The 144,179-nt window shown below is 31.4% G+C and overlaps 3 protein-coding genes across 6 annotated transcripts; 1 reads left to right on the top strand and 2 right to left on the bottom strand.

Moving 5' to 3' along the window:
• Window positions 1-26,414: 26,414 nt before the first annotated feature.
• Window positions 26,415-35,813, bottom strand: LOC143042315 (uncharacterized). Its single transcript, XM_076214584.1, has 3 exons — window positions 35,655-35,813; window positions 27,977-28,160; window positions 26,415-27,225 (listed from the first exon to the last, which is right to left on the bottom strand). The coding sequence occupies exons 1-3, from the start codon at window positions 35,664-35,666 to the stop codon at window positions 27,083-27,085; spliced, it is 339 nt and encodes a 112-aa protein (XP_076070699.1). The 5' UTR covers window positions 35,667-35,813; the 3' UTR covers window positions 26,415-27,082.
• Window positions 35,814-54,940: 19,127 nt separating this feature from the next.
• LOC143042319 (uncharacterized) lies at window positions 54,941-126,964 on the bottom strand. 3 transcript variants are annotated; one of them, XM_076214587.1, is made up of 9 exons: window positions 126,878-126,964; window positions 121,854-121,912; window positions 96,545-96,708; window positions 82,233-82,323; window positions 75,770-75,902; window positions 73,991-74,394; window positions 71,492-71,727; window positions 70,888-71,006; window positions 54,941-62,057 (listed from the first exon to the last, which is right to left on the bottom strand). In XM_076214587.1, exons 4-9 carry the CDS (start codon window positions 82,242-82,244, stop codon window positions 61,378-61,380), a joined length of 1,584 nt encoding a protein of 527 aa, XP_076070702.1. In that variant the 5' UTR covers window positions 82,245-82,323; window positions 96,545-96,708; window positions 121,854-121,912; window positions 126,878-126,964; the 3' UTR covers window positions 54,941-61,377. The 3 variants fall into 3 exon arrangements, with proteins under 3 accessions (XP_076070702.1, XP_076070704.1, XP_076070705.1); XM_076214589.1 differs by having other exon boundaries at window positions 126,902-126,930; XM_076214590.1 differs by lacking the exons at window positions 96,545-96,708; window positions 121,854-121,912; window positions 126,878-126,964 and adding an exon at window positions 90,822-90,840.
• A 5,392-nt stretch (window positions 126,965-132,356) lies between these two features.
• Window positions 132,357-139,722, top strand: LOC143042314 (transcription factor AP-4-like). Of its 2 annotated transcripts, none has more exons than XM_076214582.1 (5): window positions 132,357-132,562; window positions 134,424-134,577; window positions 136,980-137,127; window positions 138,329-138,525; window positions 139,180-139,722. In XM_076214582.1, exons 1-5 carry the CDS (start codon window positions 132,474-132,476, stop codon window positions 139,570-139,572), a joined length of 981 nt encoding a protein of 326 aa, XP_076070697.1. In that variant the 5' UTR covers window positions 132,357-132,473; the 3' UTR covers window positions 139,573-139,722. The 2 variants fall into 2 exon arrangements, with proteins under 2 accessions (XP_076070697.1, XP_076070698.1); XM_076214583.1 differs by lacking the exon at window positions 132,357-132,562 and adding an exon at window positions 132,970-133,016.
• The last annotated feature ends 4,457 nt before the right edge of the window (window positions 139,723-144,179 follow it).

The raw sequence follows: 144,179 nt of genomic DNA, 5'->3' as shown, positions 1-144,179 counted from the left end.
GTTTATTCTCACAATACAGGAAATTCAAGATAGCCCCTAGCATCAATTTGATATGTTAATTGTGATTCATCAATGCCTTAAATTACTGAGCAGAGTGGTAGACCCAACAAATTATAATTCACTCCTTGCCATGAATTATAACAAGTACTTCTACAAATAATCTCACAATATCACTGTAAAATACAGAAACAACTATCCATAAGAGATTTCTTGCCATTTCGTCAAATCATGATTAATTATGGGAAATGAGAAAATTAAATGAGACAGATAGCGGTAACATTGAATAACAATTAGAATAACGGAATATATAAACAATTAGTCTATAATCAATTAAGTTTTTATTACCACAAAACGCAGATCAAGTTTGAATTTTCGGGACGTCAAATTGTTGTTAAGAGTTATCCCTTTCCCAAGTGAAAATTGCTAAATTTCTCCATTCTCTAACTTATTCCCCCTAACTGAATGTTATAAAACTTGTACACGTAGCTTATTACCACAAATTCATCAATTACGAAATTAGATAGCATTACTTTTACTGTCCCTTTAAAAGATTTTATGCAAGCGCGGACATCATCTGTGTCCCATGGACACATTCTTCATCTATTTTCATATGCTTATTCAAAGCTGGTTTATGGATAACCCAAATATGTAAGGATGTTCATAATGCGTTATTAAGGAGGCATAGTCCTTTTCCATCCACCATTTCTACATAAGAAAATGCCTGTACCTAGTCAGAAATATGACAGTTGTCCATACGTTTGAAGTGTTTTTGCTTTTAATTTTGCCATTGGTATGTATAGGGACTTTCCGTTTTGAATTTCCTCGGAGTTCAGTATTTTTGTGATTTTACTTCTTAATAGACATCTGACATTTGAGACTAACGCAGACAGCGGTGTTAAATAATTCATCTAACCCACCAAACTAGAGATAAAGGATACAACAGATACAGTTAAGTCAACCTCATATCTTGACTTACATCTAGAAATTGACAATGAGGGTCGGCTGAAAACAACACTTTACGATAAAAGAGATGATTTTAGCTTTCCAATTGTGGACTTTTTAATTCTAATTAGCAACATTCCACCGAACTAGAGATAAAGGGTACAACAGATACGGTTAAGTCGGCCTCATATCTTGACTAACATCTAGAAATTGACAATGAGGGTCGGCTGAAAACAACACTTTACGATAAAAGAGATGTTTTTAGCTTTCCAATTGTGGTCTTTTTTAGTTCTAAGTAGCAACATTCCAGCAGCACCTGTATACGGGGTATATATCTCCCAATTGATACGATATTCCCGTGCTTGCATTTTCTATCATGATTTTCTTGATAGAGGGTTGCTGCTCACAAGGAACTATAAAACCAAGAGTTAAAATGGTGACGTTGAAATCACCCCTTCGTAAATTTTACGGACGCCATCACGAGTTGGTTGAACGTTATGGAATAACCGTTTCACAAATGATATCGGATATGTTCCTTACGTGTTAACTACAATCCCTGTCCCGTTTATGAATGTGAACTACCGAATAAGACTATTTACCGGATTTGTTATTACATGAGCAACACATGTGGTGCGGGATCTGACTTCCCTTCCGGAGCACACGAAATCACCCCAAGTTGTCTCTCTGTTTGTCCTTTTCATTATTGGCCATGGCGTTGTTAGTTTATTTTCGATTTATAAGTTTGACTGTCCCTCTGGTATCTTTCGTCCCTCTTAACTATACCTTGGAGTTCTGTATTATTGTTGATAATTCTAACATGCCTGGAAAAGCGATGATTAAAAAAAATATAAGACATCTTCTAAAACAAAATTCTCAATCTAATATATGAGTTTTGATACGATCCATCAGATTGCCATTTTTTTCAATGCCACCAAGCATAACTTTAAGAATTTTATGTAGAGTTATGTTTCTTTCATTGCTGGACTACTTTGACGATTATACTTTGCAATAGTAGTCTCACCCTTCATTGTGATGAATCGAAGATATACCTAATGTGTTTCTATCTGTATCTCAAATCTTTAATAAAATTTAGTTTGAAATAAACACGCTTTAAATAAATAGTTTTATAAATTGTTCATTCGAAGTAGTTATATAGTTTTTGAAATAATGCTAACATTATGGTAGTATGTTACCTTTATTTGTAGGTTTGGTGTTTTGTGGAACACATATATATGGCTGAGTAGGTGACACATATACAGACACATTGATCATTGTGTTACATTTTACGAGAGTCCTCGTAATAACTGATTATCATTCAATATGTCACTTTGGAGAACACCCGTTCCTCCACTAAATGCACGGGTCCATGTGCACAATGTTTAAGTCGTCTGTGTTTTGCTATTTTAAAATACATTATAAGAGTGCCTTGTTCTGTGACTGAGGATATACATATATGTATAATATATATTTATATTGCAATCTGCATTCATCCTGTCAGTTTGTTTTTTCAGCAATTATTTTACTCACGCTGTTATCGTGAACTACCAAAAGAGTGACATCGCATTGTCCAAACTATATCCATTTTATTTAATCAATACTAAGAATGTATATCGAACCTATGTTAGATTTTGTCGCGGAAGCGAGACTTTGTTTATATAAATTGTGATGTCTGCATCGTCAACATTTTGATTTAGTCCGTTTTTATTTTTTTCAACATGAATACTTTGGCCAAAACTTCATATGATATTTCGAAACTTAATTATTTAATGTACTTAAACTTAAGGATTTAATGTACTTAAACTACTGTATAGCGGATTCTTTTCTTTTCGCTTATTTTTGCGGATAGAACAAAATCACCAAAATAAATTCCACCAATTTAAAAGTGCACATGCAAAAGTATTGACAAAAGTTTTGAATTCGCCAAATAATAATCTCTAAAATATTTCGTATACCTTATTCAACGAAAATCGCGACATTTTACACCCACGAAAATAACCCGCTATACAGTATCAGGTTGAATCTCCAACAGACAAAATCGACGTTTTGCTGCTCTGTTAAGACCCGTTTTGGTCCAAACATTTTTATATATTTTGGTGTTCTTACTTTTGGTATTGAGCATTTTGCCTGAAGATAATTTTAGAATTGCATATCATAGATTCCGATACAATAAACTTTTATAATTTGACAACATGTTCCTTAAAATGATCCGAATTGTTTTTCATAAAGAGCATTTTGAAAGCATGTCATTAGTAGATTGAAAAATAAAAATGCAAATATAGACATTAACAGTTCATGGAGGCAGATGGATGACGGTATCTGTTTTAAAAGTTTTTTCGTTAATGTGCAGCGGCACTTTGGAGAAGTGACGTTAATAAACTTCAATTGGGCCCTGTGAATTTGTTGGAATTAAGTTCATTACAGAATAACTACGTATTTTTTGGTTGTATTTTCAGACATCAGCTGTGAACATTTACAGACTCATAGCGGTCTATTTTATATAATAATGAAATAGTTATAAAATGTACCAGTTATCAAAAGTACCAGGATTATAATTTTATACGCCAGACGCGCGTTTCGTCTACATAAGACTCATCAGTGACGCTCAGATCAAAATAGTTAAAAAGCCAAACAAATACAAAGTTGAAGAGCATTGAGGACCCAAAATTCCAAAAAGTTGTGCCAAATACGGCTAAGGTAATCTAGGATTGACCCTTTTAAATTCCATATTTTCCAATCATCTTTATAATAACATTTTTTATATATCTAAAGAAAACAGCAAACCAAGTGTGACAAAACCAAAAACGACGTTTTCAACAAGTGCATTGATAAAATGTCATGTTCTAAAACCAGTTGTAAATCTTTCAAATAGAGGTTATTAAGATATGATATTGGTACTGATGCCCTTAATGTCAAAACAAATAGTATAACTAAATACATCGACAAACAAAAAATGTAAATCTATTAAATACAACGTTTTTGAAACAGTTTTGTTATGTTAGCTTTGTTTTCTTTTCTTGAATGACAAGATATAAATATTTCTCAATATAGTAAATCCAATAGGTAAGTCACCCTTAAATGTACAGTTACTGATAAACACAGATTTTACTTTAAATCACTTTAGTATGACCTTTCTCATTTTTTTCTATTTAAGAAGCTTCAGTCAATATTTATTATAGCATGTTAATCTATTGTAATAAAAATTCAGAATATCTAATATTATTTGTAGATTTAGCTAACAAAGTCGTTATATATGTATAAATTAACATTCGTTTATAGCGGATTTTTTTTAACGTTAAATAAGCTACAATTAAAAATTGCTTGCTAGTCCCTCTCTGTGATTAATATAAGATAACTCTGGTTAAATTCCCAATCAATCTATCATGAAGGGGAGATAAATAATTCGACTTTCATTTATAGTCTTTTTAAAAAATATGAACGGTTCTTTATATTGGTAAGTAATCATTCTAAACGTTTCAAATTTATGAAATTATATTCGTACAGTAATGTCTTTGATACACCAATAACAAAAACTGAAATATATTTAATTGATACATTTTGCAGTTATTCAAAATTAAATCAGAAAAATATACTTTTAAATTATAAGATAATGAACCTGTTAAAGGAAGAAAATACTCGCATAACTCTATTTCGAACGGCACATAATACAAAGGAATGTCACTCTTGCATACAAATGGCACATCAAGATAATTAATTAACTGTGCATTCATGCTCCACCTTCAATGAAGATTCTAAATTATAAATGTAACCAAAAGTTCTTAATCTATAGGATAGCGAAGACTAATGAAAGCTAACCCACTGTAAAAAAATATTTCTTTGAATTTATTTAAAACTTACTCAGAAAAATGCTCGAGTCACTTGACTTTCATAGCTCATAATTAACGTTTTTACACAATATTTTGATAAAGTAGTAAAAGATTGTTTGCTTCTCAAAGTGTAAAACGCAATACAAATCGTATGCTTGCATCATCTTACACAAATACAGATTTAATTAAGTCCTGAACATTTCGACATTTGTTTTTTCATTTTTATCAATACCGGTTTGAAAACAAATCACAAGTGCATGTTAAGATCGACTAAATACCTATATCCCGATATCGTCAGGTAAATATGCTGAATATTATCACCCTTTGCCGTCATTGATGACTTTGGACTTTTAAATGGATAAAGTGCACTTTTACATAAGACCAGGTTTAAAAGCAATTTAAATTGAAATTTATCACATGAAGATACACGTTTAGTCTAATATATGATACGATCCATCAGTTTGTCATTTTAATTTAAATGCCACCAAGCAAAACTTTAACAATTGTATGTAGAGTTATGTTTCCTTTATGTTGGACTACTTTCACGATTATATTTTGTAAAAGTAGTCTAACCCTTTATCGTGATGACTTGAAGATATTTTTAATGTGTTTCTCTATCTCTATCTCTATCTCTATCTAAAATCTTTAATGAAATTTAGTTTAAAATATTCATGCTTCAAATGAATAGTTTTTAAATTGTTCATTCGAAGTATTTAAATAGTTTTTTTTTTAATTTTGCTAACATAATGGTAGTATGTTACCGGTATTTGTAGCTTTTGAATTTTATTGAACACATATATATGGCTGACTCCGTGAGAAATGTACAGACACCTTGACCATTGTGTTCTTACTACAAGAGTCATTGTATCGTTCACTTTCTTTGTCATCGCGGAGAATACCTGTTCCTCCACTAAATGCACGGGTCCATGTGCACAATTGATTAGTCGTCTGTGTTTTGCCAATTTTGAATGTAAGATCTACCATGTTCTGTGAGTGGGTGATATATTGCATTCTGCATGCACCTTGTCACGAAATCCGTCCAAAGTATTTCCATCACACTTTGATAATGAACTACCGAACAGAGTGACATCACATTTTGGCCAGAGACATACCATCACGAATTGGTTAACCGTTAATCAGGTTATGGAATAACCGTTTCACAGATGATATCAGGTATGTTCCTCGTGTCGTAAATGCACTTAAGCAACTCGTAAACAATTTTATGTAGAGTTATATGTCTTTCACGTCGGACTTATTTCACGATTATTTTTAGTAATAGTAGTCTCACCCTTTATCGTGATGAAGTGAAAATATCCGTAATGTGTTTCTATCTCAAATCTTTAATGAAATTTAATTTGAAATAAATATACTTTAGATAATATTTTTTGAAAATTGTCTGTCGAAGTATATTAATAGTTTTTGAAATTTTGCTGAATTAATTGCAGTATGTTTCCTTTAAATGTAGATTTGGTGGTATTTTTCGAATCACATATTTTATTTTATTTTATTTTTATTTTATTTCATTTCACTTGACTCGGTGGGGTTTAAGAAGTTCGTTTATTTAAGACCAGTCCATCTATAGACAGGAGTTTCGGGATAAACTCATCAATGAAGTGTCCAGTAAATCGTCCCAAATCATATACTCAGTTCTTTTGGTTTGGTAGGTGATTAGAATTCAATAATAATTATATAGACAATCATCTTTATCACACATATCTTCAAATAGACTGTCCTTATGCAAATTTAAACCATAAGCTCCGCCCGATCAGTTGAAATTACATTGGTAATATATACAGCTGATTATGAGAGAACTGATCATTGTGTTACGGTACGACGTTACCGTCTTTGTATATAATCATAATCATTCATCTTGAACGCAAAAATAACTAGCTGATAACGGTAAATTGAGCGAACAATAATTATTGTTAAGTCGTCTGTGTTTTGCCTTTTTTTAAATGTATGTTTACCCTGTTCACAGAGAGATTGCCACATTGCATTCTGTATGTACCTTGTCAAGTTATCTGTCCAAAAGTATTTCCATCTCAATTTTATCATGAACTGCCAAACAGAGTGACATCACATTTTTATTCAGAGACTTACTTTCTGTTAACCGATTAAATGCAGTTTAATTCTTTAATTCTTAATTTCTGTATTGAGAAATGGGTCTACTTCAAAATGATTTTCAATCCTTTTAAAACCACGTTGACTAACAGTTCATCATCAACATCATCATTTACATGTGTACAATATTGTACCGATATTTTGAAATAAACACAAAAAGAGATTTGATTGAATTTTATTGTTTTTTTCTGAATTTAATTGTTTAACAATAAATATGATAGCATAGTTTTATATCTGTTCTTTAAAAACTTTTTTTTAGGATTCTGTAACATGGGCTTTCATATTTTATTGTTAATACTTTTATATGTGAATGGATACATGTTCTAAAGCACTTAGGGTAATTTTGATATTATATAATGAGCTGCGGTATAAAATAATAATAATAATAATAATAATAACAATAATAATAATAATAAAAATAATAATAATAATAATAATAATAATAATAATAATAATAATAATAATAATAATAATAATAATAATAATAATAATAATAATAATAATAATAAATCATCCAGGGAGAATGAAAGTTTTAAATTGATATAAACATATGATAATAACAACCAACTAATTACCTATGACAGATGGCTGGTTCAATGTTTTGTCGTAGAAGTATGGCAAGAAATTCATTAAAGTTTTAAATATAAGGCAGCAAATTCAAAATTCAAGAGGAACAATAATGTGATGTTAACATATCAAGAGGACGAAAGATACAACAGAAACATTCATACTCATAAGTCGAAAACAAGCTGACAACGCAATGGCTTAAAAAGAAAAAAAGACAATCAGACAAACAATAGTATACAAAAATATAGAACACTAAAGACTGAGCACACGCTTTATTAGATTAAAAAATTTATGTTCATTTCCAGTTCAAATTTCGTTTGGTTGTTCAAAATCAACATTGTTTTAATTGGTCGATTTCAGTAAATATTTATCAAAAGTACCAGGATTATAATTTAGTACGTCAGACGTCTACATAAGTCTCATCAGTGACGCTCATATCAAAATATTTATAAAGCCAAACAAGTACAAAGTTGAAGAGCATTGAGGACCCAAAATTCCAAAAAGTTGTGCCAAATACGGCTAAGGTAATCTATGCCTGGGGTAAGACAATTCTTAGTTTTTCGAAAAATTCAGTTTTGTTAACAGGAAATTTATAAAAATGACCACATTATTGATATTCATGATAACACCGGAGTGTTGACTACTAGGCTGGTGATACCCTCGGGGACGAAACGTCCACCAGTAGTGGCATCGACCCAGTGGTGTAAATAGTTATCAAAAATACCAGGATTATAATTAAGTACGCCAGACGCGCGTTTCGTCTTCATAGGACTCATCAGTGACGCTCATATCAAAATATTTATAAAGCCAAACAAGTACAAAGTTGAAGAGCATTGAGGTCCCAAAATTCTAAAAAGTGGTGCCAAATACGGTTAAAGTAAATATGCCTTGGATAAGACAATTCTTAGTTTTTCGAAAAATTTAAAGTTTTTGTTAACAGGAAATTTATAAAAATGACCACATTATTGATATTCATGTTAACACCGGAGTGTTGACTACTAGGCTGGTGATACCCTCGGGAACGAAACGTCCACCAGCAGTGGCATCGACCCAGTGGTGTAAATAGTTATCAAAAGTACCAGGATTATAATTTAGTAGCCAGACGCGCGTTTCGTCTACATAAGACTCATCAGTGACGCTCATATCAAAATATTTATAAAGCCAAACAAGTACAAAGTTGAAGAGCATTGAGGACCCAAAATTCCAAAAAGTGGTGCCAAATACGGCGAAGGTAATCTATTCCTGGGATAAGACAATTCTGAGTTTTTCGAAAAATTCAAAGTTTTGTTAACAGGAAATTTATAAAAATGACCACATTATTGATATTCATGACAACTATTCCTGGGATAGAAACAGTTATGAATAACTATCCATTTTCACATTAACAGTAGTTATTGGAGACAGACGATCATGGTATCTATCTTAAAAAACGTTATCCGTAAACAATTAGTAGCATCATTTGAATAAAAGGAATATCACAAATTCCAAACTCTAAGGAAAATTGAAAACAAAAATGTGACGTTAACGATTCCAAATTTGGAACTTTAGACATGTGCAGTAAGTATGTTGACTATGATGTTACTTTATACCAGTTTTTTTTTTAATTTTCAAACACCAGCTGAGTAATTTTACAGATCAACACCTGTAATCTTAAAATAACAAAAACTTCGTGATAGATACCAGGATTAAAATTGTTTACGCCAGAAGCGCAAGTCGTCTACAAAAACCTCATGAGTGACGCTCGAATACAACAAATGAAGAATGCATTAAAAAACCAAAATTCCGTAGGGTTTTGACAAATTCAGCATATATATCTATTCCGGGGGTAGACAATCCTTCATATTTGGAAAAAGTATTGTAAACAGTTTTATAATTATGTGCATATCGGTGACAATTCATGTCAACACAGAAATGGTCTTTTCTAATAAAACATTAGAAATGAATGTCTTTGAATATTAATAGACGGTATATGGGTAATCAATCCATGACACACAATTATTAAAGAAGAGGGACGAAAGATACCAAAGGGACAGTCAAACTCATAATCTAAAATAAACTGACAACGCCATGGCTAAAAATAAAAAAAGACAAACAGACAAACAATAGTACACATGACACAACATAGAAAACTAAAGAATAAACAACACGAACCCCACCAAAAACTAGGGGTGATCTCAGGTGCTCCGGAAGGGTAAGCAGATCCTGCTCCACATGTGGCACCAGTCGTGTTGATTATGTGATAACAAATCCGGTAAATAGTCTAATTCGCATTACATGTGCAGTAAATACAACAACATGCAAAGGAGCAGCGCTTTTCCCTGTTCTTGATTTTACAGTCATAATGAAAACGAAGCTTAAAAAAGCTCACTGTAAGTTTAAGACGAGACATGTTATTTGTTTGGATTATAGCTCTTTATCTTTTATATAAGCTTTGGATTTCAAATATTTTGGCCACGAGCATCACTGAAGAGACATGTATTGTCAACATGCGCATCTGGTGCAGGAAAATTGGTACCGTTAATGTTATTATAGATAATTTGTGAGGAAAAAAGCGAATGATGTTACCCATTTCCAAAATATTTGAAGAATGTGTTTCGTATCATTGAGGAAAATATGTGATTTATGTCAATAATCGGGACAACAACACAAATAAATAGCAATATATATCAACATGATTAAAAATATTAAACAATCAACTGCATAAACAATATGTCAATATTTAACATGCGCTAGTTGGTATGAATTCAAAATAGACTGTAAAAGTATGCAGCAAACAGTCAATAATATCAAATAAAAATACGTGGTATATTTGAAGACATCAACTACTGATAACTTTCTGTCGTTATTCGTGGATAAAGCTCAATCTAAACCCTCTTATAAGTTTGATACATGCATATTATTTAGTGATCTGTATACCAAACAGTATAAAATGTGACCTACATAATTAGACTATTTACCGGATTTGTAATACCATGAGCAACACGACGGGTGCCACATGTGAAGCATGATCTGCCTACCCTCTCAGAGCACCTGAGATCACTCCATGTTTTTGTTGGGGTTCATTTTGCTTAGGATTTTGTTTTCTATGTTGTGTTTTGTGTAACATTAATTGTGTTTGCCTTTTTCTTTTTAGCTGTTGCGTTGTTAATTTATTATCGATCTTTGAGTTTAAATGCCCCCTTTTATCGCCCTTCTTCTATAATGAACTCATAATACATTCCAGGATGTAAATTATGTGCGTCAGACGAACGTAACGTCTAAAAAGACTCATCAGTGACACTCGAAAAAAGAAAGGATAAAAAGGACAAATATAGTACGAAGTTGAAGAGTATTAACAAACCTTAATTCCGAAATGTTTGTCAAATACAACAAAGGTGATAATTCCTTGGGTAGAATAGTCTTCGTAAATCGAAAATTTCATGTTTTGTAAACAGTTTATTTACGATTATAACCATATCGATAATTTGTTTCATGTTTTGTAAACAGTTTATTTATGATTTATAATTATAGCCATATCAATGATAATTGAAGAGCTGACTACTGGGATGTTGATACCCTCGAAGAGAAAACTCTACCAGCAGTGGTATCGACCAAGTGATTGTAAATAAAATCGTCGGAGATACCGAGATTGAAATTATGTACCCATACGACCGTTTTGTCTACGACATGTACACAATACTTACCAGTGACGTTCAAATAAAAAATAAAGAAAAATGTAAATACAATTTAAAATTGAATAGTTTTCACTGATTCAGAATAGTTTCACGTTAAAAGATACATGTTAAACCTTCTGTGTGATATGATCAACAATTTTGCCATTTACTTTAAATGCAATCAAGCAAAACGTAACCAATTTTATGTGGTGTTATATTTCTTTTATGTAAGACTACTTTCACTCTCCTATTTTGTAATAGTAGTCGCACCCTTTATCGTGATGAATTGAAAATGTCGTTAATGTTTTCATATCTTTATCTTAAATCTTAGATCAAATGTAACTTGAAATAACATGATTTAAATAAATCGGTTTTGATTTTTTTCTCTCGAAGTTTTTATATACTTTTTGAAATTTTGCTGACTTAATGTCAGTATGTTACCTGTATTTGTAATTTGGGATTTTATGAAACACACATATAAGGCTGAGTATGTGATTAATTTACAGACACACCGATCATTGTGTATCGGTACTCAAGGTACCATATCATAAATCATCAATATCATTGATAACTTTGAGATACACGTTCCTCCACTAAGTACCTGTAACAGGTACCATGGGCACAGTATTTAAGTCGTCTGTGTTTTTAAAATACATTTATGAGAGTACCCTGTTCTGTGAGTGGGGATAAATTTCATTCTGCATTCATCCTGTCAGTTCGTCTGTTTATCAAATATTCTAATTACGCTTTTATCTTTAACTACCAATAAGAGTGACATTGCATTGTCCAAACTATATCCATTTTATTAAATTAATACAATTTATGTCGAGCCTAAGTAAGTAAGATTTTGTCGCGGAAGCGATACATTGCTATCCTAAATGCGACGTCAACATTTTGGTTCAGTCTGTTTTTATTTTTTTCAACATCAATACTTTGTTCAAAACTTCATCATGTTCATATGATATAACGAAACTTAATAATTCAATGTACTAAAACTATGAAGTTAAATCTTCCTCAAACAAACAAAAAAGAAAAGAAAAAAAGACCCTTTTTGGTTTAAACGTTTTTATTCTTTTGACTGTCCTAACTTTTGGTATTGAGCATTTCGCCTGAAGTTAATTTCAAAATCACATTATGTCATGAATTCCGATACAATAAACATTTATAATTTGAAAACCTGTCTTAAAATTATTCTGAATTTGTTTTCAAAAACAGCATTTTAAAAGCCTGTTATTACAGGATCCAAAATAAGAATTGCAAATGTAGACATTAACAGTTCATGGAGTCAGATGGATGACGATATCTGTTTAAAAAGGTTTTTCGCTAATATGCAGCGGCACTTTTGAAAAGTAACGTTAAGAAACTTAAATTGGGCCATGTGAATTTGTTCAAAGTAAGTTCATTACAGAATAACTACTTATTTGTTTGTTTTATTTGCAAACATCAGCTGTGAACATTTACAGACTCATAGTGGTCGATTTTATATAATAATGGAATAGGAGTGACCATTTTAATTTCTCTAATTTCCAATTATTTCTATAATATAATTTACTTATCTAAAGAAAACAGCAAACCAAGTGTGACAAAAACAAAAACAGCGTTTTCAACAAGTGCCTTTAATAAAATGTCATGTTCTAAAATGAACCAGTTTTATTTTTTTGTAAATAGAGGCTTTTAAGATATGATATTGGTACCGATGCCCTTAATGGCAAAACAAATTGTGTAACTAAAGACATCAACAAACAAAAAGTTGTAAATCTATTGAATACAACGTTTTGGAAACAGTTTTGTTATGTCAGCTTTGTTTTCTCTTCTTGAATGAAAATATATAAATATTTCTTAATATAGTAAATCCAATAGGTAAGTCACCCTTAAATGTACAGTTACTGATAAAGACAAATTTTACTTTAAATCACTTTAGTATGACCTTTCTCATTTTTTGCTATTCAAGAAGCTTCAGTCAATATTTATTATTCCTTTCTCATTTTTCTATAAAAAGCTTTAGTCAATATTCTCACCCCTCGATCATTGATGACTTTGGATTTTAAAATGGAAAACTTGCACTTTTACATAAGACATGGTTTAAAATTGATTAAAATTGAAATTTACCACATGAAGATACACGTTTAATATAATATATGATACGATCCATCAGCTTGCCATTTTAATTCAAATGCAAGCAAGAAAAACTTTACCATTTTATGTAGAGTTATGTTTCTTTTATGTTGGGCTACTTTCATGATTATATTTTGTAATAGTAGTCTTACCCTTTATCGTGATGAATTGAAAATATCGTTAATTTGTTTCTATCTGTATCTGAAATCTTTAATGAAATTAGGTTTAAAATAAACATGCTTTAAATAAATAGTTTTTAAATTGTTCATTCGAAATATTTAAATAGTTTTTGAAATTTTGCTAACATAATGGTTGTATGTTACCTGTATTTGTAATTTTCGAATTTTATTGAACATATTTATATGGCTGAGTCGGTGCAAAATGTACAGACACTTTGACAATTGTGTTCTTATAACAAGAGTCCTTGTATCGTTCACTTTCTTTGTCATCTTGGAGAATACATGTTCCTCCATTAATTGTACGGGTCCATGTGCACAATTGTTTAGTCGTCTCTGTTTTGCCAATTTTAAATGTAAGATCTACCATGTTCTGTGATTGGTAGTTATACTGCATTATGCATGCACTTTGTTCAGAAATCCGTCCAAAAGTATTTCCTTCACACTTTAATCATGAACTACAGAACAGAGTATATTTTAACCAGAGACATATCATCACGAATTGGTCGACTGTTATGGAATAACCGTTTCACAGATGATATCAGATATGTTTCTTATGTCGTCACTACTATACCCTTCCATTTGTACGAATGTGACCTACCGAATTAGACTATTTACCGGATTTGTAATAACATAAACAACACTACGGATGCCACATGTGGAGCAGAATCTGCTTACCCGTCAGGAGTACCTGAGATAACCCCCAGTTTTTTTAGGGGTTCGTGTTGCTTAGTCTTTAGTTTTCTATGTTGTGTCTTCTGTACTATTATTTGTCTAATTGTCTTTTTATTTGTAGCCATGGCGTTGTCAGTTTATTTTCAATCTATCAGTTTGACTGTCCCTCTGGTATCTTTCGTCCCTCTTCTGTTAACCAATCAAATGCAGATTAACTCGAGCTCTGTCGCTCTGTATTGGGAAATGGGTCTACTTCAGATTGAGTTTCATTCAGTACCTACTCAACAGCTACTGGACAGAAACTGCCCATGTGAACTAACAGTCCATCACTAACAGCCCAATATACCAAATTGCACTGATATTTTAATCTTAACACAAAAAGAGATTTGTTTGCTATAATCAACCAAATGTTCCCGGCTGTAGTATTTTTTATTTCATTCCGGGAGAAAGACAGTTTAAAATTGATATTGACAGATGATATAAACTCATCATAACTACCAACTAATTAAGTATGACAGCTAGCTGATTCAATGTTTTGTCGTAGAAGGATGACACGAAATTCATTAAAGTTTTAAATCTAAGGGAAAAATACAAAATGTAAGAGGACTGATAGTATGATGTTAACATATCAAGAGGACGATACAAAAGGGATATTCAAACTCACAAGTTGAAAATAAACTGACAACACCATGGCTTAAAAAGAAAAATGACAAACAAACAAACAATAGTACACAAAAATCTCTAACATTAAAGACTGAACAACACGAACACCACCGACATCATCATTAAAACTCCTCAAATATACACAAGCTTGCTATGAAGTAGTTTCAGAGGAGAAACAAACATTCAACTAATTCAATGAAATTGATTTGCACGCTTTTAAACTTTTGCAGAGGTCGCAGGTTCATTCTTCATAACTTCTCTTATGTGTGCTACTTCCTTTTTCTCGATTGACACCTTTGTGTTTATTGGAACTTGTATAAGGTCTATCACAATAGTATTAGCATACAGTGAAACCTTTAGTAATCTAAAAAATAAACTCATCAAATAAATAAGCCTAATAACTTCGTACACGATAAGCGCGTTCGTCTACAAAAGAGTAATCATTAACACCGAATTCGTACAAAATTCACCAAATTTTGTTTGGTAACTAACCATAATGAGATTTAAGTATTTGGTGTGTAAATTTCAATTCCTATTTAAATTTTTAATTAGCATTAATTAAATTTGCCGAATTCAGTTAAAACAAATATAAAGAAATATCTATTTCCTCATTAATAGTAGTTTTCGGAGCCTGGTGGTCATGGTTTCTGTTACAAAGTTTTCCTTAAACAATTAGTAGCATTTTTTGAGAAAAAAAAGTTTACCTCAAAAATACCGAACTTTGAGGAAAGTTGAAAACAGAAATGTGACGTTAAAGATACCAAAATGGGGAACTGTGGACATGCGTATGAGGTATGTCTATTAGGATGTACTTTGTATACCAGTTTTCTTATTTGTAGACACTAGCTGTGTATTTTTACCCATCAATACCTGTCATCTTAAAATAACAAATAAATTCGTGATAGATACCAGATTAATTTTTCCTTACGTCAGATGCCCATTTCGTCTACAAAAAAACTCACAAGTGACGCTCGAATAAAACAAATGAAGAAAGCATTAAAAACCTAAATTCCGAAAGGTTTGACAAATTTAGCAAACTAATCTATTCCGTGGATAAACAATCCTTTGTATTTGGAAACAGTTTTGTGAACAGTTATTTTATTATAATGGTTATGTCGGTTATACTGATAATACATGTCAACACAAAAATGGTATTTTCTAATAAAACATTAGAAATAATTTCTTTGAATAATAAAGGACGGGATATTGGTAAACCATCCATGACACACAATTATTACATGAGCAGCAAATACAACAACATGCAGAGGAGAAGCACTTTTCCATGTTCTTGATTTAATTAACAGTGTTAATGAAAACCTGAATTCGAAGCAGATAACTTGTGAGGAAAAAAGCGAACGATGTTACCCTTTTCCAAAATATTCCAAGAATGTGTTTTGTATCATTGATGGAAATATGAGATTTATGTCAATAATCGGGACAACAACACTAACAAATAGCAATATATATCAAGAGTATTAAACAATTTTAAAACTGCATAAACAATATGTCAATATTTATGATGCGCTAGTTGGTATAAATTCAAAATAGACTGTCAAAGTATGCAACAAACATCCAATAGCATGTAAGAAAAATACGTAGTATATTTGAAGACATCAACTACTGATAACTTTCTGTCGTTATTCGTGTTCAAAGCTCATTCTTAAGTCGCTTATAAGTTTGATAAATGTATATTATTTAGTGATCTGTATAACTAACAGTATAATATGTGACCTACCGAACTAGACTATTTACAGGATTTGTAATACCATGAGCAACACGACGGGTGCAACATGTGAAGCAGGATCTGCTTACCCTCTCGGAGCACTTGAGATCACTCCATGTTTTTGGTGGGGTTCATGTTGCTTAGGATTTTGTTTTCTATGTTGTGTTTTTTGTACCATTAATTGTGTTTGTCTTTTTTATTTCAACCGTGGCGTTGCCAGTTTATTTTCGATCTATGAGTTTGAATGTCCCCCTGTTATCTGTCGCCCTTCTTCTTTAATAAACCCATAATACATTCTAGAATGTAAATTCTGTGCGCCAAACGAATGTAACGTCTAAATAGACTCATCAGTGACACTCGTATAAAAAAACAAGATGAAAAGGACAAATATAGTACGAAGTTGAAGAGAATTGAGGAACCTTCATTCCAAAATGTTTGTCAAATACGGTGATAATTCCTTGGGTAGAATATTCTTTGTTAATCGAAAATTTCATGTTTTGTAAACAGTTTATTTATGATTATAACAATATCGATAATTTGTTTTATGTTTTGTAAACAGTTTATTTTTATATTTATAATAATAGCCATATCACTGATCATTGACGAGCTGACTTCTGGGCTGGTGATACCCTCGAAGAGAAAACTCCAACAGCAGTGGTATCGACCAAGTGATTGTAAATAAACTCGTCGGAGATACCATGAATGAAATTTTGTACCCATACGACCTTTTCGTCTACGACATGTACAAAATACTCACCAGTGACGTTCAAATAAAAAATAAAGAAAAATGTAAATACAATTTAAAATTGAATAGTTTTTAGTGATTTTGTATAGAAATTTCACGTAAAAAAGTACATGTTAAACCTTCTGTGTGATATGATCAATCAGATTGCCCTTTACTTTAAATACAATCAAGCAAAACGTAAAAAAAAATATGTTGAGTTATATTTCTTTTACGTCGGACTTCTTTCATAATTATAATTATAATTTGTAATAGTAGTCTCCCCCTTTATCGAGACAAAGTGGAAATATCCTTAATATGTGTCTATCTATATCTCAAATCATTAATGAAATTCCATATGTATTTTAATATTTTTTTTAAATTTTGCTGACTTAATGTCAGTATTTTACCTTATATTGTAAATTTGGGATTTTATGAATCACATATATAAGGCTGAGAATGCGAATAATGTACAGACATATTGACCATTGTGTTCCGGTACTACCGGTACCGTCTTGTAAATAAACATTATCATTATCATGCATCTTGGAGAATACCCGTTCCTCCACTAAGTACCTAAACAACGGTTCATGTACACAATGTTTAAGTCGTCTGTATTTTACTCTTTTGAAAATTTAGAGTACATTGTTCTTTGAGGGGGCTATATTGCATTCTGCATTCATCCTTGATCATAAATAAAGGCAACAGTAGTATACCGATGTTCAAAACTCATAGATCGATAGAAAAAAAACAAACCCGGGTCACAAACTAAAACCGAGGGAAACGCATTAAATCATAAGCTTGCTAATGATGATAAAATAGTAAAGTAAATTTTGTAAAATAAAAAAAAAAATCTGTGTATTAGTATTGTTTATAAATGGACTTAGTTTTTGTGCCATTTTCATAACATTCACTCTGGGGTTAAAGTTTAAAAAAAATATAACCTTCTTGAACTATCTTGGATTTGTACCATTATTGGACAGTAGTTTGTTTACGACCAAAAGCTAGTATCTATAGGAAAAGTATGAAAAATTGTATTTTCTGTTGTTTTTTTTTCTTTCGTATGTTACTTATGAATGGAGTTTTCTTCTAGGTACATTACATAAAGCGTGCAGTCAAAGTTTTCTTTAAAAGGTTCTTTTTAGACTAGATTGTTTGTAAACCCTTAACATTTAAAGTACCGCCGTAGAAATAGAAAACTGGTATCAACTGGAAAATTATAAATGTTGCAGTCTTCGCACTATAACTTAGATTAATCAGTTTCAAATTTTATGAAACTTATACCCAATGCTAAGAACAACAGTTTAGGTTTGGGCTATGGTATTTATCGAACAAAAGTTAAAACCCTTTAATACTCAGACAATTGCAAAGCTTGAACTAGGTCATTCGTGTTCCTAGACACATTTTCTTCAATTTTTTAACGTTTGGCTGTCACACTATTGGTTTTGATTATTTTTGCTGGAGGTTATTCCTATGTCTTCTACGAAGACATACTGTACATTTTAAATTATTTGTACCTCAGTTTCTTAACATTTATTTTCATGAACAACGCTATAAAAGTATCTTATTATTAGATTAAAGAAATACGGATTAAGACGTCATTTACAGTTCAAAAAGTTCAAAAGCAGATGAATCATGCACCGTATTTGTTCAAAATGTATTTCTTAAATATTAAGTGGCTATTTGAAAAGTGACGTTTTGAATTCCAAATTGGGACCTGTGAAATTGGTCTAAGTATGTTCGTTAGTACGTACTTGTCCTATTTACAGACACCAACTGTGAATATTGACAGAGTCATGTCAGTCGATTTTATGTAAGAATGGAATAGGTGGCAACCATTTAAGTTTTCCTGTTTTCTATTTTTTATATAATTATTTTGTTTTTTCCAAGGAAACAGCAACCAAGTGTGACAAAAACATTAACAGCATTTTCAAAAAATGCCTAAATAAAGTGTCATGTTCTAAAATGAACAAATTGTGAATAATTTAAACAGAGGCTATCAATATAAGATATTGGTACAAATGCCCTTAATGTCAAAACCATTGCATGACTAAAGCCATCGACTAACGAAAAATAAATTTTCATATCTATTGAACAGAACTGTTCTGAACCAGACTTTTTTATTTTAAGTGTTGTTTCATTATAATGTTAGCTTTATTATATTACATACCCATATTAAGATTTACTATTTTCTCTCTCCTTGAACGAAACACAATCCCTTAATGTTATATTATATATCAAAAACATCTTGCTTTTACATTTGATTAAAGGAAGTGAAATGTTGTCTCTGTTTTGGAGAAAATAGGGCTATAGAGATATCGCGGCATTCCACTTCCTTAAACTGAACAAATTTTTCCTTACTATACGTAACCAAATGTGCATGACGATGGCACTAGTATGGTAGTGTCTCATTCCAGGAGGAAATAAACAGCTGCGCCATGAGCGCATGATACGCCCGACGTCTTGTGTGGAAGTTTTATGCAATAATCATAAATAGTTTCTGAGAAAGTTTTAAGCAATAACCATATATTGTTTTTTTTAGACACGGCGGGACATGTGAAATCCCAACCCTGTTTTTTTTTTTTTTTTTATAAAAAACTAAATATCACTAAAATAAAATTTTGAAACAAAACCAAAAAGTATACAGATCTTTAGATAAATATAACAAAGAAGTGTGTAAAGTTTTAAGCAAAAATCATAAATTATTTTTGAGATACAGCGTGACATGTAAAAAAAAACTGCCCTGTTTAAAAAAATACTCAATAACTCAAAAATAAAATTTTTGAATCATCACCAAAAAGTATACAGATCTTTAGATTAATATAACAAAGAAGTGTGTAAAGTTTTAAGCAATAATCATAAATTGTTTTTGAGAAACGGCACAACATGTAAAAAAAAACCTCCCCCTTTTTTACAAAATACTCAATAACTCAAAAATGAAATTTTGAATCATCACCAAAAAGTATACAGATATTAAGATTAATATAACTAAGAAGTCTTTAAAATTTTAAGCCATAATCAAGAATCGTTTCTGAGATACGGTGCGACATGTGAAAAAAACACACCCCTGTTTTAGTTACAAAGTGCCGTAACTCAAAAAGTTTAAATCTTATTTTCACCAAAAAGTATACAGATCATTTGACCATCATAAGAAACAACTATATTAAGTTTCATGAAATTTGGATAAGTCGTTCTCAAGTTACGGTGCGACATGTTTACGCCGGACAGACAGACGCACAGACGGACAGACAGACGGACGGACACCGGACATTTGTATACCATAATACGTCCCATCAAAATTTTGACGGGCGTATAAAAACATTGACAAAATCAAGATTGAAGGATGATATAATCATATCCTAGAAGTAAGACGCGACAATTAACCATTAATTTTCATATTTAAGACATAAACAGACAAACTTAAGGAGGCACAATAATATTTTAACACATCTTTATAGCATAACAAATATTCCGTTAAATACATATTAAGCTATTATTCAAATGGTTTATGAGGAGAAACGAACATTCAGATAAATAAAAATAAAATTTATATATAAGCTCTCATATTTTTACAAATTGTCGCAAGTTTCTTCTTGATAGAATTTCTCTATGTTTTCTATTCCATTTTCTCGCTTTAAGTGTGTGTTTTATGAAATGACTATACAGCCTTATAATATTACAAATCATAAAGTAGCTAGCGCTTTGGTACATGCATGACTATATTGAAATATTAAGGTTTTTAAATTGCCAGCTCAATTTATTTGAGTTTTTTGTGAAAAAATAAATAATGAAGAAATATCAATTGATACATCAAAAGAGGACAGATATATATGGCTTTTTTTTTGGTGTGAACAATTAGATGCACCTTTTGAAGATTCTAAATGGGGAACAGTGACAATTTGCAATGAGGTATGTTTATTACCAGTATGTAAAATCACAAAAATACTGAAATTTATGGAAAATTCTAAAACATGTAAAAGGAAAGTTCCTAATCAAATGGCAAAATGCAAAAAACTCAAACACATCACAAAAAAGGATAACAACTCTCATATTCCTGTTGTTGTACAGGCATTTTCTTATGTAGAAAATGGTGGACTAAACTGCAATTTATCTGGTTATATCTTGAAACGAAGCTATTTAGGTTTATTGATTATATTGTTGCTTGTATTGGTTGTTTTAACTTTCAAACATCAGTTGTTCTAACTCTCAAAAATCAGTTGTTCTAACTTTCAAACAGCAGTTGTTCTATCTTTCATTCATCCATTGTTCTAACTTTCAAACATCCATTGTTCTAACTTTCAAACATCAGTTGTTCTAACTTTCAAACATCAGTTGTTCTAACTTTCAAACATCAGTTGTTCTAACTTTCATACATCAGTTGTTCTAACTTTCAAACATCAGTTGTTCTAACTTTCATACATCAGTTGTTCTAACTTTCAAACATCAGTTGTTCTATCTTTCAAACATAAGTTGTTCTAACTTTCAAACATCAGTTCTAACTTTCAAAGATCAGTTGTTCTAACTTTCAAACATCAGTTGTTCTAACTTTCAAACATCAGTTGTTCTATCCTTCAAACATCAGTTGTTCTATTTTTCAAACATCAGTTGCTCTAACTTTCATACATCAGTTGTTCTAACTTTCAAACATCAGTTGTTCTATCCTTCAAACATCAGTTGTTCTATTTTTCAAACATCAGTTGCTCTAACTTTCATACATCAGTTGTTCTAACTTTCAAACATCAGTTGTTCTAACTTTCAAACATCAGTTGTTCTAACTTTCAAACATCAGTTGTTCTAACTTTCAACATCAGATGTTTTAACTTTCAAACATCAGTTGTTTACTTTCACTAATCGAGTCCAGTCGTCATTAAATAACACTGGAGCAGGTGTCCACAGTTTTAGATTTGATGTTCCTGTATTTCCCAAAAGTCGAAGTATTTTTTTTCATTATTAAAATATATGTTTGGTTTGCGACAATGATAGAAACCCCAATCTACACAGTTAAAAAAAAGTCAAAAACAAAGAAATTAGACTATGCGGTATGGGCTTTGTTAAAAAAGTTGTTAATGTCTGTGTCATTTTGGTCTTTTGTGGATATTTGTCTCATTGGCAATCATACCACATCTTCTTTTTTATAAATTAGAAACTTAGGTCTAAATGTAGAGTTATTTTAATATTGACACCGTAAACTTATGTAGAGATCAAATATTCCATAGTTGGTAAAAATAGAAAAAAGAAACTTTCCAAAAGAAATGTAAAGGACCAACAAATAAGCAACTTTACACAACACACAACATAGAAAGACTGGGCAACAAGAACCCACCATAAATAAAGGCAACAGTAGTATACCGCTGTTCAAAACTCATAAACTGAGACTGTTTGCAACAATCATCAAATAACATGAAAGACTAAACTAAAACGTATTTTATTTAAAGACAGCTACTGCTGAATACTACTTGTCATACTCTTTGACACTTCTGCCTTTGAATCCCCTTTGATATTTGATATATTGTTTGTTAATATGTATGATACAGTATAATAGACTCATCATAGACACCATGCTAACAATTTTGAAGTTATGTCTACGAAAGACTCATTAGTGGCACTCGAATAAAACAAATATAAAAAGGACAAATAAAGCACTGAGTTTGATATTTGCCAAATGCAGCTTTGGTATTTTGTTCTATGCATAGAAAATCTTTAGTAATTTCAAAATATTCAAGTGTTGTGAACAGTTAATTTATAATTCAAAACGTACCAATGATAATTGCCTTTTCAGAATCTAGAGGACTATGGATAATCTCATTGTTCGTACACCAAAATGAAAATAACGTCACGTCATGTGTTGAATTTCTATTGTTTATCACGTTTTAAACCAATCACAACGTTTTAAACTGTTGTACACTTTTGGTAATATTACCATGAATGCATTAGATTCTGAAACGGCGAATTGAAGTGACAACTACACGGCTGGCGATACTCTCAGAGAAAAAATTCACCTGCAGTGGCATCGCCAAAATATTTGTAAATAAACTCATCGGAGATACCAGGATAGAAATTATGTACCACAAAAGACTCACTAGTGACGTTTAAATTTAAAAAAAAAGTTGTATATTGAATTAGCACGAGGAGGAACTGGATTTTAAGCTAGCATATTTTACGAACTTTTTGTCAAGAAGTATAACAATGTAATCATATCTTTAGTTCTACAACTTATTTCTTAGTTGTGGAATCATATAAAGGCAACATTAGTGTACCGATGTTACAAAGACATAAATCGATTGAGAGAGAGAAAAAAAGGGTTACAAACTAAAACCGAGGGAAACAAATCAACTATTTAAAGAATATCAATTACGACAAAATATTTTTCATGTTATACATTTTGACATATCTCCTACGAATCGTCTTTTTTATTTTATTGTGTTGTTCGCTTTAGTTTTGTAATTGTTCATCGTAATATTATCTAAAATATGAACCAATAAAATAGAGTAAATCAGCTGTTCTTTTAAATATAGTCATTGTAAGCTAAGGGGAGGTATAACGTCTAACATTTTATTATGTTTTGTATATGTTACATATTTGTATTGTTTGTTATTTATCTGTGTTTGTATGTAGTAAAAATCCGATTGTTTAGATTTTATACTAATAAACTATCTTATTCTTATATTATCATTTGTTCTTTTTTAACTTGTTTTCCAATAAAAGAAACGTCATAATTTATTCTTTGGCTGGGCATTAATAGTTGAGTATACGATAATCATTTTGATCTTATTCTATTTTAAAAACAATTAGAATATAATGACTTTAATTTGAAAAAAAAACCATTTAGTCTGCTTCTATCTTGAGTTCATTCCATTAGTGTTCTTTTTGTTCAGCAGGAAGCGCTTAGGCACTGTCTCATTCAAAATTGGTATACTTTGTTTGTGAATCTCAAGATTTAAATGTTCTAAAACAAAAGTTGCCCTCTCCCCCAAAGCATTAACTGGCCAAAATCATTTCAGAACCATATGTTGTGTGCATTGATATATTATACATCTTACAATTTGTAGACGGGTTTCCTAGAATTCTTGGACACTGTTCATGTGTACCCGCTTGTTTATTTAATTTGTTGTTTGGGGATAATTTTTATAATGAAACACGTCATAACTAAAGCCGACCATGGCAAATAGAACTCATTGTCGACTTCTTGGACACAGTTCATGTGAACCCGCTTGTTTATTTAATTTGTTGTTTGGTGATAATTTTTATTATAATGAAACACATTATAACTAAAAGCGACTAACGAGAACTCATTGTCCCACCTTCTTGGACACAGTTCATCTGAAGCATCTTGTACATTTAATATGTTGTTTGGTGATGATTTTTACTGATTGGATTTCAATTGTAGAGTACAACTTACAGATTGTAAAGGATAGAAAATACTCTTAGCTATACGACATATCTGTACTAAATCGCCATAATGTGAAAAAATTAATTAGAAACTATATTGATCTCTCACTAACACTAAAGTTCAATACATTTAGTGAAATCAACGACAACTCCTAAAAACTCCTTTTCATATTTCTTGACTGCATCTTCTGAAATAGCGTTTTATGTGATATATAGATATAGGAAGACGTGGTGTGAGTGCCAATAAGACAACTCTCCATCCAAATAACAATTTAAAAAAAAGTAAACCATTATAGGTCAATGTACGGCCTTCCACATGGTGCCTAGGCTCACACCGAACAACAAACTATAAAGGGCCCCAAAATTACTAGTTTAAAACCATGTTCGTTTAAGGGTATACGATACAGTTACAGGGGAAGTAATGACGTTGCTAACGTAAATTGTTATTTTCGCGACGTCAAACTATGACTTATCGGGAAAATATTCAGTTTTCGACTGATTTTTATCATTCAAACTTTTTTAATTTGAAAACGAGTTCATGGATCCCTCTTTTTTAAAATGCCGTTTGGTTTGATTACGCGAGAAGATTATAAGCGGCAATTTTCGTGAACACGTAAATAGTGCATTTTTTTAAAATTTGATAAATATACAACAAAAAATTATGTTTTTTTCTAAATTCATGAACATTTGATAAATATGAATTATTTCTGAATAAAAAATGTATAAATTTTTAGGATACTTATAAAATACAGAATTTACAAATTATTTAACAAAAAACAATTCGTGCTTATCTTTTAAAACCAAAAAATATATGTCTTTCTTTCAAAAAGTAAAATACGGCCACAAATCCGAAATATATAAATATACAAAATTTCGACCTCATTTTACCCTAAAAGTAGCACATGAAGGTGTATTTTTCATTATATATTTGATTTAATCAGGTAAAAAATGCTGCGAACAATAGGCTACTTAAAGATAGTAATCTTGTATGTGTTTTGTTTTAAAAGCCGTAAAATGTAGATTCTACGTTTTGTGAAATGGGTTTGCAGTTAGCTGACTTTCCTTCCATGAGGATAATATCTGCACAGTAGATGACTCTTTTGGACATGGATGATGAATTAGATATATTAAGATTTTTTAGATTTCTAGTTCATAGATGTTTTATTGTATTTATTTTAAGTTTGAAACTCCCAATGACGTATACTGTTAACCCTTTGCCTCTCTGTTCAGACCCAGTAGATTTTATTCCTTTAAAAGTTTTTATTTTATTTTTTAGGCTTTCCAAACTTTTGGTCTTGATCATTTCTGATTAAAAAGATTTCATAATTACGTGCCATGATCATGTGATATATTACTAGTGCATGTGTACCACTTCTTTTATGTAAGCTGTTTGCTCAAAATGATTCCGATTTTGGGTAAAACCGGTAATTTGAAAGCCTGATATTCGTACAAATTGATGACATATTCATATAGATATAGACAGTAACTGGAGGCAGATGGTGCATGAACTCCCTTTACAAATGAACAGTCAATAACACCTTTTCAAAATGACGTCAAAGATTCCAAATTCTAATTCAAAACCGTAACATACAATTCTTATGAGTTTTTTTCATTAGCACATATTAGTTATTTGTTGTTTTTATTTGCAGATTTACGCAACACCACAATCATCTGTGGTGATCGCAGGTGCTACTGAAGTGTAAGTATTCTATATTCTTTTTGAGATTTATAAATTTGGTTTTATTGAAAGAAAGATTGTCTCAGTACAAACGTTTGAGAAACCATAAATCGATATTTACGTTGGTGACTATTATTGTGCAGTATTTAAAACAAATGGTAAGCATATGCAGAAAACCAATTTAAGATTTATTCAATACAACAATATAGTACAAATACCTTATCAGTATTAAATAACAGCACGGAATATATCAGAATTTTGTAAACCAGACATCTGTTATGACGTTCATTCTAGGTATTCATTTCACTTATACTTCCAGCACCGATGTACACAAAGTGACTTAATGGATAAACTAATCTGCTAATGAAAGTTCGAATAACTTGTATCTTCCATAAAGACTTTTAACAGAAAGAAAAGCATTGGAGGAATACATGCAAATACATATTCTCGTCAAAAAGACACATTTTCCTTTCAATTACGAGATCAAACTTCAAAATAGAATTGTTCACTGGTAACAACAGATTACCCAAACATCGTCATTATTTTATGAGAGGAAACATAATACCGCTTACTTCAAAAAAATGGTTAAGAACATAATTAAAGAGACTAGGATGTAAAAGAAAATTCGACGCTTCCTTTATATTCCAATCTATCTCTATCTGTTCCGTACAAAAAAGTTTAAATACAGATATGAAATGAATATAAGGATATACGCGGCTCCATTTCCACCGGAAAATATTTGCTCGGCCCCATAAATCCGATGTGATGAAGTTTTCAATAGCACAAATATATGCATATGAAAATGAAAATAATAGCACTATGTATCTAGGCTGTGTTAGCTAGATGTTATTTCTCTATTCTTCCTTACAGGGGTCACAGTTGGAGTGAGGTATTGGTAAAAGTCTTTGTAGCCAACTTCATGTGGTCTATTTCTTCGTTCCTCATCAAAAGAAATATATTTCATTTCTCTCTCTATCACTGAAAAAGAAGAAGAAAAATGAACTGCAACGAATGGCGTGAATATCATGACTAAGTCTAGTGACCATTGAATTGACAACATTGAAAAGCAAACAAAATAAAATTGTATGTTATGTTTATTTGTCCATATTGCTATATTTGTTTGTGCATATAGTAAATAAATTGATGAAAAAAGTGATACGAGTCAGAAATATTCCCCATGTTCAATTTAATGTTTTGATGTAGATTTAGTTCCTCATAGCTGTTACAGTTATAAGAAACATATATTGTTCAAAGACGGTATGCTTGGCATTGATATGTGCTGAAAACCATTTGGTCTTTTTAAGGGAAAAAAGCATTTAACAAAATTAGATATACTGCATGTTTTTTTTTTGTTTTTTTGCAACTGTTTACTCAGGACTAGATCAAACTGATAGAGTTTATATTTAAATGAAAATGAATGACACGTTTACCTTTAATAAATCAAAATGATAGAGCTTATATTTGAATGAAAATGAATGACATGTTTACCTTTAATTTTTCCCCAGATGAGACCAGTTAGACTAGAAACTGAGACTTCCGTGAAGAGAGAAACGTAAATCAAAGGAATGGCAAACTTATAAGTCGTGGATAAATAGATAACGCCATGAAAAAATGACGAAATACAAAAACAGTCTACAAAATATGTCTCATCAAACTAGATTAAAGTTGAACAACCGAGGGATCTTAGATGCGCCGGAAGGGTAAGCAGATACTGCCAAACATTACTCACGTTCTGAAGATGGTAATGAGTTATGTATTTCTGTGGGAGCTTTTCTCAAGTTTCCATAGAGATTGAAAGTTTCCACTTGAGCCTGCACGGAGGGTTTCTTCTGAATTGACGTGCCACGGAGGCTGAAGAACAATTTCTCATCTATAGGTGGCTTTATCTTCTTTTTCTTCATATCAAATCGTGTCTGAAATAAGAAATAACCTCTAATACAAACAGAAATTGTAATAAGTAAAGGCAACAGTAGTATACCACTGTTCAAAATTCATTTATCGATTGAGAGAGAACAAATCCGAGTTACAAACTAAAACTGAGGGAAAAACTTCAACTATAAGAGAAAAACAACTGAACAATATAGTACAACAAAAAAAAAAACCAAACGACAATGAAACATACATAGAAACGAACTATTAGATAACAACTGTCATATTCCTGACTTGGTACAGGATGTTTTCAGAAAAAAGATGGGTAAAATCTGGTTTAATAGCTAGCTAAACAGTATGACAGTCGCATCAAATTCTAAAATAACATCGAAGGAAAATATTAAAAACTCTGGCTTCTGAAAAGTTAGACAAAATGTGCAGAGAGAGCAATCATTTATATTGTCCTATAACTGAATTGCTGTCAATTGTTTATCGCTGGCTTCAGAAATACAGAGATAATTGCTGATAAATTTCAATTTCACATTAGTTTATGATAATGCAATTATCTCTGTGAATGATTAAAATAAATCATCGCGTCTGTCCGTGTATATCTATAATAACACTGTTTAATAAATAGTTAATTTACAATGTACGATTGTTGTTTAGAAATAAATGTTGATCAGTATTGTGCCCGGCATTGGTTAATTATTGATTTTCATTAGAAGAGTGAATTGTTTATTGTTCTCGGTCATCAATTTAGCTAGCCATTGTAGTATTGCATTTATTTATAACCACTGTATTATTGCATTTATTTAAAACAATCATTCTAATTCAATATGAAATGTAACTTTGGATATGTTTATGTCTCCAGTAGTTCAGTAGAACACTGGCGAACCAATTACGAACGATCGAATCTCGTTTCGAAAATGGACAAAGTTCAATAGGTGATTTCAATGCATTCGACGGTGTATTTAAAAATCAGCGCAATCCGTAACCTCTAAATTTAAGTTTTGAAAGATGTCCTCAGCAAGAAATTTCCATCGTTGTTAGACTTGTCATTTTAACAGTAACCAAAAATAAAATATGTGCCTCATCAAGAATATAAGACTCCTTTAACGATTTTGAGAAGTGTTCAGGATTAGAAGTAAATTTTTCTAAAACCGAAGCAACATGGATTGGAAGAAATAAATTTTACAAAGAAGGTTCCCTTCCTATTAAATTGACAGATGGTTTTAAAACCTTAGGTTTAAGATTTCATGCTTTTGAAGAAATGGTTTGTTCTAATTTAGATACATGCATAGAAAAGATGGAATCAATAATTAAACTGTGGAGGATCAGAAACCTTTCCTTGATTTGTAAAATTATAATTTTTAACTCACTTGCAATATCGAAGCTTTTTTATGTTATTATATCTACACATGTACCAAAATCTTATGTAATTAAAATACAACGTGATATTAATAGTTTTTTACGGAATGGTAGTACTCTGAAAGTTAAATCAGAAGTTATTCAAAAGCCTCCTAGCGAGGGGGGAGGGACTAACCCCAAATTTTGAAGTACAGCTAGTATCCTTTCGTATTATGTGGGTAAACAGATTTCTGTCAGAACATGACTCCAAATGGAAACATGTTTCCAAAGCATTTTTACCCTTTTTGATTTAGAGGATTTATTTATGAGCAGATGTGAGTTTGAGTTTTTGAACTTAAAAGCACCTCTTTTTTTATATAGAAGTGCTATCTGCTTGGACACGTTTCAAGGGTATTTTCATCCCGTTAAATGCATTTCATGTTAGAAAAGAAATTATTGGGTTCAATCAGTTTATCAAAATTGGTCAAAAGAGTATTTTCTACAGATCTTGTACATGAAAGGCATAAGGTTCATCAATGATATTGTAGATGATAAAGGCGAATTTTTGTCTCATGACGCTGTTTACAAAAAAATATAAGCTGAATGTCACTTTTGTAGATATTCTATCTATTAAGCTAGCTATACCATGTGACTGGAAAGATTTGTTATAACAACAACACATGTCACCTTGCAGCAACTCATTTGGATTCGTTTTTGAGCATGAGAATAAAAAAATGCCTATCAGTAAATTATTTGCTTAAGATGTATATTCTCTTTTATCAATCGAGGAAGTGTTTCTCCTATTTCACAACAAAGATGGGAAGAAAGTTTTAATATAGAAATTAGTGACGAACAATAGTTTCAAATGTACTATAGAAAGCAAACTACACGCTTTCCAATATAAACATGATAAACTACTACACAGAATAGTCTCACATAATTATCTTTTTGAAACATATAAACTTTCCTTATCTTATGAATGTGCCAGATGTAAAGAAATAGAAACTATAGAGCATAAAGATTTTTAATGTACAGAAATAAAACAATTTTGGAGAGATTTTTCTAATTGGTGGTATTCAGTTTTTGGAGTAAAACTTTTTTTGAATAAAGACAGTGTCATTTTTTGGCGTATTGAATTCTGATAACTTAGTTTTAAATTATTGCATTATACAGGCAAAGTATTATATTAGTAATATAAAGAACACACAATTAGACAGACTGTTCATATCTGTGCAAGCTTTTCTTAAAGTTTTAAAAATACGTCTGGAGATATTAAAATATTTATATATTTCTAAAGTCATTTGTCAACAGATGGGGGAGATTTATGGAAGCTATTTGTTTTTTTATATGGTTATATTATAATGTATTCAAAAGTATTCTTAAGACGGATCATATACTGAGTATTCACACAATAGTTATCAAAAGAACCAGGATTATAATTTTATACGCCAGACGCGCGTTTCGTCTACATAAGACTCATCAGTGACGCTCAGACCAAAATAGTTAAAAAGCCAAATAAATACAAAGTTGAAGAGCATTGAGGATCAAAAATTCCTAAAAGTTGTGCCAAATATGGCTAAGGTAATCTACTCCTGGGGTAAGAAAATCCTTAGTTTTTCGAAAAATTCAAAGTTTTGTAAACAGAAAATTTATAAAAATGACCATATAATTGATATTCATGTCAACACCGAAGTGCTGACTACTGGGCTGGTGATACCCTCGGGGACGAAACGTCCACAACTAACCTGTAAATTTCTACCATGTCTTATTTGCATAATATCAATAGTATATTAATGCCATATATGTCATGTCATTCACTTATGTCTTGTAAAAATGTATGTATGCACTGTACTTTGAACACAAAAAAATCAATAAAATAATAAAAAAAGAATATGACAATTTTCATTCATTCGTTTGATGTGTTTGAGCTTTTGATTTTGTCATTTGATTAGGAACTTTCAGTTTTGGTTTTTCCTCGGAGTGCAGTATTTCTGTGATACAACTTATTTTCCGATATAAATTAAACATGTTATAATGAATTTATTCAGACATTCAATTTTAAAAAGCACTCTTAAAAATATAAACGCCATCCCATTTGATTCCCCACTGTGATATTCGTCAAAATAATCTTTAAACTTTATTTTTAATTTTTTTTTCTCACAAAAGTTCTTATCAAGTCCAGGACAAAATATATATTTCGAAACCAGGAACCAACTTGATCTTACCTCCTATATATGTAATTGGTTAAAGGCGTCCGCGTGAAGACCGTGTTTATTTGATATTAGTAAGTAGGGAGGCGGGGCTTATTTCATACACAGCTAGTAGTGGTGTTACGTCCCTTTATAAAAACAAAACGGAACTGAGAAAAATCTTAAAGGTTTCAAAAGACGAAGACATTGATGATTAAGATTGAAATAAACTCATTTAACACATTTAAACCTATTCTTGTAGGATCAATGGAAGTAGTTTCTTAATTCTAACAGTATTGAAGACTAGCTTGCTCATTTTGATAGATCACAAGTCTAGATTTTACACGTTAAGATATTCAGTAAGATAAATCCGTTACATAGTGTGCTAGTGACGTAATACGGTATATATGGGGTCACTAGCACACTATGTAACTAATAAGATGTAAGTGGGTGTTTAAACAAATGCCAAAGCTAAACATTTGCTATTGATTTGTTTCGGTCTAAACTTTTGTACGTCATTTGCTTCATTTTTGTACAGTGCTAACAAGATGTCTACGTGTTTTTATCTGGTTCTAATAGTTAGAATCCAACATTGATACTTTAACTGGAACAGGTGGTGATGCATTTTTTTTTTGCCAACGTGCTAGCTCGGTATATCATATGAGGTGTGAATGGATATTAAAAAATATTACAGTCATTTCTTATAATTTAATTCTAAATTCTAATTTAAACCGAAGAAAGGTCACATGTCTAAATTATGTCTATGGACTCATAACAAAATAACGTCAGACAATCAGAAGACGCGTTACATCCAAAATTAAATTATTGTACATATATCAATCAGTTTCTTTCATTTTTACATTTGTCATTTCGAGGTCTTTAACATCTTACTATGCGGCATGGATTTTTGAAGGCCGCACGGTGACATATAGTTCTTAACCTCTATCGAATATATATGTATACATGGCAATATTTAATAGTTGCCTCCGACTGAATCTGAACAATATCATAAGCATTTGTTAAAAAAAAGACGAATATCATCTGCGTATTCGGGTGTAATATCTTTCAAGTAATAAAATGTCTTTATTTTTTATGACAATTAAAAATCACTTCCACTCGATGAACATTGCAGGATACACTTCAGTTTTTTTTTAGATTATTGCACTGATAGTTTTTTTCTTCTCATGTCCATTACATTGTCTGGTTTACTTCAACACAATACTCCCCTAGGCATCATTTACCACCTTTTGCGTGAAGGTGACCAAGGATGTTTAATAGCAACTATAATTACTATGAAAGTCGTTCCTTTTACGAATCTTTGTATATACTGAAAATGAAGCCTAAACAGTCTTCGTAATGCTGTACTATTATGCATATTTTAGGGGCCAGCTGAAGGACACCTACGGGTGCGGGAATTCTCGCTACATTGAAGACCCATTGGTTGCCTTCGGCTGTTGTTTGCTCTATGGTCGGGTGGTTGTCGCTTTGACATATTCACCATTTCCTTTCTCAATTTTATTCGTAAAACGAAAAAAAAAATTTCAACTCGGCCGCTTAATCAGCTGGTAAGGAAGTGAATATGTTGGGATTCCTTCCGTCTTGAGTGAACCCGATACTTACGAAGAATAGAACCTCATACCAAATAATGTTTGGCAGTTATAAGATTAAGATTACATGTAAAAAGTAAAATAACAAATATATCGAAACCAGGGAATATTCAAATTGCAATGTACCGTATCAAAAAATGAAATCAGAAGCTCAAACATATCACCCAAATGAAAAATATCTGTCATATTTCTGATACATGTTTTGAAGTTCTTCCCGTATAAATTTTATGTCCCCTCCTCCTAAGATACTACAAAAAGTAATACATACGTTCAACAAATGCTATGATGAAAACTGTATATGCTTTTTTGTCATATGTGTGTGACTGCGAAATTGTTATTTTTAAAAATTCCAATTGAATAACGTGTTAATCTATTTGATACACAATCGATAGACTTTCACTTTAATTCGTTGAAGTATTATGTTTTATATTAAATATTTAAACATGTTTTATGACAACAAAAGGATTTATAATTGCTTGCAATTAAAGCTTTAAATGTTGCATTTTTAATGTTGAGCTCTGAATAAGATCCATGTGTCATTTTTAAAACCCATCCTTTGCACTAACAAAGTTATCGAATATCTAATTTCTTTTAGTTAATTTTGTTTGTTGTATAATGGCATCGATATCTTATTTAAACATTTAAAAAAATCAAATGAATGTGTGAAGAACAATACGTTTCGACCTCCTACAACGCCGGGTGGTTGTTGTCCCATCATATTGTCATGGCAGCAGCATTAATAGCGAAACAAAAACCAATGAGGTACCTGGTGCAGTATTGGGCGTGCCTTCAGGTGGCGAAGTCTACTTTAATATTGAAAATCATTGATTAAAACTCCTTTAACAGTTAATGCTTATATTTATGCTTCTATACTAAAATTTAGTTTTTGTTACTAGTACTATACAGAAATAGGAGGTCTGCTACCTAATACAGATTTATCAGTCAAGACAATGGTTAAGGACAATGTGTACAAATATAGCCCCTTTCCCTTCATAAACTCCCATTCAAATCAAGTCCAGGTCCTCTCCCAATGGAGTCATATCACATACCGTTACCACGTCCATAGATGTATTTCAGTTTGACGTTTTTATCGTAATGTCTTATACCGTCATAGCAGTACATATATCAATTCAGGTCATTTAATGTAATGTTCTTATAGACAAAACTTTACCATAGTACGAAGTCTTAATACCTATTGGTATCAAGTAAATAAAAAAAGTCGATATTGCATAACAAGTATTTTGATGAAGACTGAAACTCTAGCTCCGAAAGTAAATTCTATAGCGCTTGAGGTGTAAAGGTCTTGCGTTGTAGTGAAAAGTCTAGACAGTGTTTTAGAGGATAAACCCTACCTATTCTGTTGTAAAATCAGTGCCAGATGTATTTGTTCAACACAAGACTTTGATATATCGCACTAGAAGACTTTATATTTTTTACGTCAGTTCTTACACATAATCATTACAAAACTTTATGCAACGCAAGACTAAGTAATCAAAATCTGAGCGATATCGATAGGGTCGTCTTATTGTGTCCATACCTCTTCTAGTAGACTTTTATATCTCCAGGTTATCACCAACCCAGTAGATAATACTTCTAGATTGCCCTGAAAATACGGATATTGTGTTACAGGAATGTATCTACCTGACTCCTTGCCCAACCTTGGCTATACGTTTTGTATTTTTTGGTTTTATCAGCTCTTCAATTTTGAGATTATGGTTTTCAAATATTTTGTCCTCGGGCATCATTTAAGAGACATTAAACCAAAAAAAGCGCATCCGTTGCAGTAAAGTATTGGTGCCGTGAATGCACACACTTAGTGTCATTATAAAACCTGATCTTGATGTCGTTATCATGTAACCACATGCACTGTATGTCGTTATATAGCCATACATTTTAATGTTTTGATATAGCCATACTTTTTTTTTACATGTAAAGCCATATTTATTTTATGTCGTATAGCCCTATTTAATTTTAGTCGTTACTAACCCTATTTATTTTATGTCATTATAGCTGTATTTATTTTATGTCTTTATATCCATATTTATTTCATTATTTAACCATTTGTTTTTTAATTTATTAGTATGCATACTGTCATACGCACCATATAAGCCATTTTCATTCTATTTCATATTTCATATTTTATTTTGATCTAGTTTATCTCGGTCGACCAACTTAGCCAAACCTATGTTTTTGATGTATTGTTGATGTTTTTGTTTTCTCTTCTAGAGCATACATTAAATATTTACCACTGGACGTTCTACAAGCATTAAGCATTCAGGTAATTTACCCAATTTTGAAACCCGACTAACGAAACAAAATTAGTAATTTATCCTAGTGCATGGATGATAATGAGTGTTGCCTGACATATACTGAACAAAAAAATGTTTCCACAAACCTTAAACATCATTGAATGCAACAGACTCCAATATTTACAAAGCACACTGTTGTATTATCAAAACATTATACGCATATGCCCAAATGCAGAGCTGTCATATTCATTACAATAATAAATTGTCCTACTTAATCCCGGATTAAATGTATGAATTAACATATAATCCATCAAAATTTATCCGATTAGTTTATACGAAAACGAGACAAACAATACACATTTAATCTATCATCTTGATCCCTCTCTGTGCATTATGTATCATTATGTTTACAAATTTTGTTTCTCGAGTTTTTTCAACTCGGATATTAACATGTATATTGGTCAAGTATTCTGGCAATTTAAAATGTTTGGATAGATTTAAAAGTTTCAATTTAATTCTAATTTGCATTATACATATTAAAGTTTAAAGAAGTGCTCTCCATTAGCATTTAATAAATATTTGATATTTATTGAAATGAAATGTGACGTTTAATTAATGTACAATTGGTTCAAAGTGGATCAATAATCTGTAAATGTGTTTAGAGATTAGTACTAAGGAGGCAGGTTCATTCTGTAGGTTTATTTCACAATTGAGGAACTTAGTTTAAACCACGATGACGTCGGATAATGTTTTACTGAAGCTTAAGTAAGGTCGAAAAGTAGGGAGAAGACAAAAAAAAACGGAAATAAACGACGTTGTTTTTGTTTGGAATGGTAGGAATTACCAAAAACAAATCATATAAAATATTTTGACTTTATTTTCAATTTTATTTTTAAAATTAGGAAAAAAAAACAAAAAAAAAAAAACAACGTAGCACTGAAATTGAAACTGTTCTTCTTTGTGAATCTAGACACCGACATCGACTATTTGTGTGTTTTATCCGAGACACATTTTAAGATATAAAAACTGCAATTATTTTGTCTTGTTTGTATAACATCATAGAAGAAATAGTTTAAAAACTATTGCTTTAATTTTTTTAACTAATCTTCATAAAAAACAAATGCTTTCCATTTCCTCCTGAAAAACCCCCCAACTTATCACAGAAACTGAGTTTCAAACAATTAGAAAAGGAAAGCAATGAAAACTAAATTATTATAATGTAGAGCAAAATTATAATTACATTTTAAAATGAAATTTCCGAGATTTAAGACGACATCATTTTGAAAATAAAACAAAAATATCTCCAATTGGTTTGATATGAGAATATTCATTTTCATAAAGTGATATTTGATTAACAATGTTCACAAATTGGCAGTAAAGTATCATTTTTGACTCTTTCCAAGCTTTGATAAATTAATTTAAAAACAAAATCTCCTTCAACAAATTTGTTTAATATTTTACAAAGTTCCATAACGACTTCTTAGGTATAATCAAGGAACTTTTTTTTTATATTTTTCATAATATATTAACAAATATAAGTACAGAAATGTACACTACTCACCATCCGCGAAACTTTGCTGTGTCAAAAATGCACCATAACACAACGTGGTGTTATGTATATTAAAGTATATATTTAAATATATAGATTAACAAGATATAAAACGATAGAATGATTTTTTTCTCATATCAACACTATTGAAATATTACCGGAGACAAAGAACTTGTTGATTCTATCCACCGTCTGACGACTAATTTCGATCGAATTTCCGATATATATTCAAATATATATTGTTTGTTGGAAGTTTATTGGGTATTGTAAAGATAACATTTTAGAAATTTGTCAATATGTTTAATAACACAATTGCTAGTCAATAAAATGATATTTAGGGGTGATAACGTCAACACGACATCAAACTAACAATAAACATTATACAGAAAGGCATCGAGGGGACAATAATGGTGCTCAGCGATATATCATATCATATCATGTCATATCACAAAAATTGTGTACTCCGAGGAAAATTCAAATTGAAAAGTATCTAATCAAAATGCAAAATCTAAAGCTCAAACACATCCAACGAATGGATAACAATTGTCATATTCCTGACTTAGTACAGGTATTCTTTATGTAGAAAATGGTTGATTGAACCAGGTTTTATAGCTAGTTAAACCTCTCACTTGTATGACAGTCTCATCAAATTCCATTATATTGGAAATGATGCGTTAACAAAACAAACAGACATAATAGGTCAAAATGTCAAAAACAAGGATACAGCAGTCAACATTGTGTTATAATCTTGTATAAAAACAAACAAATACGTAACAATCACGTATATCAAATTTAACAAACTCATTCACTGAAGAGACATGTATTGTCGAAATGCGCATCTGGTGCAGGAAAATTAGTACCGTTAATGTCATTACTACCACTCGGTCGATGCCTCTGCTGGTGGACTGTTAGTCCCCGAGGGTATCACCAGCCCAGTAGCCAGTACTTCGGTACTGGCATATGAAAATACGGATTTTTTTGTGTTATTAAAATTTGCTGTTACAAAATGTTAGAAATTATTATAAATTAAGGAATGTATCTCCCTCATGCAAAGCTCTGATTCCTTTCACGGATTTGGCTATACTTTTTGGACCTTTTGGATTATAGCTCTTCATCTTTTATATAAGCTTTGGATTAAATATTTTGGCCACGAGCATCATTGAAGAGACATGTTTTGTCGAAATGCGCATCTGGTGCAGGAATTGGTACCGTTAATGTTATTATTATACGGTTTTTATTTATCTATGTTAAATCCACACGTTAAGGATTGAAATATTTTAAGAACTTGGACCGAATCCTTACCCTGACAGGTACATAGTTATGTTTACATTAGCTCTGACGTAGAATCGCGCGTTTGACGTATATCAGTTGATCATGTTTAGCATGTAAAAGTCACTCAGGTAGATATAAGATAATTTTGTTGTTCAAAGTATGAACATAATATAGCGTATAGTTCTTTTAGGCATATCCTATGCAGAATCTAAATTAGATGATTCCCTTGCTCTTCTTGCCGCTGAACATCGACAAGGGTTAAGACAAGTTCAGGTATACATTGGGTTTGTGGTGGGTTGGTACGCAATCTACATGTAACAATTTCGCCGAGTTGATCGCGGCGAAAAATCATTGATGTGTACTACGGGGGCGGCGGGTGGGGGTATTGTGTCGACCGAATCCGTACCTTAAGATGTGAATTTTCACCACTCAATACCTAATTTTAGAGGAAAACTAACAACTGCCTAGGTATTCACTTGAGTAGGCAGTTTTAAGTTATGATTGCAAATGCCATATATATTTATATTAAATATCTTTTTTATATCACTTGCAGACTCATTCTTTCCTTGCTAAGTATAATTAAAGCGGGACTGCTAGAACTAAATTGTAGTAATGTAGGGCATTCTTTAATAAATCTGAGCATTGAATGATATACACATGCATGTTACTGTGTGGTCATCTCAATGTCATGCTTGCAGTCGCATTGCTATCTATGCTGAGTATAAGCCTGTGGGTGTATAAGATATATGTTGTGATGTTGTGTTATTATCAATGAGACTGAATTGTTCTTGACATTAATATCACTTCACATTCAATCGCATTTGCTATCCATGCTAAGCAAAACTTTTGCAGGTTTACTAGAACTATACTGCAGTAATGTAGGGCATTCTTTAATAAAACTGAACTTTGAATTATGTTAACATGCATGTTACTGTGTTGTCATATTAAATACATCATTGCAAATATCATACATAGTTATATCGAATTTTGTTTTTCAATACCACGTCACATGCAATCGCATTTGCTATCCATGCTAAGCAAAACTTTTGCAGGTTTACTAGAACTATACTGCAGTAATGTAGGGCATTATTTAATAAAACTGAACTTTGAATAATATACATATGCATGTTACTGTGTTGTCATATCAAATACATCATTAAAAATACCATACATAGTCTGACGATTTTTTTTTTATTGAGTCACTACACTTGCAGTCTCATTGCTATCCATGCTGAGTACAAAGACGATAGGTCTACCGGAAATATGCTGTGAATATAAATAGAAGATGTGGTATGATTGCCAATAAAAAACCTCTTCACAAGAGATCAAAATGACACAGACATAAACAATTGAAGGTCACAGTACGGCCTTCAACAATGAACAAAGCATATACCACATAGCCAGTTATAAAAGGCCCAGTAAAAAATGACAATGTAAAACAATTCAAACAGGAAAACTAACGGCCTTATATATGTACAAAAAAGAACGAACAACAAATATGAAACACACAAAAAAAAACGACAACCACTTAATTACAGGCTCTGTGATGTTGAGATATTATCAATGAGACTTAACTTTACTTGACATTCATTTTTTTAATGCATGGTGCTGAATAGACATTTTAATTAAATAATTTTATTGTAATTTCCATATATAGTTGTATCATATACTCTTTTATATCATGATTTTTGCAGTCTCTGTTCTACCCATGCTGAACATATATATGCATTTGGGTCTACTACAACAATACTTAAGCCATGTAGGATATTCACGAATCATGTGTGAATAAGACAAAATTGTGTATGACATTTATATTCATGTTACTGTGTGGTTATGTTAATGTTTTGATGCAAAAACCATATATTTATATCGACTACATTTATTTAAATATCACGTCACTTGCTATTTCATTAGCTATCTAAGTTAAGCAAAGTTTATGTGGGTTACCAGACATTTACTGAAGTAATGTAGGGCATTCTTTGATAAAACTGAATTAACATGCATATTTTTACGTTGGCATCTTTAAAATGTCATGAATTGCAAAAAACATATATAGTTATATCAAATACTCAGGTCTACAAGAATTAAACTGAAGTAATGTAGGGTATTCCTTAATAAAACGGATTTTTGTATGACGTTCAAAAGAATGTTACTGTGATGCACATATCATATATAGTTAAACCGAGTAGTTTTTTTTAATACCACTTCACTTGCAATATCATTTGCTATCCATGCTAAGCAAAGGTTATACGGGCCTACTAGAACTATACTGAAGAAATGCAGGGTATACTTTGATAAAACGCATTTGTTATGACATTTTTATGGATGTTACTGTGTGGTCAGCTTAATGTTTTGAAGCAAATACCCTATTGAGTTATATCGAATACATTTTTTTTAATATCACGTCACTTGCAGTATTATTTGCTATCCATGCTAGCCAAAGGTTATTCGGATTTACTAGAGCTATACTGAAGTAATGTATGGTATTCTTTAATAAAACGGATTTTTTTATGACTTTTATATGGATGTTACTGTGTCGTCATCTTTTTGTTTTGATGCAAATACCCTAAATAGTTATATCGAATACTTAATATTACGTCACTTTGAATCTCATTTGCTATCTAGGCTAGGCAAAGGTCATGCGGGTCTACTTGAACTTTACTGAAGTAATGTAAGGCTTTCGTTGATGAAATTGAATTTTGTATGACATTAACATGCTCATTGCTACCAAAGATAGACGTAGGTTATGTGGGTCTACCAGAACTATCCTGAAGTAATGTAGGGTATTTTTTTATGAAACTGAATTAACATGCATATTTTTACGTTGGCATCTTAAAAATGTCATGATTGTCAAAAAACATATATACTTATATCGAATACTCAGGTCTTCTAGAACTAAACTGAAGAAATGTAGGGTATTCGTTAATAAAACGGATTTTTTATGACATTTATATGAATGTTACTGTGTGGTCATCATATTGTTTTGATGTACATATCATATATTATACAATTATTGACTTTTGATGAGGTTGATATAGTTATATAGAGTTCTTTTGTTTTTAATACCACGTCACTTGCTGTCTCATTTGCTATCCAAGTTAAGCAAAGGTTATGCGGGTCAACTAGAACTTTCTTGAAGTAATGTATGGTATTATTTAATAAAACAGAATTTTTTATGATTTTTATATGGATGTTATTGTGTAGTCATCTTATTGTTTTGATGCATATACCCCTAATAGTTATATCGAATACTTTTTTTTTTTAATATTACGTCACTTTGAATCTCATTCGCTATCCAGGCTAGGCAAATGTTATGTGGGTCAACCAGAACTTTACTGAAGTAATGTAGGATGGTCTTTGATGAAACAGAATTTTGTCTGACATCCGCATGCATATTTCTACGTTGGCGTCTTAAAAATGTCATGTTTGAAGATATCATATATAGATATATCGAACACTTTTTTAATAACACTACGCATGCAGTCTCATGCATTTGCTATCCAAGTGTATGTTATGCGGGTCTATCAAACCTATACTGAAGTAATGTAGGGTATGCATGTACTTAATGAAGCAATCTCAATATTCAGACAAAAAATGGAAAATGCACATGGTTAGCTATACCGAATGGGACATAACAACTACCTTGTATTTTTGTTATTTCAGCATTCGCTACACTAGTCAAATTCTCCGAACCTCGTTATACTTGACACAGAAACCATGTGCATTTACATTTTCAATCACAGACTTCGATCCGAACTCATGAAACAACTGTACTGCAAGATAAAGACTAAATGGAGAAGTTATGTTATTACAATTTGAAACCAGGCACTTTGCGAGAGCAGCAGATTTTCTTCGAATTTCATGCGAAATATCCATTAATACCGAAGAACATGTTTCAAAAGACTTTTTGTCAAGAAGCGAAGTAACAAAACTTATCAAACAGGGTGGCACCATTGCCTCTGATATTTCCAACGATACTTCGTCATTTGCAGGATAATAATAAGATACATAAACATTTTCCATTTTTTGTCTTAATATTGAGGCTGTTTCATAAAGTACATGCATATCGGTTAGTTCGTTGGTTTTGGTGGAGCTACATGTACTTAAGTAGGCTTTTATCTCAAGCATATTTTACTTACTTTATCAGGTAAAAAAGACTGGTACATTGTCAAAAGTGATGACAATACAAGATACTTTTTGTCACGCATAAGGTCTATGTCAATAATTTCAACTACTCTTTCAAATGCCAAGCCATATGCAGATTTATCAGTGGATTTTGGTCTATATGCCAAGTATGTGGTTAGACATGCTGCGTGATACACTGTATTATTGAGCAAATTATCTTGCTCTATTCGAATAATCATTTCAGCGTTGCATGCTCTAACAGCAGCATATTTAAGATTGACTAACCTTTCATCAGATGAAATTGTATGTAATGTTTTCACCCTTGTATGAGACTTTTTTGGCAAATAATACACTTTGATGTATTGTGATCATTATTTGCAGGCACCAAACATTTAGATAAATCGGAATTTATATCTGGTGTTTCATTTTCAGCTGAAGAACATGATACTGTTATGATATTGTAATTATTGTATTTATTTATGTTGGCCTAATTTGTGTTGTATGGCCTGATAGTTGTTTACAGAATAATCTTAGAACTGTGCAGTTTAGAAATCACTGGAACAATTACAGAATGATTGGAACTTTCCAGAATGATCCTAATAAAAGATGCGTTATATAAACTTCTACATTTTACTAGAAACTTCCATTGTAACTTTCTAGGATGTTCCAGTATAGATTGTTCTAGAATTTTCCTTGACAATTATATATATGCAGACACTAAAGTTAAACGCTCACTCTTGGACTTAGACTTAGACATCGATAGACATTAGTATTCACCGCATTTGGATTGACACTTTAATTCTACAAACAACATAATACTGGATTTTGACCTTAGTAGTGAACATAATAATTTCAGATTGGATTCCGAGAAGATTTCCGGATACAGATAAAGATAAAAGATTGGACTCATATTTTGACAGTTAAGTTAACAGTAATATTTGTGTAATACTTCTTGTAAACATTTGTATAATAAATCTTGTTAATTTTTATAATTGATTTGTGTCTTTTGTTGGCTACAATTTAAAGGCGATTTCTGGCCGTAACAGATACTGATTTTAAATTCTGCTTACTTGTGAAGCTTTAATAACATGACCTATAATACCTAAATACGGGTAATTCACTTGCTGTGTCATTGCAGAATTCATTCAAATAACTAAAAAATTCACCACGTCTCTTTGCTGTAGCATTTTGATTTATCAGACTTTCTCTTCCAGATTCTGTTGATGTTATTTAAATTTCTTCAACAGATAATACTTTTGTCAACACCAACATCTACTCTCCTTTTTTGGCATCTGGCGGGACCAGTTTTAACGAGTCTGTTAAATTGTCCATTTGATTGAATAAAAACAAATCAAACACACCTGAAAACCAAACAAACCCTACACTTTCCCAGTTAAATTAAAAAAAAAAACAAAAAACAAACAAACAGCAATACTAAACAACATAAATTAATCACAAGGTTTCGGAAATTATAAAATGAACAAGAAATATGCTTGAAAATGACTACAAATGACCTTCGCTATATCGCTGAATGTGGGAATATAAGTAGAAACCACAACTATGTCGGTAAATCTGTGACAAATATTCGGGCTTGAAAGTCAAATATCTATCTTATTAGGAATTAACTTCAAAAAGCAAATCGGGTCGATTGAAGTATTATATAGCGGCTTTACTGTTGTGCCTTTAAAACACACCTATACTGCACGTGCAAATAATGCTGGGTGAAAAACGATGATGTTTTAGTGTTATTTTCAACCATTTTCAGATGCATTGTGAAGGTAACGCAGCATCGCTATGACGAAATCTAAGCAAGACTGCATAAGAAATATTCAAACTCGCATGCAGCATCGACCTACCGAAAAATAGCAAGACCTGCATAATAACCAATGTTCAAGTCAGAACTTTGTATTACATTCATATGAATATTGTTGTCTGTACATGTTAAATTAAGTAATTCATATAGGTATACATCTATTGAATACAGATTAAATTATCATAGCACATGAAGTCTCATAATTACCAATGCAGAGCATGCATAAGTTATGCGGATCTACAAGCACTATCCTGAAGTGATCTAGAGTATTCTTTTATGAGACTGTAATTTGATCGACATTTGTATGCATGATTCTTGTTCTTGCTGATGCTAAGCAGACGTTGTGCAGGTCCATTAGAACTCTACTGAAGTAATGAGAATGTACTTTGCATGATATTTATATGCAAATTGCCCTGAAGTCATCTAAAGGTCATGTTCGCAAAAACTATATATAGTTATATAGATTTTTTTTTAATATGATGACTCTTGCAGTATCATTATTACCAATGCTAAGCATAGGTAATACAGGTCTACTTAAACTATACTGAAATATATAGGGTAATCGCTATTGAGACTTTACTTTGCGTGATAATCATATTGTTATGAAGCAATCTGAATGTCATGGTTGCAAATACATGTACCATATAAAGTTAAATCGAATTCTTTTTTTTTAAATCATCTTGGCAGATGAAATTGCGCTGCTGTTGAACATATATAGGGTGTGAGTATCTCATAGACATATACTAAAATTACATAGGGAACCCTAAAAAAAACTAACATTCATAATAGTATTGCTGTGTAGGAAGCATAATCGTGATCTCAGTTTTTCATTGGTCAAAATTCGAAAATGACGTCAAATTGTTTTACTCTTTCCTCTCAATTTCTTATTGTTACGTCATGAAAAAGGTGAACTATGGCTTAAGACGTCACATAGATAGAAAACATCTTGTTGCAAATCTTTCCAATAGAAAGATTAAGATTTACTAACATGACACGTGTCGTTTCATTCTTACTCATACTGAGCATTATTAAAATGTCAGACTTTATATATTTAATCTGTTTTTAGCTGATAATTTTCAGCCAACACTCCTGTAGTTCTTTGGTGGTTGGCAAGCTGTTTTTTGTTATTGATGTTTTGTTATTGAGACATGCACATTATCATGATTAAAGTCCCTTTGGAACTGTAAGAAAAATAGTACAGCTTTTGAAATATGAGGGAAGCACATAAGAAATATTAATTAAGTTTAAATCAAAATAGCCAAATAAAAATAATAGTTCATTAGACTTCATTAACTCACGATTATAACACAATGTTGACAGCTGTACCCTTATTTATGACATTTTTACCTATTTTGTCTGTTTGTTTTAGTCACACACAATTTTCAATAAACATTGTAATAAAATTTCTGCGACTGTCAAACAAGAGAGAGGTTTTTAGCTATGTAAATATCAGGTTTGTACACCATTTTCTACATTTACACTCAGTATGGGTGGCACGGTAGTATTTGCATTCCAGAATTTAGGTTGCCCTTTTGTGTACCCTACCTAAGTCAATGTATCTGAACAGTGTGATTGGACAAAAAATACGGTATCAACTGAACACACTTTCCCAAACTGAGGGATGAATCAGGTGTAGAAAAATATGAAATAATTTTACAAACAGATGAAAATGAATTTTTGAGAATTTTTTTGAATTGTGTATTCACTGCATGATAAAAGTACTAAAAACACTTGTGACCTTAGATTTTTAAAAATAGCAAAAAAAGTAAACGGTCATGATACACATTCATATTCATTTCTGATAGTAAAATGAAAGTACTACAAATGCTATCATTGTCCCTTATGGGCACGGAACTACTACCGTGCCACCTATAACAGTAATATTCCGGATGTTGAAAAAAGTAAAATCACAAAAATACTGAACTCAGAGGAAAATAAATTCGGAAAGTCCATAATCACATGGCAAAATCAAACAACAAAACGCATCAAAAACGAATGGACAAGAACTGTCATATTTTTTGAAAGGCAATTTATAATTATTTTGACAACAAACGATACGACATACGCATTATCCGATCGAAACCATAACAAAAACATTAAAAATAAATACATGAATGTCGGATGTACAAATACCGAGACACGTCGAACAGCAATGTTAAAGTTAAAGCATCCATTATAGACACATTTCAGCAGCCTTCAAAACAGTAATACACTTTTTACTAACATGTACATTTTCCTATCTTGAGTGATATTTCCTTAACGCAGCATCGCAATGACGAAATCTAAACAAGACTGCATAAGAAGTATTCAACCTCGCATGCAGCATCGCCCTACCGAAAAATAGCAAGACCTGCATAATTACCAATTTTCAATCTCCCTATGATTGAGTGACAACTTATCTCGAAATTACGCTGACTAGATCTTAGGTTATAAAGATTTAAAAAGATCAAAACTTCCAGGTTTTATAAGAAACGATATTACTATATTACGGGTCAATTGCATATACCAAATATATATATAATTAATATTGGTAATGATAACATGAAATATGGTATTTTATGATAAACAATTTCTTAACATTTAATTGTTACATTATATGAATTTGACATTTTAGAGGGATTTATTTCCATCTTACATCTGAAAAAAAATATGATTATATACTGAATGCAAAACTCTAGCACATCAGCTTTTAAACAAACTAGTAAAAATACTACTCTACTCGTAACTTACTCATTTCTGATACTGCGAATTAACCTTTGACTTTAAAATAAACCCAACAAGGACACGATATAGCGGATTCCAGTTGGACAGTGATTAACTTTGACTGACTTGAAAATGAGTACAATGAATGATTGGGCGTAGATTATATAGTACTATTTTATGTGGAGAAGGATATATCCTATCCACAGCAACCGAGATCATCATTGTTTTTTGGAGGAATCAGTGTTGTTCCGTCTTTAGTTTTCTATGTTGTATTTTGATGACTGTAGTTTGAAAGTTGGTCGTATTTTGTCTTTCGCCATAGCATTGTTATTTTATAGCAACTTAACATGTTTGATAATCCCTTTTGTACGTTCTGCCTCTCTTGTGTATAAATGTCTCTTTTGACACATGTTGTATTTTAAAAAAATCGCTATAGATACCAGGCTTAAAATTATTTACCCAAGACGCGTGTTTTGTTAAAAAAGTGAGAAAAAAGTCGAAATAGTACTGAGTTCAAGAAAATTGGAGAACCATAGTTTTGTAAGGTTTTGTTAAAAAAACAGCTAAGGTTGTCTTTTTTATTTTGGTAACAAAAACTCCTCAGTATTTCGAAAATTCAGAGTTTTTTTTAAACAACTTATTTGTGATTTTGATAAGGTCAACCAACTGACTGGTCTGCATGAATCTTAAGATCATTTAAATGTCAACTGCTAATACCATACATGTTTAAATAATGTTTCTTATAAAGGCATGACGCGTGAAAATTCACAAGCTGCCAACGCAAAGCCTTTTATTGTTAGACTGTGTTTAACACTATTTTCGTCTGAATTTACTTTTAACTTCCCTCCCAGTAGCTGTTAACATTTATTTTCTGTGGATTTGAAATTCTTGCATATGTGTTTATTTTTATTATATATTTATAATATAAAAACATAATCCAAATGACATTGATGAGTATACATTTTTTTCTAAATTCATTTTTGATACCTGTCCAGGGTGTATATTTAAAAAATAAAAATCACGCTTTATGTTGGTTCTTCGAAACATTTTTTCTTGAATTACGTTGATTATTAAATCACATGATTTGGTATTGAAAAAATTAAAATCACGCTTAATGTTGGTTCTTCGGAACAACTTTTCTGGAATTACGTTGATTATAAAATCACATGATTTGGTTTTAACCATTTAACTCGAAAAATATTACTTTATACCAAAAACCGAACTATACAAACTGTTAGACACGCTTTTACAAATACTCTAGCAAGATCATTTCGCCTAGTGCAACTAAATTATTGTCTATGCTGAAAAAAATAGGGACGATATACACTGTTACCCGATGTGTGTAGTTAATCACTTTAATTTGAATATTTTTTTCAAATGCTTCTGAAATAAAGGCAATAGTAGTATACCGCTGTTCAAAACTCATAAATCCATGGACAAAAAACAAAATCGGGGTAACAAACTAAAACCGAGGGAAACGCATTAAATATAAGAGGAGAACAACGACACAACACTAAAATATAACACACAGAGAAACGGACCAAGCATCAGACAAAATCCCACGAGAATAACAAATATAACATCAAAACCAAAGAGAGACAGAGAGTATCTGTTTTAAGTGATTGACTGCTGTCCATAATGTTTTGGAAACAGAACATGCAAAATGTATTTAGAATTGGTATTACATTTACATGATTGTATTGTGACCATATAAAAGTCAACTACAAAACACCTAATTATTTTTATTAAAATTACACGTGTGTGACTATGCAATCTTTATTTAGAGACTGTTTATGTATTATGTTATTTTCATCTCAATGTTTTTATTTTAACCTACCCCACATGAGCTGTTGACAGTTTACAATGTAATCCTATGGTTTTTGACATTCATTCCTCACACTTTCTTATTAATATCATAAAAGATTAACTAAATGTCAGTAATATTCATATTGATAATACTATTGCCAACTGCAAATTCATAAATGAACAACTTATATTTCTTATAATAACACGACACGTGTAGTTCCATAACTTACAAATGCGAAGCAGTTTTATGTATTATTCTGTTTTCATCTCGTTATTTTACTTTTAGCTCACCTACCTGCAACTACTTTTTTTACGTAAAAACATATACATACGTATATTCTATCGATAAGTGTCATGCCAAAAAATGACTTACATGTCCCCGTCTTTCAACCAACAATACGGTAAGGTCCACGTTTAATGGTCGCACATTTTCTTTAAATTTTGAAACTGATATAACTGAATTTTAATGTGCGTATTGTTATGCGTTTACTTTACTACATTGGTTAGAGGTATAGGGGGAGGGTTGAGATCTCACAAACATGTTTAACCCCGCCGCATTTTTGCGCCTGTCCCAAGTCAGGAGCCTCTGGCCTTTGTTAGTCTTGTATTATTTTAATTTTAGTTTCTTGTGTACAATTTGGAAATTAGTATGGCGTTCATTATCACTGGACTAGTATATATTTGTTTAGGGGCCAGCTGAAGGACGCCTCCGGGTGCGGGAATTTCTCGCTACATTGAAGACCTGTTGGTGACCCTCTGCTGTTGTTTTTTATTTGGGCGGGTTGTTGTCTCTTTGACACATTCCCCATTTCCATTCTCAATTTTATTTCATTCAAAAAAATTATATTATAAGAAAAAATATTATTAAAATGCAATAGGTGCATATATTTTTTTATATTTCCATGTGCCAATGCAAACAACTGGCCTCTAACTTCAAATATAATATATATTTTAAGATGAAAATAACAATGAATATAAATGTTTCCAAGCAGCTTTTCTGGATTTAAGTTGATAAGAAACTCTTGAAATTAAAACCAAAGAAGTGGCTGCAACCCTTTAACACGTTAAATCTGATATATGTATATATGCTGACCGGCAACACGAATCAAACTAACAGAAAAAAAAAGTATTAACTATACGAAATACTCCCACATAATCATTTCGTACAGCCAAACTCATGATGTGATTATATACTGACCTCTAAACCTAGCCACACGCAATTAATTGTAAATCCATTGTCTTTGCAGAAAAAAGGACAAGCTTCAGTGATTTTAAATTGTATATTTGTTTAATTTGACTGACTTTAAAATGAGTAAACAAAAAAGTTTTAACTGCTTCTAGATCACTGTAAGTCATGAAAATGTTGTTGTTTGCATTGAATTACATACATTGAGGCAGCTATCTGATAAGTTGATATACGGAAGGGCAGATATCTGTATGGTTGACACACGAAGAGCAGATTTCGGTATCTTTGACAAACGAAGAGCAGATTTCTGTATGGTTGACATACAAAGGGCAGATTTCTGTATCGTTGACATACGAAAGGAAGATTTCTGTATCGTTGACATTCGATGGGCAGATTTCTGTATGGTTCACATACGAAGGACAGATTTCGGTATCGTTGACATACGAAGAGCCGATTTCTGTATGGTTGACATACTAAGCGCAGATTTCTGTATCGTTGACTTACGAAGGTCAGATTTCTGTATCGTTGACAAACGAAGGTCAGATTTCTGTATCGTTGACATTCGAATGGCAGATTTCGTTATCGTTCACATACGAAGAGCAGTTTCCGGTATGGTTAATATAGAATGTGCAGATTTCTGCATTATTGATATTCGAAGGGCAGTTTTCTGTATGGTTGATATACAATTATCAGTTTTCTGTATCGTTGACATACGAAGGGCATCATGCTGAATACTGACATTTGTTATCGGAATCATTGCTACTCTAATTTTCTGATGTGGATTACAATATTGTCAGACCAATTAACCGAAGTTTGTATGAAATGTCTGAATTGCAAGCTGTGATGTTCTAAATGATATTTAAAAAACGATGTACTATAGTATAATGTTTTCTATGCTAAACTTGGCTATATAGTAATATGGACTTGGACTGTATTTACTCTTTTTTATTGCTGTATTGACACATTCAAACAACTGATGTATCACAATATTTAATTCAATTATGTTCTCTCTTTATAGTTTAGAGGTTGCAAAGATAAAAATACCGTAAACAAGGTATGCTGTCAAAGCGACAAAGAAAATCATTGGAAATACCGACGAAAGGACAGTTTTAAGAGAGAGAAGAGGAGAGACATAATAAGGCTTGACGAACGAAAGAAAGAAAGAGAGCGCGAATTGTGTGTGGTTTACTTCTGCCAAGTATTTTCTACAGACCAAACGTATTTAGAATTGGCATGACGTTTTCATATTCGATATTGTGATCATATTAAAGTCATATGCAAAAACCATAAAGGTATTACTTACATTTCTAATATAAACAGTGCGCTTCCAATTCTAAGGATTTGATTGTCAGATTTTATACATTTTTGTAATACATGTTAATTATTTCATACTTCAAATAAAAATGTTGAACTTGCTTTGACATGAGGTTTTTGTCTCATCATTTAAAAGAGGGACGAAAGATACCAAAGGGACAGTCAAACTCATAAATCTAAAACAAACTGACAACGCCATGACTAAAAATGAAAAAGACAAGCAAACAACAGCACACATGACACAACATAGAAAACTAAAGAATAAACAACACGAACCCCACCAAAAAACTAGGGGTGATCTCAGGTGCTCCGGAAATGTCAACTGCTAAAACCTTTAGGTATGACTAATATTTCTTATAGTCATGTGCCGTTTCATAACGTACCAATGCTAAGCATTTATTTTGACGGATTTTATTTAACTTTTATTTCATCTAATTAATTCACTTTTAGCTTACCTTCCTGTATCTACGTACATTTCTTTTCTGTGTTCATTTTTATTTATATCTAACACCTTCATATCTTTGTTTATACAATAAAAAAAAATTGTCTCGCCTACTTCATGAATTAAATACATGTTTTAAGAACTTTAACTTTAACTGCAGACTGTATGTGATGTTAACTGGAAGAAAAACTAGGTCCATATATAAGTAACATACGGAAAAACTGAAAATACATTTTTACTAAATTTCTTTCTAGAAACTAGCTTTTGATCATAAAAAAGCTTATGTCCAAGTTTGGTAGAAATCCAGGACAGTTTAAGAAAGTTATTAAAATTTTGAAAACTTTTACAACAGAGTGAATGTAATGCTTACTGGCAGAAAAACTGAGTCAATTCATAAGTAAAATACGAATAAAAAAAAATTAAAAACAAATATTTCTGGATGCTATATTATGATCGTAAACAAGCTTCTGACCAAGTTTGGTAGAACTCCAGAATAGTTTAAGAAAGTTATTAAAATTTCAAAAACTTCGACCACAGCGTGAATATTTGTGGAAGACGCCGTCGACAGAATGTAGAATCGCTATGTCTGGCTTTTTCGACAAAAATCGAAGGCTCGACAAAAAAAATATCCACATGTCAGAGATGCGTTCTTTATATGTAATACTTGGCTCCTAGTGCTGTTATTTTAAAAATGAAAATATTTGTATGATGTAGCAGGTACTTGCAATGCGCTTTTTTTGCATTAACGTTCGCAATGATATATAAATATAAGGTGCCTAAAATATTTGAAGTCCCATTCAATTTTATGCACTGATAACTTAGTAAAAAGTGAAATCTCAAAAATACCAAAAAACCGAGGAAAATTCAAAACGAAATGTCCCTAATCAAATGGTAAAATTAAAAACTCAAACACATCAAACAAATTGATAACATTGCAAATAATTTAAATCACCGAAAAATAAAATACCAAACGAATCATCTTTTGCATTGAATAAAAAATGCACACCCATCAAAATGAAAAATTCAAGATCAGTGAATATGTAAATATAAAAAAATGCTGAATTCCGATGAAAAGTCAAACGGAATGTCCCTAATCAAATGGCAAAACCAAAAGCTCAAACACATCAAAAACATGGATAACAACTGTTATATTCCTGACTTGTTACAGGGATTTTCTTATGTAGATTTATGTGGATTTAACCAGGTTTTAAAGTTAGCTTAACCTATCACTTGTTTGACAGTCGCATAAAATTCCATTATATTGACAATGATGTGTGAAAATTATAGGTTAAAAAGTCACAAATAGGGGTACAACAGTCAACATTGTGTTATAATCTTAATCATTATAAAAAAACAAATATGTAACAAAGAGCACACAAATATTATTGTTTCTAAAACGGGTAATAAAACGATACAGTGTTTCTTTTAGAAGTCACAAAATTGTCTACAGTAGTATACCGCTGTTCAGAAGTCATAAATCGGATGAGGGAAAACAAATCCGGTTTACAAACTAAAATCGAGGGAAACACATCAACTATGAGAGGAACACAACGAAACAGCAGAAACATTGAAGTGCAACAAAAAGAACCGAGACTGAAACATACAAAGAAACTAACTATAAGATAATAACTGCTTAACGTATAAAAATCATTACCTTATGAAACAAATAATGTTTTTTAATCTAAATTCAGTATTCTTGAAAATGATATTTTTAAATGTGTTGTACTGGTATGTTACACATGTTACAACTGTGTATCCATAAACATCGTCTCTTGGAGTCACCTTGAAATGCACAGCTATAAATGAGATAATCTTGATGCTTAAAATGGAACTTTGCTCAAGCTTCGGACACAAGATAACTAAAAAGTAGAGATGCTAATACACTGTCCCTATGTGTCTTTTTGTGTATGGTCATTAACTATTACTTTTATTAAAGAAAGTCGAACTATGCAAAAGGGATATAGAGGTGATCTGTAAAATTAATTATATCCTGCTCTTTATGTAAAATCGTAAATAAAGGCAACAGTAGTATAACGCTGTTCAAAAGTCATAAATCGATTGAGAGAAAACCTATCCAGGGATTCAAATTAAAAACATGGGAAACACATCAACTTTAAGAGACAACATAAAACAAATGAAAAACAGGATCACTGAAGTGCAACAAAAACAAACACCAACATACACAGACACGAATTATTTGCCCTATTCTGATGTTCCTGACTTTGTGGCTTTCATATATTCGGAAGATAAAATCCTGAAGAGCGCGCCAGACGCATAGAATTTATAAAATTATTTTTTTCTATTTATCATGATTTTTTTTGTGTTCCTATCTAAATGTCAACTGCAAAACCCCATCTAGGTATAACTTATATTTCTTATATTAACACGACACAAGTAGTTTCCTAACCTACCCATGCTGAACTTTTTTTAAACTTTGGAACAATATTTGTAATCTATTTTCATTTGATAATTTTACTTTAAACTTGCGCATAAACTATATCATACATCTTTTATATAACAATGGTTGGAAACATGCTTCTACTGTAAAGAAGTTTTAGATGAAAACGTAATCAATGTTTGCATGACGTTTTCTTGAATTGTCCAATTTTAAGTCTAGGTTTCTACGCCATCAGACAAGGACGACCATAGGCAAATTATGTGTATTTGGTTATTACCTTTAGGTTCTCTTTGGCGATATAGCTATTCATTCTCGTTTCGTGGACATCATTGGTTTCCAAATAATCATCTTTGATCATTCCGGATAAAAGTAAATCCAGAAAAGTTTTAGACATATCTAATTTTAAAAGTGTTATTTTCATTTAACAAACAAGAATGAGAAATATGTACATATTATGTATGTTTGTTTTGTTCACACATTGTTGTCAATATAATGGAATTGTATGTAACTCTCATAGAAGTGAGAGGTTTAACTAGCTATAAAACAGGTTTAATCCATCATTTTCTACATAAGAAAATTTATATACCAAGTCAAATTATGACAGTTATCAATTTGTTTGATGTGTATGAGTTTTTGATTTTGTCATTTGATAAGGAATTTTCCTTTTTGAATTTTTCTCTGAGTCTAGTATTTTTGTGATTGTGCTTTTCATTGATGTGGAAGGTGCAGACACAAGGTGTCCATGATTTTGTGTGGAGGTCAAAAGATATCTGTACGATCAAAACAAGTTATGTTTGACAAAATATACTATAAACTAACAGATATATGCTGAGCATTTTTATTAATAAATAAATCATACAAAAATATTACACAACCAATATGTAACAGATCTGAATAGAATTTTATGAAATTGAGCTCACAGTTATGAAAAATCTTTGATACTATATTCTGTACAATTATATATAATTTCAAATAGAGAGAATATTTGTTTTCAGATGATTGCAGTGATATTGAGCAAATAAAAAAAAATCAAGCATATGATAATTAAACCATTAATCTTCCGTTTAACTTGAAAATTCTTAAAATATGACAGGTTTAGACTTTTTTTTGGAAAGATTTCAAGTCTTAGTTATTTTGGACAGTCAGAAGTGGAACAACACTGTTTTGGAGATTTAGATTTAGAGGAAGGTGAGACGGTTTCATGAAAAATATGAAGACAGAAAGAATCTTACTGTTCCTTTTCTTGTAAAAATTAATAATTATCTTCAAAGATTTTCTTGCTCCCCAAAAGTGATATGCACAATCAATTCCTTTAAAAATATATATGTGAATGAACTTCTAATAAAAAGCACACTTCCCCTTATAAAATATTTCTGTTAGAATTAATACCTTTACTCAGATATTTCTAATTTTATGATATGTGACAAAGAAAACTTTAAATTTGTTACCAAACATGAGTTATAGAAACTTGCACAATAAAAACAATTTATGCAAATGCATTTCTTTTAATTAGACTGTACGTACCAATAACTTACTTTTCATTTATATAAAGGATATGAGAACAAGCACTTTGAACTTGATAATTGAATGATATATCACACATGATTGTGTTGAAGAGTTTATTGAAACAAATGAGTATCCAAATGGAGGTTTTGTTTCTCATCAGCAAATTTTCAAATTGTTAAGGGCTAGTCCATTAAAATGTATATTGGAGGACAAGATGGGACTTTCAAAATATCCCTAAAACCAAGAACCATTTTTTAAAAATAATTATGCATAACGGTAAAAGACACATACTGAAAAAAGATCCATGGCCAACATTCAGTAACTAAACTTCCTTTCTACCCTCTCACATACATTTTAATGGAATAGCCCTAAGGAAATGCAGTTAACATATTGTTAAAGATTAATTTTTGGGGGAAATTTGTTTTAAAATTGACTAGCAGAAATTTGTTTTTAAAATAGATGTTTTTGTCATCATATATTCTAACAAAATACAGTAACTTTTATAAAATTCTAACGATACTATAAAAAGCCTTAATCCAATTTGAACAGAACTTTGTTTTTAAGATCCATCTTATAACCAAAAGAGGATCAACTCACCACCATGAGCTGTAAAAATGAACAAAAGAAAGCGGTTTTATCTCCTATCATAAAACTAAATGAAAAGTGAAATAGGATAATCATTATCACAAGATCTATCTGCAGACCCAATAATATTTCTGTATGATGTGTCATGAAATGTACCAAATTTAAATACAAGAGGCACCAATAAATAAACATGTGAGCTTCAAATGCATTTCATAATGAGCACCATTTATAAATGTGATCTAGCACTACCTGACAGGGGAGACAACCCCTGGAGTTAAATAATTTGTTATGTCTACAATGAAAATATTATGAATAGAACAATTTATGCAAAATGACAAAAAAGATAGTGCCTTATCTGATTTATTGATATTTTTAAATCAAGTTTTGGTTTAAGAAAATAAATACCATAAAAAATATCTTAAGGTATCCATTTTTCATTTACTTTAAATGCAGAAATTCAGAAAAAATTTATTAAATAATAGTGATTGCAAACATTTTATGAAGATTATTCAGAACTGAAACCATAAATGTGAGTTTTTAATTTAGCAAACATGCTCCTCTCCTTTTTTTTTGCATTTAAGCAAATAATTTCAAAGGTTTCTGAATTTTCAGTTTTCTTTTACAGTGATACATTTGTATTCAAATATGGATACCATAATGTGGTCCCAAAACAATGACGATTAAAAGATAAGAATAATGAACTGTAGATTCAGTATTATTCATTTGATACCAATTTTCATTGATTTCACTGTTACAGTAGAATCACTAATTTAAATGTTTTTCTAATTTTTCTACAGAAATACATGTATGCAAACTTTGTTAAAACAAGACATGTATGCAAACTTTGTTAAAACAAGGCAATCAGATATCAACAAAAATAATAGTTTTCCTCAATCCACGAAAATTGGTACCCAAAAAAATAAATGAATCTACAGTAAAATCATGTTGTAATCATTAACAACAAAATGAAAATTATATTTTTTAAATTTATGACATTTTCCATACAAACAAAAAAGTCTCAATTGTACTTGAGCTCATAAACCAAATCTAAATTGTTTTAAAGTATCTTATTACATAAATCTTTTTACACTTGAAAAACTGATGTATATATTTCATATGTAATTATTCTTATAGAAAAATGTCGACTTCGCATAAAATTTTCTTTCAAAAACATCATCTACAAAAAATATGAATAAGACTTGAGAATTAAGTTTTGAAAATACTTTTTTATTGCCACTTTTATCTATACTGTGAATCATGTTCAATTGACATTATGCATAATTGCTTTTATTAATATTATAAGCTAATTGTCCCATTTCAATTTTTGCAAACAGGTTATCCATTTATAATGAGCATTGTAACATGGTTTCAAGTTCATAGTAAACTTTCTTATACTCAAACTTTATCTGACCAATGGACAGACAAATGACTGCAAAACAGTACGGCTCTCTTCTACAGAGAACAGTATATTACAGTGTAACCTGTGTTATCCGACACACTAGGGGATGAGGAAAAAATGTCAGATTAAGCAGGGTGTCCGAATACTCCATGTTATTCTACAAGGATAGCAGTGTTCTCCCCAGAAATTTTGGATAGCATCAGATTTGGCGTAAAAAAAATAAACCTTATATTTTTTAATGTCATTTGTCGTGTTGCCGTAATGCTCTATTTCTTTTATGTTAGATGTTTAATTGTTAAATTCATAACTGAGAATACATATGACTATACCCATGTTGTCATAGGTATATTTTGGAACTATGAAAATCAAGTTGGTTAATGCAGGATGTTGGAATACTCAGGTGTCGGATAAGACAGGTTACACTGTAATATGAAAAATCTTTCCATTATTCATAAAATCTTGAAAGCAATCAAATGTTTTTTTGGATGCATGAATATTACAACATGTAACTACATTTTTAACACAAAAAGAATCAAACAAAACAGCTATACCATAACTAACAATAACAAATATCACAGAGGTTTGTGTCAAGGCAGTAAAATCATCGAACGTAACATAAGCTCAATTGACAACTTTCGAGTACGGTGCATTTCCGTCGTATATTTTGGTTTAAGTGAACACCACTTGTGTGGTAAGAGGCTTTGTCACTTCCGTTCCCATTTTGAGCGAGTGGTTGGAAAACTATAATACTATATTGCATTAATTATTCTGAAAATTGAATTCTAATAATTGACAATCAGCACTTGTTTCATTAGGGAATTGTGATTTTGAATACATCCAGAACAAGTATTATTTCTAGTTTATCCTGAAAAATGACGATCACAAAGACAAGACACTTGATGAAGGTTAATAGTGCAGGGATACAGGTGATCCCCTCTATCTGGTAAATGACGCCTTAAAGGAGATGAAGGTTAATAGTGCAGGGATACAGGCGATCCCCTCTATCTGGTAAATGACGCCTTAAAGGAGAATGAGGCATATTTTTAGGTTATATCAGGATAAATTTCACAATGGATCTAAATACGTGTGAAATAATTCCTACTGAGTGTTAGCATTTTCCAAAATTTGATTGAATTTAAAGGTTTCATAAGTTAGAGTTTGACAATCATATAGTTGCATTTCAAAGACAAAATCAGTTTATACTATATTGTTTGAATATTTTTGTTTCTTTATGTATCAGTTAAGAATGCTCTGTCCTAACAATAACAATTAAAATACTGTAAGTTCAGAAATTATTGCGTGCATTTATTATTGCGATTTTGTCATTTTAGAGTAAAATGCTATTTTGATATTTGCATTATTGAAAATAATTTCAAATTTCAAGTTTAAATAATTGCAATTATAACCCACTTGCATTTTTAGCAATAATAAAAACATCGCAACAATTTCCGAATTTACAGCCGTCAATACCGAACTACAAACAACAAGAGGCTGTCACAACGACAGCAAACCGGATTTATTAACATTTATTTGTGTCCTGGCAATATCACAAGAAACATTATTGATGAATGGTGAAAGTGAAAATCGTCAATATCAAATTTGACCTCCATTTTGTCATCAGTATCAACATATTAAAATTTGAAAAGCTTAGATTGAATGGTTCATGAGTAAATGCAATAAAGTGAATGGAAACGCCATTTTACGATCTTTCAAGAACCATAACTCCTGAACGGTAAAAGTCAAAATCGTCATTATTGAACTTGACCTCTATTTTGTCATCAGTAACAACATATAAAAATTTCAAAAGCTTTGGTTGAATGGTTCATGAGAAAATGCACGGACACGACTGGAAACACCATTTTTCAATCTTTCAAGAACCATAACTCCTGAACGGTAAAAGTCAAAATCGTCATTATTGAACTTGACCTCCATTTTGTCATCAGTAACAACATATTTAAATTTGGGAAGCTTTGGTAGAACAGTTCATGTGTAAATACACTGACACGACTGGAAACTCCATTTTTCAATCTTTCAAGAACCATAACTCCTGAACGGTAAAAGTCAAAATCGTCATTATTGAACTTGACCTCCATTTTGTCATCAGTAACAACATATTAAAATTTGGGAAGCTTTGGTAGAACAGTTCATGCGTAAATGCACGGACACGACTGGAAAAACCATTTTTCAATCTTTCAAGAACCATAACTCCTGAACGGTAAAAGTCAAAATCGCCATTATTGAACTTGACCTTCATTTAGTTGTCAGTAACAACATATAAAAATTTTAAAAGCTTTGGTTGAACGGTTCATAAGTTAATCCACGGACAACATTTGATTGCCGCCCGCCCGCCCGACAGCCCGGCCGCCCGCCGTACATCCCCAAATCAATAACCGACATTTTTGTCACAAAAATCCGGTTAAAAATGTGAGGAGACAACATACAAATTATTCCCAATATGAGTATATAAATAAACCAATACCTCTAACATAGAAAGTTTTATAATTTTTATCCAAATGAACTTTCCCAGACAAAGCTTGAATTACTTTCTAACATATTATCGACTGAATAAATAACTTTCTCATGCTAAAATTTTACAGATTTATTTTCTATTGAGCAAAATAAAAAAAAAACATACTAGTTTACTTTAAATTTGAGTTAACTAAAATGTCTATAAAAAATTCAATGCAAGCATGAAAAGTTAGAAAGGGAAAAAGGAAACACTACTATTATGACTAATCTTTGTTGGCTTGGCAAAAACTGTAAAAGTGAAATTACATCACCTGACACATTGCCATTTATTCATAATCTTTTGTAGAACTCATCTGTTTCTCAATATTATGCCACAAAATCATTGGTACGTTTATGTCCACCTTTTTCAAATACATATTCTAAGATTCTATGTAACACAGATAACTTAAAATTCTGTTTCAGATAAATGCTTCAAAAACATAGATGAAACTGTCTATCATAAACACATAACTGATTTTAGAGAGTTAGCTCCCTTAACTCACATTTCCTTATTAATTATACAATGCATGATTTGTTTTTTAAATGATAGTACAATTCAAAGCACCTGATATATCATCATCAAGTTAATTGAGCTAAAAATCAAATGAACGCAGTTCTAAATACAAATCTTAAATTTATAACCTGAATGAAAATATGTGCAAACATGTATCGATTTTGTGATTAAAAATCTACCTTATAAGTAAAAAGTTTAAAAAAAAAAGACTGTTTCCTAAACAATTTTTAAGTCTGAATTGACTTCTATTCAAGTTCTTAACTTCGTTTAAACAATTGTGTACTTATCAAGATACAAAGACAAGAAATTTTAATTCAATGTATTCTCAAATATTGAGAATAACAAAATATAAATAAATGAATAGAATATCTATAGCACTTTCAATTCTCAAATTGAGAATTTTATCCTTTTAACTTTATGATTGAAACTTAAGGTGGTACCCAACACTTTAACTAAAATTAATTTGGCTCGTTTAATTTTCTTAAAATTTTGACAAAGTATTTACTTTGACCCCTTGACAAAAATATAAAAATTTCAAAAAATTTGAACCAACCGTTTAATCAGAAAAATTACACTGGTTATATAGCAGTTTGACAAACACTTATTTTGATCATTGAGAAGCTTAATATTCCCTCATGAACACAACGTCATTAAAACGTTCTGCTGATTTTACAGAGTTATCTCCCTGTAGTGTTAGGTACCACATTAAATTCAAATAAATCAATAACAAAACAATTTGAGTCTTCATGTTAGGAATTTATTAGCTCCCATTTCCCTGTCGAGAACGTTGAGCTTTCTCGATGACCAACTAAGATATCTGATTCTGCGGAAGGACTAGTAGACAGATCCAGAGGCCCATCTTGGATCTTATCATCTTCTTCATTTCCAAGTTTTTCACCACCAATGTCCATTTTGAGCGGTGAATTTGGTGACAGTGAAATAATTACCCCTTCTGTCTGAGTAGAAGTTGAATGCGTAGCAGACGACGGTGTCAGAATTGTTGACGATAACATGGGATTTGATGTAAAGTTCGACACATGTAAAATATTATGGAGAGGATGTATATGCGTTGGCATGCTGTGTGGCATCAGTTTGTTTGGGGACATGCTCATTAGAGGATTGACGGGTGAAGTAGGCGACTGAGTCACTGATGGGATCTGCAACTTCACTGATGGGAAAATCGGCTGCTGTTGTGGCATTGTACTGGAAACTTTAGACTTTTGTTTCCCGTTTTCTTCACGATAATAATGTCCATGTGTCCGTACATGCTTCCTCAGAGAACTAGGATCAGTATAACGTTTATTACATCCTGGCATTTTACAGATGTACGGCTTTTCTTCCTGATGTGTTCGCACATGTTTGAATCGGTCACTAGAATTAGAGTATGCCTTTTGACAGCCTTCCACAGGACAAATATAAGGCTTTTCACCTGGAAAAAATTATCACCATTATTATAATAATATTACATGTTATTCAATACTTACAAAACATTTTCACTTTTATTTATATGATATGTAAGGCATCGGTTTTTGACTAATTTACCCAAAACTATGAATAAAATGGCCTTTTAATGTAAAATGTGTCACTTTCAACATGTTTATGACTTCATCATGTTCATAGTGACATCACAACATATTTTTTCTATACCAAAGTGGATCAAAGTGTTCAGATCACACTATTCATTTCTATTTCTAGAAATAGCTTCATTTTAGTATTAGCATGTTATACCGTACAAAGCATTTTCAGATTTTTTAGTTCTTTAAATTCCTTTTCAATGAATAACTAAATATAATATTTTTACAAAAATTTACTTAGTATGTAATTTTTGTCATATTTTTTCCCAAAAACTAGAAATCAGAATTTCATGGAATTTGCTATCAAGCTTCATGAAAGCCTGCTTTACCAGGTTATATGTTTTCACTGCATCACAAAGAAGCAAAATACCAATTTTTAGACAAACATGAAACCTGAATACTGAGAGTGAAAAGAGGTTAAGGTCCTTTCCTGGCAATCAACTGTTTAGTGTGGCATTAGGTATTTTCTTTTTTTTTTAATTTCTTTTTTTTTTGGAAACGGCTGTTAATTGCATTAATTGTTGATAAATAGCTTTAATTCCAGATACACAAACATGTACTGTAATTTTAGAACAGAAATTATCGAGTGCATTTATTATTGCGATTTTGTCACTTTAGACTAAAATTGCGATTTTAATTTTTGCAACATTTAAAAAAACCCTGATTAATTCATATAAAAAAATTCAAAATTGCGAGTTTAAATTATTACAATTATAACCCTGTTGCCACATTATTTATGTATGTGCCTGTCCCACGTCAGGAGCCTGTAATTCAGTGGTTGTCGTTTGTTTATGTGTTACATATTTGTTTTTCGTTCATTTTTTTTACATTAATAAGGCCGTTAGTTTTCTCGTTTGAATTCGTTTTACATTGTCTTATCGGGGCCTATTATAGCTGACTATGCGGTATGGGCTTTGCTCATTGTTGAAGGCTGTATGGTGACCTATAGTTGTTAATGTCTGTGTCATTTTGGTCTTTTGTGGATAGTTGTCTCATTGGCAATCATACCACATCTTCTTTTTTTATATTATAGTATCTCATAACATGGTATCATCTTGAATATTCATAAAATAATTCCAGCTTAGTTTTAAACAGCTATCAATTAATAAATCAAATATAACCTTGTATGAAATCAAGGGGAGACAACCAACAAATTACTGGTTTTTAGGCTATTTTGAAGAACAAAAAAAAATAGAAAAGTCATTTCTCATAATATAATTCTAGAAATAAAATTGTCCTGAAATTTGGACACAAGCTTCATTTTAGTATTAGCATGTTATACCGTACACAGCATTTTCAGATTTTTTAGTTCTTTAAATTCCTTTTCAATGAATAACTAAATATAATATTTTTACAAAAATTTACTTAGTATGTAATTTTTGTCATATTTTTTCCCAAAAACTAGAAATCAGAATTTCATGGAATTTGCTATCAAGCTTCATGAAAGCCTGCTTTACCAGGTTATATGTTTTTACTGCATCACAAAGTAGCTAAATACCAATTTTTAGACAAACATGAAACCTGAATACTGGGAGTGAAAAGAGGTTAAGACCCTTTCCTGGCAATCAACTGTTTAATGTGGCATTAGGTATTTTCTTTTTTTTTAATTTCCTTTTTTTTGGAAACATCTGTTAATTGCATTAATTGTTGATAAATAGCTTTAATTCCAGATACACAAACATGTACTGTAATTTTAGAACAGAAATTATTGAGTGCATCTATTATTGCGATTTTAATTTTTGCAACATTGACAAAAATCCTGATTAATTCATATAAAAAACTAGAGGCTCTAAAGAGCCTGTGTCGCTCACCTTGGTCTATGTGAATCTTAAACAAAGGAAGCAGATGGACTCATGACAAAATTGTGTTTTGGTGATGGTGATGTGTTTGTACGTCTTACTTTACTGAACATTCTTGCTGCTTACAGTTATCTCTATCTATAATGAACTTGGCCCAGTAGTTTCAGTGGAAAATGTTAGTAAAAATTTACAAATATTATAAAAATTGTTAAAAATTGACTATAAAGGACAATAACTCCTTAGGGGGTCAATTGACCATGGCAGCCATCTTGGTTGGAGGGCCGAGTCACCGGACACATTTTTTGAACTAGATACCCCAAAGATGATTGTGGCCAAGTTTGGATTAATTTGGCCCAGTAGTTTCAGAGGAGAAGATTTTTGTAAAAGATTACTAAGATTTACGAACTAGAGGCTCTAAAGAGCCTGTGTCGCTCACCTTGGTCTATGTGAATATTAAAGGAAGCAGATGGATTCATGACAAAATTGCGTTTTGGTGATGGTGATGTGTTTGTACATCTTACTTTGCTGAACATTCTTGCTGCTTAAAATTATCTCTATCTATAATGAACTTGGCCCATTAGTTTCAGTGGAAAATGTTAGTAAAAATTTACAAATTTTATTAAAATTGTTAAAAATTGACTATAAAGAACAATAACTCCTAAGGGGGTCAATTGACCATTTCGGTCATGTTGACTTATTTGTAAATCTTACTTTGGTGAACATTATTGCTGTTTATAGTTTATCTCTATCTATAATAATATTCAAGATAATAACCAAAAACAGCAAAATTTCCTTAAAATTACTAATTCAGGGCCAGCAACCCTACAACGGGTTGTCCAATTCATCTGAAAATTTCAGGGCAGATAGATCTTGAACTGATAAACAATTTTACCCCATGTCAGATTTGCTCTAAATGCTTTGGGTTTTGAGTTATAAGCCAAAAACTGCATTTTACCCCATGTTCTATTTTTAGCCATGGCGGCCATCTTGGTTTGATGGCCGGGTCACCGGACACATTTTTCAAACTACTAACCCAAAAGATGATTGTGGCCAAGTTTGGATTAATTTGGCCCAGTAGTTTCAGAGGAGAAGATTTTTGTAAAATATTACTAAGATTTACGAAAAATGGTTAAAAATTGACTATAAAGGGCAATAACTCCTAAAGGGGTCAACTGACCATTTCAGTCATGTTGACTTATTTGTAAATCTTACTTTGCTGAACATTATTGCTGTTTACTGTTTATCTCTATCTATAATAATATTCAAGATAATAACCAAAAACAGCAAAATTTCCTTAAAATTACTAATTCAGGGGCAGCAACCCAACAACGGGTTATCCGATTCATCTGAAAATTTCAGGGCAGATAGATCTTCACCTGTTTAACAATTCTACCCCATGTCAGATTTGCTCTAAATGCTTTGGTTTTTGAGTTATAAGCCAAAAACTGCATTTTACCCCTATGTTCTATTTTTAGCCATGACGGCCATCTTGGATGGTTGGCCGGGTCACCGGACACATTTTTTAAACTAGATACCCCAATGATGATTGTGGCCAAGTTTGGTTTAATTTGGCCCAGTAGTTTCAGAGGAGAAGATTTTTGTAAAAGTTAACGACGACGACAGACGACGGACGACGACGGACGCCGGACGCCAAGTGATGAGAAAAGCTCACTTGGCCTTTTAGGCCAGGTGAGCTAAAAATGGTTAAAAATTGACTATAAAGGGCAACAACTCCTAAAGGGGTCAACTGACCATTTCGGTCATGTTGACTTATTTGTAAATCTAACTTTGCTGAACATTATTGCTGTTAACAGTTTATCTCTATCTATAATAATATTCAAGATAATAACCAAAACAAGAGGCTGTCACAACAACAGCAAACCGGATTTATTAATATTTATTTGTGTCCTGGCAATATCACAAGAACCATTACTGATGAATGGTGAAAGTGAAAATCATCAATATCAAATTTGACCTCCATTTTGTCATCAGTATCAACATCTTAAAATTTGAAAAGCTTATAATATTAGATTGAATGGTTCATGAGTAAATGCAACAACGTGATAAACGCCATTTCACAATCTTTCAAGAACCATAACTCCTGAACGGTAAAAGTCAAAATCGACATTATTGAACTTGACCTCTAATTTGCCATCAGTAACAACATATAAAAATTTCAAAAGCTTTGGTTGAATGGTTCATGAGAAAATGCAGGGACATGACTGGAAACACCATTTTCCAATCTTTCAAGAACCATAACTCCTGAACGGTAAAAGTCAGAATCGTCATTATTGAACTTGACCTCTATTTTGTCATCAGTAACAACATATTAAAATTTGGGAAGCTTTGGTAAAACAGTTCATGCGTAAATGCACGGACACGACTGGAAACACCATTTTTCAATCTTTCAAGAACCATAACTCCTGAACGGTAAAAGTCAAAATTGTCATTATTGAACTTGACCTCCATTTTGTCATCAGTAACAACATATTAAAATTTGGGAAGCTTAGGTAGAACAGTTCATGCGTAAATGCACGGACACGACTGGAAACTCCATTTTTCAATCTTTCAAGAACCATAACTCCTGAACGGTAAAAGTCAAAATCGCCATTATTGAACTTGACCTCCATTTTGTCATCAGTAACAACATATTAAAATTTGGGAAGCTTAGGTAGAACAGTTCATGCGTAAATGCACGGACACGACTGGAAACTCCATTTTTCAATCTTTCAAGAACCATAACTCCTGAACAGTAAAAGTCAAAATCGCCATTATTGAACTTGACCTTCATTTAGTTGTCAGTAACAACATATTAAAATTTTAAAAACTTTGGTTGAACGGTTCATGAGTTAATGCACGGACAACATTTGATTGCCGCCCGCCCGCCGTACATCCCCAAATCAATAACCGACATTTTTGTCACAAAAATCCGGTTAAAAACAGTAAAATTTCCTTAAAATTACCAATTTAGGGGCAGCAACCCAACAACCGATTGTCCGATTCATCTGAAAATTTCAGGGCAAATAAATCTTGACCTGATAAACAATTTTACCCCTGTCAGATTTGCTCTTAAGGCTTTGGTTTTTGAGTTATAAGCCAAAAACTGCATTTTCACTCCTATGTTCTATTTTTAGACATGGTGGCCATCTTGGTTGGATGGCCGGGTCACCGGACACATTTTTTGAACAAGATACCCCAAAGATGATTGTGGCCAAGTTTGGATTAATTTGGCCCAGTAGTTTCAGAGGAGAAGATTTTTGTAAAAGTTACTAAGATTTACGAAAAATGGTTAAAAATTGACTATAAAGGGCAATAACTCCTAAAGGGGTCAACTGACCATTTCGGTCATGTTGACTTATTTGTAAATCTAACTTTGCTGAACATTATTGCTGTTAACAGTTTATCTTTATGTATAATAATATTCAAGATAATAACCAAAAACAGTAAAATTTCCTTAAAATTACCAAATTTGGGGCAGCAACCCAACAACGGGTTGTCCGATTCATCTGAAAATTTCAGGGCAGATAGATCTTGACCTGATGAACAATTTTACCCCTGTCAGATTTGCTCTAAATGCTTTGGTTTTTGAGTTATAAGCCAAAAACTGCATTTTACCCCTATGTTCTATTTTTAGCCATGGCGGCCATCTTGGTTGGATGGCTGAGTCACCGGACACATTTTTTAAACTAGATACCCCAAAGATGATTGTAGCCAAGTTTGGATTAATTTGGCCCAGTAGTTTCAGAGGAGAAGATTTTTGTAAAAGATTACTAAGATTTACGAACTAGAGGCTCTAAAGAGCCTGTGTTGCTCACCTTGGTCTATGTGAATATTAAACAATGGACACAGATGGATTCATGACAAAATTGTGTTTTGGTGATGGTGATGTGTTTGTAGATCTTACTTTACTAAACATTCTTGCTGCTTACAATTATCTCTATCTATAACAGTACTTTCTGTGGAAAATGTTATTGAAAATCTTCAAATTTTAAGAAAATTGTTAAAAATTGACTATGAAGTGCAATAACTCCTTAGGGGGTCAATTGACTATTTTGGTCATACTGACTTATTTTTAGTTCTTACTTTGCTGTACATTATTGCTGTTTACAGTTTATCTCTATCTATAATAATATTCAAGATAATAACAAAAAAACAGCAAAATTTCCTCAAAATTACCAATTCAGGGGCAGCAACCTTACAACCGATTATCCGATTCATCTGAAAATTCCAGGGCAGATAGATCATGACCTGATCAACAATTTTACTTCCTGTCAGATTTGCTCTTAATGCTTTGGTTTTTGAGTTATAAGCCAAAAACTGCATTTTACCCCAATGTTCTATTTTTAGCCATGGCGGCCATCTCGGTTTGTGAGCCGAGTTACCGGACACATTTTTTTAACTAGATACCCCAATGATGATTATGGCTAAGTTTGGTTAAATTTGGCCAAGTAGTCAAGAGGAGAAGATTTTTCTAAAAGATTACTAAGATTTACGAAAAATGGTTAAAAATTGACTATAAAGGGCAATTACTCCTAAAGTAGTCAACTGACCATTTTGGTCATGTTGACTTATTTGTAGATCTTACTTTGCTGAACATTATTGCTGTTTACAGTTTATCTCTATCTATAATAATATTCAAGATAATAACCAACAAGAGGCTGTCACAACGACAGCAAACCGGATTTATTAACATTTATTTGTGTCCTGGCTATATCACAAGAACCATTACTGATGAATGGTGAAATTGAAAATCGTCAATATCAAATTTGACCTCCATTTTGTCATCAGTATCAACATATTAAAATTTGAAAAGCTTAGATTGAATGGTTCATGAGTAAATGCAACAACCTGAATGGAAACGCCATTTTACGATCTTTCAAGAACCATAACTCCTGAACGGTAAAAGTCAAAATCGTCATTATTGAACTTGACATCTATTTTGTCATCAGTAACAACATATTAAAATTTCAAAAGCTTTGGTTGAATGGTTCATGAGAAAATGCACGGACACGACGGGAAAAACCATTTTTCAATCTTTCAAGAACCATAACTCCTGAACGGTAAAAGTCAAAATCGTCATTATTAAACTTGACCTCCATTTTGTCATCAGTAACAGCATATTAAAATTTCGGAAGCTTTGGTAGAACAGTTCATGCATAAATGCATGGACACGACTGGAAACTCCATTTTTCAATCTTTCAAGAACCATAACTCCTGAACGGTAAAAGTCAAATTCGTCATTATTGAACTGACCTCCATTCTTTCATTAGTAACAACATATTAAAATTTGGGAAGCTTTGGTAGAACAGTTCATGCAAAAATGCATGGACACGACTGGAAACTCCATTTTTCAATCTTTCAAGAACCATAACTCCTGAACGGTAAAAGTCAAAATCGTCATTATTGAACTTGACCTCCATTTTGTCTACAGTAACAGCATATTAAAATTTCGGAAGCTTTGGTAGAACAGTTCATGCATAAATGCATGGACACGACTGGAAACTCCATTTTTCAATCTTTCAAGAACCATAACTCCTGAACAGTAAAAGTCAAAATCGCCATTATTGAACTTGACCTTCGTATAGTTGTCAGTAATAACATTTTAAAATTTTAAAAGCTTTGGTTGAACGGTTCATGAGTTAATGCACGGACAACATTTGATTGCCGGCCGGCCGCCCGCCCGACAGCCCGACCGCCCGCCTGCGCGCCCGCCGTACATCCCCAAATCAATAACCGACATTTTTGTCACAAAAATCCGGTTAAAAACAGCAAAATTTCCTTAAAATTACCATTTCAAGGGCAGCAACCCAACAACAAAATGTCCGATTCATCTGAAAATTTCAGGGCAGATAGATCTTGACCTAATGAACAATTTTACCCCTTTTCAGATTTTCCCTTAAATGCTTTGGTTTTTGAGTTATAAGCCAAAAACTGCATTTTACCCCTATGTTCTATTTTTAGCCATGGCGGCCATCTTGGTTGGTTGGCCGGGTCACCGGACATATTTTTTAAATTAGATACCCCAATGATGATTATGGCCAAGTTTGGTTAAATTTGGCCCAGTAGTTTCAGAGAAGATTTTTGTAAAAGATTACTAAGATTTACGAAAAATGGTTAAAAATTGACTATAAAGGGCAATAACTCCTAAAGTGGTCAACTGACCATTTTGGTCATGTTGACTTATTTGTAGATCTTACTTTGCTGAACATTATTGCTGTTTACAGTTTATCTATATCTATAATAATATTCAAGATAATAACCAAAAACAGCAAAATTTCCTTAAAATTACCAAATTTGGGGCAGCAACCCAACAACGGGTTGTCCGATTCATCTGAAAATTTCAGGGCAGATAGATCTTGACCTTATAAACAATTTTACCCATTGTCAGATTTGCTCTAAATGCTTTGGTTTTTGAGTTATAAGCCAAAAACTGCATTTTACCCCTATGTTCTATTTTTAGCCATGGCGGCCATCTTGGTTGGTTGGCCGGGTCACCGGACATATTTTTTAAAGTAGATACCCCCAAAGATGATTGTGGCCAAGTTTGGTTTAATTTGGCCCAGTAGTTTCAGAGGAGAAGACTTTTGTAAAAGTTAACAACGACGGACGACGACGGACGCAAAGTGATGGGAAAAGCTCACTTGGCCCTTTGGGCCAGGTGAGCTAAAAATCAAATTTTGAGTTTAAATTATTACAATTATAACCCTGTTGCAATATTCGCAATAATAAAAACATTGCAATAATTTCTGAATTTACAGTATGCTTTTTAAAGTTTTTTTCTTAGTTTTCCTGGTTGGAAAATCATATGTACTATGACTTTCCAGTAGGTTTTCTGTTGTGGATAAAATAAGTTCTGCATTCATGCCATACTTTTACAAATAAATACCTGTATGCGATCTGTAGTGGATTTTTAAGTTCTCCAGTCGGGAGAAACATTTACCACACAATTTACAACTGTGTGGCTTCTCATTTGTGTGGGTTCTGATATGGATCAGCATTTTATACCTGGAAGTATACAAAATATATTCTCAGTAACAAAAGAAAACTTACAAACTCTCTTTAATTCTTTACAGGAAAAAAATTTCAATTGCATTCAACTTTTTTAAAATTTATTGAAATGAGACACAATATTGCTTGAATCGTGCAGATCAAATTCTGTGAAAAAGACCATCTATTAAATTCTGACTTTTAACTTCTTAAGATGTATCTTAACATCTAACACATTAAAAATTCAACTGAATAATGCAAATTCAGAGTGGAAATAATGCTCTTATAGTATCTCATAACATGGTATCATCTTGAATATTCATAAAATAATTCCAGCTTAATTTTAAACAGCTATCAATTAATAAATCAAATATAACCTTGTATGAAATCAAGGGGAGACAACCAACAAATTACTGGTTTAGTGAAAAGCAATTATTATCTCCCTTTACATAACTAAGGGTAGATAACCAAGCAGAGATTCTGGTTAAAAAAAAAAGAATTACCTTGCATTAAACCCTTTGCCTTTTCGCGGACATCCATCCCATTTACACTGGTAGTCAACATCTGGTCGCTCAACCTTGACATGGTGGTCGTTGACATGGCTCACCAAGTCGTCCATATTAGAGAAGGTTTGATCACATTTGAGCCAGTGACAGTCAAACATTATCTGTGGAGACAACTGTTTAGGACTTGATAATGAGCCAGATTCTGAATTCTGACTTGGAGGGGACGGAGAACACTGAAATAATAAAAAAAAAAGTTACAAATCTATAAAATGGTATCATAGAACAATATCAGAAATTATAAATTTCCTGTTTCTAAATGTAATTGAACATTTATTTTCAGAAGGTAATTGTAAATTTACTGTTTCAGAATGTAATTGTAAATTTACTGTTTCAGAATGTAATTGTAAATTTACTATTTCAGAATATAACTGTAAATTTAATGTTTTAGAATGAAATCATAAATTTAGTTTCAGAATGTTATTCTAAATTTACTGTTTCATAATGTAATCACAAATTTAGTTACAGAATCTGAATGTAATTGTAAATTTGCTGCTTCAGAATATGATTGTAAATTTACTGTTTCAAAATGTAATTGTAAATTAACTGTTTCAGATTGTAATTGTAAATTTACTGTTTCAGAATGAAATTGTAAGTTCACTGGTTCAGAATGTACATGTAAATTTACTGTTTCCGAATATAAACAACTATGGGCAGGTTTCATTGTTTGAACTGCTGAACTTATTTCGTCAACATATGATTTTGTAGTATTGTGAAAGTCTGTATGCAAGCTAGCCTAAACAAAATTGTATTTAATTAAAATCATTTAAATTCATGGTTTATCATCTAAATTTTCAAATTCTACAAAAGTTGATGCCTAACAAATAATAATGAATCCAATAGTAGAAAGATCAAAGAAAATTGTAACAAAATGGGGATAAACAGTAAAATCACAAAAATACTGAACTCCCAAAAAAAATCAAAAAGGAAAGTCCCTAATCAAATGGCAAATTAAAAGGCTCAAACTCATCAAACAAATGGATAACAACTGTCATATTCCTGACTTTCCGAAACTAGAGGCTCTAAAGAGCCTGTGTCGCTCACCTTGGTCTATGTGAATATTAAACAAAGGAAGCAGATGGATTCATGACAAAATTGTGTTTTGGTGATGGTGATGTGTTTGTACGTCTTACTTTACTGAACATTCTTGCTGCTTACAGTTATCTCTATCTATAATGAACTTGGCCCAGTAGTTTCAGTGGAAAATGTTAGTAAAAATTTACAAATTTTATAAAAATTGTTAAAAATTGACTATAAAGGACAATAACTCCTTAGGGGGTCAATTGACCTTTTCAGTCATGTTGACTTATTTGTAAATCTTACTTTGCTGTACATTATTGCTGTTTAAAGTTTATCTCTATCTATAATAATATTCAAGATAATAACCCAAAACAGTAAAATTTCCTTAAAATTACCAATTTAGGGGCAGCAACCCAACAACGGGTTGTCCGATTCATCTGAAAATTTCAGGGCAGATAGATTTTGACCTGATAAACAATTTTAGATTTGCTCTAAATGCTTTGGTTTTTTGAGTTATAAGCCAAAAACTGCATTTTACCCCTATGTTCTATTTTTAGCCATGGTGGCCATCTTGGTTGAATGTCTTGGTCACCGGACACATTTTTTAAACTAGATACCCCAAAGATGATTGTGGCCAAGTTTGGATTAATTTGACCCAGTAGTTTCAGAGGAGAAATTTTTGTAAAAGATTACTTAGATTTACGAAAAATGGTTAAAAATTGACTATAAAGGGCAATAACTCCTAAAGGGGTCAACTGACCATTTCGGTCATGTTGACTTATTTGTAAATCTAACTTTGCTGAACATTATTGCTGTCAACAGTTTATCTCTATCTATAATAATATTCAAGATAATAACCAAAAACAGTAAAATTTCCTTAAAATTACCAATTTAGGGGCAGCAACCCAACAACGGGTTGTCCAATCCATCTGAAAATTTCAGGGCAGATAGATCTTGACCTTATAAACAATTTTACTCTGACAGATTTGCTCTAAATTCTTTGGTTTTTGAGTTATAAGCGAAAAACTGCATTTTACCCCTATGTTCTATTTTTAGCCATGGCGGCCATCTTGGTTGGATGTCCGGGTCACCGAACACATTTTTTAAACTAGATACCCAAAAGATGATTGTGGCCAAGTTTGGATTAATTTGGCCCAGTAGTTTCAGAGGAGAAGATTTTTGTAAAAGTTAACGACGCCGGACGACGGACGACGCCGGACGCCAGACGCCAAGTGATGAGAAAAGCTCACTTGGCCCTTCGGGCCAGGTGAGCTAAAAAAATCAAAAAGGAAAGTCCCTAATCAAATGGCAAAATTAAAAGCTGAAACTCATCAAACGAATGGATAACAACTGTCATATTCCTGACTTGCTTAAAAGTCATTATAAATCATTAAAAATATTTTCAACTGTAATTGTTACCTGCATATTATGCTCTTGTGTAATATCATTCATAACAGGAACTGAAACAGGGGAGATAATCTGAGAATCTATGCTGGAAGGTGTACACAAGTTAAGTCCTACACTACCCATATAACTTGTGCGTGGAAACATTTCTCCACATGTGCCATTCGGTAAAGGTGGAGAGTTTCCACATAGTCCAGGTCCACAAGTGATTACACTTTGAAATGATGGACGCATTTCTGTTAAGGAACCCTTCATAACTTCTAGTGACACGGGTTCAGCTTCTATCGGTACCATCTGAACACGATCTGGCGAGTGACTTGGACTACGACTGCTGGAGATCAAAGGTGATTTTTCCTCATTAGCTTCTTGGGAGAAATTTCTTTGATTATTATTATTATGTATTAATAGTGAAGAATTTCCTAAAAATATAAAGAAAATAAATCAGATTAGAATGACATTAAGCAATTTAAAAATAAGATGTGGTATGATTAATTGCCATTGAGAAAACTGTCCACCTGTGATAAAATGATATAGATGTTAAAAACTATAGATGACCATACAGCCTAAACCATAAACAAGTTCTATAGTGAAATGTAGGAAAATATTATTATGCCATGGGGGGAAAATGTTTGGGAAAAATGTGGCTTTAATACTGTATAAAAACTTTTGTTTTAAACAAATCATGCATTTTACCCACCGTTACAAAAAATGAGACAATCTTGTGTTCTTAAATTTTTGTCATGCTTGGGGTTTCTTTTAATATGTCTTTTTTGTTTTTTAGTTACAAAATAATAATTTTTATTACATAATAATAATATATAAATAATAATAAACAATATGGACAAGAATACCAAACAAAATGGCTGAACAAAACACAACAGTTGATAAAATGACCAAAACAAAGTCTAACAAATTCTCTCCAAGGAAGAAATTGTTAAAGGTTATTTAGGCGTGTGTCTTATCCTTGACATTATGTATTTTTTTTGTTTTCCTTGAATTGTAATCGGATGACAATTCCATTCTATTGTTTATCACTCTCTGATTATTGTCAACAGCTTGTTGAATGTTGTCTCCCTCAAAGGTCAAATCAATGCAAGGGGACATTTGACCTTTTTCACTTTGTTTTGAATTTGAGGATTTTTAAAAATTTTAATTTGTAAACAAAAACAAAAATTTGAAATTGAGGAAAGTTTTTGATTTTAATTTGTAAACAACAACAAAAAAAGTAATCAGAAAGACCAAAACAGTTATTCCTTTTCTTTACAAAAATTACCTTTATACCTTAATATTTTTAGAGGTGTTCCTGATCATAGAAAGTTTATACAAATCACAAGAGTGACACTGAATTGGGGACTGTCTATAAAGAAAATACACTTCGGCAAAGTTGCATAGAAAAAAAGTTACTATTTGATACATTTTTATATGCCTATGTCTTTAAATTTTTATTTGGATGTTTTAAATAAAATGAAAATTGCAACAAAACAGGCGTACTTACAAAATTTTGATTTGTAGGAAGCATTTCCATAATTTGGAACAGTTAAACTTGTGTTTTTATCAATTGAATTCTTATTGGGTGATTTTCACATTAAGAAAATCACCCAATAATTTTGTAAATTACAGAATCAGTGGAGGGTCCAGGGGGAGGGTTCCAGGGGTTGAAATCCCCCTTTTTTTTGGACGATCAATGTATTTGAATAGAAACATATAGTTAAAACCCCCCTTTCTCCTGAGTTAAAAAAAACTCCCTTTTAACAACGACTGGATCTACCCCTGAGATTACAGATTGATTCATACCTTGATGGGTAAGTTGTATATGATCAGGTGACCCAGAGTCAATCATCATTGATGATGTCACTTCCTGTTGAAACTGATTTGTAACATGATGTTTTACATACAACTTTTTCCTTGCTAAGGTACTCAATATGACCTGAAAAATCAACAAAGAATATGATTTTCATTGCTTAAATACATGAAAGCAGATAATTCTTGATTTAACACTAATTGATCTTTGTTAATAAACAGGTAAGTCAATTTCTTAATCACCTGCAGTCAAATAAAGGTGTAAATAAATATCTAAAGGTGGTGTTCCTCAGAAAGGAGGCCTATTATAATAGAGAATATTGTTCTGCCTCTGTCTGAGAAATCCTTCCTATTCTATTTTAGCACCTTTCTATTTTGTCAGAGCATTTCCTTCAATGTGAATAAAAGAAGAGACAATTGTGCACATAAATGAGGTCGGATCAGATTTGTAGTCTTGGTGGCCATTATAACCTCCTGGGTAAAAACAAATTTTGAAAACTTATAAAAAAATTGTGATAGTCTTGCAACCTTATCATCTACAAATTTTCCGGAAATTCTGTTGTGTGGTTTAAGAGGAGTTGCGATGACAAACTGTTGCAATAGTATATTCAAATGGGCATAACTCTTAGAAAAATATTAGAATCATAATTTCCTGTCGATATGCTCATTAACATAGTATGTCCTTATTATCCACAAAGTCTCAGGAAATTCTGTAGTGTGGTTTCAGAGGAGTTGCTTTGACAAAAACAGGACAGATGGACAGACTGACCGATGGACTGACTGACGGACAGGTAAAAAACATATCCATCAGAACAAACACAGCAAACTGTGACAAAAACAGAAAATTTATTCAAAACAAACTTTGAATTCACTGCTTAACATTGTTGACAGCAAGAAACAAACTGGTAAATTAAAATTAAATGCTTTGCATGAAGTCAATTAGCAAATAAGACAAATTACAAATAAATTTTACAAACAAGTTTTAGGACTTAAAACAAATAACTGAAGGAACAAGTGAAACTTTGAGCTTCTGCTCACTGATGATACCCCCGTCCAAATAAGTTCGGTAAACAGGAAGTTGTCAAGTGATGAATCTGAAAACGCATCACACTGTATAGCTGACTTATATCAAGTCTGAAACCAAATATCAGAAATCCTGGTAGTGCAGTTCCTGAGAAAAATGTGACGAAAAATTTTCAACTTGGCTATCAGGTGTAAAAATGATACAAGTGTTCGGTAAACAGGAAGTTGTCAAGTGATGAATCTGAAAACGCATCACACAGTATAGCTGACTTATATCAAGCCTGAAACCTAATTTCAGAAATCGTGGTAGTGTAGTTCCTGAGAGAAATGTGACGAAAAATATTCATGGGACGGACGGACTGACTGTTAGACTGACGGACTGATGGACTGACGGAAGGACAGACAGAGGTAAAACAGTATACCCCCTTTTTTTCAAACCGGGGGTATAATAATAAAATATTTACACCTGCAATGGAAAATAACTGTCAAATTAATTGTAATGAAAATGAAGTTATATTAAAACATTTGATTTTCAAGAAATTATGAGATTTCTTAGATATTTTTCATTAATTACTTTCAGTTCTATTTGCAGCTCAGTCAACCAATACAAGCAGTGATTTAATTATTTTTTAACTTATATAAAAATAAGATGTGGTATGGTTGCCAATGATACATCTGTCAATCAGAGACCACATGATGCAGATGTTAGCAACTTTTAAGATCCATAATTAAAAAAAATCATCAAATCCAAGACTAAAATATCAATCAGTTAACATCCATGTGGTTAATATTGCTATGGCATCAGTAAAGAAAAAACCCAGAATTTCAATAAACTTAATTACAAGTTTTATAAAATAAAAAAAGATAAAGTGGTATGATTGCCAATGAGACAACTCTCCACAAGAGACCAAAATGACACAGAAATTAACAACTATAGGTCACCGCACCGCCTTCAAAAATGAGCAAAGCCAATACCACATAGTCAGCTATAAAAGGCCCCGAAATGACAATGTAAAACAATTCAAACGAGAAAACTAGCGGCCTTATTTATGTACAAAAAATGAATGAAAAACAAATATGTAACACATAAACAAACGACAACCACTGAATTACAGGCTCCTGACTTGGGACAGGCACATACATAGGTACACAATGTGGTGGGGTTAAACATGTTAGCGAGATCCCAACCCTCCCCCTTACATGGGACAGTGGTATAACAGTACAACATAAGAACGAACTATAACAATCAGTTGAAAAAGGCTTAACTCATCAGATGAACAAAAATACAATAATACTTAGCTTATTAATAAAAACATTTTAAAATTATTTTGATTTCAAATATGTTATCATGTTATAATAATAATTTAATCCTAAATAATTTTCCAGAGGTATAACTGATTTTAGGATTTTCATTACCATACAATTTTTGTGAGTATACAAGTTTTTTTACAGCTTTATTTATAATCTATATTCGTTTAATTAATTTTCTTTTTATTTGCAACATTCAATCTCGCATAACAAACAATGTAGATAAGTTTAAAACATTTTTTTTTTAAGATAGCTTTGAAAATAACAGAAAATTTACATTAACTTGTCCATCGATCTGACATGTTTGATTCCCAAAAAGTTGAAAAACTATCAGACTTGGGGTAATTGTAATTGTAATCGTTAATCAGCTGTAATTGATTACAATTTTTCAAGTAATCAGTGTAATCATTAATCAGCCAAAAATATGATTACATGTAATTTAATTTAATCAATTACTTTTCAAAATGCCCTGTAATCCTGATTACATTTTGATTACATTCTGATTACAATGAAAAAAATCTTGAATTGTGTTTATGGTCAATAAATAAACCTTTTTGTTATTCTTATATAATAGATATTTAACAAGTTAAGATAGTTTAGTTTACTTTATCAAGCATGTTAATTGATTTGTATACTTCAGTAAAAAATAAACTGTTACAATATTAAAAAAGTCATCATTAGCCTAAGAAGGCCTTAGTAAAAGATATTGTACATATATTCACAATTAAAAGATGTGCATATATATATTTGATAAAAAAAACTGTTATATTTAAGCAACATTATATTTTTCTTTAACCCTGAATTATAATCTTTTGTTAATATTGTGATTATTGTAAACTTTGAATTGACAGGTAGGAAACTAATTAAGGTTTGTTTTTATTGCAATTTCCAATTGAGTCTAGCTGTAGGACAATATATATGATAAAAGATTAATCAGACATGTGAAAATTTATCTAATTAGCACAAACTAAATTAAAAGTTGGACAAATATCTTGTTTAATATATAAAGCAAATTTTTGTATGTACTTGGACTGGACATGTAAATTGCATTGACTTATAGTACTTGTAATTTGTTTACAATTTGTTTAAACAATTCTTTTAATTTTTTTCATAATTTTTATCTGTTAACTTTATTTCATCGATATTTTAACTTCCAAAAACTGCACCTTGAAATACATAAAAAAAAACGCCGCATTTTTGCGCCTGTCCCAAGTCAGGAGCCTCTGGCCTTTGTTAGTCTTGTAATATTTTAATTTTAGTTTCTTGTGTACAATTTGGAAATTAGTATGGCGTTCATTATCACTGAACTAGTATATATTTGTTTAGGGGCCAGTTGAAGGACGCCTCCGGGTGCGGGAATTTCTCGCTACATTGAAGACCTGTTGGTGACCTTCTGCTGTTGTTTTTTTCTATGGTCGGGTTGTTGTCTCTTTGGCACATTCCCCATTTCCATTCTCAATTTTATATAAACTCTGGAAGAGGTTAGAAGACAAACAGCAAACTCTTTATAAAGCCATATTCAATTGAAGTCAAAATGATTCAGAGATCAATGATGATAAAGTGTAATAGGTGACACAATGTTCATGTATGTCTGTAGTGAACTTTTGTGGTTTATTAAATAGATGAAGTTTGAAGGTATCATTTTAAAATATATAAAACAATTTTTTTTCTGAAAAGAACTAATGTTATATTAAACGTTAATTCATTCTCATCATTCAAAATGTTTGGTTTTTGCTTTAATTCATTGTAATCAGATGTAATCATGATTACTTTGCCAATGTAATCATTAATTTAATCAGACACTTTCAGAAATGAAGTAATCATTAATTTAATTTAATCGTACAAATAACAAAGTAATTGTAATTTAATCAATTACATTGAAAGTAATCGGACCCATCTCTGAAAACTATATGTGAATAGTAAAGCAGAATTCTAATTTGGGGTTTATATTTGTTCTTTTGTAGATATATAAATGTTATCCAAAAAAAAATTCAAGTATAATATTTCATTTCAACTTTTAAAGAAAATTTCTTGAAAACAAGAAAATAAATATGCAAAAAAATGAATTTTAGAGACATATCGATAATTTGAAAAAAAATTATGTAACACAGCCCTGAATTGTCACAAACAATTTTCATACAGGGCAAAACATGTGATTATATGCCAAACAACATATGATGCATGTGATTTTGAACAGATATATCATGTTAAGGAGGGGTATTTTTCGCAAATACCCCTCAATAACATGATATATCTGTTTAATTACACCGAATGTTAATGTACTAAAACGCATTGATGATCGTGACGTTACAAGCGTCCAGTCGGATAGAGTATTTTTTGGCAAATACCACGGCAGAGAGGGTAAAAAAGGCATATCCTTTTAGCAAATACCCCGGCGGCGTTAAAAATGAACGATATTCATTTGATAACAGTAAATTGGTGAAAAATACACTGGCTATTAACCAATCAAAACCCCGGATTCTTACATAAGGTGTAATTAATGATAAAATAATATGTTCTTTAAATTAGCGAAATATTTTCTGAAACCTGATAATGTTTTATAATGTCCCTATATTGATAACTTCATCAAATATTTACATTTAATTAAAACCTTTATTAAGAAGTTTACAAAATATTTTCAATTTTTAAATCTAATGCAATTTTTCAAAATTGCAATGTATTTACAGGTTTTTTTTATTTTTTATTTCAAGCCTATCATTATGTTTTTGTTGACTTAAATTTTTATGTAACTTTTTTTTTACAATAATTGTGCTCTTCCAGGAAGCAAAAAATAGTGTTTCCAGGTTTATATATTTATTTTTCTTTATCATATAGAGTTTTTAACTTTCTTAATTGAAAATAACATACTGGATTAGACATCCCCTTTGTTTAAAGACAGTGTGAATAATTGATACATGTTACATGCATAAGCAGTAAATGACTATGTTGGTTGGGGTGCTGTAACACTAAGGAAGAGAAATTAATACTGTAAATCAGAAATTATTGTGTGCATTTACTATTGTGATTTTGCTATAATAAGACTAAAATGTGGTTTTGATTTTTACAATATTCAGAAAAATCCTGTTTGATTCATATAAAAAATTTCAAAATGCAAGTTTTAATTTTAGGGATTATAAACCTGTTGCATTTTCCCCGATAATAAAAACATCCCAATAATTTCTGAATTTACAGTATTCAGTTTCTATACCCTTCGGGGGCATTTATTCAAAATCCATTTATTTTTATTTTTATACATAATGCACCAAAAATATGTATAAACAGTATTCATAAATCTGCTACATGTATTAGTGTGCATTGTAGAATACCAAATTTAGGAATTGTGTATGTGCATTTGATATTGTATTTGTATTAGAATAAACAAAAAAAATCAGAGATTAATGAATATATTAATTTCAGTAAATACTATATACAAATATAATGCTATCAAATTTTAATACCTATCTTAATTGCCACATTTTTTGCAATATTTTTTTTCTCTGAATTTAAAGTTCTTGCAACAATAAATGCATGCATGTGATTGTGAATTTGTTTGTTGTTTACTTTTAAACGTTATTATTTCCTAAATGAAATTATAATTGAGGACTTTCAGAGTAAAAGAGAAAAAAAATCTTTTCACAAAAAATCTTAAAGAGTTTTTATTTTTTACTTGTAATTTAAGCCTTTTCGGTGAAATTAATTGGGAATTTGAAATGAAAAATTATGCTTAAAGCTTTTCAATTAAAACAAAAGTTATTACCGTAAGTAACAAAATATATATATATATATAAACAATTTTTAAATTAATTTTGCAAAACCCCAAAAAATGTTTAAAAGTTTTGCAACTTGTTTTCATTTGATATATATATATATATATTTCAACAATAAAAACAAACCTTTTTTATTGTTACACTTTATTTAAAAAAAAAAACAACCAAAAACACAAAAAGAGAAAAAAATCACATCTGCAGAAAACAACTAATAAAGCATTAGTTTTCCCAAAATATCTGATAATAAATTACATACAAAAAATTGTAGAGGATAATTTTTACCAATACATGTACCTCCAACGATAATTATAAAAAAAAAAAATGGAGGGAAAAAATTCCCACAATTCTTACAACTTTACCTCTGATTTCATCTTCCCCAGCACACCTGCAAACGGACTATTGTTTCACAGTAAGCCATCTTTTATACTACACAGAAGGTGCTAATAAATCCTGGAACGAAAAATAAGTCACATGACATCAACAGTTTCCTCACTTTTTCCCAGCTTCTATTTTTCCATGATAAATAACATGTACACATATATCATATAAGAAAGTTCAATGCTCTTCCCTCTTCCTGGCATTTATTTTTGCATTAAAAATCACACGTTAACCGTTTAGCAGTATTTGTGGTAAGTATAAACATATCCCCTGTAGTTTGGCGAGGATATTGTTATGATGTTTCAACAAATCAGACCTTTATTAAAAAGATGTATTAACAATTAATTAAATTACTTCATTAAGTCAGAGGGCGCTTATTCAAGTGTGTTGTCATTTGACATAAAATCGTGCAAAATATTTGATATCGATTTATTAGATTCGTATATTTTATGATATTCGGATAGGTCATTTAATTGCAATCTTTTAATAGCTACAGACGAATGCACACTAAAAGCCGTGATAATTAGCAACTACAATTGAATGTATATATTAAAATTATAAATCACAGGGGGTAACAGCGTTATAATAATTTTACCCCCTACCGCTGTTGAAATTTGATTATTTTAAATTGCCAGCCTACATTTCATAATTATAGCGACATCCCCGAATGATTAAAGTTTATCCCTTTAACAATGTCCTTATTAAAATCCATGCTTTCATTGCGATACAAATGATTTAACTATTGTGTCTTCCTGTTAATGAAAGGCCTGTTTATTCAACAGAAATAAAATGCATTCACAATGAAAATTCATTTGTACATGAGGCTATTGACAAATTTTATTTATTTGAATTAATCTTTTAACAAATAACTGTCATTTGCTTAAAGTGGTAGTTGATAAATTAAGGAAATAAACGCAAGAAATTATTTCAAGATAAACTTTTAAAAATTTTAGTATTGGGAAGAAAGAAATAACACAAAAGCAAAGAACCAGCACTTTTTTGCTGTTCTTCATCTCGAAGTCACAGATTCCATACATCTCTCAGTACAATAATTTAAAAAGTATGATGCTGTTGTTTATATTCTATAAACTTATAATAGGATAGTTAATTTTAAATGAGTTTTTTTGAACTGAAAAAGTGACGTTACCGAAATTCAAACTTTATATGTATTTATAGTACTAATTAAAACCAATTTTAGGACAATCAGACAGACATACTTAAATACGTACGTTTAGACAGACAATGCTAAAACATGCCCCCTCTGCTACAGCAGGGGTATTAAAAGAAGATGTGGTATGATTGCCAATGAGACAACTTTCCAGAAGAGACCAAATGACACAGAAATTAACCACTATAGTTCAAGAGGCTAGTTAAAATACTGCTGCAACTGTTAATTTATCACTATTGTTGTGTGAATATCTGAAAAATTTACTCTCAGTTTAGACATAATCATCGTCATATATACTGATAAAGAAAGGTCCAAACTGACAGCACCTTTTCTAGATTTTCACACCACCATAGTGATAAATTTAGTTTCTTTGTCTCTGAAACATGTATTCAAACACCTATCATCAATTAATTTTTATAAATATCCCAAAACTGTTGAAAATATTATTGTTTGGTAATGAGGTTAAATTATTTAAACACCTTTAATTGTTTTTTAATAGGTTGTTATAAATACTTGGCCTACTTTACAATTATAAATAAGGTCATGTTTCTTGCGTCAGAATCTAGAAAACTTAGTCTAATGCTAGCTTGAGATGTCATCCTTCATTCATAGTTATATATACATACACAAATTAGGAGATATAATATGATTGCGTAGCTTTGAGTCAATTATCCAACAGAGACCAAATTAGGTGAATGTAAGAAACTAAAAGTCAGCCTGGGGTCTTCAAACCCTATTGTAAAGTCAGCTATAAAAGGCCCTCAGACGGAGAGATGATTTGTCTGAGGTTTCAATTAATACTATTATCGTTACCATTATTTATTAAAAAAATAAATAATGTGATTCGTTGAATTTTTTTTTGTTGTTTAAAAGAAAGTATCATTTTATTATCATGCACCAAAAATTAACGTTACTGTCATTTTGCAAGAATCTATACCATTATTCGTCATGAAGGTACGCTGGTAACCCCAATCATAAATAAGGCTCATGGTTTTATGTGCGTCAGAATCTAGCAAACTTGAAAAAAAAATTGTGAAAAAAAAATCATACAGGTCAAAACATCATGATTCATTCATAGAATATATGAAATAGGTGTGAAAACTTAATTGTGTAAAAATTATTATAAAGAATTAGGAGGTGTGGTATGAATGCGTAGCTATTAAACAACAATCCGTCAGAGACCAAATGTGATGCATGTAAGCTAATGTAGGTCACTGTGCACTTAGTTCTTGATCAACACTTGAATTTTCAATTTTGACGCTTTAAGCAAACATCCAACAATTGCGAAGGAAAGTTAAAATAAATTGGACACATATGATGCCCCCACTTGTAATTAAATGCTATAAAGAGACATAACTCAAGATCAGTAAAAGTGACACTACCAAATTGTACTTGATCTACCGGTAATAAGCATTGTGTATTAGTTTCATAACATTTAGTATTGTAAACCTCAATTAGAGAACAGAAACGAAAAAGAAAGCAATTTTACTTTTGTCAAGGGACATAACTCTAGAACAGTAAAGATGACACCACCATAATTCAAACTTGATCTGTGTTTTGAGGTACAGTAATAATCATTGTGTATAAGGCCAATTAAAATTAATTGGTAGATTTTAATATCCGCCCGCCCCTCTGAAATCGTCCCGCCTCGATTTTTGTTAATTTTGAAAAATTTTCGATTTCTGGATTTGTTCATCTCCGTTTCCGGTAACCGTCAAAAATTGTGTTTCCTTCCAAACTTCCTGTTCCAAATTTGGAAATAAAAATTAAAAAATAAAATCCTCCCACCCGCCCCATTTTTTTCAAAAATTTGGATGAAAATCTACTAATTAATTTTAGTTGGCCTAAGTTGCATAACATATGGTGAAGACAAACTGAAGTTCAAAAACAGAAACCAATTTTGGGATATACGTACAGACGTATAAACAGATAAGGGGAAAACTTAATGTCCCCACCGCTAACCATTTTTGCAAGATATTTAACCTTACGATTCTATAGTTGGTAAAACAAATTTTTCATTTGCATAAAAGTCTGAGGGGTCATATGGAAGTTTGTAATGAATTGCTACAAAAGCTAAAGCCCCCCAAAACAATTTGGCTATAAGTTTCACAAAATTCTGGTATACGATTGTGTGCAATTCAAATTAAAGTATATATCGGTTACATGTGTACGTATCTCAAATTAGTTTAAAGAGGTCAAATTCAACTGAGTCATCTTTTAACTTATTATGATTTCTGCATTTAAAAAGTGTTAATTTTCTCTGCTGAATTTTTATAGATAAAAAAAAAAAAATATTAACACTTCATAAATTTTATTACTTCGAAAGTACTTAATGTCATAAAAGAGGGTTTGGATGGGGTTAAATTATTAAAGAATAATGCTCTTAAAAAATTATTGCGTGCATTTGATATTGCAATTTTGTCATTTAAGACTATAATGCGATTTAAATTTTTACGATATTGAATATAAAAATGATTTGATTTATATAAAAATTTCAAAATCAGAGTATAAATTATTGCGATTAAAACCATAGCTGTTGCATTTTTGGCAAATAAAAAAATCCTTGTAATTTCTTATTTTACAGGATTGAAACACATCAATATCATAATAAGGGTGGTACCCAACACCTTGACTAAAATTAATTTGGCTCATTAATTTTATTAAAATGTTGACAAAATATTTACTTGACCCTTCGAAAAAAATATAAAAATTTCAGAAAATTTGAACCAATCACTTTCTCAGAAAAAAATGGTTGGATAGATAGCAATTTGGCAAACACTAATTTTGATCATTGAGAAGCTTAATAGTTCCTTTACAATACAACATGATTAAAACGCTTAGTTGATTTTACAGAGTTATCTCCCTGTAGTGTTAGGCACCACCTTAAGACAAGTAATAAAATAATATCTTTTTCAACCTCCTCATATATTGAAACCAGTACTAGTCTGACTACTTGTATTATTGTGATTTTATCTGAAAATGTGAGATTTCTTATTGAGATTGCAGGAAAAGCTAGATAAATGTGTTATTTATATTTATAAATCAAAGTGCTTGTAAGCTCAGAAGGGTAAAGATTGTGTTAATATATCCGTGGAAAGTAAAATTAAATATTGCATTCTCAATTGAGCATTGGTTGTAGTTGAATTGTGGACAATGGGAGATAACTCCAATTTTTTAATCTCTAAAACAATAACATCATTTATATATTTAGAAATTAGCACAGATATTAGATTCCTGCACCTTGCAAAAGTTATGTTATTTTCTTGACAAGTGTATATAACATCGTATTGTCACTTATCTGAGCATATATTACATTGATAAATTTCTGCATTGAATACCCATTGGTGGCCTTCGGCTGTTATCTGCCCTTTGGTCAGGTTGTTGTCTCTTTGACACATTCCCCATTTCCATTCTCATTTTTTTTCATGGATAGGATGTATAGAATGTTATGATCAATGCACCACTTTTTGTGTATCAAAAAAAGGTAGTGATAAGCCTAAATTAAAATCTAAATTGGAAGCCTTGGAAGATTTAGATATCAAGTCAGTTACATAGGATTTTGATTGCATTTGATACAATCTTTACTCAAAAACCTTGCAATACTTGTTGAATTTACAGTTTTGAAATGTAACTAATGACATACAACTGACAAGGTTGCTAACTTAAAACAGGTCAAGCACAACTGAACAAATCGTTGAAATAAATTTTTAAAAGTTTTGTCTGACATATGTTGACAACAGATGGACAGACAACAGTATTAAAACATAATATGTCCTGAAAACGGGCGTATGCAAATTAGCATTTAATTTGAGGTGTTAATTTACTCAAATTTTGAACACATTTTTCGTTTAAATATAACAACTATAATAACATGCAATAAATTTCAAGTACATGAATTTAATGTTAATTAATATATTTGTAAAAAATAAAGTTTTTTTTTTTTGTAAAACCGTGAACTTTTATCTAATAAATTACAATATATTTCAAATGTATGAATTTAATGTTAAATATTATTTATTGTGTGTTCACTATGATATATTAAAAGGTATTTTCATTAATACATTCCATGCCTAATATGATAAGGTGATTTTGTGAAATTAATTTATCAAAATGAATCAGCATGTTTGAATACAGAGTAATAAACGCTAATATAATTCATCTAAATCTGTTCGTCAAAATTTATTAAATTGTCGCAAAAAGATATCGATTATTTCTGTATTCATTATTAAAATTGCAGAAAATTCTATCTATAATTGAATACTATTACATCGAAGCTCAGGGACAGTGCAAGTAAATACGAATGATATTAAAAATAATTGAAAATACTTTTGAATCCAAATGTTTAAATGTAGAAAATTAAACTTTAACTATATTCATATAGGTTATATTTTTCAACTCAAAATGTTTCCATTTAAACCGATTTAAAGTATCATTAATTTTTTTTTCTCTCATATGCATGAAATTAAAAATAGAATTAAAATACATTTGAAACAAATTGTTTAAATTTAGAAAATTCAATTTGGACGTGGTAATTATATCATATAAGTGGAAGTTTTGCAAAAGATTTCACTCCCCCCCCCCCCTTTTTCCACTAGCAACTTAGAGATCATGATTTTGTTAAGTGGTCAAAAACATTCCATTCCATTAGAAAATGAATTTATTTCAGCAATCTATTTATCATACGGAAACCAAAAGAGTGATGCACGAACAAACAGAAGGATGTACATGAGGATTCATAATGTACCCCGACTCTGTCAAGCAGTTAGCAGAGGTTTGAAATGTAAAGTTTTTCTCCACACAAGAGTGCACACGCTGAAATGTCTCGCCTTCTATACTAATCATTGATATTATGTTGATAGTCTTAAGTATAAAGCTAAGCTTTATTACAACTGTCACATAAACTTTACATTAACCAAGATAACTAAACAAAGACCAATGAACCTTGAAAAAGAGGTGCAGGTCAGATGAACCATGCCAGGCAGACAGGTACAGCTAACAATGCTTCTATACAACATATATAGTTGACACATTACTTACAGTTTAAGAAAAATAGACCAAAACACAAAAACTTAACACTGTGCAATGAACCGTGAAAATGAGGTCACGGTTAAATAAAACCTGTTCGACTGACATAAAGATCATAAAATATTTCCATACACCAAATATAGTTGACCTATGGCATATAACATTAGATAAAAAGACCAAAACTCAAAAACTTAACTTTGACCAATGAACCATGAAAATGAGGTCAAGGTCACATGACATCTGTCCGCTAGACATGTACACTTAACAATCATTCCATACAACAAATATAGTAGACCTTTTGCATATGGTATGAGAAAAACAGACCAAAACACAAAAATTTAACTATAACCACTGAACCATGAAAATGAGGTCAAGGTCAGATGACACCTGCCAGTTGGACATGTACACCTTACAGTCCTTCCATACACCGAATATACTAGCCCTATTGCTTATAGTATCTGAGATATGGACTTGACCACCAAAACTTAACCTTGTTCACTGATCCATGAAATGAGGTTGAGGTCAAGTGAAAACTGTCTGACGGGCATTAGGACCTTGCAAGGTACGCACACATCAAATATAGTTATCCTATTACTTATAATAAGAGAGAATTCAACATTACAAAAAATTTGAACTTTTTTTTCAAGTGGTCACTGAACCATGAAAATGAGGTCAAGGACATTGGACATGTGACTGACGGAAACTTCGTAACATGAAGCATCTATATACAAAGTATGAAGCATCCAGGTCTTCCACCTTCTAAAATATAAAGCTTTTAAGAAGTGAGCTAACGCCGCCGCCGTAGCCACCGCCGTTGCCGCCGCCGTAGCCGCAGGCTCGACAAAAATGACATTTTTAACTTATCAGTTAATAATGATTCCCATCATTTTGTATTTACTATATAAAACCTTAGTAGTAGTGTATATAAACATGAAAAGATTAACTTTGTAAATAGTAAATATGAATATAAGATGATTTAGTGTGAAATCAAATAAGTCGGGACATCTGAAAGTCAACAAAATGATTTTCAGTGATAAATAAACATTCAAATACTGTGTATTGAATTATTTTCATGGGGATCAATTTTTCATAGATTGATCTAAAATTGTATTTTCTAAGGTTATTGTTGTTATTGTAAAAAATCTCTTATTTGTAAGTCAAAATAAAGTTCATTTCATCTGATTTTTATTAACTATATATATATTGGAAAATTATCTGAGAATTTGACATACAATAGCATTATTTTCAAATGCAAGCTATTAAAAGGTCATTTTAAAAACTCATTAAAGATACATCATACAATTAGCCACAACTGAGGCACATTTTACCTACACATAAACATTGTATAACATTTGCCAGTGGTCCTAGTAGCATAAAAATAGCTGAAAGGTCAAATTAAATATGAAGTTAATGAGAACAAACCAAATATTCATAACAAATTGTGCCAAATCATGCATTCAAAACTTTACTGAAGGTGGTACCTAACACTACAGGGAGATAACTCTGTAAAGTCAGCTTAACGTTTTAATTACGTTGTGTTGTAAAGGGAATATTAAGCTTCTCAATGATCAAAATTGGTGTTTGTCAAACTGCTATATAACCAGTGTAATTTTTCTGACAAAACGGTTGGTTCAAAATTTTTGAAATTTTTATATTTTTGTTAAAGGGTCAAAGTAAATACTTTGACAAAATTTTAAGAAAATTAAACGAGCCAAATTAATTTTGGTGAAAGTGTTGGGTACCACCTTAAAATATGAAATAAGAATACTAAAAATCTCTCATTTGTATCTGTGTCTCATAGGGGTCTAAGCATGATGTGGGATTGTCCATTGTTTTTGTAAACATGAATAGGGCAAGTCAAATCATTGTGACAATAATGTGTGTGAAAACAGGAAACAAAGTCAGACTTAAGACAATTATAAACTGGATACAAGAATTTGACAAAACAATAAGCAGGATTTGGTATCAGACCCCTCCCTCCCCAATCAAATCATATTGTACGACCATGTTTTTTTCATCAAATTGTTAATAGCATATATATATATAATCATATTTTGATTTACATGCATGACATTTAAAAAAGATAATTTTTGTTTCTATATAAAAGTCAAGACTTATAAATAAGGTGATAAAAAAAGATCATAAAAGAAATCACGCTTTAATTTATAATAGTACACTCCGTTAAAATTTGGTCTGCAGTGCTCCTTAGTCTAAGCATCAAAATAGTCAAAAGGTTAAATTAAATATGAAGATGAAGAGAACTGAACACCAAATATTCAAAAGAAAGTAGTTAAAAAAATTAAAATAAAACTTTACCTTTAATATAAAATATAAAAGTTAAAATTTCAAATCTTATATTTATTAATAATTAACTTACTCATTTTCAGTTTTATAAGTAATAAATCCATTTTTTATGTGAAAATCTATTTTTTCCATTCACCATCGTTTAAATCATGTCATAAGCGTCAAACCATCAAGAATCTGCTCTATCAAATATTATATTTATTCTATTTGATCATCAATATTTAAATTCATGGATTAGCTCAGAAGTATGTTGATTCAAGGGGTAGTTCCGCGTACTAAGATATTATAAACAGTTTTGTACATACAATAAAATTGACAATTACGTAGTGAATTGTGGCATATTTTTTTAGTGTTAAATGGGAGATAGAACGATATAATACTATTAGAACAATATTATGTCAATTTAAATTTGCTTTCTCCAATATTCCGATGTGTTCATGTCAAATAAGGTAAAGGTTCAAGAGTACTACTACAAAGGCAACTCAATACCTGGGTTGTAATAAAAGTACATAAAGAAATCCAACTACATAAGCACTGGACTACGTAACGCGCCTTCTGATTGGCTGACGTTATTTTGTTATGAGCCCATAGACATAATTTAGTCATGTGACCGTGACGTCATCAACGTTTTTCCATGGTTTTCTACGGTTTAAAATGGAATTTAGAATTAAATTATAAGAAATGACTGTAATATTTTTTCTGTCTATTCGAAATAACATAAAAAATGTGGTGCACACTGTTAGTAACCCGCTACATGCGTTATTCAGTGTGCACCAATTTTTTTATGTTATTTCTTCATAGACAGAAAAAATATTACAGTTAGTCCTTAAATGGATGACCAACAAAAAATAACAAAATTTGCAACAACATTTGATACAAAAATTTAACAATACTTTTAGATATTTGCTCTCAATAATGACGACTTCAGTATGTATACTAAAGAAATTTATCCTGTTGAACTTACTATAAATAAAGCTAATACTAACAACGACCACTGCCCTTTCCTCGATCTTGATATCTATATCCTTAACAGGAAGCTTAATACAAAAATTTATGATAAAAGAGATGATTTTTCATTTCCTATCATTAATTATTCATTTTTAGATGGTGACTTTACCTTGTCACCATCTAATGGTGTTTACATATCTCAACTTGTATGGTTCGCTCGTGTATGTAACAACCTATTAGATTTTTGCGAGAGAAATTTATTTATTACTGAAAAATTATTTCGATATCACAAACTAGTCAAAACATTTACTACAATTTATCATCAGTATAAGGAAATAATTCGTAAATATAACTCAACATGCAGACATCTTATACATTCAGGTTTTTCACATCCAATCTTTTATGGTAATATTCTTTACAAAGCACAAAAATGTCAGTATTCACCTCAAAAGCTTAAAAAACCTTTAAGCAGACTTATTAAGAAGGGATATAGTTACGATACTGCTGTCAGGACATTAAAGATTGCATATTTTGGCTTTAATATTGATTCGCTTATAGGGTCTTTGCATCGGAACTAAACACATTTATTTAAAAAAAAACAGTTGTGGACATGACTCAGGTTATGTTCTTCTTATATATTTTATGATATTATGATACTAAACCCTTAAAGGGAGGGATTGTGCCTGATATTCATATGATGAAAACATAATCTTTCAATCAGTTTAATTGAGGTCTGGAGCTTGTATGTCAGTTTACTGCTAGTAGTCTGTTGTTATTTATGTATTATTGTCATTTTATTTATTTTCTTTTGTTACATCTTCTGATATCGGACTCTGACTTCTCTTGAACTGAATTTTAATGTGCGTATTGTAATGCTTAATTACTTTTATACATTGGTTAGAGGTATAGGGGGAGGTTTGAGATCTCATAAACATGTTAACCCCGCCGCAATTTTGCGCCTGTCCCAAGTCAGGAGCCTCTGGCCTTTGTTAGTCTTGTACGATTTTTAATTTTAATTTCTTGTGTATAATTCAGAGTTTAGTATGACGTCCATTATCACTGTACTAGTATACATATTTTTTAAGGGGCCAGCTGAAGGACACCTACTGGTGCTGGAGTTTCTCACTACATTGAAGACCCATTGGTGGCTTTCGGCTGTTGTCTGCTCGATGGTCGGGTTGTTGTCGCTTTGACACATTCCCCATTTCCTTTCTCAAATTTAAGATACGTTTTCTTCATATATTAAAATAAAGCTAAAATCATACTAAACAAAAGTTAAGAAAAGTAAAAGATCTGTTCATTCTTTAGTCTAGTCCTACTTTTTTGCTCAATGAAAAATTTACTCTTAAGGGGGTAAACCTTGGTTCAGGGAGATAACTCTTTAAATCCGTTAAGCGTTTATTAAAGTCAAGTTCATCAATGTATTTTAAGCATTTACCTGAAACAGATTGAAAATAATCTATGTAACCTAGAAGCTTAGAATATATTTTTGAAAATGGTTGCCACAAACGTACTGATGATTTTAATAGTTATTTCCCTTAACCTAGGTCTACCTCCTTAAATCTACAAAGTAATTCAAAATTGATCAATTTTTGGTATCTAATGCCACTGTCAGCATGCCAGTTTTTATTGAGTGAGGAAGCCTTTAACAATACCACAGTCCATCACCAGTTAATCTTAGTCAATTAAATTTTGATTGATTGATTGATTTAGAGTGTTTTGATGCCACTTTTAAGCCCGACTTTGGGGCTTTTTTTGTGGCAGCCAGTTTTTATTGGTGGAGGAAGCCTGAGTGCCCTAGAAACCACAAACTTCGATAAGAAAACTGACAATTCTAGTCAATTAAGATTGGAGATGAGTGCACCTGCATGAGCGGGGTTCCAACTCACAACCTTAGTGTTGACTGGCTAGTGATGACAGAAGTAGAACTGCTTAGACCATTTGGCCACTGAGGTCCCTATATTATTTTTTGAACTCATCTGCCACATGTGAATTACATGTGTGGTAGGAACTCATAACATCAGTGTTGATAAGATTAGTCATACTGTAGATGAACTTAAGATGTAGATTCAGGAATTAAAAAAAGGGGGACCCCCAAACTAACCATGATTAGGAATGGACCATGTAAAAGTTATATGCAATATCTATACATATAGCTCCTTAATTGGGAATAGAGGCTAGAGCCCCTACACCTCACCCAAATCTTCCTCTGAACTACCTTAAATAATAAGCTTGCAAGGCCCTTGTATTCAACCAGCCGGTAAACCAAAGACTTGAAAAATAGTACCTGAATTGCTTCTCCACTTAAGCTCCAAGCATTTGGAAGTACGAGCAAATACTGGTTGGCACTGAGTATAGGAATACTGTAAATTCAGCAATTATTGCATGAATTTATTATTGTAATTTTCTCATTTCAAACAAAAATGCAATTTAAATTTTTGCAATATTGAGAAAAATCAAGTTTTATTCATATAAAATTTCAAAATGCAAGTTAAAACTATTGTGTCCTGATGATTTCCTGTCACATATTTTTCGCAATAACAAAAACAATTTGCAATAAATTCAGAATTTATGCTTTTCTTTCAAATACAAAATTAGCAGAAAATGAATGTTTTTTTATTAACTATTTGCCTTTTCATACAAATTCTTTCTTAAGTTATGAAAATAGAATAGGATTCTTCAACAATTCTAAATACTGTAATTTCAGAAATTATTGCAATGTTCTTAAAATAGCGAAAAATGTGACAGGGTTATAATCGCAATAATTAAAATTGCATTTTTTATTTTTTTTTTAAATGAATCAAACATGATTTTTCTGAATATCGCAAAATATAAAATCACATTTGAGTCTAAAATGACAAAATCACAATTATTAAGGCAAACAATAATTTCTAAATTTGCAGTAAATACATGTGACATAATGTTTGTAATTTTACAATTAACAACTTTACAAGTACATTGGAATAAATAATTTAAATTGATAATGCATTTTTTTTACTTTAGATTATTATTTAATATTCTTTCATAAACTTCTATTTTTTTTGCATGTAAAATATTATCTCTCGATCAATTATGCCTATATATTACCCTGTTTTCAGTTTTAATTTAGTATTCAATAATTAATAATGCATACATACATTAAAGAGCAAGAAAAAATCTGTTTAAATTATGAATATCATTGTGAATACTTCCTCTATTTAGCTTTTAAATGTAAAATACATACAGATACCTTGTCCCGATATTTAGTTTGAATTTCTGGACCAAAACATCGTTCTTTTATTCCATGTACTTTAAGATCTTTACTATATCCTTTAGCTTTTAATAATAGGTTTTAAATATAACAATAAAATATTTAAATAAAAGTAAACTTATTCATAGCTAAAAGTGGGGAAAAGGTATGAAATCATTAAAAGGAAATGTACGACAAAAAATATATAAATAAATTTAGATTTCATGCATAAATCTATGACTGATTTGTAGAGTTGTTTAGTACTGTTTTACCCATAATAAAAGATATCCCAGGTTACGATGAAATCAAACTGGGATGAACTTAGAACTAGGGGGTCTATACACAATTTTCATACTTTAAATTTGTTGGTTGCTGTGCATTTTGTCAAACCGTCAATATTTTTCTCTTCAAGGTGACATGGCGAAATTTAATCAATTTTTAATTGAATATTACAAAGACAGAAACATTCTTCTTCTAAATATATAAATCTATGTGGGGTAGCATAAATATTGTTCTTCTTTCCCTCAAAAATGTATAAAATGCACTTTAAAGCAAAGATAACTAAACATATTAATTAATTATAGACTAAAACAAACCAATACATTTTAAAATAATAGAACAATTAGATTAGACCAATGGCAAGATTTCTAATTTCTGTGTACACTTAACATTGATTGATTGATCGTTGATGTTTAACAGCACTTTAATAATCTCTGGGCTTAGTTTATATAAGCCATCTTTTTTATTATCGATTGATCGATTGTTGGTGCTTTAACGCCACTTTGGGCCATTTTGATGGAAGTCAGTTTTTATGACTTTTATAGGTGGAGGATGCTGGAGTGCTCTGAAAAAAACGACAGACCTTCGATAGGAAATTCCCCAAAACTGACAATCTTATAAAAAAGAAGATGTGGTATGATTGCCAATCTTAGTCAAATAAGATTGGAGTAGAGTGCATTGTCATGAGCAAGGTTTCTAAATTCACAACCTCAGTATTGATTGGCTAATGGGTAGTAGAACTATTTAGACCACTTGGCCACTGAGGCCCCTTTATTATTGTTGAGGAAGCCAGGCTACGTGCAGAGAATCAACACCAGCAGGAAAACTATCAATCGTAGACAATCAAGATAAGAGTGGAATACACCTTACAAATTGAGTGGGGGTTCAAACTCAAAACATCAATTTAAATTTTTGACAAACCTATGCATGATCACTGTAGGTGAACTACTTAGACTCCCAGGACAAAAATAATCCCCCCCCCCCTCCCTCCTTTTTTTCACACATGTTTGGAATATTTTTCATCTTGTATACCCAAATCAGTGTGACCTCTCCTTTTCTGCACAACACTTTTTTTTAATATTTTTTTAATATTTTTCACTTTGTATGTCCAACACCCCCACCCCTCTTTATCACATCCCACATGTTTTTCAAATATTTTTCATCTTGTTTGCCCGACAACACAGCTCATACTTTTAGAACATTTTTTTTATCTTGTATTCATACAATATCATAACAACAAAAATTAAGAAGGTAAAACAAGGATAGCATTTTTTTTAAATCAAAAAGATCCGATTCTTTTTTATATAGATGTATTTTCTATTTATAATTACTTTCCATACCATTATTAAAGACTTTTAAAAAATATCAGATGTTGACTAATGTCAAACTGGTGTTGGTTAGGTTGATTTTGATTTTTTTTTCAATGGTCCTCTTCATGTAGTGTTTCTGTGATGGTGATCTTCACAATAAATTCTTTTCCTTCTGCTCTTTTACTAATATTTATCTGGAAAAAAAGTAAGAATAAAATAAATATGACACGAACCTACATCAGTATTGGCATGTTGCTACCTATCATAATGTATAATGCTTACTTTTCTTGCATTAATATACTGTGAATTCAGAAATTATTGAGATTTTTTTATTATTGCGAAAAATGCAAAGGGTAATATAATAGCAATAATCTAAAGTCGCATTTTGGAATTTTATATATTTAATTTAAACAAGATTTTTCTCAAAAATGCAAAGTTAAAATCGCATGAAAGTTTTAAATGACAAAATTGCAATATCAAATGACAAAATCGCAATATCAAATGCAATAATTTCTGCATTTACAGTATTGTTTTATTCTGTCTTACAATGGATTGAAAGAATGTTTGAAGTACTATGTACACGTAATCTTTATGAAATGCTCTGCAGGATACAGCTTGATACGACTGAAGAGGTCAAAACCTAAACCTGGCAAGTATGGATACAACATTCAAGCTTGCTACAGCTCTGAATTTGGATTGGAAGACAAACAACAGCATACAAAACATGTACGTACAACAATGAAAACCAAAAACTTGTTTTATTACAACTGGCCAATTTAGTTAACCTCATATGAGCATACACACTTGAGTTAGGCCACAATTAAAAATATTTTGGTTTGCCCAAACCCTACCCAAAAGGTTGAGACAGTGGGTAGGTAGGTAGGCATTTTCTTTTTTTTTTTTTCAAAAAAAGAAATTGAAGTATTGGATGTTTATTAGTCTTCATGCCTATCTGATTAAAAAAAACTTCTTTAAATCAGGACAATAAAAGAATTTGAGTAGGCAGCTTTTTTCTGGGTAGGTAGCGTTTGGGCAAACAATTAAACCTATTCTTTTTTTATGGCCTTGGCCTTTATTGTTGTACTCTAAAAGATTGCTGTTATGAAATGTCACACATAGCTTAACCATTTTAGTTCCCTTACATGGTAAATACTGGTCTGTTAATAAATATAAACATTGATCTATTTTCACCAACAAACAATAGTCGAGCACGCACTTCTGAAATAACTTACATGCATCAAGACACGTAGGCAAAGAAAATGTAAAAGATATTTCAGAAACTAGCAATAATAAAAGTGTGAATAAATACATCTGTTGATTTCAAAATCTGAAACAGAAATTTGTTGGCTTTATTTATGAAATTTGACATTTTCTGCCATTTCAATTCACTGTAATATTTTACACTTCACAAAAAACTTATAAAATTTTATTAGTTTGATGTTTTGCCTATATAAAACAATTGAAAATATGTGTCAATAAAGGGAATTGAATGGTAAATGTCCTATTAATGTGCATAAAACATCTTTTAACAGGGTAATGTGTAAAAAGTAAGATCACAAAAATACTGAACTTAAGAGGAAAATCAATTCGGAAAGTCCATAATCACATGGCAAAATCAAATAACAAAACGCATCAAAAACAAATGGACAAGAACTGTCATATTCCGGACATGATACAGGCATTTTCAAATGTAGAAAATGGTGGATTAAACCTGGTTTTATAGCACTAACCCTCTCACTTTGATGACAGTCTCGTCAAATTCCGTTATATTTGGTATATAAAATGGTATTTCAGATCATAACATGGTGGATTCATTATTATTCTTAAGATACCATTTCTCATCGGTTTTTCGAAGTAACAGGCAAGCCACTTATTCAAATGCATGAAATGTTCAGCGAATTACAATTTTTCATAGGCTTTGTATAATGCAAGAGATTGGCAAAATCGTGAAATCAAATATCCACGAAAAATTTAGAGCTGCCAACAGTTTTACATTACAGCTGGAGTCAGTTAAAAAAAAAAAAATACGACTAAGATTGGCAGGGGCGGATCCAGCCATTTTAAAAAGGGGGGGTTCCCAACCCAGAGTAAAGGGGGGGTTCCAGCTATATGCTCCCATTCAAATGCATTGATCGGCCAAAAAAAAGGGGGGGTCCAACCCCCGTAACCCCCCCTCTGGATCCGCACCTGATTGGTCATGAGTCATGAAAGTTCAGTAGCTATATATATACATGTATAAAGCAAATTTACAGATCTAACATTGTTGGGTTGATGTTTAGATGAGTTGTATATATATAAACATATACAACTCGTCTAAACATCAACCCAACAATGTTAGATCTGTAACTTTGTAAATCAGTCTGATATCGTGACACCAAATCCCTGCACTGCAGCCGTCCCGCTAGACACGACGGCTGCAGTGCAGGCGATTTGGTGTCACGATATCACAGTAGCATGGGTTCGAATCCTGGCGAGGGAAGAACCAAAAATTTGCGAAAGCAAATTTACAGATCTAACATTGTTGGGTTGATGTTTAGACAAGTTGTATATACATTATGTACACAGCCATGTATCACCATCATTGATGGCGATCCGATGGATACATCTGTTGTAGGGTTGTCACTGACTCAGACGTATATATATAAACATATATATATATAAAATATACAACTCGTCTCAACATCAACCCAAAAATGTTAAAGATCTGTTCTTCCCTCGCCAAGATTCGAACCCATGCTACTGCAGAGATATCGTGACACCTAATCGCCTGCATTACAGTCGTCCCACTAGACCACACGACCACCTGGGTGATCCTATGGATAAATCTGTTGTAGAGTTGTCACTGACTCAGACGTATATATATATAGTATGTTGAGATCAATCTTTGTTGTAAGTTTTTTTGTGAAACTGACTCCATGACATTAAGCATGCAACAACAATCAAACAATTTATCAGCACAAAGTGACACCACCCAAATTTCGTACTCGGTCTGTGGTACTTAAAAGCTTTGTGTTTAAGTTTCATTTGGTTAAGGCAAACTAAAATTAGAGAACGAAAACCAATTTTGGGACATACATGCAGACAAATTAGCAGACAAGGGTAACACTTAATGTTTCATTCACCAAGCAAGGGGGAGGGAAGGGGGATAAAATATTCTATACATGATCAACATGTATGTACAACCACTGATATTAGGTTTCTGACTGTAGTCCTGATCGACAGGCGGATGAATAATGTAGCATTGTTTGATTTTTCTTAGTTTAGTTCTTCAACAATCCTCACGTTGAGGAAAACCTTTTAAAATACATGTAACAGTTTGGTCATCTATAACATTTTTTTTTTTATTTCAACCCTCTTTCTTTTTAACAATTGAATAGTTTTTTTATTCTTATTCTGACACTAAGAGAAAAACCTCTTAATATTACAGTCTAATCTTCTAAAAAAATATTTTTTTATTTCAACCATCCTTCTTTTCATTGATAAATTCATAAAATAGTTTTTTTCATGTTGATTTTAACACTTACATAACAGTTTGGTCCTCCTTACAAACATTATTCTTATACGTACTTTAACCCTCCCCCTTTTTATTTTATTTCATTTATATTTTTATGATTGTTTCAACAGGGAGAAAAAAACCTTTCAAAATAACCACTTAAATCCTATTGACTCTATAAAACAGTTTGAGATGTTAGTAAGAGGAGATGTCACGGGCAAACGTCAACGAGACAGTAAAAGGGATAGGGTTAAAATTAAGCTACTATTAAGGCTCTTTGAAATTGTCAAAGCCACTCAACATTATAAGACTATCTTGTACCTGTTGATTTTTCCTATTAGCGACAGGTGAGGTGTTTAGTCATTTTATCAATTTAAACATTCAAATTTATTGAACGAATCGACTATATATAAAGCCCCTTTTAAGATTCTGCTTCATATATTTCCTATATATCAAATATTTTATTAATCCATGGCTAAACATAAATGATGGAGCTCTGAGGTTGACCTAACAATCTGATTTGCACAAATCCTTGAATTCAAGAATAGATTTGACCTGTAAAAGTTAAAATCTTTAATTTGCAGTTGATGCATATTTATTTTCTGTAAGAATTTCACACAAAACTCTAAATATAAATGAATATAGTTCTTAATGACCTAAATATCTGTGGTTTGATTGACACTTCTTCTTGCTAAATTATCACCTTAAAATATTATGAGAATATAATTATTAAGAAGACTTTTTTTTCTGACCTACTTTTCCCTTGGCAGTAGTGCAGGTGCAGATCCAGGATTTTGGAAAGGAGGAGGGCTAGCAAACCATCATTAGCAGTGATACTTTCAAAAATTCTAAGCATTTGTCATATACGAATATATGCCCCCCCCCCCCCCCCAAAAAAAATCTGCCTTTGTAGTGAGGTATTGTATAACAGAGACTCTTTAGTATTGTGCTCTAATGGGATACTATTTTAATTTCAAAGGAAATTGAACATGTTGAACATAAATAATTTGGAGTTGTTCAATTTTGTTTAATTACATTTCAATATTCTATAAACTTAGTTTGTACTCAGTGGACATATATGCAAGAGAGAAATGGTTTTCGAGATATAAGTCATTGAAAATTTGATGGGAAATAATTCTCTAGATAATTTATACATTACTATTGACACCTTAATTTTGTATCAAAAGATTTTACTATATTTTCAACAAGAGTGCACACACTGAAATGTCTCGCCTTCTTTACTAATCATTGATATTATGTTGATAGACCTAAATATAAAGCTTTATTACAACTGTCACATTAACTCAAGATTAACCAAGAAAACAAAACATTGATCAATGAACCATGAAAATGAGGTCAAGGTCAAATGAACCATGCCAGGCAGACATGTACAGCTAACAATTCTTCAATACAACAAATAAAGTTGACTTATTGCTTATAAATTAAGAAAAACAGACCAAAACACAAACACTTAACACTTAGCAATGGACCGTGAAAATGAGGTCAAGGTCAAATAAAACCTGCGTAACAGACATATAGATAATAAAATATTTCCATACACCAAATATAGTTGACCTAATGCATAAAGTATTAGAAAAATGGACCAAAACTCAAACTTAACTTTGACCACTGAACCATGAAAATGAGGTCAAGGTCAGATGACACCTGTCAGCTAGACATGTACACCTTACAATCATTCCATACACCAAATATACTAGACCTATTGTTTATAGTATCTGAGATATGGACTTGACCACCAAAACTTAACCTTGTTCACTGATCCATGAAATGAGGTCGAGGTCAAGTGTAAACTGTCTGACAGGCATGAGGACCTTGCAAGGTACGCACATACCAGATATAGTTATCCAATTACTAATAATAAGAGTGAATTTAACATTACAAAAATTCTTAACATTTTTTTCAAGTAGTCACTGAACCATGAAAATGAGGTCAAGGACATTGGACATGTGACTGACGGAAAGTTCGTAACATGAGGCATCTATATACAAAGTATGAAGCATCCAGGTCTTCTACATTCTAAAATATAAAGCTTTTAAGAAGTTAGCTAACGCCGCCGCCGCCGCCACTGCCGGATCACTATCCCTATGTCGAGCTTTTTGCAACAAAAGTTGCAGGCTCGACAAAAATAACATTAATAACTATATTTAATCATATAAAAGATAGAAAAAAGTAAAATCACAAAAATACTGAACTTAGAGGAAGATCAATTGGGAAAGTCCATAATCACATGGCAAAATCAAATAACAAAACGCATCAAAAACGAATGGACAAGAACTGTCATATTCCTGACTTGGTACAGGCATTTTCAATGTAGGTGTTAATTGGCAATTCTTTTTAATGGCACTACATGGATAAAACCAGAGAATTCAGAACATGACAAAAATTTAAAAAAAAAACCCCAGAGGAGCCATTATATCATTTAAAAGGTGGTACTTTTGTAAATAACAGTACAGGGGGTCTCATTAGGGGGTTCTGATCCCGGATCCCGCTTACTGTTTTGTCAGATTCACGTATCCCGCTTACACTATGTACGTAAGCAATTCTCTTTTTTTTGTCATTTCCCAGATCCCGCAAGACCTCATTTCCCGTTTTCACGACACAATAATTTGACTTTCACGTGTCACGCTTACAAAAAATCGGCAATCCCGCGTCATGCTTAGACCCCAATGAGACCCACAGTACAGGGGATAACTCTGTAAAAGTCAGCTGAATGTTTAATCATGTTCTTCTGTTAAGGAAATATTAAGCTTCTCAATGATAAAAAAAAAAAGTGTTTGTCAAACTGTTATTATTAATTCAATTAAATTTTTCAATAAAGGGTGTGGTTCAAGTGTTTTGAAATTTTTATATTTTTGTCAATACGAAAATATTTTGTCTAAATTTTATGAAAATTTAACAAACCTTATTTTTTGTTCCACCTTCAATAGAACTTGTAGTACAAATTAAACTGTTTGATAAAGAGATTCAATAAAAATTTGAGATAGCAGAAACAGCTAAAATGCAACATGAGGGAAATATTACCTTTTGACCCCCTCCCCCTTTTTTTCCTAACTGTTTCGCAAAACTGGCAAAGTCATGCACTGAATTTCTATAATATCTCTTGCTCTGCATTGAGGAGGGGATCATTGTATTCATATAAGTCAGGAATGTGCACAAGCTGACAGAACCTGGCCTACATGACCAGTAATTTTGATTCAAGCAAATAATGTTTACATTTAATAGTTAAAGATGTACATAAAGACTAACCTATCATCACATTCAAACTAGAGGCAAATTACAACTTATTTAATAATATTCAACTATCAGTCATTGTCAGTTATCGGGGGAAAAAAATGCAAAAAAAAAGCATAAGTGTTTACTGTTCAATTATTTCTTCAAGTAAATTAATACAGTAGCATTTATCACCGATTCTCCTGACACAAACATGTTTGCTTCATACAACAGAACTTGTGCTATTGGGTGGGACTCGACACTAACATTGGGTTAAAAATCAACAATTATTTACAAGTGTCATAACATTTCAAATTGTTTATTTATAACAATAAATTCATTATAAAACATATTATTACAGATATTATGTTACCCCCTAGACAAATTTTATTTCTAAGCACATCTCTCTTTAATGTCTCTCGTGTTACGTAATTCAAATATAAAAACCGAAATACGCAGAATCATGCTACGATCAAGGGGGTATCCCAATTGCTTCCATTACAATCCCATTATCTTTAATACAAATATCGCTTTGTCATGGCGTAAGACCTTAGAAGAGTATTATGCATTTATTGCAGTCATTCAACAACTTAAATGCATTTTAATATTTCAAATAAGGTGTGATAAATTATGCCAATAGACTGAACATGTGTTAAAGTATTAAGACAGATAGTTTTTGGCGATAGTTATCAAATACTTGCGGAGTGAATTATGGACATGATTGAATAATTCGAGTGTTGAACAAGCGCTACATTCTTAAAATTTGATTTATATAAGTGTTCCGAGGTTATGAAATACAAAGTAATATGTCGCGTTTCGGTTATAAATAATCAAATTCTAAAGTCTGAAAAGTTGAATTATTGAACACTTTTGAAAAGGTCCAGCCCTCATTTGTTGTTTTAATCTTCAGATTGGCATAAACACAATCTGTATCTATTATAAAACATAAAATCATTTTGTGTAAATATTGGAACATCCCATTATTTAGGTCAATAAAATTAAAGAATTGAGTGCAATTCATCTCTATTGCTATATGGAAGACATCTTTAAGCGCGTCTGGCGTACTAAATTATAATTGATCCTGGTACTTTTGAAAACTATTTAAGCTTATTAGGCTATATGTTTGTTATAACTGGACATCTGACAGACCTTATGGTACAATTTTGATGTCAACAGAGAGAGTCTACACACACAAAGCACAAGTAACAGGCTATTATTTGAACTTGGAATTATTTTTAATTATGGAATTTGCATAATTTCTTGTGCTTGAAATTTTTAATAAATTCCAATGTTTCTTTAAGAAATAATTCTTTCATGTGTTTACGAATATAATGCCTACCCATGTTAAAATGAGCATAGAGCATATATGACATGATAGAATTATTTTGATTCTATTAGGAATATTTTGAACTTTTGTACTTCGAAGATCTAATATATATAATACATGCTCAAAGTGTCGCCATTTTGATTTGTTGAACCAAAAACATTATAGAAATTCAACAGTTTAACAATAAAAAAAGAACCGAAACATTCAAACTTACTTTTAGAAATGTTTTTATTTAATTTCCTAGAGAGCAACACCAACAAAAGTGTCAAATTTGATCTCCGTTGATGTTTAAAATGCATCTGACATTGCAATTTCGATTGTGACGTCAATCACGTGCAGCCCATGTTTTATTGGAATTAGAACATGGCTTTGTATTCAAAGCTTAAGAAGAACGTCATATTAGAATTGGTATTATAATGATTTGAGCAGTTCTTAATGCTTTCAATACAATGCATTTTGTAAAGAAAGTGTTTTAAATGCAGCACATTACATTTAAGTACAGAATAAACATGGAATTTATTAAAAATTTCAAGCACAAGAAATTATGTAAATTCCATAATTAACATAATTCCAAGTTCAAATAATAGCCTATTATTTGCTGTACATCAATAGTTAGTGTTATGCAAAATCGTTTGTCATATTTTTGTCATAGATTCTAAAAATCCAGAATTTAAACCATAAAGTTTATTCAAATTAGTCTTGCTCTGTTGTTTTGTCATCTGGATAACGAATTTTTGTATCCATTATCATTATTATATTCATATCTGTATTTGACTGGTTACTTTTTCAAAGGGTGGTGATGTCTGATGACCAGGTAACAGCAGCTAACAGTCAATAAACTCATCATAGATACCAGGACTAAATTTAGTATATACGCCAGACACGCGTTTCGTCTACATTTAAGAAGTGACGCTCGAATCCAAAAAAGTTAAAAAGGACAAATAAAGTACGAAGTTGAAGAGCATTGAGAACCAAAATTCCTAAAAGTTTTTCCAAATACAGCTATAAGGTATTCTATGCCTGAGGTAGAAAAGCCTTAGTATTTCAAAAACAGGTGTTTCAAATTTTAAATTTTTGCAGAATATTGGCTCCATTCACATATTTACGTTGACTATTTTTTCTTTATAATTTCTCAATATACCAAATATACACTGTTTTCAGGTAACCTTTCTTGGAAATCCAGGTCCTGCAAGGCCTGCAAGCTCCAGAAAATCCCCCCCCCCCCCCACAAAATTGCAAAAATAAATGTGTGCAATCTATTATAGTTTACAGTATATATCTAAACTCATATCCTTATATATGTATGTCAATAAGTCAAATCAAATGTCATTTCTGGGGACACTCTAGCTGCACATTTTTATGCTAATTGTTTCCCAATCAAGAAAACCTTTTATAAAAATAAGCTTTAAAGACATTTATACAAGAAATATTAAAAGAACCTTAGTGAGCGGGCTCACATACCGCACATCCGCACATTGTCACTGGACAAATAAAATAACTCTAAGAAAAAAAAATTGAATCATATTTTCCACATAGTATGTCCTTATTATCTAAAAGGTTTCATTAAATTCTGTCGAGTGGTTTTCAGAGAGTTTTGATTACAAACTGTTGCTGTCAGTTAAAATATAGAGGCAAAGAAGTTAAAAGGGAAGTAACTCCTAGAAAACATATTGAATCATAATATCCTGTCGATTTACACATCTACATACCATGTCCTTATTATCTATAAAGTTTCATGAAATTCTGTTGTGTGGTTTCAGAGGAGTTGCAACGACAAACTGTTGCAGTAGTATATTGAAGTAAATAAGTTCAAAGGGGCGTAACTCCTAGAAAAAATATTGAATTATAATTTCCTGTAGATATGCACATCTGCATAGTATGTCCTTATTATCTACAAATCATACTATTTGATACAGCAAGATAAAAGAAACCCAGAGGATGACTTTTCACTATGTTAAGAATTTTCAGAATTTTTTTTTATTGTTGGTACAAGAGGGGGATGAGGGAACTGCAACGCCTCTCCTTTCCACATTCCCCCTCCCCCATTTTTGCAAATTTTGTTTATTTCAAAGACAAAACAAAAGGATACAACATTGAATAGCTACTAGACTATCAAATAATTCTATTTTTACTTGTCATGACTTTCAGATGTTACCCTACCCCCCTTCTGCTACCAACCTTTCTCAGCCTATTCCTTCTTATTAATTCCATAGCCTTTTAAAAATTTTACAATGGTTATCTGTTTTACAATTTGTTCAAGTGAAATTGATACATGTAAAGGTCGACATTTTGATAGATAAGAAATTCTATTCAATAGTATTGTATATGCAGAAAATAAAAAAACTGGAGATTTTAAATTAAATTTTGTAGACAAATGTTTATTTCATTTCTCACAATAGGATATTTGATTCACATGTACTGTTAAACTTAACTTTCAGCTTCATAACATGCAAAAATCTGTTTAAACGTGTAAAAACATCAATTTTAACAATAGGTTTACAAAGTGCATTTAAGCTAAAGTGAATTTTCCCAGCCCATAAAATATTTATGTGTTATCATTTACATACATGTATTAACTCAATTGTATTAAGTTTTCAAGTTTGCAGACATCAAAATTTCAGAGGAACATCTGTAAAATCAAATACTGTAAACCACCATTTTTCCCAAGCGATTCATGTTCACGACTTTCGACTTTCGTGATTAGAGAAATAACTTGAATTTAAAAATGTCCAGAATATTTTGTAAAACTTGGATCTTCCCTTATGTTAATGAGAAGATCATGAAAATAAATCCCCACAAAGTTTACTAGATAAGAAATATTCTGGGTATGCAAGAAAGATAATGTAGGACAGAAATTCACAAGACAAAAAGTCAAAGATAAAATATCACCGACAAATGACAATTAAGGATGTTCGCTACTCTGTTAAAAAATAACAAGCTTTTTAAAAGACTATAATGAATTGATAGTATATAAATAATGAAACTAAAAAAATAGAAAAAAATGGAGGGTCGGTGTGCTCATTTTAGAGATATAAGCCATTGAAAATTTGGCGGGAAATTATTCTCTCTAGATTTTTCATATATTTAACATTGGCACCTTGTTTGTTTCTAACACTATGAAAAAATATCAAGAATTTTATAAAATTCTGAAATATGGCTTTTTGAACCTTATATGATAAAATTATAAAAAGAAAAGTAGGGGTTAGTGGGCAAAATTTTTTAATGACAATACATGGATAAAACTAGAAGATTCCGAAAATCTGGCAAAAAGTTAAAAAAATGGAGGAGCAAACATCCTTAAGTTATTAAAATTTGTTCTAAAAATAATAAAAATTTAACTATTTTATATAAATCAACTTTGTGATTAAAATATTAAATAAATATCAATAATGATCAAATAATTGTTAGAAAATCAAAATGTCAAAGAGACTTGGTGACCTTACATAATTGTCTTCATAATTATATGCCAAAAAATATATCCTTTGCACTATTAAAATTTAATAATATGAACAATTTCCTAAACTTAAAAATGAATTTTTGAGAAAAAAAAAGAAAGTATTCAAGTTATTTTTACTTACAGTATTTAAACCATTGTCAACTAACTATTTGTGGATTTTTTTCCTATCAAATTCTTGAATTTATGTCTGTTGACGGCAAGAAAATATGTTGGTTTACAGTGATGGTACATTAATTTATCTGAGTCAGCAATCATTTTTTTTAACTGTTTTGGTTACAAAAATTTTTTGGCATGTGAAAATTCTTGCATTTTTTCCTATGTTTTATTTTTTGACATGCCATGAATTACATGTTGATTTGCAGCCAGGATCATCAAACACAATTTGTAAACTCTTAAGATAATTGTGGCCATATTTGATTCTGATTGGCCAAGTTAAGTTTCGGAGAATATTTTTTTTTTGCAAATCACTACATGACAACAAGTGATGAAGACAGACATTTATTGAAGTCAAAGTAAAATAACAACATAGTACATGGATGCCCCACCGACACTATCATTTTCTATGTCCAGTGGACCGTGAAAATGGGAGAAAACCTCTACTTTGGCTTTGAAATTGGAGAGATGATATCATATAGGGAACATCAATGTGTACTAAGTTTCAATGTTTGGACTTCAACTTCATCAAAAACTACCTAGACCAAAAACTTTAACCTGAAACAGGACAGATGAACAGACAAACAGACGAATGATGCACAGATGGAAAAACATAATGCCCCTTGGTAGTATTAAAAAGGACTTTTTCACCTAAAAAAAAGGCTAAATTCATGGTAACACCACACAAATCCAGTTCAACACTGACCACGCAAATCGATAACAACACACAAATCCAGTTCAAGACTGACCACGCAATTCAGTAACACCACATAAAATCCATTAAATTATCACCTACGTTAGTTATTTTTATACCACTCAAATTGCTCAGGCCTACATAAAAATGGTCACTAATGAAGATGCTAATCAAATATAAAATCCATTAAAATATCACCTACGTTAGTTATTTTTATACCACTCAAATTGCTCAGGCCTACATAAAAATGGTCACTAATGAAGATGCTAATCAAATATAAAATCCATTAAAATATCACCTACGTTAGTTATTTTTATACCACTCAAATTGCTCAGGCCTACATAAAAATGGTCACTAATGAAGATGCTAATCAAATATAAAATCCATTAAAATATCACCTACGTTAGTTATTTTTATACCACTCAAATTGCTCAGGCCTACATAAAAATGGTCACTAATGAAGATGCTAATCAAATATAAAATCCATTAAAATATCACCTACGTTAGTTATTTTTATACCACTCAAATTGCTCAGGCCTACATAAAAATGGTCACTAATGAAGATGCTAATCAAATATAAAATCCATTAAAATATCACCTACGTTAGTTATTTTTATACCACTCAAATTGCTCAGGCCTACATTAAAATAGTCACTAATGAAGATGCTGATCAAATACCAATGCACTATTTCAGGAAGAAACTGCTCAAGACTGATAATGAGGTAATGACCTCTTTCCAACTATCTTATGTGTATATTTATTTAACACTCTATTAAGTGTCAATTAAATTATACAACTGCTTGATTTAATGAGGACTATCTAATAGAAATTGTATAACATAATTTTTTGATTCTAAACAATTCATATAACTAGAAAACTTTTTAATATTCATAAATGGTCAAAAAAGAGGGACAATTTTTTAAAGTTAATTTTTTTGTCACAATCTTGATTTGAGACATTTTATCATAATTCAAATCGATAACACCACACAAATAAAATGCAAGTTCAAGACTGACCACGCAATTCATTAACACCACACAAAATCTATTGAACTATCCCCTACATTATACCACTCAAATGCTCAGCCTACATTAAAATGGTCACTAATGAAGATGCTGATCAAATACCAATGTACAGGAAGAAACTGCTCAAGACTGATAATGAGGTAATGACCTCTTTCCAACTATCTTATGTGTATATTTGTTTAACACTCTATTAAGTGTCAATTAAATTATACAACTTGATTTAATGAGGACTATCTAATAGAAATTGTATAACATAATTTTTTGATTCTGGACAATTCATAACAAACTAGAAAAGTTTTTAGTACTCATAAATGGTCAAAAAAGCAATAGACAATTTTTTAAAGTTCATTTTTTTGCCACAAATCTTGATTTGAGACATTTTATCATAATGGCTATCAAGGTAGTCACTATACTATAGTGTTGTTCTGTATTTCGAACCAGTGAAAAAAAAGAATTGCACTACAATTTAATTATGATCCTATCAGACAAGGACAATAACTCCATTATATTTCTAAGGGTTCTTTTTAAACTTTTTCATAAATATGCAACAATGTAAGAATGCAATAAATTACAATGCAATTTCTCATATATATATAAATGCACTGCGCATGCTTGCCAATAATCCTTTATCTATGGAGCACCGAATTGCCAAATTGCACGAGAGTACAAGGGGTATTAGGCTGTTGATTTTCTATAACCAACACAAGAGTACATAAACATTTAGATCTAGGGATAAATAAAAACGGTTGCCTGTTTCAATACCTTTTTGGTCAGTGGCTTTTATTAGATGCCAATAATTGAGGATTTTTTAAAAAATTTTAGTTAGATAATTTAAGGTGTTGTAAAGTAAATGTCAATGAAACAGCTATCCTAAACATACCAGTATGAATTTAAACCAAAACAAATATTAAAACATTTAAAGGGCACCTAAAGGGCAACATCAGGTCTTTTGAGAAAGGATATGTGCCTACACAAATGTTTTTTACCCTAAAAACCTTCAAAGTAATTCATTAACATGATTTACGCTTAAAAACAAATTATCGCCTTTTTAGATAGGCGAATACACCTACATTTGTATATAACCAAATATCATTAAACTAACCACTACCTGGTTATATATAAACAAACTGAATCAGAGCAATGTAGAATTTATTTTAATACTTATTCGGAAGCATGAAGTTGGCCTAGATATTTCAGTCTTATTAATAGCTACTGTAACTTTAACCATTGACCTTAAAAGTGAAAAATCTTTTCCATTCTAATCTAAGACACTTAATCCAGGGAAGATATGTAACTATCATTTTTTGAATAAACAGAGATTGAACTGAAAACAAAATTCAGTCTATATCTTAATCGCTTTTCTATGTGCTGTCTTTTGGACACTATGTTCTTTTTTTTTTCCAAATATGAAATGATAATGCCTATGATATTTATAACACTGCTTTTGATTTAGAGGTCAAAGGTCAAGCTAACAATAATTAACTCACTGAATTGGTTGCAAAAAATGGTTTATGGATCAATGTTATCTTTTTTTGAACCTCCATGTCTAACCTTCTACAAACTTAATACAGAATGCCAGGCTGCAGAAGAGAGAGATCATATTAATTTTTTAGCCAGCAAGTCAAAGGTCAAGGTCACAGATCTTGCTGCTCTGGTTTTAACCTTTCAAACAACAAGAGTGCACACACTGAAATGTCTCGCCTTCTTTATTAATCATTGATATTATGTTGATAGTCCTAAGTATAAAGCGTTATTACAACTGTCACATAAACTTAACATTAAACAAGATAGTTAAACAAAGACCAATGAACCATGAAAATGAGGTCAAGGTCAGATAAACCATGCCAGGCAGACATGTACAGCTAACAATGCTTCCATACAACAAATATAGTTGACCTATTACTTATAGTTTAAGAAAAATAGACCAAAACACAAAAACTTAACACTGTCCAATGAACCGTGCAATTGAGGTCATGGTCAAATAAAACCTGCGGGACTGACATATAGATCATAATATATTTCCATACACCAAATATAGTTGACCTTTGGAATATAATATTAGATAAAAAGATTAAAACTTAAAAACTTAACTTTGACCACTGAACCATGAAAATGAGGTCAAGGTCAGATGACATCTGCCCGCTAGACATGTACACCTTACAATCATTCCATACAACAAATATAGTAGACCTATTGCATAAAGTATGAGAAAAACAGACCAAAACACAAAAACTTAACTATAACCACTGAACCATGAAAATGAGGTCAAGGTCAGATGACACCTGCAAGTTGGACATGTACACCTTCCAGTCCTTCCATACACCAAATATACTAGTCCTATTGCTTATAGTATCTGAGATATGGACTTGACCACCAAAACTTAACCTTGTTCACTGATCCATGAAATGAGGTCGAGGTCAAGTGAAAACTGTCTGACGGGCATGAGGACATTGCAAGGTACGCACATACCAAATATAGTTATCCTATTACTTATAATAAGAGAAAATTCAACGTTACAAAAATTCTGAACTTTTTTTTCAAGTGGTCACTGAACCATGAAAATGAGGTCAAGGACATTGGACATGTGACTGACGGAAACTTCGTAACATGAGGCATCTATATATAAAATATGAAGCATCCAGGTCTTCCACCTTCTCAAATATATAGCTTTTAAGAAGTGAGCTAACACCGCCGCCACCGCCGCCGCCGCCGGATCACTATCCCTATGTCGAGCTTTCTGCAACCAAAGTTGCAGGCTCGACAAAAACCAATGGACATCTGACAGTCCATTGCATGATGTGTAAACAAAATGGAAAACTGTAAAATCTCACACCTCATAAATCAGGTTTATAAAGCTGACCACAAAACTCTGTAAAACTACATAAGTGTATTTATTATTATAATGGCAATGAAAGTCAACATCAAAATTTGAAGGAATATTATACAAAATTGAGGCTTTTATAGAGAGACAGTTACATGTAGTTTAAAATATCAAAATATTATTTTGACATTTGCTTGTGCCCAGTAGTCTGTTGAGCTTCAACTGCTAATTAATTTTTCAACACATTTTTGCTTGATCATAATGCATATAAAGCTGGGCCCTTAAACCCATTTGCTGGGAAACCCCTCGAAAATTTGAATTTCTATCTCTGCGAAAGGATGGAGATCTTAATTTAAAATTCAAGCTTTGGGGCCTAAAATCACATATACCCTTTAATGAAAAAATAATCTTCACAATCTGAAAGTTTATTACTGTAAATTAGATATTATTGTGATGTTTTATTATTGCACAGATGAGACAGGGCAATAACTGCAGGAATTAAAACTCGCATTTTGAAATTTTTTTATGAATTAAAAGGCCTAGCTAGCATTGTTCTCAATATCGCAAAATTTATAATCGCATTTTAGTCTAAAATGACAAAATTGCAATAATAAATGCAAGCATTAATTTCTGATTTTACAACTATATAAAAAATATCAAGACTAACAAATTTTGTGCTAAAACTTAACTAGGCTTGCAATTCGTCTCATTGTGTTTTTCTAACAATGTTTAATGTGTTTAATTGTTAATTAAGTGTTAAAGAAATAATTCATAATAGGACAATTAGCCTGCTCAGCGATTTCATTGTTTAAATTTTGACAAATTAGATGTTTAAAGATAAAACATTTAACCTAAGATTGAATGATTAAACAACTAAACTACAATTATTAACACTTTGGCAATTTGTTAATAACATTATCAAACTGTAAAATAATAGATTAAAATAAATTAAAAATTAATATTTATTTCCAATTATTCTACTGAAGTTCAGTAACTGTTGATATTTAAGCATAGGCAAGCATTTGGCATGTGTTAATTTTCAGATCTACTTTTAATTTTTGTTAGAGGTTATAAAATGTCTTTTTGTTAGAGGTTATCAAATGCCAAGTCAGGCAGGTGCTTTCTTGTTATGAAATTTACACTTCTTTGTTTTGCTCAACTCCTACTTCATTTCAAAAGTGTAAAAAAAAATTAACACACGATAAATCAATGTCTCTTCTTCATTTGATAAAATATGAAAACAACACTTTATTCAGAGAAATTTACAAAGCTGGAAAAGAATTTTCATAGCACTCTGAGAAAAATGTTTACAGATAAATGGACTTAGTTTTATGAATATATTGTTACACATTTTTTTGTAACACAAATTTTTACAAATTCTAACCTAATAAAAATGAGTTAACCTACTTTCAAAAGATCCTCTATGGACAGTATTCTTTAAAAAATGGGACGTTTTCAACAGACATTTCACTCCCCTACCATTTCAGTCTGCAAATTTAAGATTGACAAAAATTTCTTAATTTTGTTGATCAAAAAGTTTTATTCCAAAAATAAAACAAGGCGAAAAAAATGTTTGTCTTTAAAAACATTTTCTGAAGTAAACACACCAAAATATGTGTTTGTACTTTATGAAAAATAACCAAATGTTCTGCAGTGCACAGCTTTATACAACTGCAGAAGTTGAACCCTGAACAGATGAGGCAAGTATGGACACAACATTCAATCTGAATTGTGATTAAATAGTTGACACACCTTAGGTTTCTGACACAAAATGAATGTGGTCTAATATGAACATAATTTTTTTTTTTACCTATCATGGTCCAATATCCAAAATCTAATTACATGGCCATGGATTGAACAAAGTTTAATTTTGGACCCTTTTGATCTCCATGTGGACCAATTTGATAAAAGGGCCCAAAAAACAAAAATTTAAATACATGGTTAGATTTAGCATACCAAAGAACCCCATACTTTCAATTTTTGTTGAAATCATACAAAGTTAAATTTTGGACCCCAATTTGGACCAATTTGAAAACTGGGCCTATAATCAAAAATATAATTACATGTTTAGATTCAGCATATCAATGAACCCCAAGAATTCAATTTTTGTTAAAATCAAACGAAGTTTTATTTTGGACCCTTTGGACCATAATGTAGTCCAATTTGAAAACAAGACCCAAAATTAAAAATCTTACTTCACAGTCAGATTCGGAATATCAAAGACCCTCAATAATTCATTTTTTGATGAAATCAAACAAAGTTTAATTTTTGACTGTTTGGACCTCTTCATGCTCTTGTTGAGCAATTTAAAAACGAGGATCAAATTCCAAAAACTTAATAACAGTTAGATTCAGTATACTTAAGAACCCAGTGATCGGAAGCGCATATTGACAATAAATGGCGCATACAGTGACAAATGTAAGCGCCCACGTGGCGCACAATATTTTTCACTTCGTTTCGAAATGTTTAGATATCGTCAAATGAATTTCCGATCGTGTTCCGTGCGCCATGTGTATGTACACAACTGTGTAATGTTCCTCCAATAATAGGAGCACCTATATATTTTTGGGACATCTCGGGTGTTTCCCTATGATAATAGAACCATGCGATGTAACTTCTCTGGTGTTTTTCTATTGTAATAATAGAACCATGCCGTCTAACTGATAGCCCGAAAAACGTAATTGAGCATCATTCATGATATATTTTTTTTGTAAACAACTTTACATTTGTGAAATTTGGCTAGTACAGACGAGATCTAACTCTAATAATAATCTCATATAGTTTAGCTTGTTATTATTTCGATTAAAGAACCCCAAAGACTTTAAAGCTTTTAGTTTTTGTCTCCATAAAAGACGCTTTATTGTCCTTGTCCTTGTCATTTTTTGGTCTTTGGCTCGTTTTGAGATTTTTTAAACATGACTTCAGCGATTTGTTGTTTTGTTCTATGAATTAATGGTACTCTATACTGTTATTCTTGTCACCGTAATGACGTTTTAATAATACAAGAAGTGCAGAGGAAATGCCTGAAATGTCCTCTGATACGGAAAGTCTGGAATTATAAGTATTGTATCGACGAAGACCCAAATTTAATGTACAAAAAAAAAACATGAACATGAACAAGGCAACAGTACCAGTTTAAACATTGTAAATAAAGGTTAACTTAATTATTGTTGGGGTTGGAAGAAGTTATTGTATATTCATTGAAATTGAAATTACAAAATCACAGGAACAATATCCATGATTTTATTTAAAATCATAAAGGTAAGTACCAATACCTCTTTGCCAAAATATACTGATACTTTTTTTTTTTTTTTACAGAAGTCAATTCCAAGGGCCCACTCATTTGACAACATAGCCCATTATTTTTTAAAATGGCCCATTGAATTCATTTTTGAGGGGCCCTGGGCCCATAGTAAAAAAAACCTTCCAGATCAATGAGAACCCCAAAAATTCAAGAATAAAACCCCATTGAAATTGGTCAAGAAATAAGCAATTTATACAAAGTATTAGAAAAGTATTGTTTTTGGCCCCTTATTCCTAAACAGTTTGGGCTATAACCCCCAAAATCAATCCCAACCCTTTCTTTATTGAAATGGAACCTTGTGGTACAATTTCAGAAAGATCCATACACTTACACACAAGTTATTGTCTCGAAACTAGAAAAATACTTATTTTGACCCCTTTTGGGCCCCTTGTTCCTAAACTATTGGGACCAAAATCCCCAAAATCAATCCCAACCTTTTTTTAGTGGTTATAAACCTTCTGTTGAAATTTTATTGATTTCTATTTACTAATACTTAAGTTATTATCCGGAAACCACCCATCTTCGGACGACGCTGACAACGACTTGTACCAATATACATGTACAATGTACGACCAATTTTTTTTAATTTTTGCAGTTGTATAAAAACAACTGAGGATAGAATTATCATTATGACCAAATATATAATTTGTTAACATCGTTTTAAAACAAAAACAACTAAATACAAAACTGTGACAAGTATATATGTTTGTTTACATCCTGAAAAAAACAAAAAGGAATGAATTCAAAACTGTGATCAAAATATGTGTGTTTACATCAGGATGAGAACAATAAAACAGCTGGGACAAAATCTCATGATAAGCCCTTAAAGTGCATATTGAAATTGTTGCAAGATTAAAATGGGATATATTTCAAAGTCCTTCAATTATATGCAAATAAAATCGATCTGTTTTAATATGCCTGAAAATACTTTTTTAAACTTGACCAGTTTGTTATGTTCACTCATAATTGCAGCAATTATGTAAATTTTTACTAAAATTAGAGTCTTGTAACTCTCGCATGACAAATCGGATAATAAAAAATAAAACATAAACTTATATTCAGCAATTATTACAATAATGCAAAGTTTAGGGGATATCAATAGAGGAAAACTGGAGTTAGTGTGCGATAATTGGTAAAAATCAGTGAATTAAGGAATACTAAAGATAGCCCACAATTTGTGAAAATTGTCTTTTATAAATCTAATTACAGTTTATAAATCTACATACCAAAAAACAAATATGAAGCTTAGAAATGGAAAAATATTAAATACTAAACTCGTTCAAAGGGTATCTACACGTCTCAATCTTCAGAATCGCTTATCTAAAAATACTACGATAGCTAACGTTTTTAACAATAAAAATCGTGGTTACCCTTCTATCGATAAGTGTCATGCCAAAAAATGACTTACGTGTCCCCGTCTTTCCACCAACAATACAGTAAGGTCCACATTTAATGGTCGCACATTTTCTCTAAATTTTGAAACTGATATTACTTGAAAAACAAACAGTATTATTTATTTACTCACATGAAACATACCGGGATGCGGTATTCAGTACGTAGGTGAAACTGGGCGATATTTATCTAAACGCACGCAAGAACACCTGTATCGTTTTAAAAGACCCAATAAATTCAAAAGTATCATTTATCAACATCTTAAGAAGCACAGTCATCCTATTAAATATTTAACAGTTCAACCTTTAGAAGTAGTAAATAAGCAGCCTGGTGAATCTCATTCCAAGTTTGTACGATCACGAAAAATAAATGAATTAAATTGGATTAAAAAATTACAGACAGTCTACCCTCTCGGTCTTAATGATAATATCATGGGAATTGGCAATATATCAAGAACCGATTCTGTTAACATTTTGGATATAGTTTCTAAAACTGTTCGTAAAAATCGTTCTCATGGACGCAGAAAAAATCGCAATCAAAGAAAATTTCGGACCAACCATACAAATATTTCGGACCTAATTTCCATTTCAAAAAACAACGGCAGACATTATCTGTTAACCAAGCTTTGTTCTTTACCTATAAATAAATTAAATAAAATTTTAGAGGATTGCAACACAATTTCATATTACAGTCCTAAGTATGAAATTGTCCAAATTATAATGGCATATTGTTATTCTAAACTGTTTCCAAAAATTGATCGACCTGAAGATCATAAAAAACATTTTATTAAAATAAAGTATGTCAATAAAGGTTTTGATTTTGTAAATATTGCCGGTATTTTTAACGACCATTCTGTTAAAGACCAAATTCCTGGATATTTTGATAATACTGAACTCCCTCTCATTTGTTATATTTACAAGAAATCTACCCGAAAATATGTGTTTAATTATAGCCAATTGTGTAAAGATGTAAATATCACTGAAAATACACCTATGTCGTGTAATTGCAGTAATTCAGAATACACCTATGGACCAATTTCCCATGTTATAACAGGAGACCTTAACATCGTTCGCGACCGAGAGTTAAAATCATTCCTCAGTAAAGGACCTAAATATCGTCCCCCGTCAACTATTAACTGGAATGAGTGTCGTAATATCATCAACGACTCACTCCGCGCCTACTGTTTGAAATGGGTAAAACGGGAAAAAGCTGACAAAAAATCTTTGGACTCTTTTATTAATTCAGTAATGAAGATAGTTGATATTCGAATACAACATTTTAAAGAACATTTTACCCTCAACAAAAACTATAAAAACCCTATTTCGCGTATCAAAAATAAACTAACAGAACTAGCCAAGGAATTTGTTTTTGTCCCGGCTGATAAAGCTGCTAATAATATCATTATTGTTTGACGTAAATTTTATATAGAGGTTCTGCAAAAGGAAATCACGAATTCACCAACATTCCAACTGACTTCATTTTCAGAAAACGACATCTGTAACAAACATAAACTTTTAGCTACTTCTTTACAAGCAGAACCAAACACAATGAAAGTCCCAACTATGTACTGGCTTCCGAAGCTGCACAAAAAACCTTACAAATATAGATTTATTTCATCTTCCAGCCATTGTTCAACTACTAAATTGTCTGTTTTACTTACTAGTACACTTGGTACAATAAAAAACCTGATAATAAATTGTTCAAATAAGGCCTTTGAAAATAGTGGAATTAATTACTTTTGGAGTGTCAAAAACTCGTTGGAAGTACTTGATAAATTGCATGCATATATTGGTGATTTTGAATCTGTTCAAAGTTTTGATTTTTCTACCCTATATACCACTTTGCCTCATATTCTTATTAAGAAAAAATTCACATCCCTAATTAACTGGGCATTTAAAAAGTCGGAATGCGAGTACATATGTTCAAACTCTTTTAGATCATTTTTTAGTAGCAATAAACAAAAGAACTATGTCAATTGGACATGCTTTGATACTATTTATGCACTTGAATTTTTACTTGATAACATTTTTGTTCGCTTTGGAGATTCCGTATATCGTCAAGTTATTGGAATTCCAATGGGGACTAACTGTGCACCACTTATTGCGGACCTGTTTTTGTATTGTTATGAGTTACAATTTATGACTAAAATTAGCAAAGACCCATCAAAACAACATTTGATACAAAAATTTAACAATACTTTTAGATATTTGGATGATATATTGGCTCTAAATAATGACGACTTCAGTATGTATACTAAAGAAATTTATCCTGTAGAACTTACTTTAAATAAAGCTAATGATAACAATGACCACTGCCCTTTCCTCGATCTTGATATCTATATCATAAACGGGAAGCTTAATACAAAAATTTATGATAAAAGAGATGATTTTTCATTTCCTATTGTTAATTATCCATTTTTAGATGGTGACGTTCCCTTGTCACCATCTTATGGTGTTTATATATCTCAACTTGTACGATTCGCTCGTGTATGTAACAATGTATTAGATTTTAGCGAGAGAAATTTATGTATTACTGAAAAATTATTACACCAGGGTTTTCGATATCACAAACTGGTCAAAACATTTACTAAATTTTATCACCGGTATAAGGAAATAATTCGTAAATATAACTCAACATGCAGACATCTTATACGTTCAGGTATTTCACATCCAAAATTTTATGGAAATATTCTTTATAAAGCACAAAAATGTCAGTATTCTCCTCAGAAACTAACAAAACCTTTAAATAGACTTATTAAAAGGGGATATAGTTACGATACTGTTGTCAGGTCATTAAAGATTGCATATTTTGGCTTTAACATTGATTCACTGATAGGGTCTTTGCATCGGAACTAAACACATTTACTTCTAAAAAAAACAGTTGTTGGCATGACACGGGTTATGTTCTTCTCATATATTTTATGATAGTATGATACTAAACCCCTAACGGGAGGGATTGTACCTGATATTCATATGATGAAGACATAATCTTTCAATCAGTTTAATTGAGGTCTGGAGCTGGCATGTCAGTTAACTGCTAGTAGTCTGTTGTTATTTATGTATTATTGTCATTTTATTTATTTTCTTTTGTTACATCTTTTGACATCAGACTCGGACTTCTTTTGAACTGAATTTTAATGTGCGTATTGTTATTCTTTTACTTTTCTACATTGGCTAGAGGTATAGGGGGAGGGTTGAGATCTCATAAACATGTTTAACCCCGCCGCAATTTTGCGCCTGTCCCAAGTCAGGAGCCTCTGGCCTTTGTTAGTCTTGTATGATTTTAAATTTTAGTTTCTTGTGTATAATTCGGAGTTTAGTATGACGTCCATTATCACTGTACTATTATGCATATTTTAGGGGCCAGCTGAAGGACACCTACGGGTGCGGGAATTCTCGCTACATTGAAGACCCATTGGTTGCCTTCGGCTGTTGTTTGCTCTATGGTCGGGTGGTTGTCGCTTTGACATATTCACCATTTCCTTTCTCAATTTTATTTTATAAGTTCTGAAACGCTGGAATGACAAAATTAAAATATCCGAAAATTGAAAAAAAAGAGCTTTCGACCGTTTTAACATTTTGTTAAAGATATACGAGAATTAGTGAAAGAGAATTTGAGTTATCTTAGGAAGTATCTATAGATGAACAGACAGACGTTGTTATACCATTATTTCGCCTGTCTTTGACTTGCTTATGAAAGTCAAAAGATAAAACTACATAACCAAATAAGTGTGTTTTCATTTGGAGAAATACTAATGCAAAACAACTGCAGGACGAAACTATAAACACACAGTATGTGATTTCCTCATCTTAAGACAAAACATTACAACCAAGTAGTTAACATGGTTAATTCTGCATTTTTTCGAAACCTAGTTTGTGAAAAATACATTTGTTTAGGCCTAAATTAATATATTGTTTGTTTCCCCAATCCCGACCCTACCAAGCCAGGTGTGGCTAGGTAGGTAGGGAAATGATTTTATTTTTCCAAAAAGCTTGAACATTATTGGAGAAGCCTGAAAATCCAAAATGAATTAAAATAACACTCGACTTGGTTTTGACAATAAAATTTTATGAGTAGCACCATTTTTGCGGGGTCGGTCGGGATTGGGGAAACAAACAATATTTTATTTTAGGCCTTAGAATTCAGGTTATTGTGCATATTGATACATTTAACATGTTAAAATGACAACTGTTCAACAAAATATGAAGGGTTTTGAACATGTTTGATACACGTCACTCCACAAAAAGCTTCATAGCATGATTTGCAACTTAAAAGTTACAGTATATATAGGCAAATAACTTGATAATTGGTACATCAACCAAATATTTAGATGTACTTTTTAACAGACCTAGGTACATCAACCATTACGTCTCTATGAAATTCATTTATAAACTTCTTTATTCAAAAATTAAATTAAATAAAATCAGACAGTCAGACCTTACCTGTTTCCAATCAAGAAATACTTTTCACACGTACATTTCAAACTTGTCAATCATATGTTCTGAAAAATATTTTAAATTTTGATAATTATTCCAAATTTTATTCTTTCTTCTGTCAATATTCAACAATAGCGGAATAATTAAAACCTTCTTTCAGCTGAAAATTACAGGTAAACAGACCCCCAACTGAGACATCCCCAACAGTGCAAAGGTAAATAAAAATAAAATATTTAAATCTAAGGATATCTTTCCGCCTTTATAATCAGATTGAGATAATTAAATCAACAATATTTTAATTCAATAGATTTAATGTCAACAAGTCGATAAATTAATAAACAAAACAAAAAAATCGGTCCCTGTGTTATTTGGTGTACGAATTACTGCTGAAACAAAAACAAAGACAAAGGGAGGCTACAAGTATCATTAATTTTCTTTTGGAAATATGATATACCATGTATACACATTATTTTGTATTTTCACTTCTTTCTAAGATTTTTAATATTTAAAATGTTTGAATGCTTTTCCCATAAGAAAAACACATTATTAGATATGTCAGGTGTAGTAGAAGCAATCATGAACTCACAATTTTTAATGTTTTTGTAAATATTGTAAATAAAAGCAAATAAAAAACTAGTAATGCTAGAAATGTTAACTTCTATTTTATATTGTCTTCAGTATAGTCATGATAGTTGTCTCATTGGCAATCATACCACATATTTTTACATTCATAATCTAGAAGCATTCATTAAGATCAGGGTTAAAACTTCCAATGATAAAGTATTTTTCTCACTCACTTACAACTTGTGCTATAAAACCAGGTTCAATCACCCATTTTCTACATTTGAAAATGCCTGTAACAAGTCAGGAATATGACAGTTGTTATCCATTCGTTTGATGTGTTTTGTCATTTGATTTTGCCATGTGATTAGGGAGTTTCCGATTGAATTTTCCTCGGAGTTCAGTATTTTTGTGATTTTACTTTTTACTGAAATTAATGTATATATATCAATTCTCTCAGAATTTGTCAAATGATCAGATATTTTTTTCACTTGGTGAATTAAAATTATAAAATTATAGAAAACGGTCAGAAATTTAGGAATCTTTGAGAGCAAGTTCACATGCCCCCTGCCCCCACATTGTCATTAGGCACACAAAATCTCAACAAGATTAAAGACTCATAACTCCTAAATAAATCAACTTCTTTTGGATATGCACATCTACATATTATGTCTTTATTAACTACAAAGTTTCATGAAATTCTGTCTGCCATGGTTTCAGAGGAGATCAGATGACAAACTGTTGCAGGAGTATAGTTTAGGCCAAAATTCTACATTCAAAAGGTACATGTACAGGGCTCACGCTACCAGGCGACTTGGGCGAAGAAGTCGCCTTCCCGACCGTCACTTCGCTTTCCCCGACCCCCAAAAGCGAAAACAAGTCGCCCTATCCATGACGATAGTCGCTTTCATTCGCTTCCGTCATCGGACATTTTCAATTTTTACCAAGTTGATGAAACATCAGTTTTTTATTGATAATTAAAGAAATTCAGACATAAACGATTCATTATCTTTAGAAAAGAGGTTGAAGCATTGTCTTCGCAGTGTGCAGCAGGTTATTTGATAAAAATACAACTTTTATCACTTCGTGCATTTCTGCAAGTTCCTGTGCTTGTTACTCGAAAACGTACATCAACCTAAATTTCGGCGGCAAAATAAGTTTATTACTTCATTTAAACGTGATAAAAGTTGCCTCCAGTAAATTTTAAATCCATTTATTGCATTAAAAACGTCATGTTCCTTTCCAAATAACTTGTCAAACATCGTTTATTTTTGTAAATTTTCTTGCATTCGTCCGCCATTGACGGATTTCTAAACTACGGACCTGAACCGGAGCAGATATGACCGAAATCCGTACTTTTACAATAATTACTACGGACGCACGAATGGAACAGCTAACAGAAGAATATTGATCCCAAAGGGAAAATTTACGCATTCCACACGCATAAAGAGACTTTTGGTTACATCTACATGATCTAATTGATTGGTGTATATAATTCCCTATATTTTTTATGGATTGTTTCAAACTATTGATTAAAGTTGCTTAACTCTGAGACTATCATACTAATATCAATATATTATGGCCCAGCTTAATAACTTTTATATTTTTTTATTAGAAACACTGAATTTCATACACAAGATAATTTTAAATTAAATTGTAATTGATATATAATAATTTCTTTACATTTTAAAATTATTTTTTTTTAAGTGCTAGATATTTAGTTGGTAGTTTTTCACAAGAACTTTAGTAAAACTTAAACAACTTTTAATTTCAAATGTAACTTTAATTGTAATTTTTTTACTTAGATATGAATTGAACAATATAAAAAGAACATTATTTACATATTGCCCTTTATACTATTGTAAAATCCAAACATTGCAGGCTTTTTGCAGCGCACCGCGCGAATGAGCACTTCTCTTTCAAATCTCACCACTTCTCCCTATCAGTTTCAAAAAGAGAAGTCACTTCTCCCTATAATTCTGAAGTAGTGTGAGCCCTGATGTACATGCTAGAAAAAAGTTGAATCATTATTTTTTCTATATGCACATCTACCTCATGTACATTATATAGTGTGTCCTTATTATCTATAGATTTCATAAATTCTGTTGTGTGGTATCAAAGGAGTTGCATTGGAAAACTGTAGCATATAAGCATTATAATTAAGGTCAGCAAATCTAAGTTTAAAGGGACAGCACTCCTATTTGAGCTCGCCTTAAATAACAAATAAGCACTATTCACTTAGGTTCTGTTTGATCTTTGACTATCAAAGATGAGATTTTGTTAGTCCCAATTCGATGTCTGATAATTCCATGATAACAAATGCACATCTTCAATATTTGAGATTTTTTTAAATTTTGGTTCAAACTGTAGGACTAATGATTATCAGAAAAATATTACACATCTATAATTGTATATTGTTGCGACCAGCTGTGTTACTGTACCCCACATTATCAGTAATACGGTTTGTTACTTACATTTTGTACCCCTAAGGATCCACATGAGGATAAAAAAAAAACCTTGGGATCCCGCTTACATGTTTAACCCCACCACATTCAGGGGTGTGGAACTATTTGTTGTGAGCACTTGTCCCTGGGCAAGTAAAACTGTAAATTTTATATATATAATTACTTGTCCTGAAAAAAAGTTACTTGCCCTGACGGTCCCAATAAATATTGTAGTATTTTATTGTTAGCTAATATATGATTTTTAGCAGTTTTGCATCCTAAACAAATCAGTGAAATCAATTGGTTTATATGTGTAAAAATTAAGGAATGTTGGAAATGGGTTTATAACATCAATGGGACAGAAACTCAAAAGCAAAGCAACTAAATAAAATGACATGTAAAGGACAAGTTTGCAGCATTGTTTTTAATAAAATTTGTAGCCAGTAGGTACACTACATCAGAGATATCTATGTCTCTGACTACATATACTAAATTTAGAGGACAGTGAGTAAAGAAATGGAAACTAACTAATTATTTATATCAACTGACACACTTGGTTTTTTCTTGGTAGTTGAACACTTCTATTTACCACTTAGACAACACATAAGGTTGCCGTTGATCTATAAATAAGACAAAAACAAAACTTATTATCTGAATTTCTTTCCAAGAGTTAATCTGATATTCACGATGTCTGATATTCTCGCTTCCGTCTTTTTTTAAAAAATACACTGTTTGCATTTCATGCTTTCGACTTGACTCGTCATTCTTTTTGTCTTGCTTGCCCGATGTTTTATTTTAAAAGTATTCATCAATTTGAATCTCGATTCAAAATCTTAAATAATGACACTTCCGGTGAAAAGTGGATAAAACATAATCGGCGATTCCGGGTCAATGGACAAAGCCAATGCAATATTACGCGACTCGGGTTGGCATACTTATTTTTACTCATTTTGGTAAGCGATCTTTTTCCGGAGTTGTGTAATATTTATCGTCATGAACATTGATGTTTATAAATACTTAAATATATGTTTTACTCGCTGATTATTGGTTTCTTTTACATAAATTAAACATCTTTATAAGTTTTGAAATTAATCCTGTATTTTTGCTGAATTTGAACTTGTATATTATTTTATTTGTCCACGGGCAACCAAGACAAAAATAATTACTTGTCCGGTTGTTAAAATGTATGAGTCGGGCTAGTCGGGCATAGCATTTCCACACCCCTGACATTATGAATGTATACATGTGCCTGTCCCAAGTCAGGAGCCTGTAATTCAGTGGTTGTCGTTTGTTTATGTGTTACATATTTGTTTTTCGTTCATATTTTTTATATAAATAAGGCCATTAGTTTTCTCTTTTGAATTGTTTTACATTGTCATTTCGGAGCCTTTTATAGCTGTGTCAATTTGGGTCTCTTGTGGAGAGTTGTCTCATTAGAAATCATACGACATCTTCTTTTTGATAATAAAGGGAGTCAATAGTTAACTGTATAACCAATTCATCACATAAGGACCTTTCACAAGGACCTTTCCTGCCAAGTTTTGTTTACAAATAAATATATCCAAAACAATAAATTGAATAATGAATGATGTCACCATCAGTAGTAGACTTGTCAGTGACTTCGTGGTACCCTATATAATAGAAAATATCTGACGCCACAATGGAAAAGTTCAAGCAGGACATATTTCCAAATAGCGCCTTTGCGGTAAGGTGTATGGAATCTACCGACCACCTACAGATCCATATGGGGATGATAGTGTAACTTTGCGTAACCCAATTAGGCCAAACAAAAATAGTATGTGCTGTTCCAGTTACTTGAATTTAGAGATTAAATCTGTTTGTAGAGGCCTCCAAATATTTCAAAAATTGGCAAAATAAAGAGAGACTTCTACACTTTTATCTTTATTCTGTTATTCTTTTCTTTTGAACATGTACAGTAGGATTTTTAAAGTTAGTCAATTAAGTTGTTGTCATTTTAGAGGTAAAACAAACTTTCAATTATTTGTCATGAAGTTTAAATCATACCTTTTAACTTAAATATGGACCTACATGCTTTTCTTTGCAAGTCAAAATAAAACTTCTTCTGGTTCTTCAAACAAATACGAAGTCGGAACCCAGTCGTCGTGACGTATAATTCGCAGGGGAAATAATCGATCTTCTTTCCAATAATATTTATTTTTCATAAGAGTTATCTTTCTTTCTACATAAAATAAAACAACAAAGGAAAATCACAAAAAAATGAACTTCGAGGAAAATTCAAAACGGAAAGTCCGTAATTATCAAACGAATGGATAACAACTGACATATTCCTGACTTTGTACAGACTTTTTATATGTAGAAAATGGTGGATTAAACCTGGTTTTAAAATCAGAATGTCCCTAATCAAATAGCAATATCTCAGTCAAACACATCAAACCTGATACATGTACTAATCTCAGATCAAACGAAGGAATACAAACTGTTACATTCCTGACTTGCTACAGGCATTTTTAAGTTAGCTAAACTTGTTCATTAAGTGTCCATATATATAGATATGAAACATATCGCTGCTGTTAATTTCAGTACATGTATATATAGATATGAAACATGTCGCTGCTGTGAATTTCAGTATTGAGACAATGACTTTTTAATATATTTGGATGTGAAAGATTCAAGGCTCAATGAATAAAGTTCAGAGTACTCTGATTTTGCCAGTTGACACATGTATCCCCAATGATTCGACATACATGCAAAGTTTCACCAATCTAAATTGTAGAATACTTAACTATACACCGAATGCAAAGCCCAGAGCTATGCCATGATGATTCAGCATAAGAAGAACTTAGGTCGACTTATGGTCTACGGTGCAAAATGTATGCCTATGACACACAATAGACACGGTTTTACTAGCATATTAGTCACAGTGAAGTGACTTTGGTATACGTATGACACAACCCCAGCCTATCATGGATACAACACCATACCAAGTTTTGAGTAAACTTGATTTTTGTAGGAAACAAATCATTTTGGCCATGAAGCCGGTTCGGTCATATTCGTTTCGGCCATGTGATAAAAGTCGTTTCAGTTGTGACTGTCTTGTTCTGAAATTAATAAATTAAATAACAAGTTGATTGGTTTGTTATGAAACCCACGCCTTTGTCAATCACTTTGACACTTATTTTATCCCTTAGCTAATCCAATTATCTAATTAAGTATACACAACGGTACCCGTATACCTATAGTAGAATCAGGTATTTGAAAAGACAATTATCATTCAATCCAGGACAATTATAAATCAAGCAAAAATGAAGCAAATAAATAGATTAATTTTCTTTTTTTACCGAGCGGCATTCGGCATAACAGATGTGGTGATATATATTTTGATATACTTTGGTCTACTTATATATGTTGTGTACAAGATCAATCTAATTAAAATATTGATCTCTGATTACGTTATCCTACATATATGCGGTATAACGTAATCAGAGATCAATATTTTAATTACATTGTGTATAAGATGTACAGGTATTTTGTACAAGTTACAAGTTTATTGACGCATACCTTCTTGTATCAGGTGATGCAGATTTATCTTCTTAAATGTACCAGTTTTATCTTTTAAATTCAAATTTATATATGCCAACATATCATTTTGTGCTATACTCCTTGTCCTCAAACTGGAAATAAATATATCTGCAATGGTTAAAATTCTAATCCTATTTTTCTCGATCCTTATGTACCATATTCATATTCATAAAAAGTCTTTTGTGGAATTATTTTTGGTATCAATGCTCAGTATTTTACTGTATCATGTAGTTTTAAAAATATGACAGAAATATGCGAAACAAAATACTGTATGCTTGTATCATCCATTTGTGTGAATCAGTTCATAAAACACTGATAACTTGTACAAATAATCTCTACATGCAAATTATAATTTGTACAACATTACAACTTGTTCACAACATATATACACTTACACATCTTCAAATCCAGCCTACTGATAAAAAATAAGAAAAACTTAAAATGTATACCTTGCTCAGTTCCGGGCACTGTGACAGTTTCTAAGTCTAGTCATATATAAAGAACTATTTAATTCATACCTCGGACTGTAGGACCAAAGCGACCACGGACGAAGCCTGATACAAATCAAACAATATTTTACTATCATAGGGATCAAAGGTTAAAGTCAAGGTCATCATCAGTGCACTGGGATGCTTCTGCACACTTTTTTTTTTTGAAATTATGTAAATGTTATTGTACAAAAACTGCATGTGCACGATACACAAATTAGACAATGTAAAAGGATCACTGTGGTCAAAGATTATAGTTTAGTTCAGGGTTACATGACATCACCATGACTCCGACCGCCTTGCCATGATGCATCCGCTCTTACCAAGTTGTGTTAACCCTAATTCTTCAGTTCAAACTTGAAGTTATGTGAAGGTTAAAGGGCATTCCATGCAACCGTGATAAACTTAAGTTCTAAGTCACGAAAGAAATAAACAGACACAAATCAGACAAGTTGATTTCTTGAATAATACAGATCAGAATTCTATTTAAAGACTCTATTAGATATATTGATTGATTGGTTTTATTATTATGCACTTTTTTTGTGGCGGTCATTTTTTACTGGTGGAGGAAGACGGCCGGAGTGCCAGCAGAGAACCAAGGACTTTCGGTATGAAAAGTCCTAGTCAATTCATATATGGAGTAGAGAGATATGCCAAGTGCAGATTTTGATCCAACTACCTCAGTGTTGACAGGCAATAGTGATAGAGTTATTCGACTTCGTAGACAACTCGGCCGCCGAGGCCCTTATAGATATATTGATGGATAGATGGATGGTTAAGAAGGGTGTCTGTATAATGTCGTTGAAAATTAAACTCAAATTAAAAGAGATAAAATAGGAAAGGGATAATGTGTCAAAGAGACAACAACCAAAGAGCAAAAAGCAGTCACATGCCACCAAACGGTCTTCAACACAGCGGAAAAAATCCCACACCCGGAGGCGAGATTCTAAAAACATATGTACTAGTTCAGTTTAAATAAGTTGTTAAGGTCTGTGTCATTTTGGTCTCTTGTAGACAGTTGCAGAGGCGGATTTAGAGGGACGAAATCATTTTGATAAGATGAATACACTCCAATTCTGCTAACTTCCGACTATTTCTTAATGTCGTGTGCTTAGCCGAAAAGCTGCCTGCAAATACCATTTTTATTTTGTTTAGCCCGGCACCCACCAGTGGCGGATCCAGAAATGTTCATAAGTGGGTGCCCACTGGCTGCCTAAGAGAGGACACGCTCCGGTCATGCTTCAGTGATTCCCTATAATCAACCAATTTTTTTACAGAAAAGGGGGGACCTGGGCCCCCTCCAAATCCGCCTTGGGGCAATCACTGTATCTATATAGACCGCCGATAGCAAATTCGAACACCGTTACTGGTTTAATGTGTAGATTTACAAATTGTGTATGGAACTAGTCAAACATTTATAAAAATGCAGTCTTTGTGAAATGGTCAGTGCATGTTTGCCGGCTCCTGTTCCTCCCCAAATTTGTTTCAACATATAACAGGTCCTCGAATTCCTTTTTATCTACATTTGTGTAGCTCCGTCCCAAAACCTTCGGACTCCGACCATGCTCCACGTCTGTTCGAAACGGAAACCGTAAAAAGTTAAAACAGTCGATATTTATTTATCCTATATCAGCTTCCCCGACAGCAAAATCATCGGTAGGTCACTTTGACACTTTGCATTAAGTCGGTGAATATATTCAAAATATCGAGCACAATTACTTTGAACAAATAATTATTAAAACTATCATTTAGGGGACGACCATTTGATATTCTGGGGGGCCAGGAGGATTTTGAAAATAAATAACCAGGTCTTGATTATCACAAAAATAAATAATTTGATCTTAGGTAGTTTGAAAATAAATTACCTGACTTGCAATGTATTGAAAATAAATAACTCAGCAGGTCTAATCGAAAGTATGAGATGGCTCAGATTCTTCATAAATTCATCTTTCCCCCCCCCCCCCCAAAAAAAAAATCGGGAAAATTTCCCAAATCTTTTAATAATAAATTAAAGTATAAATATTATTAAAATATACTTGAAATGTCTGAAAATTGGTTTCATTTAACTTGAGGTATATTTTCGCAGGAACACTTACACTGAATCTATCGTACATTTTGCTTTAGACCAAAATATTGTCAAAAAATTATTAAACAGAACTTGCATTTTTCAGATTAAGAAATGGTTTGGGGAACACCAAGAAAGCATGATTTTGAATCATTTGTTCTATAGCTTCTAAGTTCTTGGGCCTTCAGTGGCATCAAAACACTTCAAAAAAAAAAATTTGCCTCGCTCCGCTCGGCGGAATATGTTTACCAATACTTTAAAAAAAGGCTAGATACAACCAAACTTTAATACTGTGTATGTATGCAATACATGTATAGGCAAGTATTTGTATAGTACATACAAATCCTTGGTATAGGCAATCAGAATATAGAAGATTAATTTCTGCAGAAGATGAGGATTAATTCTGATTAAATGGTACATCATGACTTGACTATACATGTATGATTTGTAATAAACTAATAATTTTTAAAAAGTATGTCTTCGAAGATAGTTGTGAAAATAAATAATCAGTCCCTTGCTTTAATGAAAATGAAAAATCTTGCTTCTCTAGTGCAGAAAATTGATAATCTGTCCTCTTAGTTTACAAATATAAATAACAGATCCAAAACAAATTCTTCTGCCCCCCCCCCCCCCCCCCCCACCCCGAATATCATATGGTCGTCCCTAGCTTACGGTTCCCGGATATATATTTTTCATTTGACAAATTAATCCTCAGACCTGTGCACTCAGCATGTTTAACATGACGTGTAAAACAATTACACGTGCTTAACCTTTGAAATTGACAACATATGCAACGTTTCTGGTAAAGATCAGCAGATCTTGTAAAACTTTTACTCCCAGCTGATGACATTTAAATATAGTAACAACGAATAAGGTAATGTCATAGAGCTGTCTGCATTCCAGACATAATAGCCTCATAGCTGTCATGGCGGAAAATTTATTAGTTTTATAGAATAATAAGTGAGTTTTGACTTTTCAATGTGATATCATAGGATTCCTTGCAACAAAATCGATATATTTTGATAGTAACAATATGCTTTTAACAACAAGTTTTTGTGTGATATTGCAAAACATGTTTTAATATTTCTAATTCTCCCAACTGTCATATTGGAACACTGCCAAACAGCTGTTGATTTGTTTCGCGCGTCTTGCCAACCATACAGTGAATGGGCTTGGGAATTTTAGATTCTTCCGCGTCGTAAAATAATCCGCCATGTTTTATGAAATTTTATCAAAATGAAGGAATAACAAATGTGCGCCTTGTTCCCAAATGATTCAAAACTTGTAATCCAGTACGATCTTTATAAATTCTTGGTTGTAACATAACGAGTATTAAAATTGATGTCTGTCGCCTCGCACCTTGAATCGACCTACAGCTGTTTCCCGCCAATTATTACTCATTCTTCTTCAACGAAGGCGACCCGAGCGTGAACTGTCGGTGTACTATCACAAATAATTCAAGTTTAACCTATATTTACAATTGGATTTTTATAAAAAGTGGAATATTATGTCAGTTTATTCAAGGAATAGTGAAAGACGGAGAGTTTTACCGGAATATTGCAACGAAGACAAGGAATATTCCCAATGTTATGGAAGGTGAGTTGTACGCACGCTTGCTAAATATAAACATTGGCGTAGACGTGAGTAACCAGTGCTTGTTTTGTAAATTTCTCTTTTACTATTTAGACTTAGTATTTGAACATACTGCCATATGATGGCTAATATACTATAGTTTCAAAATGCATATTATGATTTTAATGTTTATTGTCCGTTTCATTGATTTTGATGAAAATACATCTTTGTCTATGACCGGCAGGTCACATGGCTTGTTTAGAAAACAAAGGGCACATAACTCGTGTTACTTAGCGTTACGTGTATTAATGTCAATTATAAAACTGCTTTAAGCAGTTGATAACATCTTTGTCGGAGTTATTTATGTAAATGACAATGATATTGTTTGACATGAATTAATTTTCCACTTTTGATATTTTAATTTTACGAGATATTTAGCTTTCCATATGGTGTCGGTTAGGTGTCTCATTCATGTCTGGTAATCAGCTGATTATTGAAACTTTGTAACTTGTGATAATCGTTAATGGGAATTTAATCACAGGACTAATGAGCATTATACTTGCATTTTGTAGGAATACATACATAAAAGATTACATATTCATAGAAATATCAAATATATTTTGATGTTATTATCTTTAAAATATTTGGGAGGTTTTATGGTGTTGTTTACAGCTGACAATGTTGCATTTTTAATGTTGTTTTTTTTTTTTAAAGTTTTAAAATGATACGAATATTATATTGTTAAAAACAAATTGGTGAAAGGTACATGCATATGCATTGTCCATGTTTCCTGTTATTGTTAATTATGTATATAAAAAAATAGAAAATAGAAACATACATGTACATGCATTTTATTTGCCTTAAGTTAGATAAGGAAACTAATATCTTTAACAATTGATGGAAGTGCTGCTGAAGTTGATTATTAAATGCTTGTTTAATTAATTGCTTTAATATATTTGGGGAGAACATGTGAATCATGTAAATGGATAATTAAAGTCATCACATGATCATGATCAACCAGTTTTGATTTCCCATATTTTACTGATAAGATTACATGTTGCTCCATATTTGGTCTACTTTAAAACACTTTCTTATCGCACAATAGCGTTAAACAACAGGAAGAAGATGTTATAAATGAAGGAAGTGGGAAGACCATTGTGACTTAACAATAACGTAAAACAATATGTTTTGTTTCAAATTATTTCAAGTACACAAATTACTATTTGGATGCTACAAGGCATCAGCGTTAAGTTTAGAAAATAAAATAGGTGAAAGTGAAGCATTTGTTTACTAATATCAATGCATACATTTCCTTCAATGTACCTAAAGGTACAACCATAGACTATATATAGATAGAACTAGATAACTATTGATTAATAATTCTGCATGTTAAATATAAAATCTTAATAATAGTAGATGCAAGTTGGAAAGTCGTGGACTTCTTCAAACTTGTGAATATTTTTCATTAATCATGTGCATATTGTTTGTTTCTCGAATAGCATTCAGCAGGATTGCTTGAGACCCAGTTAATAGATGTCTGTTTAAAAAATACAAGCAAAATGTTCACTAAGGTTGTACATTGTAAAAATGTAGCTCTATGTTAGATGTGATAGTGTAAAATGTACTTAAGTCTAGTCACTTATAAAGTTTGCCATTTGTAGGTCTGTTTCTATATTACTTTGTACATGTAAATGTATGTACAATATAATATTAGGTAAATGCGTGAATGAAAGAAATTATAAAAGTTTAAAATATCAAATGTTAGGATGATAAATTCACTGTCATTTACTAAGGGTCTTCACAAAATGACAGAAATCCATGCCATGTTCATAGCTTGTTCTTACATTTGTACATATATTTGAATTTTGTAAATATCATTTTACAGTCAGGAGGATGGCCATGGTCATTTAGAAAGTGAAAAGAAAGTACGTAGGGAAATTGCCAACAGCAATGAAAGGAGACGAATGCAAAGCATTAATGCTGGATTTCAGTCACTGAAAACACTCATACCACATAGTGATGGAGAAAAACTGAGCAAGGTAATGCATCTTGATATTTAATAGTAGAATTTGTTGATGAAAATTTGAAACTGAAGCTAAACTATTGTTTCCAAGGAACTGTATTAAATTTTAATTATTTATTTCTGTGGAGGAATGAAAAAGATTAATAAAATGATCATGAGGGGTTAATATATCCTCTCTTTTCTATTCCCACTGTAATTTGTAAATGAGGGCCATGGGAACTATTGAAGTGTCAGACGAAATCACAAATTAGGGTTTCTATTTTATTGTATCATTTATAAAAGAAAAACAAATATTTTATAAATAGAATACCGCTACACCAGATAAGACCTATCAAACTGTATGTACATGTACGTATACAATGTATATATACATGTATATACAGTATATCAATTTAAAAGGTCATATTTATTGACTAACAAAATGCAATTATCAATGGAAAATTTATAGAGTAAAAAAAGTTGGGCGTAAAAATTGGAGTCAATTATCAACATTTTATATAACAACCCTTGATCATTGACTTGGTCTAATGTTTAGATTTTGTTCAATATCAATATCAATCAGCTGATCATTTTTATAGTATGAGAAATGAATTTCTGTTGGCAACTCGCCAAAATTATGCATCTGTTGCCAGTGGTAAACCTTGATCGGTGCACAACAATCAGTCCTTCTGAAGATCAATTCGTCTGCTTAAGTTATTGGCTAGTCTACAGAATAAAACCAATTATTGATCCCTATAAATTTCTCTGCATTCGCTTTGCACAATTTGTAGTTGTATTGTAAGAGGGTTTAGTTGTTTGTGACCTGGAATTAAATCTCATTGATTAGATATTTTTAAGTGGGTCACAAGATCATGTGATGCTATGATTATTGACACTCCTTGAATTCCTAAGGTAAAAGGTACATAATATATATATATATACATAGGTAAATTTTATCTGTGGTCAGCAGATATATGGAGAAGTTTTTATTTACACTTTTCAAACAGTTCCTAAGTGCAAATCCAGGATGTTTATCAATATGCATTATAAATCTTATTTGAAAAGTGAATTGGTGTATGAAAATTTTAAAGAGTTTCTTTATTTTGGTTTTTAACTGTTATGAATTAACTGGGTAATCATATAAATATAAAACAGCTGTTTTTAAGAAAATTGAGGTCACATTCTTAAGGAGTGTTCAGGTAGCTCAACATAATTGACATTTTTGTGGTGTAATAACACACATAGAAACCACTCATGCATGTAGAAGAGGCAATACACATTAATCAGTGATCTCTGGCTGTTGTCATATGCAGGTACATTTTTGTACATCATTTGCATAATTTTCTTATACCTCCTACATAGTTATGTGTTTTGTGGTAATAATAAAAAGGAATTGAAAAGGCGGCTGAACTTTTTTATAAATAAAAATGGACATAAAAAACTGAATGAAATTAACAACTTTTGTATTTGCATAATTTTCTTTTGTCTGTTTCAAAGCTATGTTAAATGGAAACACACAATAAACAACTAAAACTGAAAGTGGCAGATTCTTTTTTATTTGCTGAAAATTGCTGCATCATGTTTACAATTGTGTTTTACTTGTTATAAAGTTATGCATAAATAAATGGCAATAGAAAGATAAGAATTGAAAACATTGGTAGATATTATATACTTGTATTTTATATGGATAAATAAAATTAAACTTGCGAAAAAAACAAAATTTAAAATTTCAAGGATGCTTGATTTTGTTGATGATACCGTAACATACATGTATGTAAACAAAGCAAAAGGGGTGTGGCATGTCTAAAAACAAAAAGTTAAACATGCAGAATAACATTGATTTGTGTACATTTATTTACATGCAAATGTACATGTAAACAAACATGACCTGAAGTGACCAGACATTTCACCTGACCCCTGACGGTTTATGATTATATCTTGTTTCAGGTGAAACAAAAATCGATCATGATTTAATCATCTGACAGCTGGTCTTACTCTGGAAATTATCTTGTTTAATTAACATGTCAGTTGCAATCAGGGTCAATCAAGAAAGCCAGAAATTGAAGTCTACATGCATGTAGATGTCAATTAATACATATCATGATCATTGAAGTTGTATATAAAATAAAATCTGAAATATATACATGTATATTTCAATTGTTTGACTATTTATCATCCATTCATGTGCAAATGTAGTCAAATAGAGAATCAAAAGAAAGTTATAATAACATTGTAACCACCCCTCAAATTAAAAAAAAACAAAACTGAAAAAAATTACATGTATGATATCGTAATTTTTTGCAAATATATGTTGATAACTCGGTAAAAATAATGATAATACATTCAAAAACTACATGTTATTAAAAATATTGCCTAAAAAGTATTTAATCATGTATCAAATTGACACATCACACATTCTTGTATTTCTGTTTCTTTTAGGCTGCTATTCTTCAGCATACTGCCGACTTCATCCAGAATCTGAAAAGAGAGAAGGATAGACTTGAATCTGAAAATTCTCAACTCCAGAAAATGTTGACTGGAAGTGCATATGGCTCTCCACCTCGGAAACGCTGGAAGAGGGATACAGGTAAGGAAATAAAAAGGGCTGCAGAATTTTCAAAATTTATATTAACTCTACAATAAAGAATTATTTATATTTCTGAAATTCCAAAATGACCAGTGAAAATTTACGAAGTAGTACATTATTACTACTGGACCCAACTGCCAATGCCAGTAAATCATCAAATATCTTTGAAAGCTGAGGGTCTAGGTGGCAGAGTGGTCCAAGTAGTTATTTGCTGTTCCACTAGTCTGTCATGTTTTAACACTGGTTGTGAGTTTAAATCCTGTAGGTGCATCTAAACTCCAATTATTATCAGTTAGATGTGCCTAAATTTCATGGTTTTCTCAGAAAACTATGGCTTCCTCCACCAATTAAAACCTAGATATCACCAATATAAAGCCAATTGTGTTGAAAGTGTTATTAACACCAATTTTCAATCAATCTTCAGTCTGCGCCAAAAACTTTTTCATCTACTAGTCCGGAAACTAAATATCAAAACTTGTCCCAATACGACTATATAAAATTTTGAAAATTTTGACTAGTCCGATTCAATATTTACTAGTCTGGGGCATAGGACTAGTGGCTAACCGTGCAGACTGAATCTTTCCAAGTTATGTTTACACAATATTGGTGCAAGGTTTACTGTTACACATACTGTACATGTTGGTATGACAAACTTCAACTCTAATGCAAAATGTAGCTATTAAAAAATGACTTGACACGCTATCTTACCTTCCTAGTGTACAATTATTTTATATTGTATAAAACTGCACACTTGACCGACAAGGAAATACATACATTGTATTAACAAGAGAGTGTGGGTGGAAAACATCTTTATTTAAACATTGATATAGAAAACACTTGTATTGTTAAAATGATAAGTTGATGATGTTTTTTTTAATAAACCGCAACTTCAGTGAAGTACAGTGAACATTTTACACTTACATGTAGCAAACAGGTTGTTTTCTTACACTGAATTGACAACACTGGTTTTAAGACTTGATGAAAATTAAATTTTGTGAGCCGATTATTGCAATGATTGATAATGAACAAATCTGCAAGATTAATGCACTTTCAGAAAAGGATACAAACAAATAATTTATTGTGAAATTTACAAAACAAATTTTTTGTACTTTGTAAAACTGATCAGTGCAATGATAGACAAAAAAAAATCATATTTTTATTTCAATTTTATCACAGATTTACATGAATATTTATTTTACAGAATCTTCAGATGAAGGCATCACAGCGGACTATGACGAGTTGTCCATTGATGATGTTCGACGAGAAATGGTAGCCATGAAGTGTCAGCTTGAAAGGGAAAGACGACTCCGTATAGAATTAGAGAAACATTCTTACCCAAGCAACATCAGAGAGCTTGCCAATCAAGTGCAGATAGTTCAAATGCAGACTGACAATGTGGTATGTATATATCACATCATCCTAGTTCTCCCCTAGAAGGATTTATGTATTGTTTGGGCTACCATCCTATGAAATTCAATTCTTTAATTCATCATTATTTTTTAACCCACCCACCCGTGAAAAAGACCTAGATAAAAATCGCTTGTTGGCAAATGTCCTGTGACCTCAACCTAGGGGTGAATTGTTTATTGACAGGCACAATAGATAATGACTATTGATAGGTAATGGTTATTAGAGTATTGTTATGGCTAGTTGTATGTTTATTTATCATAAACATTGTCAATTAGGCAGAAACATTAGCTTAATAAGAGTACCATAACCTTTCTGCACTTAAGATACAATGTACATGTATTGCTGTCTGATTGCGATATAATCTGTTGTTGGTGTATAATATCTGGAATATATATATAAATAAACAGTAGTGGGCGTATATATTATATTGTTAATAGGAAACATACTTGTATACTTGCAGCGGAAATCTTAAGTCATTTTACCATACTGACACTTTTGTTTCTGCACATGTTCATCTGTCAATAGTTGTATTGGATCTATTCAGGTGTACATATGTAGACTAGTGTCATATTTTTTTTCAAAGTCTGACATTTAGATTTGTTTGATACATTTTAATGCAGGTCATGTTTCCATTTTCCCCAGGTCTATGTTGACAGCACAGAAGATGTTAAAGAGGAAATAGAAATGAAAACAGACGAGGACAAACCAGTTCTAATAGGAAAAGACCATGATTCTCAGGAATCTGTGTCGAGTAGAAACATTGCTACGATTGTAGAAGCTATTCGTCATCTGGAAGGTGAGCGTCTAGGCTTTGAAGAACACCGGCATGAACATTCCATTCCCCATAGCGAAGAGGATGAGAAAGAGAGTAGTGTTACAAGTGACCAAGAAGACATGGTGAATTCAGACAGTGATTCGCCGATGTCATACCGACCCCAACAGCATATAGACATTAAATACCACACAGAAGTTTTACACTCGCCCCATTTAGAACATTATGTATATCGTCCCGGTGTTATAGTTCAGAAATCCTAGGATCACTTCATCCTTCTCATCGTTATCATTTGTAAATATTTCATTGCCAATTCATTTTCATTTCTGTTGCTAACTGCCATTTTTTGTACATTTTTGAATCATAAGAAAAAGGAAGTTTTGCTCAAATTACACTTTATGAACTTGATTCAACATATTTTCTCCTAGCATAACTCTGACAGCTGGATCATATGAATTACTAAACATAAACAGAGTGTTGGAAAATGCTGGTTTAATACCTGTCTGCTTGTAGAGTTCAAAGTTTCATGGAATTACTGTAAAATAAACATTTTTAATTTTAAAGATTTGATGTATAAGTTGAATATAAATACATAAATAAAAAGTTTTTTTTTTTTAAAGTTCAAAGGTCACAGTGCTACATGTAAAATAGACTGTGGATTACATTTGAAAAGTAGAAAATTTGATGGATCAAGTTTACATGTGTACATACATATATATGTCTTATGTTTTTTTTTCTTTTTTAAACGCTTGTGGTTTAGTACTATTTTCATTCATAGCTTTAACTATCATCATTGTGACATTTAATGACATTTCTTTCTTAAATTCTGTGCAACATTTGCTTTTGATGTGAATAATTACTCTGTACCATGTCAGATGGTCAACAAATTCCACAAATACAACTGTTTTAGAAATATTCATCATTTGAAATTGAAATTGTTATTAAAATTATTCAGTCAATTTAGAATTTGAAATAATATATAATTGATTTTCACAATGACAGGCGATGATATTCAATTAAGTTAACAAATTAAATTAATTAGAACAAGGTATGCACAGCACTGTTGTTTATTGCAGGCTTCTATAAGTTTCAGCAGTCGTGCAATAATACATGTACACGCTTCTTCAGCCATCTTCATCAAATTTAATACATTCCAATATCATTCTTTCATTGGTAAATATGCAAATGATAAGATTATAAGGGGTAAATATTTACAATGAATTTAATAGGCTACTCCAGAAAACTTGGGGTTTATATTAGGCCTTAAATCAGTTTTCTTAAGAGAATTGAATAAAAAAAAATTATCCTGTATTGCAATTAAATAGTTTCTAAAACTTATTTTGGCTCTTAGAGAACTGAAACTTTGAAAGTTTAAATTTTATATTGTTAAGATTTCAGTTGATCAGAAACAGAAACTTTTGCTTTCAAAAAACATAATCCATGAGTAATTCTCTTCTTCTTCCAGGAATAGCCTCAAATAAAAAGACTTACTTCCAAAAAACTATGTACATGTGAACTTAACTCGACTTGTTAGTGCAGTGTTTTAATGTTAAGGTGTGCTTCTTGTAAAGTTACGTAATTTGCATTGTTTTTGGAAATCCCCTTAATTTTGATTGTTACTATTTATAATTGTAAACAAAGTTTCACCTGTATGCACTTGCAAAATAGTGAAATTTTATGCGCTAAGATTTAAATTCCAACATGTAATTTTGTAAGTGGTAAAACGTAACATTTGGTGTCAAATATTCATTAATAAAACAGGTTTAAAGTAATATAAGTTAACTGCATAATCTTGTACTGTATCATTCGTAATATAAATGCACATTAGTTCCAAGGACAAACGTAAAATATATCTCCCTGGATGCTTTGATGGTAAACAGCCATTGATCATGTGAACATGCAATGAAATTGATCGAAAATATCAAACAAAACTAGTAAATGTCACAGGTGTTTTTTTTCCGTGAGAACAGCTGATCGGGAATGTTCTAATGTCAACACTGGGTTCAAATCCTGTCTTCATTTAAAATTCATTGATATTTTATCAGTGTTCAGCAAAGCATATAATTTAAGTGAGATGTTTCGTCCAGAAGTATTTTTTCAAGTTGAACCTGAAAATAATTGATCATTGAGTTTATAAATTTTTGCATGAATTCATATTTTTCTTTCCAGTTTATTTCTTCACAAAATCTTCAATAGTGAATATTGGAAAATTTTCCCAATGTTACTATTGGGAAAAATTCTGCAGGTCATAGCTCCCAAGTTTTTTAATGGGACCATTCTTTCCAAAAAAAATATAATTCTGACGAAAATCATCTCTTTCTTAACTCAACTAAATGTCAAACTTAAAGTTAGAAATATTTCTTAAATCGTTTCTTTTATACATGTTATAGAAGATGATATGTATTTTGTGTTCCTACATTTTATAAGTTTTTATTAGTGTTTGTGTGATAATTTTCTGTTTTGAATATATTAGAGAATTGTTAATTTCAGTTTGAAATGTACATTTGTTTGATTGTAATTGATTTCATTATATTATTTCATATTTCATTTTGTATATATATCTGTTTATTTATTAATTATTCATTTATCAGTTGTTATGGTTTTCTTTTTTTAGAAAATTACTTTGTTTATTTGTGTATAATTTTGTATAAATTGTAATTATAAACAAATGCATTACACCTTGAATATATGTCCATATTTTATTGTTTAACTGTTAATGGCTGTCAAGGTTTTTTTCAAAGTAAAAAAAGGGGGGGGGGGGAATTAAAGATAATGTGAACAAAAGAAAAAGTAGTGGTTTAATGAAATGAAAAAATAAATACCTTTTTCCTGGGAGGGATTATGATGAGAGAGTAGGAATTCTACTACCAGTTTTTCAGATATTGGCATATAAGAGTGGTTTGAATTCATATCTTAAAATATCTTTAAGTCAGGGCATAGGAGGAACACAATAAAATATGGACTTAATTCAAGGTTTTAAAATTGCTATTGGAGGCAGCAGAAACTACAGTGTGCTAGCATTACCTTTATTTGTACATGCTATAAATTTTGTATGCATTTCTTTTTTTTAAAAGTCTATAAGTATTATATATATATTATGATATATGTATATTTTTTCAAAAGATTTCATTTTGAATTTTCACACAAAGTCCCATTTCAACTGCGACATACTGACTTATTTCATTTTCAAATGGAACTTCTTTTCTTAAACCTTAATTAAATTCTAAATGTCTTTTTACAAAATTTTGCTATGACAAAAAATGTTTTTGAACTTCATATTGAATACAAAGAATTTGTAAAGTTTGAAAGGCATTCTATATAAATCTTAGGATTTCATATAATATAATAACTTAAAGTCTTTTATCTGTTCATGAACCTCTCTCCTTCATTTTGACCCAGAGAAATATTGTTTCAAGTCTTTCACCTTTCAAAATTTGTGTAGATTAAAATTCCATTCCATATATGTTAAAAAGATTTTTTAAGCTGAACCATGAACATCAGGGTAAATCCATTCTCTGTTATATAACTTCTTACAAAGGAAATATCCTTTTAGTAGATGGACTTTCAGGATTATGTAATCACACAAGTTTAAAAATCGAAATGAGATCATGGTAATTTCTAAATAATGTTCTTCCTTATTTGGCCATTTCCTTCAATACATCAAACGAAATATATTTTACAGTATAAAGTTTCTAAGGAAGCTCTAATGTAATTAAGTTGCAAAAGAAGTGGAGTGGATCTTCTGCACATCCTTTTTAAAGTCATTTATTAAGTACCGAAAGCTTTTGATTTAAATTTTCTGGTTAATTGAAATTAATTAGTTTTGTATTTCATAATATCAAATATCATGCATTTAAAAATCTGGAAGGCAGATAGCATAAAATGAATATACTTGTGGGTTTTTTTTAACATTTGGGATGAATTTAGAAAAGGTGGGAGGGGGCACTATGCTTCCAGAATATTTTAGAAACATAAAGAGATAAGATCAACATTTATATATCGATTGTGAAAAATAGTTGATGAACAGAAAATTTCTGAAGTACAATGGACATTGTATAAAAAATATTATTAATTTTTACTTTAAATTGTTATGCCAATGTGCACACATTTTGTTTGCCTGATTCTTACATAGTGTTATATTTCTGTTCCCCAAATTTCTATAAGGTTGACTAGTAACTGCATTTTGTCAAGTGTGTAATATTCTGCCATAATCCAAACATTTCCTTATCTTAACTTTCGCTTAAAGTGTTCCATGTTTTTACAACCAGACAATGTTATAAGGGGGATGCTAGGTTTAAAGTGGGGCATTAAATTTGGACTTTATTTCTTGTTCTGCAAAAAGTAGTTAATGTTGAGTTTAATTTGTACTGGGAAATCTGCATTTTTGCAAGGGTTTTGTTTTTAATTTTCTTTCACAAAATTAAGAGATGACCTAAGAAAATTTTAAAATGACTGACCGGTAATGGATTTTATTGTCTGGTTGTAAAAATTTGTAAAACAACTTGGTTAATGACTGTAGGCCACTGAAAACGTGTATCAAATAGTGCTAATTTGTTTAGTTTTTGGTGTTTGTTCAACATAGATTTGAATGAATACCACAAATGTTTTATTATATAATCTTCTGCGAGTAATCTTGCAGTGGATGAATAAAAAATGTGTTATGAGAATATTGTTTTTCTTCATTCTTCTTCAAATCCTGACAGAACAGTCCTGGCCTTGAAGGCATAAAACTTTGCTCAGTGCTCGGAGCACTAAAATCATGCTCGAAACATGAAATCCAGCAATTTGATTGGTTAATTTTGGAGTCTGAGTCCAATAATCATGCTCGAAAGTTTTATGAGCGTGAGGCCTGACTGACTAAATGCACTTT

The sequence above is a fragment of the Mytilus galloprovincialis genome, chromosome 8, assembly GCF_965363235.1.
Source record: "Mytilus galloprovincialis chromosome 8, xbMytGall1.hap1.1, whole genome shotgun sequence".
In the NCBI taxonomy this organism is placed as follows: Eukaryota; Metazoa; Mollusca; class Bivalvia; order Mytilida; family Mytilidae; genus Mytilus; species Mytilus galloprovincialis.
This window is presented reverse-complemented; position numbering and strand designations above follow the sequence as displayed.

What these genes read in the sequence shown, in the direction of transcription:
- LOC143042315 (XM_076214584.1), bottom strand. An exon ending in CTCATTACCATCTTCAGAAC is followed by an intron (nt 27,226 to 27,976) that starts GTGAGTAATGTT and finishes CTTCTTTTTCAG; the next exon opens with TGATAGAGAGAGAAATGAAA.
- LOC143042314 (XM_076214582.1), top strand. Translation starts at nt 132,474, where the DNA reads ATGTCAGTTTATTCAAGGAATAGTGAAAGACGGAGAGTTTTACCGGAA. An exon ending in ATGGAGAAAAACTGAGCAAG is followed by an intron (nt 134,578 to 136,979) that starts GTAATGCATCTT and finishes TGTTTCTTTTAG; the next exon opens with GCTGCTATTCTTCAGCATAC. An exon ending in AAATGCAGACTGACAATGTG is followed by an intron (nt 138,526 to 139,179) that starts GTATGTATATAT and finishes CATTTTCCCCAG; the next exon opens with GTCTATGTTGACAGCACAGA.
- LOC143042319 (XM_076214587.1), bottom strand. An exon ending in GGCAAAGGGTTTAATGCAAG is followed by an intron (nt 71,007 to 71,491) that starts GTAATTCTTTTT and finishes GTATACTTCCAG; the next exon opens with GTATAAAATGCTGATCCATA. An exon ending in CCACTACAGATCGCATACAG is followed by an intron (nt 62,058 to 70,887) that starts GTATTTATTTGT and finishes AATTTTTTCCAG; the next exon opens with GTGAAAAGCCTTATATTTGT.